General features: G+C 37.1%; 5 protein-coding genes across 7 annotated transcripts; 4 read left to right on the top strand and 1 right to left on the bottom strand.

Moving 5' to 3' along the window:
- The first annotated feature begins 729 nt into the window (after nucleotides 1–729).
- Nucleotides 730–6656, top strand: LOC306871191 (ABC-type oligopeptide transporter ABCB9-like). The gene is made up of 11 exons (XM_079418964.1): nucleotides 730–1773; nucleotides 2011–2125; nucleotides 2237–2367; nucleotides 3306–3511; nucleotides 3708–3905; nucleotides 4106–4234; nucleotides 4323–4511; nucleotides 5010–5183; nucleotides 5364–5523; nucleotides 5863–5999; nucleotides 6084–6656. The coding sequence occupies exons 1-11, from the start codon at nucleotides 1143–1145 to the stop codon at nucleotides 6369–6371; spliced, it is 2358 nt and encodes a 785-aa protein (XP_079275090.1). The 5' UTR covers nucleotides 730–1142; the 3' UTR covers nucleotides 6372–6656.
- A 387-nt stretch (nucleotides 6657–7043) lies between these two features.
- On the top strand, nucleotides 7044–18773 carry LOC306871190 (vacuolar protein sorting-associated protein 37B-like). 2 transcript variants are annotated; one of them, XM_079418962.1, is made up of 4 exons: nucleotides 7044–7299; nucleotides 10645–10816; nucleotides 15437–15519; nucleotides 15647–18773. In XM_079418962.1, the coding sequence occupies exons 1-4, from the start codon at nucleotides 7195–7197 to the stop codon at nucleotides 16154–16156; spliced, it is 870 nt and encodes a 289-aa protein (XP_079275088.1). In that variant the 5' UTR covers nucleotides 7044–7194; the 3' UTR covers nucleotides 16157–18773. The 2 variants fall into 2 exon arrangements, with proteins under 2 accessions (XP_079275088.1, XP_079275089.1); XM_079418963.1 differs by having other exon boundaries at nucleotides 7159–7384; nucleotides 15647–18226.
- Nucleotides 18774–19395: 622 nt separating this feature from the next.
- LOC306871964 (serine/threonine-protein phosphatase 2B catalytic subunit gamma isoform-like) lies at nucleotides 19396–55385 on the top strand. Of its 2 annotated transcripts, XM_079420254.1 has the most exons (14): nucleotides 19454–20176; nucleotides 27173–27370; nucleotides 29400–29524; nucleotides 36238–36349; nucleotides 43673–43818; nucleotides 43924–44063; nucleotides 45094–45171; nucleotides 45435–45529; nucleotides 46441–46566; nucleotides 46952–47029; nucleotides 48493–48580; nucleotides 49046–49143; nucleotides 51767–51793; nucleotides 53494–55385. In XM_079420254.1, the coding sequence occupies exons 1-14, from the start codon at nucleotides 20122–20124 to the stop codon at nucleotides 53655–53657; spliced, it is 1530 nt and encodes a 509-aa protein (XP_079276380.1). In that variant the 5' UTR covers nucleotides 19454–20121; the 3' UTR covers nucleotides 53658–55385. The 2 variants fall into 2 exon arrangements, with proteins under 2 accessions (XP_079276381.1, XP_079276380.1); XM_079420255.1 differs by lacking the exon at nucleotides 51767–51793 and having other exon boundaries at nucleotides 19396–20176.
- A 477-nt stretch (nucleotides 55386–55862) lies between these two features.
- Nucleotides 55863–68448, bottom strand: LOC306871963 (zinc metalloproteinase-disintegrin-like berythractivase). The gene is made up of 23 exons (XM_079420253.1): nucleotides 68342–68448; nucleotides 67304–67382; nucleotides 64547–64635; nucleotides 64390–64463; nucleotides 64119–64197; nucleotides 63957–64033; nucleotides 62844–63039; nucleotides 62514–62576; nucleotides 62094–62165; nucleotides 61259–61428; nucleotides 60970–61051; nucleotides 60416–60546; nucleotides 60111–60288; nucleotides 59479–59568; nucleotides 58689–58884; nucleotides 58482–58584; nucleotides 58232–58388; nucleotides 58003–58083; nucleotides 57679–57769; nucleotides 57479–57587; nucleotides 57316–57397; nucleotides 57114–57200; nucleotides 55863–56554 (listed from the first exon to the last, which is right to left on the bottom strand). The coding sequence occupies exons 1-23, from the start codon at nucleotides 68360–68362 to the stop codon at nucleotides 56525–56527; spliced, it is 2337 nt and encodes a 778-aa protein (XP_079276379.1). The 5' UTR covers nucleotides 68363–68448; the 3' UTR covers nucleotides 55863–56524.
- A 21462-nt stretch (nucleotides 68449–89910) lies between these two features.
- LOC306870943 (transcriptional and immune response regulator-like) lies at nucleotides 89911–90823 on the top strand. The gene has a single exon (XM_079418547.1). The coding sequence runs from the start codon at nucleotides 89989–89991 to the stop codon at nucleotides 90289–90291; it is 303 nt and encodes a 100-aa protein (XP_079274673.1). The 5' UTR covers nucleotides 89911–89988; the 3' UTR covers nucleotides 90292–90823.
- Nucleotides 90824–121896: the final 31073 nt, after the last annotated feature.

The raw sequence follows: 121896 nt of genomic DNA, 5'->3' as shown, positions 1-121896 counted from the left end.
ATCAGTTAAAATCAGTTACTCTGTGGCCAATGTGACACATCTCCTGCAACTTCCTCTTTGCCTTTGAAATAACGAGGGTTGAACAAAGGTGCAAGAACATGACCACAGATTGCAGCATATTTCACAATAAGGCTGACCTCACCTTGTTACATGTACCATGATTAGGACAGTATGCCAACATCTCTGAAATTAACCGTTTAGTGTCGAAATGCCATGCTCTTGTTTAAAATCGTATTTAATAATTCATAAAAAGTTTTTGTTAAATTTCTGCTATACATATATTTAATTATATATAAAACACCAACCTATTTGAGCTGTAAAAATGTTTTCAACTATAAACTGCACTGGTACAATAGAAATCCAAGTGGTGATTAAAGTTCATTCAAAGCCTCAACTGTGCTTATTAATAACATAAGGACAGACAGTGTTACTTTTTTAGTTATTTTTTAATAAAAAAAAATAATATAAAAATAAACAAATGTAGGAATTCTATGCGTTTTTCTTTAAAATGCGTATTTAAGTAACCTTTTATTTTATTGGTTAGGTTTTTATCTTATAAATCTGTAGCGCAAATACAAACCATTATATCCATTTTATAATGTCCTCACGCCGTCTCCTTCAAAATATGTAAATACTTGTGTATTTCATAATGTGACCGGAGCCCTTTCTGATTGGCCCGCTGTCACGGAGGCGGGGCTTCAGTACTGTATTATTTTCTCCCTTTCTGTCATTGCACCGCGCAGGTAAGAAGAGGCGATGGATGTTACCTGGAAATGATGGGAGTGAGATAAGTTTTGTTGTCGTACCGGGAATATTGATTTACGAAGGAAATAAGGAGCTGATTCTTAGACTGAAATTGTATTGTGTACTGCCCCAATGAACGAGTCTGTGATAGAGCCGGGTGTCAAGCTGCGCAGGCCAGCGAACCAACTTGACAGACGCAGTATATTCACACAGACCTTGTTTCAGGCGCGCACTTTTTATTACTACTCCAGACCTGTCAGTCTGGTTTCACGCTGCTGTGTCATTAATATGTTTACTCGCCCTATAGAAATCACTCCCATATAGAATTTTTGCTTCTCACGTTTATCAAGAGCATTTGTTTTTCAGTAGCTTCAAGGCTCTTCAGCAGGTGTAGGAAAATGAGGGTTGCTGTGATTATTAGTGGCAACCTGGTTTTCACTCTGGTGGATTTTGTGGTCACCACAGTCTTGTATATTCATGGATCAAGTCTTGATATATTTTCAGATGAATTAGAGGACTTTGACATACACCGCTCAACTGTGGACTTGTGGGGAACTGTTCTCATACGGGCCAGTCTTCTTTTCGGGGCCATCATCGGGGTATTCTATAACAGGACTGATGGTCCACAGAGGGTTTCAAACCTGGGGACGCTGGTTTCTCTTATATGTCTTACCAACATGACTTATGCTCTTGCCAAGTTGTTGATGCTTTCGGAGGAGGGAGCTCTGATGTATGACCCCTGGTTCCTAAGTTTGTTCTCCTGGACTTGTGCATCAGCAATAGGCGTCATGATCTCATGGAAGCTGCTGTCACAGTCTCCCAATTCTGTTTCTGAAAGAGAAGATAGTGAGGAGACGGAGAGGCTGGTGGATAGTATCGAGACCGAAGATGAGTCCAGTAAGAAGAGCAGAAAATCAAGGAAAGAGCATCCCAATTCAGGGGCCACAATCAGCCGTCTCTTGTCATACTGTAAGAAGGACTCTGGTTTGCTGGCCATTGCTTTCTTCTTTCTTCTCCTCTCTGCTGTGTGTAAGTTCACTCTCACAGTTGTGACTTAAATATTCTAAGAAATGTATTGAATCAAGTAAACATATCATAATTCAAGTAATATTTCATTTTATATATAGTTAAATATTATTACAATTTAAAATAGCAGTTTCTATTTTAAAATAATTTAAAATGTAATTTATTCCTGTGATGCCTTGGTTTGTCACACTTGTAAGTTTATCAGCTTATAATGTTAATATTGGATTTTCCTCCCCATAGGTGAAACTTTCATACCTTATTACACGGGGCGAGCAATAGATGGCATAGTTATTCAGAAAAGCATGGATCATTTTGCTAAACCACTGATTACTCTCAGTGTTTTGGCTTTGGTCAGGTGAGCAGTTCTGGATTTCACTTTTCTTCAATTTTTGTAGACAGTAGAGATTTATTTATTTATTTTTTCATTTTATATAATGCCATTTATCTTTCTTTTTTTTTTTTAAAGCTCCATAGCCACTGGGTTTCGTGGAGGTGTCTTTTCTATTACGTTTGCCAGGTTAAACATTCGACTTAGGAACCTTCTCTTTAGATCACTAATGCGTCAGGAGATTGGGTTCTTCGATGCAAACCATACAGGTAATGTTATGGCTCCAATTATAGCTTATATTTTCTTATATTAATTAATTCTTATATATTTGTGTATGTACACACACACATACATATACAACTGTTTTTTTTTTTTCAAAAATCATGTTTTTATTGTGTTTTACTGTGTTAATTAGCTGTTTTTTAGTTATATTTTAACCCAGTCAAAATAACCCAACTGCAGTTTGATTGAGATTAATTGGAATGCACAATGAAAAAACATGATTTTGGGTTCTGTTTTTGCAAATGAACTCTCCATATGTATATATATAATATATATATATATAATTTACATTTTACATTTATTCATTTAGCTGACGCTTTTATCCAAAGCGACTTACAATTGCTATATATGTCAGAGGTCGCACGCCTCTGGAGCAACGAGGGGTTAAGTGTCTTGCTCAGGGACACATTGGTGTCTCACAGTGGATTCGAACCCGGGTCTCTCACACCAAAGGCATGTGTCTTATCCACTGCGCCATCACCACCCCATAATTTCTTATTTATTTATTTTTTAAGCAATTAAATATTTTAAAATATCTCTTTGACCTACATTTATAGAACGGTCAGAATTCATAATGTACTCAACAGCAAATACATCATCATAATATTTGCATACTGAATTGTGGTTGGTTTTCTTTCATTCATCTCTTTGCATACTGAATTGGGATCTGCCTTGTCTTCTTTGCTATTATTTATTTTGTTGATTCCTGTGTGCAGCCAATAGAAAAAAAAGATGTCATGATGCAGCATTTTATTTATAGAGAGAAACCAAAGCCTAAAATCTAATACTTTAATACTATTATTTAGCTGCCTTAAGGAAATGCAAATCAAGTTTTGTTTTTAACATTACTGTGTCAAAGACCTCTTTGGACTGGTGGAAGCAGAGAAGACATAAATGATTCAGCTCTCAATGGTTTGCCTTACAGGTGACATTACCTCTAGACTTACCTCAGACACTACTCAGGTGAGCGACCTCATCTCACAAAATGTCAATCTGTTCCTGCGCTGCTTTGTGAAAGCTGTGGGCATCTTCATATTCATGTTTGGGATGTCATGGAAGCTGTCGGTAGTCACCATCATGGGTTTCCCATACATAGCTGTGGTCTCCAAGCTGTATGGAGAGTATTACAAGGCAAGTTATGCAGCAAATATATTGCTTGAAAAAAAATAAAACAATGGCAAATGGTGCATTGTAGTTTATAGCAGCATATACTCTATATTGTTTTATATTTTACAATCGCACATTATAATAGCATTTTTTAATGCATTGAAACAAAATATGTACGCATAAAAAAAGATTAATATTCCACATTTTCGATGTTTAACAGAAATTAACCAAAGAAGTTCAGACAGCACTGGCTCAGGCCAATAAAGTGGCAGAGGAAACAATATCAGCCATGAAAACAGTGCGAAGTTTTGCAAATGAGGATCAGGAGGGAGACTCATACTACAGCAGACTGCAGGAGATGTTTGTTCTTAATAAGAAACAAGCAGTTGCCTTTGCCTGCTTCATGTGGTCCAGCTATGTAGGTATCTTGCAAGCATATTGAAGCCTTCAATATTTGTTCTAACAAGATTCTCATTTATAAAATCAAAATTTTCATAATTAAATTTCTCTTTTGGGGCATTTGAAGTGTCTTGTAGATCCAGTAAATAAAATTCAGCAGTGTCAGTCTGAACAACGATACTAATTTTTGTTCTCTCTTCTTTTCATTTTCATCTTTAGGTATCTGAGTTAGCCTTGCAAGTAGCAGTCCTGTATTATGGAGGCCACCTAGTGGTGACAAATCAGATGAGTGGAGGGACCCTTATTTCCTTTATCATTTATGAGCTGGAGCTCGGTGAGGCCCTGGAGGTATGGTGTTTTTCTTTTGATATGTGTGTGCATGATACTCATATGATGAATCTGAAACACAAAGTCTTACTTTCTGTTCTTTTTACAGAATATATCGTCAGTGTACACAGGTCTGATGCAAGGCGTTGGCGCTGCAGAGAAAGTGTTCGAATATATTGACAGAAAACCTAAACATATCCTTGATGGTGAAGAAGCTCCAGAGACATTTGGAGGGCAGGTGGAATTCAAAAATGTGACGTTTGCATATCCAACACGGCCAGAGATGGATATATTACAGGTATTCTTTACTGAAAGTAGACTTTAGATAGAAGGTTACTAACTAACAGCAAAGTATAACACCATAACCTAACCAGACATTTGTTCCAAGTCCATTTTTTTGTTGGTTTCTGACCATATAACATATGTTCTGATTCATTGGCTGTGATTGTGACACATTGCACCACATTGTCATATTCAGTGTGAACAGATAAATCCCACATATTTATGTGTAAGGAGGACTGATTAATGTTAATGATTTAGGCTAAAAAACACAAGGGTTAACTACATAATTATTGAGATACTTTATTACAGTTGTGCCCCTGTGCGTAAAGCTTAAACTAGGTTGCTACGGTTGACATTAGTAGAGAGTAGTGATGGTTGTCCTTGCAATTAGTGTATTGCAAGTACCTTTGAATGCTACGTTAATTTGTTTTCTTTTAAACTGATATGCTAGCTGTGAATCAGTAACAGAATTCCCAGAAACAGGAAGAAACCTAAACCCACATTTTCTTCTCAGAATGTTTCATTCAGTCTTCGCCCAGGGCATGTAACTGCACTGGTAGGGCCCTCTGGTGGTGGAAAAAGCTCATGTGTGTGTTTGCTGGAGAATTTCTATGCCCCTCAGCAAGGCCAAGTGCTAGTGGACGGCCGACCTGTGAACAGCTACCAGCACAAATTCTATCACTCTAAGGTGGGATATACACTGAGGCTGATCTGGATACATTATTTAAGAATACTTACGTAGTTTTCAGTGCAGATTGTAGTACATTCTACGGTCTTAAGAGGGCAATAGTTACTGATAATGCAAATGAAGTGGCCTAACAAATGCAAATTAAAAATGTTTTTTTTTGTTTTGTTTTGTTTTTTACAGGTAGCACTGGTGAGTCAGGAGCCTGTTCTATTTGCCCGCACTGTTCAGATGAATATATCCTATGGTGTACCTGAAGCCCCCACGGAGGCAGTCATTAAAGCTGCCATTAATGCCAATGCACATGACTTCATAACAGGCCTCTCCAAAGGCTATGAAACTGGTTAGTTATTATATTATATTATATTATTATGTTTTTTGTTGTAAATTATACTACATTTTTATATTTATTTATTAATATCATATTAATAATATGATATATATATATATATTAATAATATAATATTATACTATGAATATTATGAATACATATTCTAAAATGCATTTAAATTGTGTCATGCTCAGAAACTTTCATTTTTTGATGTGAATGCTTTGTGCATTGCAATAATGAGAGTAGATATTCAAATACATAATTGCTTGAGTTGTTTTTGACTTATTTGACATCTGTTTTGTACCAGAATTTGGCTGATAATTCATCCTGCTGCTCTGTCCTCTGTTATAGGGGTTGGAGAGAAGGGAGCTCAGCTGTCTGGTGGGCAAAAACAGAGAGTTGCCATTGCTCGGGCTCTTATCAGAAACCCTCACATTCTCATTTTGGATGAAGCCACAAGTGCACTGGATTCAGAAAGCGAATTCATAGTAAGCAATGACTATTGCTTTGAAAGGATGTGGCTTAAGTAAACATTCATTTCAGACTTCATTTGTGTCGTTACTTTGTTTTAGGTTCAGCAGGCTCTGAACAACTTAATGCGAGAACACACGGTTTTAGTGATTGCCCACAGACTGAGCACAGTGGAGAGAGCAGATAACATTCTAGTGATCGACAAAGGCTGTGTGGCAGAGCAGGGCCTGCATGCTGAACTCATGGCCAGGGGAGGCCTCTACTGCAAGCTGGTGCAGAGGCAGATCCTGAGGACTGACATAGACGCAGATGTTCACAACCCATCACCAGCCCCACCATGGAAGCTGAAGGAAGGAGATAAGGAGAGTGCAGAGGACTGTACACACTGAGTATGAAGCACGCTACTAAGACACAGCTGAAATGTGCTTCACTTGATTGTATGACGGCCTTAATCCTACATAGATATTTATTTTATTTTATTTATTCTAATCTGGGGATATATCACATATTTTGCATGTCAAACAGTGTGTTACTACTAGACAGGACAGGAGTACTGCACTGAATAAAGCTCTAAGCAATAAATATTTAATAGACTTGATGTACTGTACATTTGTTTCTTAAATAGTACAAACATCATTAAACTTAATTATGGAAATAAAATGAATTGTTGGACGAATAATTGTTTCATCCTTTAAATGTCCCATATACAACTAATACAGTCAATGGTGTATAGTTTATAGTATTAATTAATATTTAGACTTTTGTTATTATATATTATTTTGTTATAATTCTATTTTAGATTGAATTGTTTGTGTTTTTAGTTCTTCAACATATTCTATTTTTAGTTTTCTGATTTTAATTTTGTTTAATGTATTCCAGCTTTATTTTAATTAAAACAACTTTTAATAGTTTTAGTTTAGTAAACAATAACAACACCGAAGCTTGCAATTTTTTTTTTCAAATAAAAAATAAGTATGTTATCAGTTGTATGCAGTGTGATGCACAAGTCTATGATTTACATATTCTGAAAGAAATAAGAAACGTAATTATGATTTTGGAGAGAGCTCGTGAGCATCAAATGAAAAAGCCCTTGGTTTGACGTCACGCATCTCCTCCTGTCGTTTTCCGGCTGAAACTAGCAGCTTTGCCCAGTCTGACCGACCGCGATCCACAGACGGAGTTCAAAGTGTGAAAGACACCGCTGTGCCAGACATGGTTGGCCTTGAGAATAAGTTGAGTTCTTACACCTTAACTCAGTTAAACGAACTGCTCGAGGATGATGAAAAACTCAACAAATTTATCGACGACTCTGAAGAGGTAAGTTTCTGTTTCTCGTGAAGAGCGTCGCGAAGTTACCGTGGCGAGTTGTTGTGAATTTGAAACAGCACCATTTTATACAGAGGTAGGCCGTGTTTTGTTTTTTTTAATTCTTTAAAACGTGTTGTTTTACACTTATACGAGGTCATTGCATTTTATTGGGAACTATTTAAGTTTAAACGTTTCTGCGCGCGACTTCAGTTTGGTTTGTTTTTGACGTCGCGGAATATGACTAACGTTAAGTGTAATGATGTCCTTCGTTAAACAACATATTTTCAGTTAAGACAAAATGAGCCGATCACGGAAGCAGAAACTGGTCAACCAACGTATAAAACAATGCCCATGTGTTAGGAATAGCCTATGCGTCTCCTCTGTAGAATCTATAGTTTATATTTCACCCATCAGTGATGCTAGTAATTTTCTCGTGATCCTCTTTTGTAGAAATTATTACTGACGTTGGACTTGTTTATTAGTAATTAATTTTTTTTTGTAGAGCTTCACTTTGTATTACTTTTATGAAAACACATCTTCTGTCATGTGTTGGAGGAAACCTTGGGAATCAGAGCATGAGCCTTTTTATACAATTTTTTTTTGCTAAGCACTAGTAATGTTTACAGGAAACATTTGATTGTTTGCATCATACATTTTTAACTTAAACTTATTGTATTTTTTGTTATTTTTATTTACAATAACACAATAGTATTTCAGTATCTTAGTGTATTATTATTATTATTTTTTAATTAAAATAGCATTTTGACAGGTGTTTTTAGGTCATTTGATTTTTAATCAAAGTTTCATATGAATTATAATTGCTGATGCATAACTGTAAATGTATTCACATCTCATGAGACAATACTGAGCTTTGCCAATGCACACAATATCAGTACCTCTCGGTTTGCTCAGCTGTGTTTGCATATTGTCAAATAGAGGCATGTTCACAGTTCTGAGTTGATTTGACCTCCAAATTCATGGAAAGATGTCAACCTTGAATCAGTATGTGTCATGAGAGCATGTTTAATCTGGCAGCACTCTTAAAAGGTGATGTTTATTTACCAGGGCAAATAAGTTATTTATAAGCATCTTTTAAAAAAAATAATATAACTGCTTATATGTTGCAGTTTAAATAATCATCTTATATGCATTAATGCATAAATATATGCATTCTTAAAACTTGGCTTTCACTGAAATTGTTGACTGAAAGAAATGAGTTTTTGCTGGCATGGTGCTCCAGAAGCCTTATATAGTAACATTTCATATGTAGACTGTAATTATCTGCCACATAAAAACAATAGTTGCAGACTCGTACACTGGTCTACATGTCTTTTAGAAGGCGATGTGCATGTTGTATGATGAACAGACCTATCATTAGTCAGATTTGGAGAGAATTAGCCTTATATAATCAGTGATGAGCAATGATTTGCATTTCTAAAGCAAAGGTTGGTGCATTACCAGGAGAATTGGTTTTAGTATTGTCTGTCTAGTTGATGTGATATGACTCGTGATTCCAGCTGTCTTTGTGTTAGACACTGACTTATATATTTTGAGTGCTTGTTTGGGTATTTATTTTGTTTTTGACCCAATGTAATATATAGGACATCCCGGCACAGACTATGTAAAGAGCAAATGCTTTCTGACGTGCCAGCTGATCTAGACAGGTGTTTGAGAAACGTGTGCATTCTCTCACCTCTTCCTGTTATGCACTGACACATGATCTCTAAACTGAAACTGCAGAAGTGCACCTGTTAAAAGGGAGGAGTTAGAACAGTTAAATACTGTTAAATGTTCCGCATTATGGCAGGTTGTGAGTCACTAGAGGTGGCATGTTGCAATGTATTGTTTTTTTGAGTTTCTTGGAAATGGGATGTGCTTTCTGAAGATGATTTTTGTGATGTGTTTCTCTGTGTTGTGTACAGCTGGAATCCTTTACCATTGTGTATTAATAATTTATTTTTGGGGGCTGTAATGTTGTGCCTCTGTTGCAGCAGAAAGTACATTGTGATCATCCAGTACAAGGAGAAGCTTAAGTTGGGGTGACCTATTTATCAAAGGCTAGCTGGTTCAAATCAATTTGTACAGAACTCATTGTAAGCCTCTTAACTGATTCTCAAGGATGAATCTCTTTTCTATGTATATAAACAATTAGGTTTTTAGTCAAACATCCACAATTTGTCTAGAACTGTGGTTCTCTAATTTTTTTGACTTGGAGAATCCCCACTATATAGCCGACTATGGCTGAACCTGCCTAAAAGATTGCCATGCCTCTCCCTTAACACCTTTGGGATGAATTGAACTGTGAAACCGATCATTCCATCGCCCACCATTGACACTTGACTTCACTTCTCTCTTGTGCCCGAGTGGGAGAAAATCCTTCCAACTTTGTTTTAACAAATACTGAAACATCTACCAGCGAGTGGGCGTTTTTACTGAAGCAAATTGAGGACCAACTCCCTGTTAATGCTTGTAGTTTTAAATGTAAATGAATACATATGAGTGTGGTGTTTACATTTCTGCCTCTTTTTGGTTTTGTGGTGTTTTTGGAGTGCATGTTTTTAACTTTTGTCATTTATATGAGGTACAAAACCAGAAATTGCTTATGATCATTTACAAAACCTTGTTACTTTGACATTTGAAAAGTTTAGATGTGGGCCCCAAAAATATATATGCTGCCCTTCAGTAATTATGAAAGTAATATACATGGGTTATAGACTTAACCTTCACTTTCCACTGCCCACATACCATGTTGTTTACAATTATCTAGAAATGTACCTGACAGTTCACTCTGTCACCTGGAAGTGCAACATGATGCTGTGAGAAATTTTAAAAACTGTCATGGGAAAACCTTTACTCTTGTTACAGATATTAAAGTGACTCTGCAACATTCTTTTTCTTTCACATGTTCATCATAACTGCATTTATTTGATCAAAAATACAGTGAAATGGAATTACTATTTAAAATAACTACTATCTATTTGACTTTTAAGTGTAATTTATTCCTGTGATGTTTAAGTAAATCATACCGAAATTATTCTTATATGCTGATTTGGTGCTCAAGAAACTTTATTATTATTATTATTATTATATTAGTGTTGAAAATATTGTTTTGGAAACTAAGATAGTATTACATTTTTTTTCAAGATTCTTTGATGAATGCAGAGTGCAAAACGACAGCATTTATTTGAAATAGAAATCTTTTGTAACAATGTTGAGACTTAATATTTTTGTAGAAGCAGTGATATTTTTTTTTTCCAAAAAATAGGCTTCTTTGATGAATAGAACATTCAAAAGAACGGCATGCATATATACTCCCTGTTTATTGAGTTAACATGTCCCTTGTGTTTTCCTCAGATTAAAGGACTACAGCAGAACAAGGAGATGACCCTGGCTAGTAACCGTCTTCTGGCTGAGCAGAACCTTAAACTGCAACCCAGACTTGACCACCAAAAGAATGAACTGACCAGTCGGTACCGGAGCCTACAGGAGCTGTACGAGGCCTATCAGCTGCGCATGTCCACTCTAGGTAAAATACTGGGATTAACTTGTAACATCTCTCTGCCTTTCTGTGTAGCATATGTATCTTACAATTACAAACTTGTTTTGTATATAGTGGTTATGGACCTTTATGGATTTGGGACTATTTCTACAATAAGCAATTTTGAAAAGCTGCTGTGAAAACAATGTAAATGTGTGAAGCATCCGTCTAGGTGTTTATGTTGCTATGGCATGTGAACATATGAACTTAGTCATCATTTCCAGCTATAAGATAACCCCCTGAAGGGCCTGTTTTTCTGGTTTTACTTGTAATTTTCACAAATTCTTAGGCTTTGTGCACCACTTTATGCGCCACTTCCCCCTACATGTCTTTTCCTCATGGAAACAGAGGGCAGAACTAAATGGTAGCAGATGACTGTCACAGCTGAGAAGGATCTGTGACTTTAAAGAGAACAGGGAATGGTATTCAGCGTCCCTCCATGCCCCTCTGCGCTGTGTGTGTGTTGCTGATATCATAAATAAAATGCTGTCACTGATTACTCTTTGTGACATGGCGGTTGCCTGGAAGCTGATTCCAAACAGCGGACTAACACCCGTTTCATTTTACCATCTGTACACTCAATGTCACGTGGCTTAGGTTTTGACTTATGGTGTATATTAAAACTAAAGTACGAGTTGGAATCCTTTCCGTATCCCACTCTCTCTGAGCTGGATCTAGTATTGGATCTGTGGTGTAGAACAGGACTGGGTTATAAATTGAGTATTCATTGTGTATTGTTTAAAATGTGATTTATTCATTTATTTTTTGTGCTAATAAAGTAAATATTGCTGTTTGTTAATATTTCATTGTTATTTACATTTAAATTTAGTCACTTAGCAGACGCTTTTATCCAAAGCGACCTACAAATTAGGACAATGGTAGCAATCAAAATCATCAAAAGAGCAATGATACACAAGTGCTATAACAAGTCTTTGTTAGAGGTCTTTTTTTGCTTTTGTTAATTGTATAAAAAAGAAAAAGACAAGAAATAGAATGCAAAAAGATAGTGAAGCTAGTGTTAGTTAATTTTTTTAAGAAAATAAGCAGTAAATGAATAGAATAGTCTAAAAGGGGCTATTTTTTTTTAAAGAATAGAATTAGAATAGAGAGTACTAGAGTTAGAGGGTCAAATAAAGATGGAAGAGATGTGTTTTTAGCCGATTCTTGAAGATGGCTAAGGATTCAGCTGCTCGGATTGAGTTATATTGTTAATTTCAAATATACATGGAAATAACTCAAAAACATTCTTTCTTAAATTATAATTCATGTATTTAGTTAAAAATCACCCACATTCAATATTTTAAATATAAACACACAAATATCAAGATGTATATTAAATATTGTAAAAAGGCTGAAAAGATGCATTTATATTTAGATAAACAAATAAATATTAATCTAAATTGAAATGGTGTTCCTTTGAATGGGTGGAAATCACTCACATTCAGTATTTCTATGTGAATAAATACGAAGTTGAATATGAAAGTTAATATTGTCAAAAAAATATTTATTTAAAAAATAGATAAAATATGTGGATCAGTATTGCAGCATTACATTTCAGATTGAGATGAGTTAAGATGAGTTTTCCTGTGACACTGGCTTTTGTTTACCGTATGTTTAACTCTTCACTTCCAGCCCTTCACATCAGAGCCAACCCCCCCTCCCTTGAGGTCTAGTTCCTGTTTGTTATTTTTGCATAGAGGAAATAAACATGAGCTGTCATCCGTGTATAGAAGAAAAGTGCGATAGTGGCTTTGGTGAAATGTAGGTTACCCACTTTCCCAGGCCGGGGTGGTTATCTGTCCCAGATAAGGATTTACTGGATCTGAGCAGCAGCAGCAGTGCCAGTGCATCTGGACAGGGTTGCCGGCAGGCTGGCCAGTCAGCCGTTCACTTGACCCAGATAAACAAAAGCCCTAGTCTTCAGGCTAAATTGTGTGGTGAGGATCCTGTGTGTACATTAACCCGCCGACACCCCCGTTCCCAAAGCTGAGCCATAACAACGGAGGAGCTCCGTGGGGGTGTTTCAGCGTGACGGCCCATTCTAAGGCTGCTGTGGAGCTGATCTCTGCAGTAACAGTGTGGCTTTGTGCCCTGTGCAATGTCAGGAACAGGGCTTGGAGAGGGGGAAGGAGTATGCCCACACAAACACGGACACACACATTCAGTATTTTCTCTCTTTGTCTGCTCTGTCACACACTTGCATAGAGCACAAAGTAAGCTGGGTTGGCTGTAGACCGATAGCAGTCTCATGATCTGCGGGATGTTTGCAATGAAATACAAGCAATGCATTGTGGGATACAGTATTTTAAGCAGTATGCTTTGTATGATGTTTATTTAGGCAAATAAAATGGATCATTTGGGTATTTCGAATGTACCGGAAAATTTGCATATTGTGCCCATTTTAGTAAGTAGTCGATTGTAGTATGTGCATGTGCACTTCACCAAAGTCTGATTGGGAAATGGAAGCCGAAACTGGGCAAAATTGATGAGTCATTCTGCATAAAAATGCATAACTTTTATTCTGGGCAGAAGTTTTATTTGCTCTGCAATTCACATAAAAAAATTGTAAATAAAGTAGTTGAAAAGTAATGAAGTGGGCACTTGTTAGCTTGGAAAAACAGATGTCATCCAGGTGGCCACACCTTCCTGTCTCTAAATCAGCCAAAACGTCACAACCCGTTTCATCCGGAGTTACTTTATCCCGCATTAATAGCACATTAGTGATTGCATTAGTGTATTAAACACAAACCTTTATTTAAAAGGCCCTGCCCTGCCCTGCCCTTCCTTCCTTTCTTTCCTGCTCCATTTTCATCAGTCTCATAAGAGGAACAGTTTTTAGGTCGTGTTTACTGTCAATCTCAGTTTGTTGTTGAAGCATGTTGATCTCTAGTCAAGTATGCTGATTCATACGGTTGATAAGTCTGTGACTGATTCTGTTGTGTGCAAGAGAAACAAGCGCACAGCTGGCAAAGACTTATCAGCTGGTGAAGTGGCTGTACTTACTGTAGTTAGTAAATGAAATAATGAGTTAACAAAAGTTATCATGAATATTGTAATGTTTGAAGCAGTGCTGAAAAGAGGCGGGGCTAAGATATTGCTGGTTTTGGGCTGACCTGGAGTCAGTTTTAATTAGCAGGATATCAGCTGACTGTTTAAGAACAAGCAATGAGTCAATCATAGCCTGTCATTCAAAAGAGGACAGAAAAAAAAAATTCAGGAGCATTAAGGTTTTGTTAAATAATTTGTTTGCAGTGTACACTGGCTAATGTAATTAATTAAAAAGCGTTTTCTACCAGGAAAGCAATTGCAATGGTAAACAGTAAATGACAGCTTACAGTATTTACTTTTATTTGACTACTAAAGAAACACAGCATTACTCAGCAGTGTTGTAGTTTGGTATTACTGTGGTAAACAAGGCATAAGCAGCCTGTTAAGTGGTTGGACGCCATTTAGAATTATGGATGGTCTAATACAACAACAACAAAGCATGACACTTTTGTAAGTTGACTCTGCCATGAAAATAAATGTAAATAGATGTAAATCAGTAAAGAGAGCTAGACTGATATGGAATGGCATATGAGGGAAAGTGGCTCTTAGGTAATGGATTACAAGCTGTCAAAATGCAGTTTGAGATGTCCGATATCTTTAATCTATTATTTAATCAAAGCTTACTTACTTGTATGTATTTATGTATTCCATTATATGTATACAATATTGGTTTGTGATCTCAGATCTCTCTTTGGTCTCAAATAAATTTTCCTCATTGTTTTGAGCTATGTCTGTTAAGTGTAGAACATTACACATTTCTCTCTTGATTATGAATTGCTGTTATGTAAGAAGTTGTGTAATTTAAGCATATTAATACATTAAATTCATTTCTGATGCAAATGTCTGTTGACCTCTGAGAATTCCTGACAGGCGTGTCCAGTTGTACTGTGAAATCTGAAGCCATGGCTCCTGAACTGAAAGGTGAAACACACCCTGTTGATGCCTTAGCAAATTTACTTAAGGCATGCACTCCAAATTGGCAGATTTATATTGCTGCCTTTGATGTTGCACAATGGCTAAATCCAAAAGGTGCCGTTTTTCTTTATACCTAACATGTTTAATATATTTTCAGACTAATACAATTTTCCTAAATTCCTACATTATTATTTCAGTATAGGATTATATAGAAGCTAGTCCTGGCCACACCCACATATTAACCAGCTGTCTTTGATGATTCATTAACACCAGTTTGAGAATACCTGTTTGAGCAATTGATATGTGTCCTGAAGAAGGCTGTTTTTTGCTGAAACGCCTAGATCTACTTTTAACCATTTTGTAATGATTTAAGCCCAGCACATTAAAGGCTTTTAATCATACCACGTGAGTGCCTTGGAAGTATTTCATGTATATAATAGGATTATATATTGTTTACATGTACAGTAATGCATTTGGCAGATGCGTTTATCCAAAGCAACTTGCGTTGAACTCTTTGGGAATTGAACTCATGACCTTGACTTTGCCAGCACCACTGCTTGAGCTAGGAAGGCAGTATTTTATTGTCACAATTTTTTAAACATCTTTATTATAACACATTCCGCTTTTCTTTCTGTCCCCTCACAGATGACCGATGTGGAAACACTCCCTTGGACACACTCCTCGCACTCCTACAAGCAGAAGGAGCCAAAATCGAGGAAGAAACTGAGGTACCTCCATTACCACGAAGCTTAAACACTCTTTAAAGTTGCACTAGATATCTGCTGGGGATTTTTCATCATCTGATGGACTCAATAGTCAATGATCATGCTATTATTTCTCTCTTTATCAAATCAGAACATGGCTGATTCGCTCCTCGATGGCGCAACCCCCCTGGACATATTCATCGACGAGTATCGGAGTAAAAGGAAGCTGGCGCACATACGGAGAGTCAAGATAGAGAAGCTCCAGGAAATGGTGCTGAAGGGACACCAGATGGCCCCAGCTGCACCTCAGCCCTCTCGTTCTCAGGACCTTCCCTCCAGGCCAGCCGCTCTCCATAGAGAGGTCAATGGTTCCCCCATGCCGATGCCTCGGCGGGCTCCTCCTCTTCCCCCACTTAAAGTCACCCAAACTCCTCCTGCTCAGCCCACCGCAGCCATCTCCTACCCTCCTACCTCTCCGTTCGCTGCGGCCTCTCCATTCTCCCCTACTTCTCCATACCCCCCTATTCCCCCAAGAGTAGCAAACACGCCACCCATTCTTAACCAGGGATACCCCAACATGTACATGCAGCAATACGCCCCACCTGTGCCCCAGAGACCCCCACCACGCATGGCACCCCAGCCAGGCTTCATCATACAGTGAGCGAGGAACATTACGGTCTATGGAGAAAAAAACTAAATGCACACTGGACATTCATTCAAGCCTTTTGTATGTCCTTCAAGCTGCATGTTATAAAATATTGTGCACCAAGATGGAGTCTTGTCAACTGTAAAATTAACAAGGCTTTTCTGCAATCAAAGGGGCATCTGCAACAGGATCTTCAGTTTGCACTTTAGACTACTTTTGTATTTGATCAGTCATGGCTGGTTATGGAGTCATACTGTTTCCGTTCTTACCTTCTCAGTAGCGTTAGATCAAGTAAAAAAGTTCACATGAGCCTCAGGGGCCTCCATACATAATGAAGATATCAAAGTTCAAGAACTATCAGACTATCTAGACGGATACGAAGATCTATGATTTGATGTTTTCATTTGAATTGTCAACTTCATGCTAATATGTCAGTTCAACGACTTTAATATCTTCTGACATTTCATACCTGAAAAAGCTGCTTTTACAAAAAAGTAAAGCCTATGCAAACAGACTGAGACCGTACTGTGCTGAGTTTTTTTTTAGGGGGGGAAGAAACAAAACCATTTTTGCTCTTCAGGTTTTCTCAGACCTGCAGTCAAAGATGCTATTTGTTTTTCCAGTGGATCCAGTTTTGTGCTGGTAGCAGAAAAACGGGCGATTTAATACAAAACTGAGTTAAATGTGGGTGAAGTCATTTGGTACTGATGTGGTGGATGAGATTGGGAGATCAGAGCTACCGCTACAATGGAGAGAGCCTTATGTCTCAGATACGAGCAAATTCGCGCTGGAAGAAGCTTATTGGCTAGAATTTGAAAGGAGTGTGAGTGAACGGTAGTATGTGTGGGAAAAAATGTGCAAATTAGTTTTTTTTTTTTTTTTTTTTTTGGCTTGTGCGAACATTTGTGAAGCATACATGCTTGTATTGTCATTACCATGCATACTTAAACTGGCCAATATTACCATCTTAACGTTTGTAACTAACATCATAATCCTCCTTGTTTATTTTTGCCATCTAGTGTGATGTTCATTGGAAATGTGCTTCTTTTCCCTAAGCCCCACATTTTAATTGATGTTTGATTGTCAAACTAATATAGCCATACCATTTAACCCAGAAATTTAGTGGTAAAATTGGACTTGCCTACACCATCAGGTCTGTTACATATATCTTGTTTTCTGTCCTTAATATGTAGTATAACCTTCATTCATGCCTTTTGTTTTCACCCTGGATCTGCTTTCAATATGCATGTTCTGGTCTCTTCATGTGTCTGCCGCTGAAATAGCCACTTTGTGCCTATGCTGAGTATTAAGATGAAGACTTGTTCACTGTGGTGAGGAGTGTGCATGTGTGCTTCATATTCCTCCTTGCCTTCCCCTTCTAAAACAGATTTCTATAACAATTAGAAATTTATTTTTCAACATATATGCTGTGTACACAGGTACATCTTTACAAGTGCTCTTTACCTAAATATCTATTGTTTATATTTGACCAGTTAGAGCCATAATTACGTTGCCTCAGATTCAGGAAGTTGACATGATAGAAATGTTGTTTGGATTAAGTCCTATCTTTAATCACTGGTGCTACTACATTCATTTAATGAACCAAGATGATGTTAGAATGCAGGCTCTGTTTGAATTAAATCACTCCGTGTTTGTCAGACTTGGATTGGGTATCTGCTTTGTTGATGCTGATGAGCATCAGATTGAGAGGTGGATTTATCTGGGTTCCTCATGAATCAGGCTGCATTATGTCTAGACATTGGCTAAATACCTGTGAAAACCATTATGTGCTATGACAGGATTGCCAACCATCTGGAAAAAAACAGCTTCCACCCTTGAAAACTGTTTGTGTGTATAAACATGGTCTTTCTTTGTCTTAAAAATAATAATGATCGCTAGGTTTGTAAAAGGTAACTGGGCTGTATGCTTTTGCTGGCAATAAAATAGTGTTTTGTACTTTCCTAATGTAACATATGCAGACTAAGTGCTAGGTAATGTCTGTTCAAAGTGGTAGACATGGTAAATGGAACTGATATCTCCATTTTAAAGATAATAAATGATATCCCATCACTTTTCTGTGAGTTCAACCTTTCCATGTCTTGTATTCAGGAATGAGGGTAATGTTCGTTTGAATTATTGAACATAAAATATTACTCTTTGTATAAATCTAATAGGCCCTAACAAAGAATTTGACTCCCCCTGGTGGATGCAAGTGTGGAAACACAGTAATGCAATATATCCTTGCAACATTTAGAATTTCTGCTGTAATTATGACAAAGGCCCTATTTGCACCTCATTTTGCAGTTTTCCATTTATGAATATTTTAATGCTATTAAGATTGTGAGTTTACAATCAATTATAATTATACAACTAGCAAGGGTTTATACAGTAAATGTAGTGGTGTATGCACTTTATATTTAGTAACCATTATGCATATACAGTTGATAAACTAGTGGTAGCCACAGAATATATGGGTAAAATTGAATGCCAAAAAAGGTTAAAAGAATTTCAGGCTGCTGATTTTATAATTCACAGCTTTAACACTGAAAATAAATCCTCAAAAATATGTAGTTGTTGACAGCATATCTGAGATTAACACTTTCCAACATTATTTGTTTTTTAGAAGCATGACAAAAAAATAAATGTGAGAAAAACAAGAATTAATGCAATTGTTCGTTTTGACCAGTTTTAGATTTACTTTTAATTAAATTTATTGTAAAAGAAAAAAAAAGTTAAACTTAAGTGCAATTTATTAAGTGCACTTTAACTTTGACAGCCTAAAAATACATTTTATAACCATAAATATTTTTTTACTTTTAAATAATTTCAGCACCCCTTGCTTCCCCATGAGTGTCTTTGAAAAATAGTGATCAATACAGAAATTACTTTAAATTACCCTTTGACCCCAAGACAAATTCAAACTCATGCAAATGCTCATTTATGATTTGTTACCCATTCATGGTCTGAAGTGCGCAGCACATAAAATGACACAAAGTAAACAATTATGCAATGATACAGTATCATTGCATAATTGTACAGTAAGAAGATCTTTGACAAATACTTTATCCTTTGTGGAAACAGGCCTACAGTGTGGGTTTAAAAGTTATACATAACACTAACTTTAACGGCCTTGTAGTTTTTCTGCTTGCTTCTGCAGAGCAGCCATCCACATCCACACCGAGGGACCTCCAGCACGACCCATTTAACCACCATCTGCATCGCACGTGTCAAATTTTACGTGCTACGTCACGCCTACGGCAGCGCGTCGAGAGCCACAGCTCCGCCATATTGCAGGAAATCCGTCTGAGGTTTAGAGATTAGTGTTTAATCTGAGGAGCTGGGAACGAGAGTGTGAGTGGAAGTTACTGCTAGCCATATGGTTAGCTCGAGTGGGCGGGTAGATCGCGCAATCGCTGTTCTCACACGACAGGACATATGTTTATTAAGATAAATCGGCACGTTATTATTATGCCGAACTCTCTTATGAGAGTCTAGCTAAACTGGCGAGTCGACGTTGTAACTCTGAAAAGTGGAAAATCGGATTAACGTTCAAGATTGCGCACCAAACCCTAATCATTTTGTGTCGCTGGCTCCCGTTGCTACGAGCCCAAGATATCTGATAGAGAAAAGCAGATAGATAGATAGATAGACAGATAGGTCAATGTCGGCAGGAAAACCCCGAGACCGGACTCGATTCTAATAAAGTTAGTTAGTTTATCAGCGACGATCGGTGGTTGTGTTTCTGTCAGCGAGGGCAAGCGATCGAGTCCGTGTGTCTGCTGCTGGCGATGTTATTATGCTGCCCTGTGACCCGTGTACCCAACTGTAGTTCAGTGTTAGAGCGTTAAACCTGCCCGCTGGACTGAATTTCAACAGTTCTCGGACCCTTTGGAGTCTCCTTCCTCGGACTGGCACCAGCAAACACGGAGGATATCTTTGCTCATTTGCTGGTTAATAAACCCTGACTGAACTGTGAGAAGATGTCGACTAAAGAGCCGAAAGAAAAGCTGTCGACCACCGAACGAATCATTAAAAGTAAGTTGATTTCAGTGTCTAGACAGGCAATTACAGTCGATTCTATTGGATTCCCACTCTGGTATTTTGGTGAATCATTTGACTCGCCAGTCATTTGATTCATCTGAATCATTTCTTGACAGCCTGCCAGATTTTCCAGGTTTTGTCGATTGATTTCCTGCACTGTAATTCGTGGTAGCGACTTGTGGATTGCCAATCCCAACAGCTTTATTTTTAACTGTGCTACTAAATTGAATTAAAGTTGTTTTATAATCTTTGCACGAGTCTTTTTTTATTGACAATAAATGATTCTGTTGCACCCGTTGCATCTGAAAGAAGGGCATACCCATTTATATTAACAATATAAATATAGACTTTTGCAATAGTATTCTCATGAAGTCATTTTTAGTATTTGCAGCAGCTTAAACTGTGTCTGGATAAAGCTGTGGTTGTTTTGGAGATCAGCCATGTCTGTAACTGAAGGTGGGAGTGATTATTGATTCTGGCACATACATGTAAAATATAAATATTTCTTTCTACACACCTGGTATATGAGGTCAGCATCATTGTATTTTTTATCAGTTTTTATCTTTTTTTGTCTCTGGTATATAGCAAACCTGATTTCAAAATCCAGCAATGTGCTCCTGTCAGCCAGTCTTTGCAGAGACTTATCATTATTTGCGGTATTAATAATATGGAGTAAATTGAAACACACATGCTTCACATTACCTGCTTGGATCAGTTTTGAGAACTTTCCTAGAGAAAGCCATGAGAATTAGCATGCAGTAATGGTTTTAAAATGGGGTTCAAGACGCAAGCCTCCACTGATGCTCCACATTATCAGCTAATGCTTTACAGGCAATAGACCTTAGTCAGGGTTATCTAATATGAATATTTATTGAATATTTAATATTTGGCTTATGTAATATACTTTATAATATAATCATGATACATAGAGTCTGTGCAGTACTGTGTAATTTTCACAACACATTTTTCCAGAAGTTTGTCATCAGGATTTTTTTTTTTTGGAAAGACATTTTCAGTTTTGCGTCAGCTGAATGATCAACAGTGAAGTTATTTTACAGCCTGTTGAACAGATTTCACACCTGCCACTTGCAATTTGGTTTTCATTTTTGTGAAAAATGACGTCCTTCTAACTTAGGTTATGACATGTTAGTTAGACTGAAACTCTGTTGAACACTTTTTAATTCGAAACAGATTTCAGACAGTGTTTTCGGGTTAGATTCATATGTGATTACATACATTTCTGGCTTTCTGGGAAATATCGTAATAGAAAACAAACATGTTTTTGCTTTTTAAGAGTAATGATCTAAATAAGGTTCACTGTGTTCATGCTTCATTATGACCAGGTAACTAGTTTATTCAATAAGGTCAAACCAGGTAAACCTAGCCAAATGTAAAATCAGAACTTTCTGTGGCCATTTGCTGACATTTGAGTCATTGATCACCAGATGTTACACAAGAATAGTGTCACAGAAGCTGAATTTCTATTCTCCATGTTATTGCTTTGAGTTTTGTTGGGTTGAGAAGCAAGAACAAATTTAGACGCTAATAGCACATTAGTAGGTCAGCACAGGAACCAGTTTGCCTTTCAAATATCCAGGTTTTGAGTGAACGCTTGTAGCCTGCCTTGCGTCTAGCTGTATGCAGGGCTGAAAAGCCCAGAATCTGCGTGGCATGAAATGCCATCCTGAAGGCAGAGTCTGTCTTTGGTAACACTGAAATGCAAAGCGTTTGGTTCAGAACTGTGCCGTATGCAAATGTTAAACTTAGATTGAAGATCTGTGCGTCTAACCCTTCTCGCCTCACATGCGTCTGTGTTTTAGACTCTATCAGCTGTGAAAAAGTGTGTTTGCGTTTTAAGTATGCGTTGCGTTTAAAGTATCCCACAGAATTTTGTAGCATGAATGTGTTGAGGTTTCTCCACGTCAGCCTTAACCCTCCATCCTCTCTTTATGAACTTTAGGGTGTCAGGATCTTGTTTTGCAGTGGGAGGAGGCCCTAAATAAACAGACTCTGAACCTGGAATCCCTGGCTAATAAAGGCTTTGCCTAATCTGTACCCAGCTTACGTCACTATTCCCAGCCTGTGTTGTGGACCAAGGGCTGCTTACTGTTTATTTATACTCCTCGGCAGTCAGAGTATAGATAATGTTCGTTTATGCCCTTATGACAATGAGCTAATTTTGTACAAATCCTTAACTCAGGTGAGGTGGAGTCGGCCGCTCTCACCCCTCCACATATTTTTTTTAGTGTGGCCAACTGAACTTTAGTGCATGAGCTGAAAATGGTTCTTGACTGTAAGTCTGCTGTGTTCTGCTAAGATGAACCCTGTTCAGTCATGCATCATGATAGCACATCTTTTTTTTTTAACTGTCAGAGCTCACTCCTGAAGATATCATAATGATTGAAATGTTTGGGTTATGTCTTCATGCCAAAAGCAAAAGTGTTAGATTGACTTTTACCATAGTCTTCAGTCGTCATTTCTTCTCAAATAACATTTATTGAGATCTCAATGTACAATTATAACTTCCATATGATTTTGGCTCCATTATTGCAGAAAAAACTTTCACTTCTATGGTATTATATTTTCATACAGGGGTTAGCATGAAGCTTAATACTTAAAATGAAATGTTTAACTATTTTTGAGGCATAAACTAAATTTAATGTTATTATTAGGCCTACATGTTAAATGTGGTAATCTAACTCATTTTTGTTTTGTGTTTACAGCCCTAGTTTTTAAATATATTCTTTAGTATATGCACTACTAGTCAAACGTTTTGGGTCAGATTTCTTTTTTCTTTTTAAATTACTGCTTTTATTACTCCTTTTTTATTACATTCTGCTTTCTATTACGTTTCCACAAACATATTAGGCAGCAGTTGTTTTCAACATTGATAATAAGAAATTTTTTTGAGCACAAGATGAGAATATTAGAATGGTTTCTGAAGGATCATGTGACACTGAAGGCCTAGAGTAATGGCTGAGTATAATTGAGCTTTGCCATTACAGGAATAAATTACGTTTTAAACAGGGTCATCATTTTTACATTGTAATAATAGTTCCCAATAATACCGTTTTTGCTGTATTTTTACTGTATACGCTTTTGAACATCATTTTTATATATCTAGCATCTACATGGGATAGAAAGATTCTGTTGATTTAATCAAATTTCCCCTCACTCTGTTGGTCTTTATAAATGAAAACAAACAGCCACCATTATATATTACTAACTGGATCCCTCACAATTATTTTTTATTTATTTTAATAACACATGCTACACAGCTACCCTGCTCTGGAGCAGGTTTTATTCTGGGTTAGAGACCACACTCAAACTGGGCCAATCAGCTGTGAGTAAAGTGACACATCTGATGCAATAAAGCCACTCCCCTTGTATTTCTCACTTCATATTAAGAGTTTACAGCAAAACAGTTTTAGAGACAAAATTTTTGCTGCTAATTATTTATTCATAATATATGAATTTATAATTATTTAGAAGTCATAATATATTAAAATAAATATTATGCCAATTAATATTACACTTTGCATTTAAATTAAATAAGTATTAATATATAAAGATTTTTGAGCTCTTTGTCTGATTAAATTCAGTTGACTCATTTGCATAGTCAGGTCTTGTCTTTCTACTACCCTGTCAAACTTTTGCTGCAGCAGCAGTGTTTATTCCTGCCTTGTAAATGCATTTAAATTCACTATATTTTTAATAATGATATCTCTTAATCTTTAGCAGAGAAGTGAATCAAACTGTTCCCTCTGATTGGATATTTGCCACACGTCACACTTTCTGGAGTTAATCACAAACTCTGGGTCAAACTCTTAAGTTGACAGAACATTTATATCAAGCTTTGTGAGCCCATTGAACCTGATCTAAACCTGGCTGGATTTGTTTGCTTTTGTCAAGTCTAAATCTACTCTTAAACTCAGAGTTTGTTCAGCTAGCTTCATGCAACAAGCCACAGGTGTCAGAAAACAGACAAAATCCATTGTGCTGCTTGCATTGTTTCCATGGTTAGTTAATGTAAAAACACACACACACACAGCAGCTGCTCAGAATTGAATTTAACAAAAGGTAAAAAAAACAACCCTAATCAGAATCTGTCAACAGTGAACTGAAGTACTTCATAAATTGACACATGCCTAGGGCGTGGCCTCAGAAATATATATATATATATATATATATATATATATATATATATATATATATATATATATATATATATAAAAAAAAGTTTGAAATCATGACATCTATTTTAATGAGCCATTGCCTCACTGTTTTAGCCTCCTCATACAAATGCGCAGCTGATTGGCTGTGGGATCCAGTGGCTTGATTTGAATCCCTAATGGTTGAGGGCTCAGACATAATTTGCTCTGGCATTCTGGGCACGTTTACTAGAACCGCCAGATTAACGGAAGCATTGTCAAAGCCTGACTCGGTGCACCTCGCGGTGCCGCCAGACAGCTGCTTGTTCCCTCCAAACGCATTGCAGATGTCTTTAGTTACATGTCCCTCAGCATCAGCAATCACGCCATAGTTTTAAAACCCACTTTCCATAAAATTAAGATCAGCCCTGACTTCCTTTGAAACATATGGGCTCTCGCTGGCTATCGATCAAGCAGACATTCAGAGCCGGAGGCTGAGCAGCCAAAACACAATATGGAGGATACATGCAAATGAGGTTGCGGTGGAAGCAGCAGCGTCAACCCTAGCTTTTGTGATAGACTTGGGGGGAAAAGACTGTGCCAGGGGCCTTTACTGTTCACACGGCTTCCTGTTTTCTTCATGGTGTTTGAGAACTTCAGACACGCTTCTCCCTTCATTCAATAATGAACTCTTCAGAGGGTACAGAGACCGAACAGACGGAGCATGCTATACACTTGATAAATCTATGCTTATCTTTAAAAACATCTGTTTACATCATCCAGAATTCTCATTCCTATTGTGTCTCGAGCTGCAGCCTTCTCTATGGCAACTTCTGCACTTTTACTGAGGGATTTGGTGGAGCTAGATTACCTGGCAGTTCAGCGCAGGTGAGGGATTATTGTGCGACGTCTCGGGATCCTTTCACCTCTGAAGGTTAAACCTGAGAGCTGAATTCATAGAATCCTCATGATACCATAACTTTTCTTATTAGCCCCAGCAGCAGCAGCAGATGTCATGATGCTCCAGAGAGCAGCACAAACTAATAAAGAGCGGATCTGAAAATACACGTCTGCGACCTTATTTTTTTTAAAGATGCATCCTCGGGAGCGAGAGTCACTGAGCGATGTGAAAATATGCAGTGTTTTTATAAATGAACCAACAAGTTATTACTTTGTTGTTATGACTGCTAACTTATAAATGGCTAATAAAATAATTAACTATTTTGTCTAACTTGTAAAGTTAATACTTGTAATGTAACTAAATATTTTGAATAGATTAAAAAACATTTTAATCTGTTTTAAACTTGCGGTTAATCGCGATGAAACTGAGGTGGCGACAGATCTTTTCCATATTGCAGCGTGCATCCAAGTGGGATGAATTAACAAAAAAGAACGGAAAGTTGATCAAAAGGGACTGTAACAACATTTTTTGTTTTTATTTCAAATCAATGTTGTTTCTATTCAGCAGAGTTTCCTGAAAATTAGTGCTGTCAAATAATTAATCGCATCCAAAATAAAAGTTTGTGTTTACATAGTATATGTATGTGTACTGTTTATTTATGTATAATATAAATACACACTCATATATTTTGAAAATATTTACATGTATATACATTTATATATTTATATTATATATAAATATATTTAATATATAAACATAATATATAAGCATGCATGTGTTTGTATTTATACATACATAATAAATATACACAGTACAGACTCATATTATGTAAACAAACGTATTTTGGATGCGATTAATCGTTTGACAGCACGACTGAAAATATATATCAAGGTTTCAACAAAAATATCAAGCAGCACAACAGTTTTCAACATTGATAATATGTTTTTATATTAGAAGGATTTCTGAAGGATCATGTAACACTGAAGACTGGATGCTGAAAATTTTACTTTGACATCACAGAAATAAATTACATTTGACAATATATTCAAATAGAAAGCAGTTATTTAAACCAATAAATGTAATCATTGTAAGCATAAGACACTTTCAGAAACATTAGAAAATCATTCTGACCCCAAACTTTTGAAATGTAGTGTATGTCTGTTAATTTGTCCATTTAAGTGAATTATTTGCATTGTTTGAATAATTAAATGACGTTTTATTCCTTAACTATTTTTATGGCACTTTATCACTCTTAGTGGGCATGAACCACTTTAGGCCCTGTTTACACTAGTGCGTTTTCATTTTAAAACAAAAACTATATGAGCTACAGGCTTTCCTGTAGCTCATATAGTAGAGCATGGTGCTAGCAACGCCAAGGTCATGGGTTCGATTCCCAGGGAAAGCAAGAGCTGATAAAATATAAAAACTGTAACTTGAATGCAATGTAAGTCGCTTTGGATAAAAGCGTCTGCTAAATGCATAAATGTAAATGTAAAAACGATCCTCGTCTACACTGGCGTTTTCACTGCGTTTCAGAAACAATTTCAGTTTACACTACACAACCGAAAACGCATGTCACATGACCATTCATGCAGGTACAACCATAGATATGTATAGGTAGATCCCTATTATTTAGATGGCGGACTCCTCTACGTGCTTGGGGCAGGCCGAATGAGGCATCTACCTAAACATATCTATGGGTACAACAATGAGCATGATGTTATTGTTTTAAAACACAACCCCTGAGTTTTCAAAAGTTTTCGACCTCGAAAACACCGGAGTAGTATAAACAAGTTATGCGTTTTAAAACAAAAATGCACTAGTGTAAACAGGGCCTCAGTATCTTCTCTTTTACGCTATGACTGAATCTTGTTTCTATGCTGCCTTGAAGAGTTGTGTGAATTGTCAGCTGATATTTTGCTCTTGTTGCACCTACAGCAGTGCCACTGCCTCCTCACCAGCAGCTGACAACTAAGGACCTATTTGTGGATGGTAAGCCAAATACCGAGCTACTAAAGAACCATTTGATCAAAGAGGGACGTGTGCAGGAGGACGCTGCACTGCGCATCATAAACGATGGTGCCAACATCCTAAGGCAGGAGAAGTGCATGCTAGAGGTGGAGGCACCGATCACTGGTAAGAAAGCAAGAGCATATCTTTAGTAGGGCTTTAGGGAAATGACCATCTGTCTAGATTACAATGAACTTTGTTCTGACTTGCGATTTTGTTCTGCTGAGGCTGAACCTAGCTCCTAGGAAAAAAAATGTGTTTTCCTTATAGAAACTTCATGCAACATTTCAAATATTCATTATTACACTTCATTGGCATCAGGGTGTGTACCTTTAGCCAACGATAAAATAATAAATCGTAAAACGATTGGTTTGGTTGATAAGTAACTATTCAAGTAGGACCATATTCCATCTGTGAAAGCAGTTTTCATCAGGCACACACAATTGGCATTGCTGTTGAGTTTTTTTGCTGAGATTACCTGATTTGTATTACAAACTGTCACGGTGGAGAATCAGCCGTGGCAAACTGACTCATATGGAGATCCGTGTCAGTGCCGTTGGTTTGTAATGACAGATACTGTCTGCAGATCAGTGGCGTGCAACACAGGAAACAGTCACAGATTCTGCCGTGGAATGTGGTCATTGACGCTTCAGTGAACACTAGGAGGGATGTGCAGAAACTAATCAACTAAATGGAGGGCTGCCTGAATGACAAGTCGACTATTTGCTCTAAAGGAAGACTTTTTGTCTGGTTTGAAATGCAACTGACCGTGATTGAACGAAGCTACTTTCCTGTCTACATTTAACTTTATTCAATAAATTAGGGATGTGTGGTATTTATTTGGATTTTTTTAATTGATCGATTGGTTTTGTATCAGACAGCCAATAGTGGATATTGCGCTTGCACATTTGCCATATTTTTTAATGTTACCTTTGTTTTCATCAAGTTAATCTTTAAAAATGAAGAATTTAAGAACACTGTTAAATATAATCTTTAGCAAATCTCAAATTGAATATCTTTATTATCATACTGTAAATAATTTAGTAAATTTCTAAGGCCTAAATTCACTTGTACCATTTAAATTCAATGATTGATTTTATTTTTATTTTTTAGGTTTATATTTATATAAATTGTAATATATCAGTCAATTTATTAGCCATAAAATGCAAATAATTTTCAGTATCTCCCATAAATATAGTAGTAATAATTTTAAATTCATGACAAATGTAAAAAAATGTTGAGAGGCTGATTATACGAGCACACAAAATAATTCAAGTTCAAATACTTTATTGTCATTCTAGCCTTACAACAAGTGTCCAGCAGAACGAAATTGTGTTTCTCCGAGCTCAATGTGCATAATAGTGCAAACATAAATAACAAAACCAACATTAAATAAACATAATAAAATAAATAAAACAATGCCACTAAAATAAAATAAATCCTAGATTATAAACTGGTTGACCTCAATAATTGGCTAGTTAGCTGTTGGACGACTAGTCAACTATATTGATCCATCCCTAGTCAATCTAGTTTGTGAGAAAATGCATAATTGTCAATTAGTTATAGGTTTTGCTTCTTTTATTTGACCGATAGAAGTGACACAAAGATCATATAATAGGAATTTACAGATTATACAGGAGAATCTGTCTAGCATCTGAGTAATAATAGTAGTATCAGTGACAAACAGAGCTTGTTAGGCTTACTCAGTTACTTAATGAAGATGTTGTGCTTCAAGGTTTAATTCTTGCGTGTGTCATGGCACGGTATTTTATGATACCTCTAGATATCGCTGCCTTTGAGCATGAATTAATAGATGTCACAAACCCCTCTGGGTCTAGATACATTTTGTTTTATAAATGCATCCAGCCTCTGTATTTTCAGATATAGTGTCGTTGTTGCTAAGTGACAGAGCAGTCTTGTACATGTGGCCGTTGCTGGCTGATGCAGGTAGGATGGATTTATGTGAAGTGTTTGGTCTCTGTACAATCCAGCACTTCCCTATGGCATTTGTTTTATAATGTGATGCAATACAGAAAACCTTTTATCGCTTTGCTTACAGTTGCCATTGATTTCAACATGAGGCGGGTGTTAAGTACCATTCACTGAATGTGATGTGCAATGTTAAGCTTTTATTTGGTTTCTCTTTCACCCCCAGTATGTGGTGATGTTCATGGACAGTTCTTCGACCTCATGAAGCTCTTTGAAGTTGGTGGTTCCCCTGACAACACACGCTATCTCTTCCTGGGCGATTATGTAGACAGAGGATACTTCAGTATTGAGGTGAGTGTATGTTCTTCAGCTGAAGTAATCTAGAGCATGAGGCCCACACAGAATCTGCCCAACCAGAAATCTGGTTCACTGGACGCTATAACACCTGTTATTCACAGATTTCTGTGCATCCTCCACCCTTTGTGTGTGTGTGCAGGTGTGTGTTTTATTTTCCCCCAACATTTTGGCTAGTTTATTTATTTATCAACCAATAAGGCTGCCTTTAAATTACATGGCTCAAGCGTCCCAATTCCCAAAAAATCAGATATGACCCGTGAACATGTCAACAGGAGTAAAACCCCTGGGTTCTGATATTCTCAGATCAGTTTCAGGCCTCATTCATGTGTAAAAATAAATCTAATATGAATCGGATACGTGCATTTGCATCTGCCATGCAAGTGGACAGATCGGATATTCACCTGTCAATTCGAGATGTACAACATTGAAAAAGCGATGGTGGCAAATGATGTCAACTCAGGTGGAGATTACCGTGATGTGGAAAACGTGGACGTAATCGTGGAATCCAGTCATAAAAACGGAATTTACTGTGTAATGCGGAATGTCACAAAATTCGATATGGACTAATGTCTGTGAATATTAAGCTGCAAAAATACCATTTAAATATGAATCCTGTTTGTTCTGTGTGTCTCTGTGTGAATGAATAGCGCAGACGTGTGGTTTAGTTTACTACACACAAACTCAAGCAGTGTGATGCTTTCAGCCTCTGTCGCCTCAATATATGAGTACATGAACACATGAATAATCTCTAGACCTGCTGTGAGAGTCACATTTTAAGTTTAATTTGAGAAAAACTATTGTCATAACATATAGGCTACAAACAGAAACTTGACCATCTTCACAGAAACCTGTCAAAATAAACGGTTGGGTTAACTTGAAGAAATTGTGACAGAATAATATCGCTTAATGTAATGATAGTACTACTACTAATAATAAAATTATCAAAACATTAATTTTAAGGAATATTTTCCAGAAATAATATTTACCAGAAACCATATTTACCAGAATTGATTTAGCAGAAAAATTTAAATGCGCAGTATTTCTGAAATAAAAAAAATAAAATGATACTTTTTTTTTTTTTTTATGAAATCAATTGATTGGAGATGCTTTTGATTTATTAGAATTTAATGAAACCGTTAAAATGGAATCTAGAAAGTAATGGAGAACCCAGAATCTGGTAAAAATAAAACTGAATTTGAGAAAAAATAAATAAAACATTTCACAGGGCCTTATAAATGTAATTTTTATGTTTGATAAATTGCTGTTAAATCGTGTAAGTTTCATGATTTCATATAATTAGACATGCTTCTTGATGAATAAAATTGCAAAGCAGAGTATAGAAAAATTTAAACTGAAGAAGAAAAAAAAAAAGAATGCAGAAAAATTAAAACAGAATTTGGAAAAAAATAAATAAAACGGAACTGGGGAACAAATAAATCGATTTCATTGGGCCCTAGTATTCAGGGATCTGTACATGCACCAGTGGGAAACTATTATTGCGTGCATGTCTGGGCTTATTCTTACTTGGCTGAGAATCTGACGTCTTCTCTGAACCATCTGTTGGTTAGGCATTATCAATGGCTACACTGCCACATTAGCAACAGTGCATCAACTACCACTCATAAGCACAAAAGAGAGGCAAAGCAGGTTATGCTATAACATCTCCAGTAAAGATTTGTTGGTCAACAATCGTTTTTAGTCTTATAGTTTACGGTCATCTTTTACCTAGTTACAGTGGCTGCTCTGATAGGACAATATAATATGGTTTGCTTTGCCTTAATGTTGACTTACAACAGATAAGCATGCCTATATAACCCTAATAAAATCAACTAAAAAAGAGCTGAGTTGTAGGGCTGTTCAATTCCAAAATCTTTCGAATCAACTCTGGAATTGATTCCTCAGTGTGTATTTTTTTTTTTTAAGGCTAAGTCAAGTCATGAAGTTTGTAAGACAAATGTATTCTTTTTATATACTTTAGACACCTAGAAAAAAATCCACGTGTTTGTATGTTTTATGTATACAACTTTAATATTATTTACCTTGTTCAAGACACTGGCTAATCAATATTTCTCCGTTGTATGCTATTCGGCGTGCAGGATCACAGAATGAAATGGTGACGACAAACTTTTTTAACTTAAGTGAATAAAAGGTAATAATTACCTATATGTAGTTCACTCAAGCCTCTACGTTTTGTGTGATTGATTGCTTTTGATAAGCGTATGCTGTGTGAGTTCACTAAATGTCACTCTTAAAAGAGAAAGCGTTACTGTGCAGGAGCTGTGGATGCTTTAGAATGAAGAACAGAGGTATCAGAGACTTTAAGCTGTATGGTTAAATGACCTCTCTTTCTCAGTCTGTCTCATTTGGATGTGTCTCTGGAGGGGTTGTCTGAGTGGAGGTATTTGATAACCTGTCAGACACTGTACCCTTTCATAAGAGATGAGTCATAGAGCATTAAAGCATGGACCGCTCTGCTTGTCGCGGGTCTCCACTGAATGACTGATGTCACTGACCACTCACACTTTGATTCTGTGAGGAGTTCATTAGTTGGACATTCTTGAGTGTCTTTCACAAAGTGACTTGCATACAGTTGTTCATTTTCAGCGAGAGTTGGTAATTTCCAGTAACATGAACAGACCTGAACTTTATTCAGTCCTGACTCATTTGAATAAAGTTGAGCTCTGCTCAAAAAAATAATAAAATAATATGCTTATTTAGGTATTAGGGCAATATGACCTAGACTCAAAATCTCGATTAATTTTACATTTTACAATTAATGAAAGATTATTTAATTTATTTATTTGCCCTCATAGTTCACTGACGAGGTTTGTACTGTAATTTTGCTCAACTAAGGTGGGATATTTTATCTAATGAAAGAGAGCATTTCCTATTTTTGTGAGTTTAAAATAATCGAAGGACAAACTATTTATGGTTATTTATTGAATGTTTTGATCAACTGAAATCAAAGCACACATTTCTTGAAATGAAAACATCTTATAAAAAAAGTCACCTTTCAGCTTGAATATAAAAAGGATATTTTCACATTAAAAAATGTAAAAAGCATATTTTTTTACACTACTCCAGTTGCTCAGATGACTCGGCGTTCAGTGTTGCTTCCATGCCGCTGACTGGACAGAGTCACGTGACTACACACGCGGTAACATGTTTTTAAGGGGAAAGTCAGGGTTGCCAGTTTGGGCTGCTGCTGTGAGTTGTTTTTTAGTCCATTTTTTTAACTAAAGCAATCGCCCTTAATGCGATTTTGATAAAGGGGACACCTGACAGAGGTGAAAACTCCAGTGCAAAAACGCGATTGGGCTAGTTTTGGTCCAGTTTTGAATAGCAATCGTGCTTGTTTTGTGGACCTGGCAACCCTGGGGAATGTATTAACAGGATTAAAGTCCCAAAATAACCGACGTGGGAAAATGACGTCAGTTAGAGGTTCTGAATTTCGGTTTCGATTACTTTTTGATTAATCGTCCAGCCCTATTATGCGTATGTATATGTATGTATTTACACTAATGTTCATTTGGGGTCTGAACGATTGTTGAAATGTTTTTAAGAAGTCTCTTGTTGACTGTAACAACTTCTCAGATGAAGTTTTCTGTAACCTGAAGCGCCATGTAAACGTAAAAAAAAAAAAAAAAACAGGTTCCTCTCTGTGTCTTTCTCGGTGTCATCTGCCATTCAGCAGTAATAGCCTATGCTCAGGTCCTCTTCTCATGGCCACTATTACCTGCAATTTTCAGCTCATTATTCCTCTTGCGTAGGCTCAGGTCGCAGCTCTCGGCGCTGTTGCATGCCCGCTCGCACCCTCCCCCATGTCTATTATTTCACATGTCATTTAAATGCACATCTGTCGTCCTTGGTTACCTTGGTGTCCTGTTCTCCCCACATTGAGTGGTGTCTGGGATATTGCATTCAAATTAGATGGCAGGATTAAGAAAAATGGATTTTAATGAGGCTGAAAAGAGTGTGCATGTACTCTGTACTGTACAGAAGATCAGGCATCTCACTCAAACGATCAGTGTATTGCCAAGGCTTTGTGTTGTTTGCTGCTAAACACGCTCTGTACTTTAGTGTCAATTTTAGATGTGTAAATGAACCAAACAAACCTGTTGTTTAGAATAATGTGTCATTGGAAATAATTACCATGTGACCATTCACTCCCACTTTTGCAGTCCTTCATGCACCCAGCTGGCCATCTGTTGAGCACCAAACAGTGAAAGGACACTGATTGTGCAATAATCTTGCCATTGGGCATTAAAAACAGTCAAATTTTCTTTAAATGCAAAATAACGATTTACTTTGTTTTTGTTTGTTTGTTTGTTTTTTTGGTAAATCTCGCCTTACTGTAAAATGTTTCATTAGTGTCCTGCTATAAATGATACTAGGAAACATTTTTCTTGACCTCAGAAATGACCCTTATCAACATTTTTAAAAGGGTTTCTCCTGGGGAAATTATTGGAATTTTGTTTTATCAAATATGAAATTGGAAGATTGTATATAGTTTATATTTTTTTAAATAAACTTGTCTCTCAAAAGAAAGAGTCGACTCTGAATCATTGAAACGAGTTGTTTTTAAAATGAATCTTAAGCCGTTTCATTTTGACGTCATCATGAAACATTAGCATATTGCCTGCCCACTTGTTGCCACTAGGTGCTGCTTTTGGAGCCCCCCGGTAACGGCTGTACACAAAGCAGCACTGCGCTCTGCTTTAAATGAACTCGACCAATCGGACCAATAACCATAGATTAGCATCAAGCAAAGGAGGGGTTTGGAAAAATGAATCGTTGAGCAAATCGTTTGGGAGTCGTTGAGCAAATAAGGTAAAAATAAATGCATATTATAAGAAAATAAAAGTGTTTTTTGACCTTGTGTTTTTCCCCCAACCTGTTGTTGGGGATTCTCAAAACCAAAACATGAACCTTTCATAACCCATAATAGGGGCACTTCAACATTTTGTGAAGTGAAAAGCTGCATATTTGTAAGAAACGGCTCTATCAAATTTTTCAAAATCTGTTATGATGAAGAAACAAACACATCTACATCTTGGATGGCCTGAGGGTAGGTACGTTTTCATTTTTGGATGAACTATTCCTTTAAATCTTGTTACTTTTTAGCTTTTTGTGTATATAGCCTTTGAAACTTATAAGGCATAAAGTAAAAAAAAAAAAAAACTTCAAATGCAATAATAATTACAGTTTTTTCCTTTGCGTAGTTATTTGAATAAAGAGACCTCACTTTTTATTCAAGGCATCAAAAAAGGATTAAAATGGGATGTTTTCCCCTGTTTATTGATGTAAAAAAACTGAGACCACTCTTCCTTTTCCTCTCAAAAGCCCTGCATTTCGGCCCGACTTTTTTACATCCCCAATTTTCACGTCATAGTTCAGACGCGGGCCGGGCCTTGGGCCTGTTTTAGGCTTCTCCTTAATTTTATATTTTAGACATCCATCAATTAGTGATGGAGAAAAATTGCCGCCCTGGTGGAAACAATGCGAATCCGTGCTGCCGTGAGCTGCTCAACGGTGTTTAGTGTCCGGCGGCAGTCAGTGCAGATGATGAGATCTGCGTTCAAATACATGCACCAAAGCTTGCCGTAAAGCCCCGGCAAAAGTAATTACCATGAATGTGTCCGGGGGAAATAGTAAGAAGATATTTGAATTATTTACTAATAAACTAGTGTTTTCTGTGTCAGTGTCGCAAAGATGAAGATGATGATCCTGACTCGCCGTCTCCTCATTAGACGCGCCTTTAGAGACGTGCATCTTCACGGATTATGATCATTATGAAAGAGTTTTTGTTTTCGATTTGATTTATTTCGTCAAGTAATAATTTAAAGCTTTCTATAGATTTATCATGTCAGTGAGGCATGTATTCGCTGACTTTCGGTTCATTTTTGTGAATTCAAGCGCTCCCGATCAAGACGGCACAAAAAACGCATTTTCTTTTTTTTCTTTTTATAAAAGAACGTTTTGTTGATATTGTGAGTGCACACAAATAAAAGTAGACACTTTAAAGTTCCGAATGATGTATTACTCTTACATTTATGAGCAAAAATTACGGTGTAGGCCTATTTGAAGTTGTTTCCATTTGAAAAAAAATGCAATTGATTGCGCTGGTGCCTCCATGTCCTGTGCTTTAGCTTCCACTCTCCACACAAACTACTGGATACAGCGCACATTTATCTAGGTTAAACGTTTAAACATTGTTATATGCTTAAACTGTTTTAGTATATCTATAGATGTTATTTTAGACAAGTCGTGATGATTTGAGAAGGCTAAATTTATCAAACATGCTATATCAACCTGCCGGTTTGCCGCTGGCCGCTTGGTCGTTACTTTAAGAAAGAAAAAACTTGTTTAACGAACAAAAAAATATTGTCTAAATTACCTTAAAAAAAACAAACGAAACATAATCACTTTGCCATTACATACAAAACTGAACAATTTTAATAGCTGAAACATGAGCTGTTTTGGGAGAAGGGGAAAAAAAAAAAGATGGGGTCGGGTTGGACTCCGGTCGGTAATTCTGATAAGCTATCGGACACGGGCCGGGGTAGGGCCTGAGCATCTCGGGCCGGGGCCGGGCTAGGGCCTAAATTTGAGGCCCGTGCAGGGCTCTACCTCTCATAGCAGTGCTGACTGACATTAATAGTCAAGTATCTTCAGGATTGTAAGTCTCTCTTTCTCTCTCTCTTTAGTGTGTGCTGTTCCTGTGGACATTGAAGATCAACCACCCCAACACCCTCTTCCTCCTCAGAGGCAACCATGAGTGTCGGCACCTCACAGAATACTTCACCTTCAAACAGGAATGTGAGTGCTGTGGGAATGAAGCATCTAGGAGTGCTGAGAGCTAAGTGATGTGTTGGCTTTTCCTCAGCTTTCACTGATCTCTCTTTGATGTCAGAAAAGCTGCATTTTCAGCCAGCTGTCACCAGCTAGCACTTTCATTTACCGTGCAAACAGTATAACATTTCTCCTGCAGTTAAGGGTTCAAAATTGATTTGCCTTATAGAGCGGACTCTATTTTGTAGTGTTTCGTATTTACTTGATGTAACTGGTGCAGGTTTTTATACTGAGCCAACTGCTAGTGGTGACTATAACTTTCTTTTACTGCTTTGCCTGTGGCTAATGTCACATCAGTGCAGTTTTGTTTGAGTTGGAGGGTCAGTGTGGTCTTACTTATGTTACTGCCTGAGAGAACCATTTTAGCAAAATAGTAATACTTGTTTAAATGAATTGAATACCTTGTTTTTCTTAATGTGGGTTAAAACTACATAAGGCAGCTGCTCACGCTGTGAAATGTATTATTACGTCAAGTTTGGCTGGAACATATTTACTGTTTCAATCTCTCAGCATGTCAGAATCACACAATATGGTCACTGCCTGTTGGTGCCATTGCTGACAGTTTTGGATCAAATTTAGCAATCTTCCTCATAGTTTTTGTGATAAAAAATGCAATTTAAAATGTATTTTTAAAAATAGTTCCAGCCAGGTTTGCTGCTGTGCTTGTTTTTAGTGCTGCATAATTTGGCCTGCATTTTTGTGATTTTATATATCAATGACTATGATAATAATTATCATTATTTATGAATATTATTATTACCAAAAGATAGATCTGAAACTAAAATTCAGACATTTGATCATTTCTTTTTCAAACGTTAAACCATCAATGTGTTTGGCTGCAGGAGCCTTGAAGCTTCTTTTTTGTTTATAAGCACTTCTCAGTTTTGGAAGATGTTTGGTGCATGTTGTAATCCACCCAAACTTAGAACACATTCAGAGATGGAGGTAGAGACGGCATTAATTGTGAAATGAGTTGTTCCGAGACACAAAAACAAACAAAAAAAAACAGATCATGAGATGCTCATGTGCAAAATAACACAGTGCCGCACTTCACTATGAATTGCACAGCATATTTATAAAGGCCTTTTGAAATAAAGCGAAGTGTTTATGTTAGAGATGCACAGATCAACTGGCCAGGGACCGGAATGATAATGTATTTATTTCGTGCCAGATGAGACTTGCGCAGCCTGAGTGAGTGTGTGAGAGAGACTCGTGCAGAAATCAAAACCAATGAGCGCAACAGCACTCACAGAAAGTTATCGATGCATACTGCGGTAGGAAAAAAACAAATAAACAAAAAAAGACATGTATACTATATGATTTAGCTACGCAACACTACATGACCAAAATATTTCAACATGATTGCTATGTAATTTTATACAATAGTAGTTCAAATTAAGTGACTTACATTTTAAACACAATATTGACTGTTTTTGCTCAATTTCACTAATGAAAATAGTTCCAATCAAAGCCACAGCAGAACTATTTTTGTGTCTCCAAGCAACAGCGGTGTTTCCTTACTGAATGAATCCACATTTTTGAATGAATCAAGTGAGTCAATGATTCAGTAACCCATTCATAAAGGCAGTAGTCACTTGCCCCGTTTCTGAATGAATCAGCGGTTTGAACGAATCTGTTGGATGAAAGACTAAATGACTCACTTATTCAAACAGTCATTTGCCGACACCTACTGGTTTGGTTTCATATTTAAATCTATCATTGCATTTTCCCCAACATTTCTTATTTGTATGTTTTAAAAATATTTAAAACAATCTTATAAAATACTTTATGCATTTGAAATTTTGCAGTGTAAATGCATTGATGACACCTCAGCTTCATCAAGCAAGGTCTGTGTAAATGCATCTAATGCCGCTTCAGATGCAGCTTCTGTGTTTCCTGCAGTGGAAAGATGGAGTGTGTTGATACTGATTTCATTTGAATGGTGGCAGCTCCACAGTTAATTGAAACAATGTAAGAATTTGACCTGAAAGATGAAACATTTAATAAGTGAAAAAATTACATTTTAAGAAACAGTGGGAAATGACATCTGTTCTGTTGTATACAGCAACTCATTTTTAGTTAGTTGTTGTGTCTATCTCTTTTCTAATCACAGAGCACTTTATTTTGAGAGAACATCTGTAACTTTGTCCAGATTGGGGGAATTGCAATGTTTAATAATTCTGAATTATGTAAATATTTTTTTTTTACAAATATAGATTTTTGGTTGTATATGCTGTCAATTATAGTTTTTAGAAAGAAATGGGAATCAGCAAAAATATCGGTATCGGCAGGTCACACTTAAAAAAAGAACAAAAAAAAAACGGAAATCGGTGCATCTCTAGTTTGTGTGAGGAAAAGATCTGTCCATTCACCTAGAATGGCTAGAGGGTAAATCATGAGGTAATTTTCATTTTAAGACTCATGTCCCTCACTGTCTGCAATGGGTCTCTGCTCTCCCTAAGATCTATAACAGCCTTTTTAAGACTGAAAGAATATTCCCACTGCTGTGAGAGAGGGTTCATAAAGAGGCGCTGTCTTTGTTTTACGGGTTTTCTGCAAACAGCACTTTGTCCCTGTGAGAAAACAGGCTAACAGATAGCTCTATTAGAGTAAGGGTTGTAGAGCAGACAGAAAGTGTCCAGGTGTGAGTTATTAGTATGCTGCATAGTGAAGTGGATGGGGCTCATCTGGCTCACAAAGAGACAAACCTGATGAGCCGTTGTACACTGTACGCGGCATTAGCTCTTCTGATTTATGAGAGCGTAATGTCTTTTCATTTTGAAGCCTCTCATTAGCATTCGTTTACAATAATTTATTTAAAACCTTAATTCAATGCAGCATGACCGGCCCGGATAGAGACGCAAGAAGCTGTTTAGCTGCTTTTCTAGCTTGGGTTTATTCATGCTCCTGTTGCTTACAAATATGGAGACATATTTTTTTATCCCAAAAAATATTTCTACACAGGGATTTCGTCTCTCTCGTCTGATGTGGTCGAACCGGGTTTGCATCTACTGAGCCCAGAACCCATCTGCCAGGAGGTTATTACAGGATTTCTAAAGCCACTGCTAGGAGATCACATGACTAACCAGGACTTATTTTCAGCTCTTAACACCTGAAGTGTCCATACCCTTCTGCCCTTTATGTCATAGCAGCAACAGTCACTTTATTTAATTTTAAAACACTTGTCATATGGAATATATCAGCTAGTGTGCTAGCATTAACTAGTGAGACATCTTTGTTTTATTTATAGGTTTGTAATTAGTAAAATACAGAGTTTCTGATGTTTAGCTACAAAATGTCAACCTTGTACAGTGGGGCAAATAAGTATTTGATACACTGCCGATTTTTCAAGTTTTCCTACTTACAAAGAATGGAGAGATCTGTAATTTTCATTGTAGGTACACCTCAACTGTGAGAGACAGAATATAAAAAACAAAATCCAGAAAATCACATTGTATGATTTTTTAATAATTAATTTCCATTTTATTGCATGAAATAAGTATTTGATACAATAGAAAAATAGAACTTAATATTTGGTACAGAAACCTTTGTTTACAATTACAGAGGTCAGACGTTTCCTGTAGTTCTTGACCAGGTTTGCACACGCTGCAGCAGGGATTTTGGCCCACTCCTCCATACAGGTCTTCTCCAGATCTTTCAGGTTTTGGGGCTGTCGCTGGGCAACACGGAGTTTCAGCTCCCTCCATAGATTTTCTATTGTGTTCAGGTCTGGAGACTGGCTAGGCCACTCCAGGACCTTGAAATGCTTCTTACGGAGCCACTCCTTAGTTGCCCTTGCTGTGTGTTTGGGGTCATTGTCATGCTGGAAGACCCAACCACGACCCATCTTCAATGCTCTTACTGAGGGGAAGGAGGTTGTTGCCCAAAATCTCGCGATACATGGCCCCATCCATCCTCCCGTCGATACGCTGCAGACGTCTTGTCCCCTTTACAGAAAAGCACCCCAAAGCATGATGTTTCCACCCCCATGCTTCACGGTTGGGATGGCGTTCTTGGGATTGTACTAATTCTTCTTCTTCCTCCAAACACTGCGATTTATACCAAAAAGTTATATTTTGGTCTCATCTGACCACATGACCTTCTCCCATGCCTCCTCTGGATCATCCAGATGGTCTTTGGCAAACTTCAGATGGGCCCTGACATGTGCTGGCTTGAGCAGGGGGACCTTGTATATATAAGATGGACCTATAGATATAAGATGGTATAAGATTAAAATGTTATATTTTATTGTTAAAACATTATATATTTTATTTCATTAATATTGTTATCTGCAAGTACAGTTTTTTTTAAGTGTACTTTTAAAATGTATCTTTAAAAGTACACTACAAGAAGCATGTTCAATACTTTTTTCATAAGGTTATCCTTAGGGGTGGGCGATATGGGAAAAATATCATATCACGATTTTTTATAGAAATATCACGATTCACGATTTTTATCCCGATTCTTTGTTAGTTTTACTATTTTGGTTTTACAAGTTGTCTGAGCATTACAGCCAAACTAGAAAGACAAAGATGCATGGCAGATATTTAGGCCAAAGTGGGTGAAGATAAAAAATCTTTGTCATTATTTTATTTTTCTTATTAAAAAATAAGAACAAAGATACACATTACAAATACACATAATATACAAATAAAACAAACAGTGCTTTATTTCCAGGTACAATAGGTGTATTTAGCAGAGCATTCAATGAAATTGAATGAACAAATATAAAAATAAAACACTAGATAGACTGATTCCTAAAGCAACTGTATTAAAGTTTTTCAGTCAAGAATAGTGAGGGATTTTTCTCTTTGTGTTTTGTTGTTTTGTTAACGTTAAATGAATAGTTCCCCCACAAATTAATATTCTGTCATCTGTCTGTCAATTCTGTCATAATGTTGTATTTTTATATCATCATTTACTCAAAAGTTGTTTTAAACCGGAATGAGTTTCTTTCTTCTGCTGAACATTTATAAATGCCATTTTGAAGAAGGTGGAAAACCAATCAGTTGCTGGTCCTCAGTGACTTCCATAGGATTTTTCTTTCCTACTATCAAAGTCAATGTAGACCAGCAACTGTTTGGTTTTCCACTGAGTAAATAATGACAGAAATTCAATTTTAGGGTGAACTATCCCTTTAATGACAGTCGACAGCATGTTTAGTGTCCTGTCCCTTTAAGAGCTGCACGCATCTAATATACAGTACAGGCACGCATCCGTTTCTCTCTTAACTATTTACTTTCATTTTAGAGATAACCAACTCAGTCTGTATGTAAATCTTGTGTGTTTTGACAGTATTAGCGCAAAATATAACTTAGTTGAGTAATCAGGCGCTGTTAGACAGGCGTTTTAGTGCGCATGCTTCAGGTGTATGCGCTCAGAACAAGCGCACGTCAGACCAGCGCGCGAATTAAACATTTAACCAGCAAGGCTTGTATGCAAATAATGTACTTTTGCGATCGCGAATAAGTGCAGTGTCCTGTCTGAGTAACTCTACTGCTGTATGTCGTGTTGTACAGTATATAGAGACGGCGGTGCCAGAACTGTATTTGACAATGTGCGCGGTAGCGCGATACTACGATATTTCTTCAAAAGCAGATCGTGGAGACATTTTTATCGTCCACGATCAAAAATCGTCATATCGCACACCCCTAGTTATCCTGGCCATGTGTATCGTCTTTGCTAATGTAATAGCACTGTATACTATAGCACATTGCATTATGCTATAGTATATTATGCTTTTGCTTCTTGGTAAAATCCAAATGAAATTTAAATGAAGGTTCTTTTGAAGGTCTGATTAAATCCCTAATTTTGGTTTTGTATGGGTCAGTGGTACTAGTCTATTGTGCTTGAAATGAGCACTGTTTGCAATTAAGCTCGTACAATAGCATTGCTATTGTGCTCTGCATAACAAAGATGGAAGTGGTTTCGTGACTGAATGTTCAGTGGAAGCCCAAGTGCTCTCCATGAGACCTCGCTCGAGGAGCGAATGCGTAATACGGTTTGGTGAATAACCCAGCTGTATATAGTGGAAACCAGAAGACAAGACTAATGAGACTACTTCAGATACTAAAGTATTAATAAGCTTAATCAGCAGCTGAATTAAGGATTCGCATTGCACTAATTAGGCTCATTTGAATTTAATTGAATAGTCCCTGCTGCTTTTGTGTCTGGTTGGTGGCAGGTTTTGTCGCTTTAGGTATAGTTATTACTGTCTGCCTGTATACAGACGTGCTGGTTGTGACTTCATGGAATATTATTATGAACAAATCATTTTGCATGGTCTTGATTATGATGACTTTTACTAAATAAAGTGTATGTATGTACTGATTTGAAGATCAGGTCTGTATGTCAGCAGCACATGGAGTTGCTTGATTTGATAAATTCATTAATAACATAAATTTTTAGCAAGCAATGTACTGGGATATGTTTTAAAGTACCGCCTCAAATTCTTTGTTGTGGGGGGCAGTAAAATGTTTTTAAAAAATTAATTGTTATTTTTACCAAGGATGATTTATGTAAAAAAAAAAAAAGTATGTTACCAAACATGACTATTTCAAATACATACTGTTCTTTTGAACTTTATAATGATCATACAGTTCTAGAATAAAATTTTATTCCACAAAAAAATAGTAAGCAGCACAACTGTTTATTGAGCCATCACAGGAATAAATTACATTTTAAAATATATATAAATTAATAAATTGTAAAAATAATAATAATAAAGTTTTACTATGTTTTTAAATAAATAGCCTTTGTGAGCATAAAACATTTGTTTAAATTGAATTGCTTATGGAAACCAAATTGAATCATTTTGCTTTTTAACTGAATCAAAAACCAGTGAACTGAACATTCTACTCAGATATTCACGCTTTAGACACATTATTTAGACATCCTTATCTTATAAGTTATTTCATAAGTTATTTCCATGGCAATAAGTGGTGGGGATATCGTAAATAGCCTATGATCCCTACCTGTATTTCTTTAATCAATTATTTGTTCAGATGTCAAGGTAAACCTTTGATAAACATGTTACTTAATGAGAGATATACTACCATATAAATGACTTTGTAATTTGTTGTTGAAAGGTTTGAGTTCTTGATTGCTTCAAGTTCAATCTGTGTATCATTATTAATTATTTCATGAAATAAATGCAACAGTGCAGCTCAATGAATCATATCTGATCTTCAGTGAAATGCTGATGGAAGGAGAAATTAGTCTGGGTTTTTCTTGACTTCAGTGTTCTTAACTCTAATATAGTCGTGTTTGTCTGTCTTTGTTTCCTCACAGGTAAAATAAAGTATTCAGAGAGGGTTTATGACGCATGTATGGAGGCCTTCGACTGCTTGCCTCTTGCAGCTCTTCTAAACCAGCAGTTCCTCTGCGTACACGGTGGCCTCTCACCAGAAATCAACTGCTTAGATGACATTAGGAAAGTAAGCATCTGTTTATGTCCTGTCCTTTCCTTAGCTTTTTTTTTATTATAAAACAAGATGTGTTCATGCCTTTTTCTTTCTTTGTCTGTACGCTGTATTTTGCAGTTAGACAGGTTTAAGGAGCCCCCAGCATTTGGGCCTATGTGTGATTTGATCTGGGCTGACCCGGGAGAGGACTACGGCAGTGAGAAGACAGCAGAACACTTTAACCACAACTCAGTCAGAGGCTGCTCCTATTTCTTCAGGTACTGAAGCAAAGCTTTATTCATTGGGTAGCTCTCCCAGATTTTTGAGAAAAGGACATTTATACAACCACATAATAACAGTAATAATAATTTTCTTTTTTTTTCCACACATAACAAATCAGTGTAGTAAATTGTTTATAATTCTATTATAATTATACTTGTAATAATAACTGTTTTATGCATCATTTGTGTATTCTGTTCTTGTTTGTGTATACATAAGACTATTGAAATGGAGCAAAAATAAGTCATTAAAAAAAGTTTACAAGTCAGTTCATTTTCATATAACATTTCTCTTGTATGTTTGTTTGTTTTTTTGCTTTTTAAATCTTGATATTTTGTATTAATTCATATTTTGGTAATTTATGCAAACAAAAATCACGGGTTGAATGTAGCTTGTATATAATATGTAGCCTATATGCATGTAGATATGCAATGTTTGCATGAGTAATCAGTTACTTTTATCAGGTTAGGACTATATTAGAACTATATTAGGACTAATTAATTAGGACTATAAACACTTAGCGTATTGAGGTTTAAGCAATACGCTTCGCTTGCGTATTGAGGAAAAAAGCTGATTGAAACGTTGTAAAACCTTTTTCTTTTACTTTTTTTGTACTTGCTCATAAACGTCTGAGTCATTCGGGCATCTGTGAGCCAGTGTGGACATCCTGTCTTATTTGCAGCGACTCCTGGAAATAACCTGATCTGTGTTACCCAGCTGGTTTCGTTCTGGGTGTATATAGAAGTGTGCTTGTTCACTGTTTGCTTGTCCAGCTGGCATTTGTTTGTACCACGCCAAGTGAATGTTAACAAAATGCAGGTGGTGGTCTTATAGCTTGAGAGTTTACTGTACCGAGACCGAGTGGACTTAAAGAGAACCCCAGAGGGCTGTATTCAGAACCATCCAGTACATTGACCCGTGCTTGGTTCAGTATGAGCAAGAGGGGCTGAGCTGTTTACAGGGCTGAAAAATTGCTTGCGGTCTTTCATTATGAGATTCTCAGAAGTTTGTCTTTCTCTTGTTTGACAGTTATGCAGCAGTTTGTGACTTTCTGACAAACAACAACCTGTTGTCAGTAATCAGAGCACATGAAGCACAAGATGCAGGGTAAGTATTGATTATGATGTTTCATGATAGTGAGATTGAAAAAGCTAAATTGTGCTTTTGCTAGTTTAATCTTGTGATGTCATTGTGGTCCTACTGTGTCTGCCAGTTAAACAAATATTTACGATCTGCAACCGTGGATCATTGTATCATTACTCACTGAGTACATTATCTAACAGTGACAGAGAGCGCTTTATTGATCTATACCAGATGCCTTGTTGGCATGCTGAGCTAATGTACAGATTTTGTGTGTTTCTCTGTTTCAGATACAGGATGTATAGAAAAAGTCAAACAACAGGCTTCCCTTCATTAATTACCATTTTCTCAGCACCAAATTACCTAGATGTCTATAACAACAAAGGTATGTTAGTTTATCTTAAAGTATGTTGGTGTGTTCTTAAACTGTTCTCAGACCCTAAAAAAGAAAAAACCTAACGTCATTATTACTTTGGAAACTTAAATCGCAGCCTGTTGATAAAGCATTACGAGTGGCGTAACTGAATTCACAATCAACTTAGCAGTACCACATTCTCAGCTAACAAGAATGAGTTTTTCTTTCTTTACTTAAATCATTTACAATAGACTTCTGATTTCATACATGCGACCCTGGACCACAAAACCAGTCTTAAGTGTCAATTTTACGAAATTGAGATTTATACATTGTATGAAAGCTGAATAAATTAGCTTTCCATTGATGTATGGTTTGTTAGGATACAAACCAGATGCAACTATTTGAAAATCTGGAATCTGAGGGTGCAAAAAAATCGAAATATTGAGAAAATCGCCTTTAAAGTTGTCCAAATGAAGTTCTTAGCAATGCATATTACTAATCAAAAATGAAGTTTTGATATATTTACAGTAAGAAATTTACAAAATATCTTCATGGAACATGATCTTTACTTAATATCCTAATGATTTTTGGCATACAATAAAAATCAATCATTTTGACCCATACAATGTATTTTTGGCTATTGCTACAAACATACCCCAGCGACTTAAGACTGGTTTTGTGGTCCAGGGTTACATATTTATTGTTGGAGTCTCTAATTTGGACTGTTGAATGATAATGTAACAATCGCCAGCTGTGCAAAGAAAAAAGATACCCTGCAAACCATAATTATTACCATATACTGACTCTAAAGTGTCTAGAAATCTATAATGGCAAAGTATTGGATGACTGTTTGTGAACCTGTGTGGTCAGGTTGCGTTTCTGTTTTGTTTTGTTGGTTTTCATGAATGTGCATGACATCTCCCCTTGTTTTTCCTCCTCAGCGGCTGTATTGAAATATGAAAACAATGTCATGAACATTAGACAGTTCAACTGCTCTCCTCACCCATACTGGTTGCCCAACTTCATGGATGTGTTTACATGGTCGCTGCCCTTTGTGGGCGAGAAAGGTAAGTGTCCACACACGAGGGTTGTAATTTTTAGACTTAGATGGCTGTTAGTATTTTTTACAGGCCATGTGGAGGAGAGGCAAGAATGACCTTGCTGATGACGTGTCTTTGGTGGCTGACTGTGTCCTCTCAGTGGGAAGAATACAGAAAAACTCAAACCTGAAACGTCATATTAACGAAATTCTATTTGTGCCAGTGTATTCAAGGGCACCTTTTACAAAAGCATTTGAGACTTGCTGTGTCTTTCAAATCTTTACATGGCTGTAAGGCATTTGTATTTTGGTTAAACTAGGAGCATTGGACCACTGAATAAAGAACTACATTGATATCATGTAAAATAGCAGCTTATATTGCAAATCTAACTTTGAAGTTTTACTTTTTACAGTGACTGAGATGTTAGTGAATGTACTGAACATCTGCTCTGACGATGAACTCATGTCAGAGGGAGACGACTTATGTGAAGGTAAGGGTGTTCTCATGTATTATACTATTGATATTAATTAGTTTGGTAAGCTGACAACTGATTTATATGCTGATTTCCTCTTGCTTCATGTTCAGTGACATGAATTTGTTCAGTGAATTTAATGCAGAACAGCTTGAATGTGAAGAGAGTGTGTGTGCGTGCGTGCGCGTGTGTAAGCGTATGTTTGTCTGGTCATCATCAGCATAGACAGCAGGTCCTCAGAAGTGTCCAACTGTCATTCTAGCTGTCCAAGATGCTTTCCCTGGAGGTCTTATGTCTGCTTATGCTGCCCCATGATACTTCCTGCTTAGACAGTCTGTTGTGGAGAGTAGAATTCACATGATGGTGCACAGTAGTATTGTGAAATATTATTGCAATTTAAACTAAAAATATATTAGAATAGAAAACAGTTCAATGCAATGGATAGGCTATGTAGGATTGTGGTTTTGCCTTGTGTAATTATTGAACAGGAAACAGAGCTGCTTAAATAATTAGAGCAAAGGCGTGACACTCTTCTGCAAATACTCTCAAGCCCACGCAAGGCTTACAAAATGCTCTCTGAAGCTCTTCAGGCTCACCTTATTCTCTCATTTGAGTAATTTCAAACCGTTTAGACCAATGCAAGTTATTATACAAATCTAATAATGCAACTTTTGGGTTTTAAAAATGGTGGTGATGACAGCACTTTCCCGATATTTACAATGAAAAATATATTAAATTATCAACTACACAGTGAAGCACAGTTTTCTGATTAATAAAAGCTAAAATAATAAATATTAAGCAATTGAATAATAATTAGTAATAGTGGTAATAATGTAATGTTATATAATAATGTAATAATGTTTTATTATATGAAATATTATAGAATTGCTTAATAAATATTAAGCAATTTAAAATTAAATAAATTGTGATAATGTATAATAATAATCATAATAATTATTATTGTTGTTAAACTTATGCATTTAGCAAATACTTTTATCCAAAGTAGCTTTCTTATTATTCATTATTATTGTCTATTATTATTAGTAGTAGTAGTAGTAGTAGTAGTAGTAGTAATACGGTATATGTCTGTCGCAAAGTCTTTTTTTGCATAGCATTTTCCAGCGTACTGAGTAAAACCAAGCAATTTAACAGAAAACGGAAGACATAGCAACAGAAATATATTACTTGTATCATAAAATTCTAATAATAATCTTTTTTTTAATTCAGTAAATGTTAATGTTTTTTTGTTATTTATTTATGATATTATTATTATTTTAGCTGTATTAAGTTGATGAAGAGTAACCGTTTCAAATGCAGTTCAAAATTCAGTTGTCATAATTTTCAAAATAAACCGTTATTGTTCAGGCTGTCTGATTCTCAGCATCTCCACATTTTTGGTTCCCTCTCCTTAGCTGGTTTGGGTGTCAGAGGTCATATGGGGTGATGGTGTTTGATGCTGATTTTTTTGTTGTGTTTTGAAGAAGGTGGAGTTCCAGCTGTTCGTAAGGAGGTGATCAGAAATAAGATCCGTGCCATTGGGAAAATGGCCAGAGTCTTTTCCGTTCTCAGGTCAGTCTGCATGCAGTTATATATGTGTGTGTGTGTGTATTCACTGTGCTGCTTGGGAGATAATTACAGTCATCAAAAATAAAAAAAAAGAGTTTGTATAAAGAGCAGGAAAAATTTCCTTGTGCAGTGAAGTTTTGTTTTAATGCCACACGCGCGCACACTTTTCCTCCATTAGGATTAATGAGCTGGCATCAGTGAGTCATCATGCGGAATAGCAGTTTAATTATATTAGACATTATTCCAGATGAACAATGCCATAGATAATGGAGGAACAGAGGACATCTTGAAGTCTTTTATCTTTTGGTTTTCTGAGCAGTATTCAGATTAGGTTGGCGCTGCAGCAAAGTTTCAAATGATCATATATTTCCTCTTTTTTTCCCCTACCCCACCCTAATTGATTATGTGCCGTTTAGCTCTTTGAACGCAACCCTAATACTATGTGTGTGTGTGTGTGTTATGCCTCAGGGAAGAGAGCGAGAGTGTACTGACCCTAAAAGGGCTCACCCCAACCGGAACGCTACCTCTAGGAGTGTTGTCTGGAGGCAAGCAGACCTTACAGAATGGTAAGTGAACATGTTTGTGGTTTTATAATGGTAGGTTAGTGAAGTGGGTTTGCAGACCTCTCGCATCCAACCCGGAAGTCGTAGTGAATCATCATCGCCACATGTGACACAGCGCTGCTCTCATCACCCTCTTACAAAAGCAGAAAGTACCAGCATGCAGCAGCTAGAATGAGCTTTGGCATGCGAGACATTTACATTTATTATTTTTTACATTTTTTTTTTATTTTTTTTTTTTTATCAGCTTTTGCTTTCCCTGGGAATCGAACCCATGACCTTGCCGTTTCACAAGCTTTCACAAGTTAATTTAAAAAATCAGACTGAAAAATATTGTGTGTGCGTGTGTATATATATATATATATATATATATATATATATACACGCACACACAATATTTTTTGTCAGGAAAATAATGTCTCAATGTCTTAATGTAAAAATAATTCAATATTGTATTATTATCACAATTATACAAACACAGTCAAGCCTTTTTTTCTGCACTATGAACACCTGTTATATCCTGTTGTCCACCTATGAACTAATGCAATGTTTACACTGATTATTTGCCTGTGTGCTGTGTAAAGCCCTTCCCTGTAGGCTCACATTAAGCCGTGTGATTTAGCCACCTGCACTACAGAGACTCTGAGAACTCAGAGAACCAATCAGAGGCTGATTGTCATGAGAGCAACATCATAACTCTCTGGATTGACCTCTCCACTCGGAGTTGACAAATATGTTGGCGAGGTGTCCAGGACTAAAGGTCATTAAAGGCCGGTAGTGTAGGGAACTTTGTGCAAGTGAGTAGTGATGGAGTGAGAGAGGGAAATCAGAGGGAGACAGTGGGTGGAGGTCACTGTTTGAAGTACATATAGAAAATGCAGTGACCTTTAAGAGGGTGGCTTCATTGTCTGTGTGGGTCAGACATCAAGCTAGCCAGACCTGCAGAACAGAGAGGGATATTAAAGAAACTAAGAAGCTGTTGGCCTCATCTCACTAGAAGACCTTAGGACAATAGGACATTTCCAGCTATAACCATGCAGTCTGACAATAATATATCAGGAGATGGCTTGGTATTCTGACTACCATCCTCTCACATCAGCCCTTTACAGCATAGATTAGTTGTGTCTGGCTAAATTTCTTGCCTGTAGAATTCCCCAAATCAGAGATCAATTCAAAATAGATATTTAATATAAATAATACTTTTTATTCAAGATCTCTATATGTACATTCCTCAGAGATTTTGGTCCATATTGACATGATAGCATCACGCAGTTGCTGCAGATTTGTCGGCTGCACATCCATGATGCGAATCTCTATTGGATTGAGATCTGGTGACTGTGGAGGCCATTTGAGTAAAGTGAACTCATTTTCATGTTCAAGAAACCAGTCTGAGATTATTTAAGCTTTGTGACATGGTGCGTTATCTTGCTGGAAGTATCCATCAGAAGATGGGTACACTGTAGTCATAAAGAGATGGACATGGTAAGCAGCAATACTCAGATAGGCTGTGGCGTTTAAACAATGCTCAATTGGTAATAAGGGGCCCAAAGTGTCCCAAGAAAATATCCCCCACACCATTACACCACCACCAGCCTGAACTGTTGAGACAAGGCAGGATGGATCCATGCTTTCATGTTCTTTACGCCAAATTCTGACCCTTCCATCTGAATGTCGCTGGAGAAATTGAGACTCATCAGACCAGGCAACGTTTTTCCAATCTTCTATTGTCCAATTTTGGTGAGCCTGTGCGAATTGTAGCCTCCGTTTCCTGTTCTTAGCTGACAGGAGTGGCACCCGGTGTGATCTTCTGCTGCTGTAGCCCATCTGCTTCAGGGTTCAATGTGTTGTGCGTTCAGAGATGGTATTCTGCATACCTTGGTTGTAATGAGTGGTTATTTGAGTTACTGTTGCCTTTCTATCTTCTCTAACCAGTCTGCCCATTCTCCTCTGACCTCTGACATCAACAAGGCATTTTCGTCCACACAACTGCCGCTCACTGGATATTTTGTCTTTTTCGGACCATTCTCTGTAAACTGTAGAGTTGGTTGTGCGTGAAAATCCCAGTAGATCAGCAGTTTTTGAAATACTCAGACCAGCCCGTCTGGCACCAACAACCATTCCACGTTCAAAGTCACTTAAATCCCCTTTCTTCCCCATTCTGATGCTCGGTTTGAACTTCAGCTATGTATGTATGTATACATACACACATGTATACGTATATGTGTGTGTGTGTGTGTGTGTGTATGTATGTATGTATGTATACACACACATATGTATGTATGTATATATATATATATATATATATATATATATATATATATATATATATATATATATATATATATATATATATATATATATATAATATATATTTTTTATGGTTTTTTTTTTTTTTTAGGGTTTTTATGGCCAAACAATCACTATGGCTGCAAAGAACTAATTGCTTTTTTCCTCACTAACTGCTTTTGTGCACCATTTATATTACTGTTGGATTCTTTAATTTTCTACTAATATGACTGCATTGCTGTGGTGTGTGAGGTTAATATTCTTGGGGTGTAATGTAATCACACTGATATAACCTCTCTCTCCATTCATTTTGGGCTACTTCCTGCTGCGCTTGCTAATACAGCCACCGTAGAAGCAAAGGAGGGTCGAGGTACGCTGGCAGTATTGTGTCATATCCTGCCCCTAAATGCTGTGCTTTCTTCCCCTTTGTGTCTTTTCGTGCCTTGCCGTTTACCTCAGCGTTTGTGTGTATGTGTGTGTGTGCGTATCTCAAACAAATCTTGGAAAATCTGTATTCTTGCACGAACCAATTGAATTGAATGCAGCAGTTCACGTTTCATAAAGGCATTTCTTTCCCTTATGAGATGCAGATTTTACAAAAGAGCCTGAAATGATTCTGGGCCGATTATTATAATTTTTTTATGATAAATGATGGATGCGGACACTTGAAAGCATCCATGCAGTGAGGGAACGAGGCTCTGCTTCACCTCAGTAATTAGCTGTTGCCTGTTGACCGGAGGAGTTTGCTGGTTAGTCCTGGGCACTGGCTAGAGCGTACTAATTCCCATGCTGCCATGCGATTGGTGGAGAGGCCAAGGCCTTCCTCCGCCAAGCATTTTCAGATTCTAATCTCGTTACGACTCTGCGCTCCTAAGACTGTCTGTTCCCGTGCATGCGTAATACTTTTGCCCGAGGCCTCTTCCCCGCTGCTGTAATGCACAGAGGCTCTAAGCCATTGTGCAAACACAAACAAACGCTCTGGCATGAAATGTTAAGTGTGCCAGAGCAAGACACTCGAGTTGCTGACCTGATTTCTAAGTTCAGCTGCATCTCCATTTTTACTGGTGGTGAATGGGCGTCTTGTGTTTGCTCTGTCAATTGGAAACAGTCATGATTCACCTTGGCAGTTGCCTGGTGTTTTCAGAAATGCCATAGGACGTAATAAGCCTGTTGTGCAAGAATCAGCTTTCCTGTTTGTGCATGTTGTTTGGTTAAATACTTGTTCTGAGCATTTATATATTCTGATATTTGTGTACATTTTATGCTATATTTTACTGCATCTTATAATTGTAAAATTGCAAGTTACAGTTGTTACTTGTTACCACCATTTTACACTTCCTGTTTCTGTAGACCACCGTTTGATTTGTACGGTCGGGTTTTTAAAAAAAAAATTATATTATTATTTATACTAATTTACCGGACATACTGTACACTACTGTTGAAAAGTTTGGGATCAGTAAGATTTTTTTTTTTAACTCAGCAAAGATGCTTTAAATTGATCTGCATCAGACATTTATTTCAGTAAAGACATTAATAAAGATTTCTTTTTCAAATAAATGCTGTACTTTTGAACTTTCTATTTATTAAAAAAATACAGTTTCCACCAAAACATTAATAATTCAGCTTTACATCAATGAATTACATTTTAACATAATACAATTATAGTTATTTTAAGTTGTATATGAATAATATTTCACTATATTAGTGTTTTGCTATGTTTTTAATCAATAAATGCAGCCTTGGTGAGCACAAGATACTTAAACATATTAAAAACTCTTACTAGTCCCACCCCTTTGAACTGTAGTGTACACCGCATGACATGAGGCAAAAATTTGGTGTTGTGTATCATGTGATGTGAATGTTTGATTTTATTAATTTATTCCATTTTAAAAAGCGCCACAATTGCATTTCCTTCATGGTTAAATCATTCAATGAATAGGCTTTTTGATCACTGCAAATGCCCAAAGGTAAACTTATTTCAGTAAATGCCACACCGTTTATTAATGGTCTCAAAATGTTGTTTTTTTTCTCGACCTCATTTTCCTTTTCTTTTTCCTTTTTCCCCGGTAGCCATCCAAGGCTTCTCTCCTACACGGAAAATCCGCAACTTCGAAGAAGCTCGTGGCCTGGACCGAATAAACGAACGGATGCCTCCTCGCAAGGACGGCCAGCAACCTGACGGTACCACAGTTAACGCTGCCAACGAGAAAAACGGCACTGACGGGAATGTGTAAGGGGAGATTTTGCACTTTTCCTCTCCTCCATAGCATTGTCTCTTTCTCTGCTACGTTCTCCACAAGACAGACCCCTCAGCTGCCGCATCCTGCAGAGGAGGGCCTGGGATGTGGAGAGGTATCATTCCACAGACAGAGAGAGAAATCACTTACAAACATGAGATTTTATTTATTAAATGAATTGTATTAGATGTACTTGATAGTAACATTTTAAAATGAGTGAACATTTGAAAGTGTGCAAAAACAGGTATACAGTCACAATGTGTCAACCTTTAAACTACAGTTTTGTAACTTGAGAGCAGAGATGTGGGTTTAAGATGCTGCACAGATCAGGAGATCTAGTTCATCCGTTTTATAACATTATGTCGCAAGGGATGGTTTGACTGAATATACTGATGTATGTTATCAAGAAGCATGTCTGTAAGGGTTTTATAAAGACAAAAAAAAAACCTAAGGGAAATAAGTTAAACTGTAGGTTGATTGAAAAATATTTTATATCTTAATATTATTCAGTTTCAAGTGAGATGAAAATATTAGCTGCTTTGGGTTCCATGTGTCTATTTCTACTTGGAAAAACAAGCATTTTTGTCCGAATACAGCCAGATGACACATCACATGCAAGCAGCCATAACATTGATTTAAACAGAAGTTGCTTGATTCTAAAACAAAGCATGTCTTATGAAAGCATCATAATCTTACTTCTGCATCTGTACTTGAAGCTATTTCAGTCTCTTTAGAAATATCGTTTGACAGTCTTTCTTTCTGCCAAACTTCTCTTTTTGCTGTTTCTTGAAAAAGATGATAGATGAGATTGGCATGCACCCAACCAGTTTTATTTGTTAATATATACAGTGAAATCCGTTAGTATGCCTATAAGCTTGTAACTTGTAACAGCCAATGTGGGACGTGTGAAGTTGCTTCGATCGACTCAAAAGCCAAAGTCTTTTTTTTTTGTGCTGTGATGAGTTCGCTGCCAGAGCTGGTATGATAGGGAGGTAATGAGGAATATTGCACTAAACGCAAGTCATTGTAAATAGAGAACACCTACATGTAATATTGAATATCCTCTCTTTAAAGAATGTCCTCCAGGTATCACTTAATGCAAAGTATTCAGCTTTTGCTCGTGCAGACTATTGATTTCATCCAGTTCGTGCTCGAGACATTAGCAAAGCATGCTGAGCTTGGTAAACGTGTCACAAACTGACTTGGTGGTTTGATCTGTAACACTATGTGAGGTATTGTGGTAAGGTTTTTTATTACATGGCTGCTTGTTTTAACTGGTTTAGGGAATGTTGTGGTATGTCCCCACCTACTGTTGAGATACAAAACTTCAAGAGACTACAGAGGAAGAGCATTAAGCCTTTTAATGCACATTTTTATTCATTTGAACAGGAGCAGCAAGTTCATCTGGTTTTAAAGCAAGTTTAATCATGAGTTTGCGATGGTGTTGAATGTCTTGATGCTATGCACATGAGCAACCCACCCCATTTTCTGGAAGCATTTGAAATGTACATTTTAGACAACAGTTAATTTTGTAAAATGTTTTTTGTCTTTTATTTAGGCCAAGTTTTTCACTTTTATTTTTTATTTAAATACAGGACCGGTTCTTCACATGAGGAATTTTGTTTCTTTCCAAAATCGAATGGTATGACCGATATGTTGTGCTCATTTTTAGGTGTATGAATTCAGCTTTTATGACAAATAAATATGTGATTCCAGTGCAACCTTCCAACATACAGCATTATCTAAAGTGTGCATGTGTGTTTAGCAGGATCAAATCAGTGCAGTATGTCTGTGGACTCTAAAAGGGAACATTTGCTACATTTATTTGCATGTATTTCAAATAATACCAATCTGATCTGAGATCAGTTCTACTGTTTTCCTTGAATGGTTTAACAGAGTGTGAGCTGGCACCGTGAACTTCTAACGGAAGGATGAGGAAGTTTCCTGAGTTTCTGTTTGCATTCAAGAGATGAAATGTTGAGTATTAGGCCTCCACAGACTCAGAGACTCAATGAAGTCCCTGAAACACATCTGTGGGAATGTGTAAAAATGTTGTTTATGCACAATTATAGCATCATTAAAAATACAATATGGGGATTTAATTGAACAACCATTTTATCAAGTACTTGTAACGCGAGGCCACCATACATTTCTTGATATGTAGATGTATCAGTTAAGACGACAAATAAAAACTGAAATACTGTGGACCTCATGTTTGGTCATATTTTCTTGATTTTTAATCAGTTGGTTTAAAAAACAATAATCTGAAAGTGGTTCAACATGCAAATATATTTCAGTCATACATTCTCATTGCATTTTACAAAAAAAATGTTTTCATTAATATAAAACTAAAAAGTAACCACAAAAATGTTAATTATTTACAGCATTTAAAAGCCATTTTTAAGCGTAAAAAAATAAATTGTTTATATTGCAATGAAAAACTAGAACAGAATCACATCTAGAAGAGGTAGTGACTTTACAGAGGGGTTGTGAAATGTTATAAACTTTAGGAATAATCAGCTTTATAATGTGAGCTTTCTGTGAAAGGGAGTCAGCTATTTTTGCTGACTGAAAATCATAAAAATCATTACTATACAGAAGGCAGGCTCAATTATACAGGAACAGACTGTACAAATAAATAAATTAAAGTGAAATTTAAAAATCTAATTTTGAGTTAAAAACAAAACGACTTCAAATTCATCATGCCGCTCAAGGACAATCTTTTACACTAGAAAATTAATTTAGTTGTGCTGGTTTTCTAAGCTTCAGGCTCGTAGCACACTCATATCCAATCTGCATGGTCTGGAGTATCTGACCATCCAAAGTGCTGGCTCCACTTCTTGAGGTTTGACAGGTGCTAGACATCACACCCTTGGAGGAGGTGGTCTAAGGGCCTGCGAGGGAGATAATTAACAAGGCTCTAAATATTCCGAAAAATAAATTATAATGTATTCTCTTTTTTTTCATGTACATTTGTCAAATATAGTCTCTCTTATCATTTGAACAAAATTTCCTTAGCCTCATACTGGAAGCATAAAGGTATAGTGCACCCAAAATTCGTCCTTGTTTTTATAGCAACATTGAATACACTGAATGGTGACCAAGGCTTTTTAGCAAAATTTGAAGGCTACATTTTCAGTCTATAAAGTGTAACTATGTGTATATCACTAGCAATTTATGAGTGAAAATTGCATTTCTTCAAGTGGACATTGAATATTTCAAAAGTCACACGGACTACTGCTTTTGGCCCTTGACAGTCCCTGATATCCATCTACTTCTGTTCTATTTAAAAAAAAAAAAAAAAGTTCTGCACATATGGGTTCCACAGAAGACATTAACTCATAATTGGTTTAAAACAACATTAGGAATTTTCATTTTAGCTTGATTAACTATTCCTTTAAATACTGATGTAAACATCAGTAATTACACATTATGTAGAGTTAGCTTTGCTACCTGTCTTGCATTTAGGTAGTCGTTATGTACAGCTCTGGATTGAACTGAAGAGGGTGGAGGCGGAGGAGGTGCTGTAGGCCTTATTCCCTAAGAATAAACAAGAGATCACAAAGTCCTGATAACGCTTTCACATTTCATTGGGTGTAAACTGTTTGCTGTTAAATGAGAAGATGAAATTTCATCAGATGTGACTGCAAGTTACCAGAGATGGCTTCTGAGTTGGTGTCGACTGATGGCTGTAGTCAGGGATGTTGACTACATGAACTTTCTGCTGCCTTGGATGGCTATTAAGAAACAGCAGCATTAAATAAACTCGATTCATTGACTTCCCCCAGTGTTTAAGTGTTGGTTTCCTATACTCTTACCTGAGTGAATGTGGCGTGCTCTTTCTGCGCTTGTAAAAGAAGATGGCCAGTCCAATTAGAAGTATCCCAATCAGGACACAGACAACCACCGCAATGGCTATTATCACACCTAGAAATGCAAAGAGGCAAAAAATATTATTCGTGATCCTCAAAACTAAATGAATATGAAGCTACTTTGAATGCAGTATCTGTGGTACTACCTTTCGAAGAACTTTCACTTCCTGTTGGTGTTTCACAATCTGGAGGCAGCCATCCAGTTTCACATCTGCACTCCTTTCTGTGGTCACAAACCTGTAGCATATACACTTATGTTAATTCTTCTAAAAACAAGTTAAAACTTCTGAAGTACAGCGTGTATAATTTATTAAAGAATATTAGGTTAATAGACCTGAAAAAAAAAAAAACATAACATGGAAATTTCCCTAATGGGGGATGAATAAAGGTGTATCTAATCTAATCTATTTGTTTAATTTTATGAGGAAACAAGAAGTTAATGTTTGAGAAAGGCATATTTTGGGTCATACCGCATGGCCTCTGCACTTGGCGGAGCAGTTTGTTGCTTTGTAAGCCGTTTCTAGGTCAACACACTCGTTCTGGTTACAAACCTGAGAAAACAAACATCGTGAGTGGCAAATTATAATGCTTACTGATAGCAAACCTACAAATTTTCTTTTATTAGAGGTGAGTGAAGGAGTTCATTGTTATTGAAGGAAGTTTGGGAATAACTGGCATGTATCTAGAAACCAGTCTTACCAGTCCTTCCCCACATTTGGTGCCAGTGTCGACTTGACCATAATCTTTTTCAGGATCGCTGTAGAATGTGGCTTTACAATTTTGAAATTTTACTAGCCGTCCATAATTGGGACTTTCATTGTCAGTTTCACAGAACAGTTTTCCACACATCACATCTCTGCAGATAGACAAAAAAAGATTGGTGTTTGATCAGACAGTGAAGGGATATGTGGAGGGATTAATGGATGGAATGATGAATGTAAAGTCCTACTGTCTTTGGCATCCAATATATTTATCGCCATTGCGTTTGCAGTAGGCGTAGTATTCCGCTCTTGTGTTGTGGTTGTAGCAAGAGTCCCGAGCCACTACAGCAGCTTTATTTATTTGAATAAAAAGAAAAATTTGCACAGTCATATTGGGCTCAACACTAATTATTTTTCACTATTATTGCGTTGCATCAAAATATTACCGTACTCACTTGGACCCCACATTTTAATGCACTGCTGCTCTCTCTGTGGGCACAGGCCATTGTAGCAATAGCCTTTCCCATTCTTGCAAGGGAGTCCATTGACTGTAAAGACATCTTCAGGACACTCGGCTGATTTTCCAGTGCATGACTCGGGCAAATCACACTCATTATTTTTTGGACGACACACATGGGCGGGTGACATGATCTGATGGGGAGGAAGAAAAACATGCAGGTTATTGGTAGGCCAGTAGGCCTATAATGAATGAAACCATATAATAAATAATTTTTCAAATTATTGAAAACAATGACACATTATTTTTAATGTAATTTTTATTAAGATTATATTTAGTTTCATCCGGTTTAAAAAGTTTGAAATGTGATTGGTACGAAAACCCACAGAGAAGCGTCATTTGATTCTATTCATTATTCATGAGAGGAAACGCCCCTCGATTCATTTTCCTCCAATCACTGCCTGATGCAGGAGAGCGGAAATCAAAACCACTATGAGGCAACTTTGAGACCGTTTCAGTGCAGTGTGGTAAACCTAGTCCGTTTTTAATCTTTTGTTGTGCTCCAAGAACCAGAGACTTTTAGTCGCACATCTTCCATTTAAACAAAGAAAAACATTTGGGCTGATCATGAAAGCGATTTATTATTAGTGATAAAGATTTTGCCAAATATATGGGCTTTCTTTAGCAGTTTATTTATGAATTGTAGAGCGTACTAAAGCAGCTGTGTTACCTTGATACTCTGATTTGATGAATGTTACCGCAAAATGCCTCAACTCTTTGAATCTTACCTTACAATTCTCACAACATTCCCCTGTTGCACATTGTGAGCCCTCTGTCAGTTTGCAGGTGGTGGCATTGCAGCATGGGTTTGTACACTCCTAAATGTTGTAAAATAAAGACAATGAGTAGGCCTATGTCTTAAGATATCTTAGCATGTATGTGTGTTTCCTCCGAGCACATAATAAATTGTATTTTAACTACTAGTTCTGAGAATCTAGAAAAGCTCTTGGAAAGTCATTTACATCTCAAACAATGAATGAATGAACATCCAGTAAAAGTATGCGGTCCATCCTACACGATTTCTGGCCAAAATTATTACATTCGATCCATCATCTATTTTGCTGAGAAACATATATGAGAGATTGACAATCCCATCTCCTCCCAAAGGCACAATAAACACCAAACACAACACTACTTAAAACAAGCCTACTGGAAAACATTCCTGTTGAGAATTATCTGTGTATGTCTTGACATTATCTTGCTTCTGGTAGTATATAAATGTGACTTACTTGCCCATGTGATTCTAAATTTACATTTTTCAGTACCCTTCAACAAATAAGTTTGTTTTGTACTTTACTTTGGTATTTTGAGTAATTTACTTGATATAAATTTGACATTTAAGACACCCTAGTCCGCTTACCTGCACTGTTCCACAGTCACATTGTTCTCCTATTTCCACAAATCCATTTCCACATACAGGTGGCTGAATCAGTTCTTTTGGTTTGGGCATATTCATAAGACATTCTGAGTTTTTGTTGTTCAGGTAGTCTACATAGTTATTAGTACTGCAGCTGCTGAAGTGTTGAGGGATGAAATAGCTGCGGAGATATGGAGAACTTTTGTTTTAGGCTCTCCATAAATTTCAAAATAAAACATTACAGTATAAATTGCAGATTTGTTAAAAAATACTAAGTTAATGAAGTTCAACTAGTACACAGTAAGTACCTGAGAGCAGCTGTCATAATGCAAGTGCCATCAGAACAAATGCAGTTGCTGCTGTCGTGACTCATGCCCAGATTGTGCCCCATCTCATGGGCCAAAGTAGCCCCCACTGCTATAGCCTTAGAGTTGTGATCCTTTGAAGAGGAATAAACAGTTAGTACTTCAACTATAGGTCCACGCTTAACATTGATGAAAACATAGATTTTTCATTCAAATTTAGTCAATATTATGATGAAGTAAAGAATAAGGCATTGCAACAATAAGCGATACACTACAGTCAAAACCATCGCGATTCATCAGTATGCTGTGGTAGAAAATATTTCCTCTTTAACGTGAAGTTATTCTCTTCATGTAAAAAACATGCAAATGTATTTGTTCATAATGTTACTTCATGAATTAATAAAACGCCCCCAAACTATCTCTATACTGCAGTTCTGCATATATCCCTTTCCTTTATTGTGATGCTATCAGATTATTTATTTATTTTAATTCATGCAAGTTTCATTACATATTTTTTCCAAATATGTTTGTGACTTGTTATGAGCGAATATTAGAACCTGCACAATCCCTGTTGAAAGACCTCCACACAGAGTTCCAATGTAAGCTAGCCCCACAGTTGCTCCATCAAGGTCGATTGCACTAAGAGAAAGACAAAAAAAATATTTTTAATCCACATTCTACTGATCTTGCTGGATTGCATTTAGTTAGTGGTTAAAGTCTGTCTTCTTCCGGTTTCAGTTCCTAAACCATTTCAAAGTAGAGCAGCTTAGAGCAGACAAAATATTAGAGAAGTTCTGAGCTGATCTGATTAACTATATTGTATTTATTTTCCCCATGTAAACTGACCTAAGGAGGTGGGTGTTGTCGTGCTGTTGTCTTTTGACAAGATCACTGTTCCTCCACTTGGTAAAGCTTTCCAAGGTAACTCCCGCAATAGGAGAAACTGTTATCTTATCGCTATCTGTCCAGACTTCAAATCCAGTCAGAGCAACAAATGTGTTGATTTCTTTATATGCCTGCACACCAAGAAAAGAGTGAAAGAGAAAATTGCATGTTATTTTGTGAACAATGGGGTCCAAAAGTCTGAAACCATTAGCAATATTTTTTTTTCTGATACCTTTTTAAATGACAAATTGTATCATTAAAATATCAACATAGTACAACAAGCTATTCATAACCGGGTGTTACAATTAGTATTTTGCTTGCAAAACACTAACACTGAATCCCAAGCTTGTGGAAAACTTTGAGCCATGTTATCCTGCGTGATTTGCATCTTGTGTGCTTCAGTGGAAGCAAGGATGCCATAGAAAATTTTGATCATAGAAATAGAAATCTAGAACCTAGAAATGCAGAATCTTTAATATTTCTTACTCATTTCATGCCATTGTGTTCCTTTTTTAAATCGCTTTTCAAACAAGTTTTTAAATGGAGTTTAAATTGCAGGTTTTTAGATTTTTGGACTCCATGTTTTGTACTAGAACGACACTATAAATAGTTTTAACTAAAGTACTAAGCCAGCACTCATCAGATGGCAAAGATCTGTATCTAGTCATGTGATTAATTAACAGACTCAAGAATCCTTGTTCATCACAGGTCTTTGCTGCAATATCCTGTATGATCCATAAATGTTGGCATGCTGGAATTTTTTGATAACATAAGCGTTATTGACTCAGTGACTCACATTATTGATGTAATTGATGATTTCAAATATCCTCTTTCTCAGCTTCTGAAGATCGCTGTCCATATTCTTGTACTGAAGGGGAACAAAAAGTTGAATGATGAATCCAAGCATTTCGTCAATTAATCACACTTCTATTAGGACAGACTTTCTGAAATCTGTTAACATCAGTGTTTTTAAATGTACTATGACAAATTTTGGAAACAGTTTGATTCTATAAAAACCACAATGATGAACAAGCACGAAATACCACGCGCGCTGCTTTAACCTAGTAAGGGATTTTTTTGTACTAGAACGTCAGATATCATCTGATAGTCACTGAGACACCAAAAATAAATAAATAAATAAAAACTTTATCTGTGAATCATTTTTAGAATAGTTATGCTGCATTATTCATCAAGGTGCATTGATTCCCACTCTTACTTCTCTGTTGTCTGCCACTAAGAAGAGCTCAATGTATTTCTGTTGCTGGAACAAAGTTGGCCCCTGAGGAAGAGGAAGCAAATAGATGGAAAATAAAGAACAGACAACAGAATAATTACTTCAGTGGAAAAAATATGAACTACCCTGCTTTAGTGCATGTTCTGTGCAACATTAAGTTAATATGGGACATTTTTTGCACTTTAGACTTCTGCAATGTATTGCGTTCATCACCATAACATTGCAGAACAACGAATGAATGTGGTTAATCTTTGTGAAACTTTAACATTTCTGGTTTTTGCAATGCTAAAGTAAATGAATAGACCGTCTTACTGAGGAACGAGAACGACTTTTGAGAATGCGTGGAGGAGTGCCTTCCTCACTCTCGTCCCAAGTAGTGTTGGTGACTCCACACACTCTAGGGGTCTCTTCATTTACATCTTCGTACTTAGAGACAGCATGGTCACCATCACCATCCTCGGACAACGGCTCGATCAGAAACCTCTGCTCCTCTGTTTGGAAATAGCCTCTGTGAAGACAATTCACATAATGGGCACAATGTCTTTTGTAATGTCTTTTGTAGGGACTTTTGGTCTGGTTACAGAGAGTAGTGGTGAAATCAAAGCGATTGGCACAAGAGGTGACTTAGGGTGTTTTCACACCTAGTTCATTTAACCCTTTCAAACGCTCTCGGAGCGGTTCACCGTGTATATGTGTACAAACCATGAGGTGGTCTGAGTACGGTTCGTTTGTGCGTCCGTTTGTGGTTCAATATCTTCATGATATGCAAAAGCAATGTTCTTTTTAGTTGCTATCCTTTTCCGTTTTTTCAGATGCTTTCCTTTAGTTCTGCTTTGTCTGACTCTTTCTCTGTTTGTCATTTGCTTCAAAACGTGCAACATCCATGTGAATGACAACGTGAAGACGCCATCTTGAATACCCAAAACCACTGCTGCAAAGAAAGCTGGGGTCTGAGTTCTTATAAAGTTGTGGTGTGAACAAGAAAGGATCTGAGATCTCTTCGTTGCTGAAGAGGACCAATAAAAGAACTGGGTTCTCTTTTGAATCCACTAGATTGTGAACACCAAAAGGACTGAAGTCATTTTCGGCTGGTTGCCTTTCTGGTTCACTTTAAGTGAACTGGGTTTGGTTCTCTTAAAATGAACTATATGTGAAAACACCCTTAATCAGGGGTGCTTGGTAAACCATGTGTAATTTGTGTGTCTCATTTATCCAAGTAGAAAACACAAGTCACGCTGTAACTTCCGTTCATTGCAGAAAAGTGAAGAACATGCTTAAGGCAACAAACTGACTTAATACAGTAATAGCAGTAGAGGTTGTAGAAAGAAGCTTTTTAAAGATGCATGTGTGTACTTCTGTTAAAGCCAGTTAATATGTGATTGTAAAAGTACAAAAGAAACGTCTTTTAAAATTGTGTTTCCCTACCGTAATCCGTCGCAGGTGCTCATGCTAACCGATGATTTACTGTCATTGACTATTTTCCCATGATAATAGCAGAAGTCCTGTGGAAGAAAAAGAGTAATAAATACATCTCTTACTCTTATATGTTATATATGTCATATGTTAGTAATACTGGTTGTAGTATACCAGATCCTCAGGTGTGGTTGTAACAAGCATCCCATCTTCAGTGTAATAAGTTTCGCTATAGTCTTTCGTCAATAGGCCACTGTTGACCAACACATTTCTCAGATCAGTAACAACGTATTCATTAATGGACAAATCGCAATATGTAATGTGGGAACTGTAGTTTTAAAATGACATACAAATGTTCGACTTTGACAATGAGGAACTTTTCTAAATGACAACAAGTGGATATACAAAAATGATGACAAAGGAGTAACTGAGGAGACAGACTTACTCGTTTTTCTGGAGGTGCATTTCAATGTCTCTACCACCCAGTGTTATAGCGTATTTCATTGTGTCAGGTCTTGACTGCAGGGAATGGAAAGAAATCAAATTTAGTTAGATTAAAATATTCAACCATGAAATGTACGGGTGGGTAGATGAGAACTCACCTTTAAGTCTCTTTTTTGTAGAGCATGTAATCTGATTGGTCGAACAATCTCATACACCTTTTTTCCATCTAGTTTAGGAATGTGACCGACTATAGCAGATTGACAAACAGAGGGAATTATAGACACTGAATCACAGATTAGTCATAAAGTACGAACATACAGTAATGTTTTTTTTTTTTTTTTTTTTTTTTTATATCGCCTGTAGATGTAGACTTTTAGATGTCAGAACTATTCCAACTGATCTACATTTTTTAGTGAAAGCACAAGTGTAAACTTGAACCTGCTGGTTTAGGTGATAACTGCCAACAGATTTACAGGGGTCTATTTTAATGCTATGAGCAAAATTGATAGACAATAATCTCTGTCCAAACTTGATCTTCTTTTTTTCCTTAAAGCACGTTTGATTTACACTGTAAAAAAAAAAAATATGTAGTTTTTACAAAATAATTTTGGCAGCAGTGGTTACCAGAATAATTTAGTAAAAAATACAGAAAAACTATAAACACATTAACAGAACAAAACTGTAAAATTTACAATAAAACTGTAATCAAACAAGGAAATTTGAATGTAAATCACTAAATTCAACAACACACACTGCTATTAAAATCTGTTTTGTACCTTTAACATACTGACTACCACCATAATAATGTAGGTGGTAAAAGAGAAAGCCACATGAAGAATCACAAGTAGCTTCACCACAATCAGAAGTATATTCTAATATATAGAAGGTGCACAGAGTCATTCATGCAGACACAAAACACCATCATGGTAACACACATGATACTTAAGGCAATAAACCTTCATTAAACAACAGAAGATGTAACATAAAGCCAAAATGTACATAACTGATAACAATAACTATTAAAAAATATGATTATATAAATAAAATACGTGTGGATGTGGAGTGTCACGCAGGGAATTCTGGAAATATCAGTTTACAGTTTTTGACTGTACATTATACATTTATTTGTTATTTTTTACTTGTAAAAATTGTACAATGAACAGGATTTTACTGTAAAATTACATGAAATGTCTGGTTAGATCTTTTACAGTTTTTTTCCTGTATATAGTACGGGAACTTACTGTTAACCTATTAACTTTTTTTTTTCAGTAGTGTTTTTGCAAAATTTTACAGTTAAAATTGCACTTATTTTTTACAGTGTACTGTAATAAAATCTGCCCTAATAAAACATTTTTTGTTAATGTTCATTAGGGCGAAACAATGGTAGCTCATGTTCTTGTTTCAACAGTAGCAAATGTTTCATCAATTTAGCAAATTAGACTCTGCGAAGAATATATAAGCATGCACTGTAAAAAGTGATAAGTTGACTTAATTTAATCACTCCAAAAAGTGATAAGTTGACTTAACTTAAAAAAATTGGAAGAAACCCCTTGCCTTAAAATGATCAAGTAAATAATAATAATAAAAAATTAAGTTAAGTGAATTGTCAGGTTCACTTAACTTATTTTTTTAATTATTATTAACTTTTTTTTTTTACAATTTTTTTTTAAGTTAAGTTTTTTTAAGTGAAGTCAACTTATCACTTTTTACAGTGATGAGAAAACCCGTTGCCTTAAAATTATTAAGTAAATGATAATTTAAAAAAAATACGTTAAGTGAATTGTCAAGTTCACTTAACGTTTTTTTTTTTTTTTTTTATTTACTTAAATTAAGGCAGCGGGTTTCCCAAATTTTTTTTAAGTTAAGTCAACTTATCACTTTTTACAGTGTGGTATATTTTAGGGTGTACCTTCAACATCAGCAATAACAAAATCTGCCTGAAATCTGATACAAAGAAAATGCATTAATCAAAGGGAGTGCTGTTGTTATTGAGCCTGAGGCATTTAACTGCACTCTCAGAAAAAAAAGGTACAAAATGTATGAAAGCTGTCACTGGGGCAGCACCACCTTTTCAAAAGGTTCAAATATGTACCATACTAATATGTACATTTGAAGGTATATATTAGTTATTAGTTAAAGGTACATATTAGTCACATACTTAAATGCACTCTTTAGGGGTAAATAAGGGCCAAAGCTGTAATTAAAAAAAAAAAAAAACGATAACGCCCCAGTGACAGTTTGTACTTTTTTCTTTTTTTTCTTCTTCTTTTTTTGCAACCCTTTCTGCAGCCCATTCATGTTATCAAATAATCTAATATGCACCAAAACATGACAGGGAGATTAAATAAAACAAAAATAATTGATAACAGTTTATATTATAGTTAAGTACTGAATTAATATTAATATTAATACATAATATGCTCATGAATGAATCTTTTTAGTATTAATACTATTTATTATACTGTTTTGATATTGGTTCAGTTGTCTTTTGTTATATTTACATGTATGTAGACACTACAATCTAACGTGTTACCAGTGATTTCATATGAATTAATTGCTTCATGTTTCCTTGAACATTATCTAAAATATGCAATAATAATGTTAAACAATACTGTTTTAAAATGATATAAACAATAAAACATTTGTTATACATAAATATATATATCTTGCAGAGCAAATGCTGCATTGTATATCGTTTGCATGATTTACCCGACTTAATAAAGGATCAAGATAAGGATCAAGGATCTGTACAAATAAAAATTCACATACTTTTACAATATAAGTTCTGTAATTCTAAAATCGAACACTCTTTCAATTCATGAACTCTTTGACTTGGTAAGCGCAGTGCAGTATTACAGCTGAAGAGTGCACAGCAGTGCAGAGATAAGTTAATCAGTCAGTATCCAGTATCTTACCTGTGGGATTGAGTGAAACACACAGAGTAAGGATCCACAACATCAGATGTCTTCTGCCCATTTTCAGTGTACAGAACAACTGAAGCAGGATCGTTTGGTTAAACAAAGATTTATAGTTCAGTTCAAGTGTGGTTTAGGCTGTACACATGCACTTTCAGGAAATGACACAGAGGTATACAAGTTTAGTGACATACTTGGACTCGCCCCTGAGAGTGTTAAAAGAATGCAGGAAATATACAGACAGACCTTGACGTAGTGATACTTGTTCTTAGTGTTGACAAACACTATATAGAAGTATGTTTGAGTGTTCAATGACCTTATTTAACTGCTCCAAAAAAAGTGATCACTCTGGGGAAATATCTTTACTTGTGTGTTCTAGAGAATCTTGCCTTTTTTAAAATTTGCTAGTCAAATTGTTTTTTTTTTTTTTTAAATGAATCATCCAGACAAACGAGGTAAGGTGGTCAAGCAGGTCTGTTATTTTACACCACTGTACACATGATTCAAGCACAATCTGATTCTACCTTCCCTTTTTCCAGATTGTTGTTACAGTGATATGTAAATGTAAAATGCAAATAGTTTGATGCACATTAGAAGCTAATTGAAATTCAACTTTATCTAATGTACGGTGACAGACATGAAGGCCACTATCTCTTTTGGCAACACTAAAATGAAAACTAAAAGAGCTTGAGTCTACAAACAGGCAATTAGGTTTAGCTCAGATGTACTACTTACTGAAACTGCAAGTGCTGCAAAAATGTTTGCCTAAAATGTTATCCTAATAACAGACAGAGTATCTAACCACTTTCTTTCATGTACGTAAAATTAGCAATTTAAAAAAAAAATGTACTCTTTATTTTTTTTTTACATAATTTATTCAAGTACACCTTAAACTGACAAAGATAGATATACTGTACATTGCTTGCAGTAATTAATTCTCAAAATGCTACCAGATGAATATAGAAAGCAAATTGCCTGCATTTGTAGATACATAAAAGTGTAGAGCCTCCATAGGATGAGCAAAATACGTTGCCTTACCTTCACTTTGTTGCTCCTCATGCAGTTTGGCTTTAAGTTTTATTCAAGACTTGCAAATTCATACTTGCTAATACTGTGTCTGTCTGTAGACACTGTCAGATTGTGTTGTGAATTTTGTGTTGTCTTCTCTTTTTCTTCAGCCTTGGGTTTTTTTTTAAATGTCAGTGCATGAAAATGTGTAATGTGAGCCAAAAATAGGAAACTCCTGCCCTGTCATCTGTGATTTCCTCTCCCACTGAAATGCATTCTTGCTCTTCTTCTAATACACAAGGTCAAGTCAAGGACAATAGTGCAGTTATTGTGCCTTCTCCTGACGCCTCCAACAAAGCCATTGTTCGCTTGTTGGATTGGAGAAAGCAGGCAGTGTCCATTAGGGCCAAATGTGTTGCAAACTGGCCCTTTTCTCTCCTCTCTTGTCTCCTCCTGCTCTCTGTCCTTCTGTGACCTGTTGCTCAATTGTCTGTTCTGCCATAGATCTACACTTGTGTGTGTGAGAACTACTCATATATTGAGATCTGGTAGATGAAGCTGAGCATAATCAAAAATCAAACCCTGTTGCTTCTGGTAAAAAAGAAGACATGTAACATTCCCCAGTGAACCTGAAAGGCTTATGTAATAAAACACTATCAACACTGTCAACATTCAGATCCTGAGCATAAAAGTGTTACATGACAAACGTGTATAAATGCACAACTGTTCAAAAGTTTGATTTAGTAAGATTTTTGATGTTTTCAAAGTCTGTTACAATCACTAAAGCTGCATTTATGTGAAAAGGAAATTTAAAATGAAAAAGAAACAGTAGCATTGTGAAATATTATTGCAATTTAAAATAACTTTCTAACTGAATATATTTTGAAATGTTTTTTTTTTAACCCTGTGATGGTAAAGCTGAATTTTCAGTAGCCATTACTTCAGTCTTCAGAGTCACATGATCCTTCAGAAATCATTCTAATATGCTGATTTGGTGCGCAAGGAGCACTTATTATTATTTTCAGTATTTAACACATCTGCACGTTGTGCAATATTTGTGAGAAAAACGCGATAATAGAAAATTCAGAAGAACAGCATTTATTTGAAAAATAAATGTTTCTTAACAAGTGAATTTCTTTAATGTTACTTTTGATCAGTTCAGTGCATCCTTAAAAGTATAGAGAGAGTGAGAGAGAGATAGATAGGTAGGTAGGTGGATGGATGGATGGATGGGTAGGTGTTATTTTGGTTTTATTTTGAAGTATAGGTAACAATTAGGTCATTTTTAGAGTTATATAAAATTAAATATTTGATGGGTAATCTGATATTATATTTTTATTATCATACTTTCTGTAAAGTCCACATGAATAGAACAACTTTTGGTACTTCTAAGAACTACCATATGTAATTCATACCTATAAATACCATGTATCCACATTCTTCCTCTGAGTAACAGTTACAGCATGTATTTGAGCTGCTAAATGCATTCACAGATTCATATGCTGTTTCATGCCATGGACCATCTGTACCTCTGTCTTAAGATTTTATTGTTTAGTTGAAGCATAAGAATAACAATACTAATATTTCATTCTGCTGTTCTGTACGACAAGAGAATATTTACAGAATATCAGTGTATAAGCTTAACTGATATACTTTACTCTTTAAGGCTGTTACATCTCTGTTCAGTTTCGATTTTGTGTGAATATTTTTAAAGAGAGAGAGAGATCTTGTGTAATTATAATTTTTGTCCACTTGGTGGCAATGTCCCCAAACTACTCAATGCCAAGTTACAACCTGAATTCCAGAAATGTTGGAACGTTTTTTTCAATTTGAATAAAATGAAAACTAAAAGAATTTCAGATCACATGTGCCAATATTTCCCAATAGAACACAGACAACATAACAAATTTTTAAACTGAGAAATTTTACAATTTTATGCACAAAATGAGCTCATTTCAAATTTGATGCCTGCTACAGGTCTCAAAATAGTTGGGACGGGGGAATGTTTACCATGGTGTAGCATCTCCTCTTCTTTTCAAAACAGTTTGAAGACGTCTGGGCATCGAGGTTATGAGTTTCTGGAGTTTTGGTGTTGGAATTTGGTCCCATTCTTGCTTGATATAGGTTTCCAGCTGCTGAAGAGTTCGTGGTCGACGTATTTTTCGTTTAATGATGTGCTAAATGTTCTCTATAGGTGAAAGATCTGGACTGCAGGCAGGCAATTCAGCACCCGGACTCTTCTACTATGAAGCCATGCTGTTGTAATACCTGCAGTATGTGGTTTAGCATTATCCTGCTGAAATACACAAGGCCTTCCCTGAAATAGACGTTGTCTGGAGGGGAGCATATGTTGCTCTAAAACCTTTATATACCTTTCAGCATTCATAGTGCCTTCCAAAATATACAAGCTGTCCATACTGTATGCACCCCCATACCATCAGAAATGCTGGCTTTTGAACTGAACACTGATAACGCGCTGGAAGGTCGCCCTCCTCTTTAGCCCGGAGGACACAGCATCCGTGATTTCCAACAAGAATGTCAAATTTGGACTCGTCTGACCATAGAACACTTTTCTACTTTGAAACAGTCTATTTTAAATGAGTCTTGGCCCACAGGACACGACGGCGCTTCTGGACCATGTTCACATATGGCTTCCTTTTTGCATGATAGAGCTTTAGTTGGCATCTCCACCGACAGTGGTTTCTGGAAGTATTCCTTGGCCCATTTAGTAATGTCAATGACAGAATCATGGCGATGAATGAAGTGTCGTCTGAGGGCCCGAAGACCATGGACATCCAACAAATCCATCCATTCGGCCTTGTCCCTACGCACAGAGATTTCATATTTTGATGATGTTATGCACTGTAGATGATGAGATTTGCAAAGCCTTTGCAATTTGACGTTGAGGAACGTTGTTTTTAAAGTATTCCAATCTTTTTAAGCACTCTTTCACAGATTGGAGAGCCTCTGCCCATCTTTACTTCTGAGATTCTCTGCCTCTCAAAGACATCCCTTTTATAGCTAATCATGTTACAGGCCTGATGCCAATTAATTTAATTAGTTGCTAGATTAGTTGCTTCTCCCAGTTGAATCTTTTCAAAATGAGACCTGTAGCAGGCATCAGATTTGAAATTAGCTCATTTAGTGGATAAATGTGTCAAATTTCTCAATTTAAACATTTGTCATGCTCTCTATGTTCTATTGTGAATAAAATATTGGCTCATGTGATTTTGAAAGTTTTAGTTTTCATTTTATTCAAATTTACAAAATGTTCCAATATTTCTGGAATTCAGGTTGTACAGTACATGCATAATAGTCTTTGAGATTTATTTTAAATCAAATTTCTCCTCACAAAGATGTTAGCTCCCTTTCAATGATTATGCAGTTTTTCATTAGTATTTACATAACTAATTGCTTAAGCATGCCTAAGAATAATGTGCTCTGTTGCTAAATCCTAAAAACAGAAACCGTTGTGGCCACAAGAGGGCTTTCTATGATCACTAAGTGGATGCAAAAGTTTATGCAAAACTGTAGATGCTTTTTCAATGTATAAAATAATTATCTTACATCAGGAAACCTGTGAAATTCACTTCACAATTCTCCAGTGGAAACATTTGTGTTTAATTTCTTGGTCTGTTTTTGTTCTCCTTCATCACCCTCCATAGTCACAGATGAAAGAACTTATATAAAGAGAAAAAGAGACTGGCAGACTTGTTATGTGATTTGTTTAGTCTTCTGCCTTTTAAGTTTTATAGAAATTAAGTGACGGAGATCTCATCTCGCAGTTGTCAGCTTTTGGATGATGTAATTGTTTTTAAACTTATTAATATGATGTCTGCGGCTTGTTTTATTCATAATGTAATGTGGTGATGGCGCAGTGGATAAGACACATGCCTTTGGTGTGAGAGACCCGGGTTCGAATCCACTGTGAGACACCAATGTGTCCCTGAGCAAGACATTTAACCCCTAGTTGCTCTGACATAATTAGCAATTGTAAGTCGCTTTGGATAAAAGCGTCAGCTAAATGAATAAATGTAAATGTAATCCAAATATCTCATTCACTGTATATGTTGGGAAAGTGTTTTCATTGTTTGTTTAATCTGCGTAATATTATATGGCTGACCATGTATTTCTCTTTTTGGAACGATGGTCATATTTTGATATATAATGCAGTTCTGTGTATTATTCTGTTCCTGTCTGTGAGGAAAATGAGTTGGCATTCAAATGTGGCACACACAGGCAAGATTGTTTGCATATATGAAACAGAACAACAGCAAAGCAAAATAGTGCCCTTAGTATTAGGGATAAATGATCAGATCATGCCACAGCAAATGGTATGACTGACAGATGTGACTCTTATATACACCTGTAGTTTGTGTGCGGTAGGTTGTGCTTTCTTTGTTGATTTTGGTTTAATTAAGTTTGCAGCCTCTAATTGCATTACTTTGTTGTGTGTATTTATTACATCGAACTGCTGATATTACCTCATTGACCTTCTTCCCCATTGTCTGTGCTTCTGATGAATATCCAAGGCTTTTCTGGTGAGTTAAATGATCCGCAAGACTGATTCCTTTCTTGGTGACTGTTTTAAAGCTGCTGACATGCTCACCAGGCCTTGTTTTCCCCTCACTGCACAGAGCCCGCTCCAGGCGCCCATATTAAACCCAATTAAACCATGATTTCTGAAGCTAATTTGAGCAGGGCACTGAGCAGAAAAGAAAGATTGGATGTTACAGTAGTGCAGTGGAGAGAATAGGGGTTAATTACAGTTTTCATTTAATTTGTCTATCCTCTTTTTTTTTTTTGGGTTGAGTAAAACTTAAGGGCCACTAAACTCATCTGTCTCTCAGACGTACTTAATGCACATTTTTGCATGTGTCTGCGCTTCTTCTTTATGAGCTTCTGCTGATATAGGTGATATTGAAGTTCCAGTTTCTGTATCCTGCATGACTCCAATGCTGTTTTCGCTCTACCTAAATTCTGTCTAGAAATCTGGAAAAATTTGTTCATATTTCTATGCATATCCTGTAAATCTGCAAGTGAAATATGAACATGAACAATTAACAGTAAGAAATGAGCCTTTTTCAGTTCTTTCAATAATTCTTTATTACAATGGAATTGATACATTGCCAGGTTGTTGCATCAGTTGTAATACAGTAGTTATTTATTTATTTGAAAGTAAAATAGATAGATGAATATGAGCTAATCCATTTTAGTTTGTAGGCATTTCAAATTAAATACATAAACTAATTAAAAAAAAAAAAAAATATATATATATATATATATATATATATATTAATAACAGGTTGTGGAATTTATGACGTAATAGTGTAGCTAAACCCCACCTCCACAGAAGATCAACGCCTGCTTCTACATCACTGTCTGTTTAGCCCCGCCCACCGATTCACACATGCAGTGCAAATAATGAGAGAGACAAATGCAGGTCAATGCAGAAACCAAATGATAAACTTCATTTGATGAACTTTATTTTTAATGAATTTCCAGACAGTATCAGTATGAACCTTTGTTCACTTCATTTTATGGATTCGTTTACAAACAAGGCACAATTCCACACTGGATTTTCAGGAAGATTGAAACTAAAAGCCAATGCTGTTCTGACTATATTGGATCCGACAGTAATGTCGTGCCACACAAGTGAGTAATTGTTTTTACTACTATTGCTTTGTCTGTTATTACAGATTGATGTGGGTTTTAACCTAAATCATAGCAGCGGTCATCTATGAAGGATATAGGCTGCCAATCACACACAACTTTTAGCCAATCATAGCAGTGGGCGTTTACTTCCGAGTCTACAATCAGCCATGCCTATTCAAACAGAGCTTTCTGATGAGGGGGGTCAAAAACAGGACAGAAAATACTTTTACTATTACTTCTAAATTATGATGTTTTTTATGTAAAAATCTTGAAAATATTATAAGTGGACCTCAGAGAACAGTACAAAGTAAAAAAAATAAAAAAAAGCCAATTCATGAGACTTTGTTGTACTTGTATAAAATCAAGTTGAACGGATCTAATATAATTCCTTTCTATAGAGACAAATATTTAACTGGTTACTTATATTATACTAATATTTAATTGATTTTGAGCTCTGTAATGAGCATTAAGAACAAAGAGCTTTAGGTGATGCACAATCATTTGACAGGCCTTATTGTCTGTTTGTCCAAACTATTGTACTGGCATGGGCCTGTTATTATTAAGTAACATAGGAAACGGCTGAGGGGGTGTGGGTTGTTGGTCAAAGCCTTTTGGCAGGCAGGGAATTGCAGCCTTCCTCGACCTTGTTCCCCGGCCAGGATGAACAATAACATGCCGGTATGCGGGCTCCAGACTCTTCTTTCTCTTTCTTTTTTGGCTGTCCTCCAAAGAGATCTCGCCCGTCATGGTCAGGTCACAGGAGAGAGACAGACAGAGAGCAACACAGACTGACAGGCTTTGGGAAATCAGCCTTGAGCCACTGAAGAATGCTAATACTAGTCTATTATATTTTTTCTTTTTCAGTTTTTTTTAAACGCTTTACCTTTCAGTTTTATTTTAGTTAAAACTCTTTAAATTAGGCTATTATTTTATTTCTTTTACAGCTTTCATCCATTTTAGTTTCAGTTTTAGTAATCATAGTTAAGAAATCTGCTGATGAATCAACAGAACAACAGTTTCCATCTAAAATAAGGAAGATCCCACTCTTGTGTACACACAGAAATCACAATCTTGGGAAACACCGTATTAGCTCAATGCGTCTGCCTCTTGTTGGTTTTTGCAAGTGGACAAAAATTGTTCACTTTTTTTTTTCTATTTCAAATAAATGCTGTTCTTTTGAATTTTCTATGTTGAGAATGTTCTTGTCAAAGAATCCTAAAAATCAATCAAAGCGGTCTACAAATATATTAAATGGCATAACTGTTTTTTAACATTGATCATAATAAAAATATATTAAAAATAGAAAAAGTTGTTTTTACTATATTTTTGATCAATTCAATGCAGCCTTGTTAAACATAGGAGACTTCTTTCAAAAACATTCAAAACTCTAACCAACTGCAACTGATAGTTAATGATATATAAATGTCATCATTTTTGCTTTATCCTAGAATGCACAATATATTGGTGATATGCCTAATATCGGATTTTTTTAAATGTATCTACTTATTTTAAGATTTAAATAATATAGTATTAATTGAAATAAATAGTGTTTATTTTTGAGTTGTTATTCTTTAATTTGTTTTCCTAACTGCATGGTATGGCTTTATAGATTTTTGGCCATAACATGGAAATAATCATCAGCTTTGGGTATCCCTAGTTTATTCTTTTTAATGACTATCCTACATGCACATTGTAACACACTGTCTGTTGAAATGATTTTCTGTGGTAATTGACAGTGATGTCACAGATACTGTAAATGGAGCTTAACCCAGAATATTCCTGTGAGTTGATTGTCATTTGTGAGTATGAACAATTTGCTCCAGGACAGGGTGATGTAATAAACATATGATCGGAACAGTCAGTACAGAGCAAGCGGCTCTTGGTGTGAGATATTCAAGCAAGTGAGGGGCTTAGGACACTGAAACCAACCACCCAGGGAGAAAGAGAGAGTTGTCTGTGCCTGACACTGTGACCTAAAACTATGGTTCACGGTGCTCACTCAGATCGGCCGGTGAGGACACATGGGGTCCGACTGTCATCTGACTTCGAGATATCATGCTCAATAAAAAGAGTGGTTCAAAGAATGACCGAGATAGGGAACCAGAAACCGAGGGCACGGCGCTGTCAGATAGGGAAGGGGTGGTGCTTTATCCGGTTCTGGCTAGTTTAGTGCGTAATTCTGCCTGGGTGCCTGTTTGGGAGCAGTGCTGATGACTCATGTAATCCTCATGCTCGGGCTTGTCCCTGGATGCTGAGCCTGCGTGTGGAAGTGTGGGGAAACACAAGCTGTCGGTCTTGGTAGTGTGCCATTGGCCACTCTAGTGTGCTCTGTGCCCTTGTTGACCAATTATACACCCTCTCTAGTTATGTCTAGGTTATGCAAACTCTTGAGAAAAGAGGATTAATCAGTTGTTGTTGTTGTTGTTATTATTATAATTGCTTTTTTTGTATAAAATTCATTATGGATTATTCCAGAAACATTTGAAGATTTTTCCAACATAATATGGCTGTCACTCTGATATTAACTGGGTTCTTTCAAAAATCACAGTGAAATTAAAATCGACCCTGTTTGCATTTATAAACTGTCTCTAGTTGAATTGTCATTCATTTTAATTCACTAGTGTCACAAGGTTTTTTTGTTTTGTGCAATTTGTTGTCAAAATATAATAACTTGCTCTTCATCTGAAACAGAGGTATTGTTTTAACAAATACATTTAATGATTAAATACATTGCCAAGAGATTGAAATTGAAATATGAAATAAAATGTTGAAATTATGTCACAAAAAGTCAAAATGAGTGCTAATTATAATGTAAAAGGTAAAAACTATGCGATATATAGTTGACAGAAACTATGACAGAAATTGACGGAAATTGTCGTAATTTTTGTAAAGAATTTTGACTATTTTTCATGATATTATTTTTTGTCATAATATATCTAATAATTAGACTTTTCAAATAAAAATAATGATTTACAAAAGCAAGATCATTTTTTTTCTCGTGGTGAAAATAGGTTTCCATACATTTGTCTTAGAATTTCATTTCAGAAATTAACATTTCTTTCTTTTTTTTTTTTCTTTTTTTTTGTCTGAAGTGAACTTCATTTTTTTCTATAATAATACACTGTAAAAAAAAAAGAAAAAAGTTGAGCCAACTTAAGGCAACCAGCTTCAGCAGATTTTTGAGTTTGTTTTAAGCTTATACAACAAAACGTTTAGAATGTCTTACAAAATTAAGTTGAGAGAACTCAAAAATCTGCTGAAGCTGGTTGCCTTAAATTTTTAAGTTGGGTCAACTTTTTTTTCTTTCTTTTTTTTACAGTGTAACAATAATAATAAAAATTATTATTCTTATTCAAATTAAAAACAAAATGTACATCAAGTAAAATGTGACCCTGGACTACAAAACCAGTCATAAGTCACATGGTTATAGCAATAGCCAACAATACATTGTATGGGTCAAAATGATCGATTTTACTTTTATGCCAAAATCATTAGGTTAATTCAGTAAAGATCCTGTTCCATGAAGATATTTCGCATTAGGGTGAAATCAGGTAAAATGGGCCAAATAAGGTTATAGCATCATATCTCTTTAAATTTTACAGAAAATCACAATAGTTGATCTTGCATTGTTGCTTCAACATTTGTTGACATGTAACAATAATTTGTATTGTTCTGAGTTTAAGATGGGCAGGGCAGAGTGTTACATGAAGCTTGTCAGAGAAATTGTAAGGTAATTGAGCCTGACATAGTAAATTTCATTCATCACTAATAAGGGCACTTAAGCAATTATAAGTAAACTTAGCAACAAAGCAAAGGTTTATGAACAATGTTTTGACATGCTCTTTCAAATAAAAAAGTTGAATTTATAAAAGAAACTTTGATTTTTGTGATAAAGATCATTTTAGGTAGAAATGGCTGGTTAAGCTAAAATGGGCCACAATTTTCAGCTAAAATGGGCTGCATACACACACACACGCACACACACACATACTTTTAAACAGAAATTGAGGGTGAAAATAGGTTTATAGGTCTAGATATGTATCCATACAAAATCTTAACAGTCGTTTAAACATAAAAACTGCATTGCAGACAGTATGGCAGGAGGAGCAAAGAAAGGAAAGAGAGAGGCAAGAAGAGAGAAGAGAAAGGGAAAGAAAGGAAGATGTCAGTAAAATGGGCTGCATACACACACACACACACACTTTTACACAACAATTGAGGGTGAAAATAGGTTTATAGGCCTACTGTAGGTACAAAATCTTACCAGTCTTTAAAAAAAATACAAGCATACACACATACATGCACACAAAAGACACCAATACACAGAAATACACACCTATACAACATGATCAGTTCATTTTTAATTGCATTTTTAAATTAAATGTTCATTCAACTTTCTGTTTAATGAAATACATTTATGGTGTTGCAATGGCACACTAGTGCATAGACAATAGTGTCAATTTACTGTTAAAATAAAATGATTTAAGCTGAAATTACCTGTGTTGTTCTCTTTTTATACTGGCCCATTTTAACTGAACAGCTGGCCCATTTTACCTGAATGTTGTGCCGTGGCTCAAGAAGGTACCTGCTGATACTCAAACGCTCATAATTTTAAAACTTTTATACTTTTTCACATTTAAAAAATATAAATATATTTAAGAGACCCATGCTAATTTATAAGAATATCATTAGATCTCATGCATAGCTTCTTTGATGGTATTATAAGTCATTTACCAAAATGTGGCCCATTTTAGCTGACTTCACCCTACCCACCATAGGTAATAGTACTGTCATGAATCCGGTCTATGAACTTCCGTTTACTCACCACCAGAGGTCATTCGCTCACCACATTGACTCTTGCACCACACTACTGTTGCACGTCACCCCTGGACACCACTGATCCCAGCTGTCACCAATCACACATTGCACTGATTACACAGCTGATCTCAACAGACACGCTTTATAAGCATTGCCCTGCGTCCCAATGTTCATACTATCCATACTAAATAGTATGTGACATTACAATAAGTGTGTCCCAAAGCATAGTATGTTGAAAAGACTATGCCAAAAGTCCCCGGATGGTCTACTATTTCAGGTCGATTTTTGAAGTGTGGATCAGTGCACACTCTAATGGCTAAAATTGCCCACAATCCATTGCGCTTTGGCGAAGGATTCGGTCCAGAACTACAAACACGAATAGAACGCGTTAGAAAACTACAAACGTGGCGGATTTGCGCGATCGACCATTAGGTAGAGAGGTTTAAAAAAAGGAGTTTGAGTTACTAATAATCAACATTTAACCTGGTAAAAAATATTTATTTATTGTTATCCGTGTTATTTTTCATCTGCAACAGCAATGTGAACTTTTATAAACATCCATTTGGTGGTTAACTTTTAAATGCATCATTATGCAGAAAATATGAGAAGAGTTCTCGCCATGAAAGACCAGCGACTGGCAGATCGACGAGCTGCTTTTTTCTCTCCAATACGGTATGAAATTAAATGTGGAGGATGTTAACAGTGACAAGATGTTTGACAGGCCAGTTTACAATGACAATGTGCGTGTAACAGATGCAAGGGCATAGTATAAGTAGGCACATTGGGACGCAGCATTGGACTTCCTCTTTGTCATGGCCGAGTATTGTATGCACTTATCGCTACCCTAGCTGATAGCTACCTTACGGAGCCTTTCGTAGTTTTCATAGTCATAGTCTTGCCTTGACTGTTTTGATTCTAGCCTGTGTATCTTAGTTTAACCCTTTGCCCTGCTGTTTCAGATTGTGTTTGCCCCTGCCTGGATTATTGCTCGTGTATCTGAATTATCTCTCTTTGCCTTGTCCCGTTGAATACTGTTCCCCGCTCGAAGACCATCAAAGAATTTTTAGCCATTGCAAATTATTCTGATCTATCGGACTGTTTGTTAATAGAGTTTTTCTGTGATGGTATTAATCAACCCCTACGATCTGAGTTTATGCTCAGGATTATGTTTTCTTGACTGTTGTATGTCTTGTATGATCTGCCAGAATTCAGTCAAGTCAAAGCTAACCTTCACGAGTCAAGCCCAGTCCCTGTTAATCTTCACGAGTCAAGTCATGTCTCAACTGATCATCACGAGGCAAGTCACGTCTCCGCTGACCTTCCAGAGTCTCTTCACGTCTCCGCTGACCTTCCAGACTCTCTTCGCCATCCAGAACCACGTCACATCACCGCTGATCATCCAGAGTCTTGTGACGTCCTGCCCATCATACCCAGATACTCAAGGTCAGTGCTTCGATTTTCCAGTCTGGTTTCCAGTGTGAGGGATGCACTGTTGGTGTCTGCACGCACAGCTGGTATCCCCAAACCAACTCACTCTAGTCCTCGTGTTCCTGAACTGATTCCCTTGTCTGAAGTGCTTCCCATGATGGGGATCGCTTTTTGGTGTGTTTGGGCTGCGTACACCACCACAGAACTCCCAGAGGCAGCAGCGGCCACTATGATGTCTCCAGAGGTGGCAGCAGAAGCTGCAGAACCTCCGGAGGTAGTGGCACTCATTGCTGCGTTCTCCGAAGTGATGGTGCCTGCTGCAGTTTCACCAGAGGTGGCGGCTGATGCTGCAGAACCTCCTGAAGTAGCGGTATCCTCTTCAGTTCCTTGCATGATGGTGGCGCCCAGTAATGCACTCTCAGCCTGTCATGTCATGGTCGAAGGTACCATTGCTGAAGTCTCTGCATTTGTTGAAATTCCTGATGGCACTGCTGTAGAACCTTTAGAGGTGGCGGCATCTGCTGCAGAACCTTCAGAGGTGTCAGTGGTATCCACTTATCAGCTCTCAGCTTGTCTTGTCACAGCCACGGAAACCAATAATGAACCTTCCTTAGTTCCTATCACGGCCTATGAACTGTTGTCCTACCTTGAATCGGCTGAGGTGGCTGGTTATGAACTCTCATCCTGTTCTGAGCCGGTCACGGAGGCCAAGGATCCTGGTCACATCCAAGGATACTATCTGTGAACTTCCTGATTGTTTTGCTGTGGCTACAAGGGCCGTTCAGGAAGTCTTCCCCCTACCTATCACTGCCATGGAAGTCTTAAATGAACCTTCTGTATGCCTTGTTAACACTGTCATTGCCAAAGAGACATTTAGTGTTATTAAATGAGTTTTACAATGAGTTTAATCCTGAGCTGTCGGTGTGTTCAGTTTCAACCAATAAGCCTGAGAATGAGCCATCTGTCTGTTCTATTTCAAATAATAGGACTGATTGCAAATTGTCTGCCAGTTTAGTTTTCCTCACAGAAATGTCTACCAGGCCAGTTTCAGTCGATGCACCTGCTTATGAAGTCAAGTTCAAGTTCAAGTTGAGCTTTATTGTCATTCCGCTACATGTGGGGACATGCAGTGGAACGAAATGTCGTGTCTCGCAGGACCACGGTGCTACATAAATACAGACATACAACAATGAAGTAAGAAAAAACACTATAAACCTATACACTACTAACAGATTTAACTATAAGTATACTATATATAAGTATTTACCCTATACAAACTAAAAGAATAAAGGATAAAAAATACAACTATACGAATGCTTCACATAAATATTATCCTATACAAACTAAAAAATAGAAGACAAAAAATACAAACTGTACATGTGCAAAGAGAGACATTTGAGTCAGCAGCTGGTTGGGGAACAGTGCAGGATGATTTGTAGTGCAAGAGCATGTAAACATAACATACATATATTGCTGAGTTTTTTGTGAGATTGTGCACACGCAGCAGTGTGTGTAAGTGTCCATAGTGCACCTAGTGTAAAGTGTGAGTGTCCATAGTGCACATAGTGTAAAGTGTAAGTGTCCATAGTGCACATAGTGTAAAGTGTGAGTGTCCATAGTGTAAAGTGTCCATAGTGCACATAGAGGAGAGTGTCCATAGTGTAAAGAAAAATAAGAATAAAATAAATAAAAAAATATATAAAAGTTCCATACAGTTTTTCTTTGGTGTGGTAAGGTTTGGGGTGGGGGGTGGTCCATGTTCAGGAGGTAGGGGTTTGCATGAGGTTTCAGAGGGGGGCGGGGTGGTTTGAGTTCAGGGCTCTCACAGCCTGGGGGAAAAAGCTGTTGAGCAGTCTGGCGGAGCGGGCTCTGATGCTCTGGTACCGTCTTCCTGATGGTAGGAGCTGGAAGAGACTGTGGGAGGGATGGGTGGAGTCCTTCACGATGCTGTTGGTTTTGCTGGAGCATCGTGTAAGGAAGATGTCCAGGATGGAGGGGAGAGGGGCACCGATGATCTTTGCAGCTGTGTTCACTGTCCGCTGGAGGGTCTTGCGGTCAGCAGCACTGCAGTTCCCGTACCAGACAGTGATGCAGCTGGTCAGCACACTCTCAATGGTGCCTCTGTAGAATGTGGTGAGGATAGGTGGAGGGAGACTTGCTCTTTTCAGCCGGCGGAGAAAGTGTAGGCGCTGTTGTGCCTTTTTGGAGAGTGACATGGTGTTGGTGGTCCAGGTGAGATCCTCTGTGATGTGCACCCCCAGGAATTTAGTGCTGCTGACTCTCTCCACAGTCGAGCTGTCGATGGTCAGTGGGGGGTGGTCAACGGAGTTTCTCCTGAAGTCCATCACAACCTCCTTTGTCTTCTCCACATTGAGGGACAGGTTGTTTGTGCCACACCATTCAGCCAGCTGTGCCACTTCCTCTCTGTAGTGCGTTTCATCGTTGTTGCTGATGAGACCTACCACTGTTGTGTCATCAGCAAACATGATGATGTGGTTGGAGCTGAACTTGGCAGTGCAGTCGTGGGTCAGCAGTGTGAAGAGCAGCGGGCTGAGCACACAGCCTTGTGGGGCACCTGTGCTCAGTGTTGTAGTGCTCGAGGTGTTGTTGCCGACACGGACTGACTGAGGTCTTCCAGTTAGAAAGTCCAGGATCCAGTTACAGAGGGAATTGTTAAGGCCCAGCAGGTTTAGCTTATTTATGAGCTGTTGTGGGATTATTGTGTTGAATGCCGAGCTGAAGTCAATGAACAGCATTCTAACATAGGAGTCTTTATTTTCTAGGTGGGTAAGAGCCAGGTGGAGGGTGGAGGAAATTGCATCGTCCGTAGAGCGGTTTGGACGGTATGCAAACTGGAGCGGGTCAAGTGTGTTGGGGAGGCTGGTTTTGATGTTATGCATGACTAGCTTCTCAAAGCACTTCATCATGATTGGAGTCAGTGCTATGGGACGGTAGTCATTGAGACAGGACACAGGTGATTTCTTTGGTACCGGTATGATTGTTGTGGATTTGAAACACGTGGGGACGACTGCCTGACTCAGCGAGGTGTTGAAGATATCTGTTAGGACATCTGTCAGCTGTGCAGCACAGTCTCTCAGAACACGGCCAGGTATGTTGTCAGGACCCGCAGCCTTGCGTGGGTTAATCCTAGATAGGGTCTTCCTTACGTCGGCTGGGGACAGACAGAGCGCCCGGTCGTTGGGAGGTGTGGGCAGTTTTTGTGCAGGTGTGTCATTCTGCATTTCAAACCGTGAATAAAAGTGGTTGAGTGCATCGGGGAGGGATGTGTCCTCATCACAGGCCTGTGGCGGGGGCTTGTAGTCAGTGATGGTCTGAATGGCTTGCCACAGGCTCCGTGTGTCTCTGCTGTCTGTGAAGTGGTTGTTGATTTTTTGGGCATATGACCGTTTTGCTTTTTTGATGCCACAGGACAGATTGGCTCTTGCTGTTTTGAGGGCTGCTTTATCTCCTGATCTGAATGCTTCATCTCTGGTCTTTAGCAGCCCACGAACCTCTGCTGTCATCCATGGCTTCTGGTTTGCACGTGTGGTGATGGTTTTGGTGACTGTCACATCATCAGTGCACTTTTTGATGTAAGCAGTCACAGTTTCAGTGTACTCATTCAGGTCTGTGTGGTTGTTGTAGGTGGCTGCCTCTTTAAACATATTCCAGTCTGTGTCCTGGAAGCAGTCCTGCAGTGCTGAGGTGGCATTGTCTGGCCATACTGTGATCTGCTTTTCAACCGGTTTGGTGAGTTTGAGAAGTGGTCTATATGCTGGGATTAGCATAACAGTGATGTGGTCGGAGTACCCGAGGTGGGGGCGGGGTTCAGCCTTGTAAGAGTCCTTAACTGTTGTGTAAACAAAGTCCAGTGTGTTGTTTCCCCTTGTTGCAAAGTTCACATGTTGGTAGAACTTTGGCAAAACTGTCTTTAAGTTTGCGTGGTTGAAGTCACCGGCTATGATGAAAAAGCCGTCGGGGTTATTTGTTTGTTGTTCACTGATGGCGCTATACAGTTCACGGAGCGCGTCCTTAGCGTTTGCACACGGGGGGATGTAAACCGCAACGATAACAATGGCCGTGAACTCCCGCGGCAGATAGAACGGTCGACACTTCACAACCATAAACTCCACCAGCGATGAACAGTGTTTTGATAATACCGCAGCATTGTTACACCAGTCTTTGTTGATATAAACACATAAGCCACCTCCGCGTGTCTTACCAGACAGTGATGAATCTCTGTCCGCTCGGAAGTTGGAAAGCCCGTGCAGTTGAATGGCGGAGTCCGGGATGTTGTCATTTAGCCATGTTTCGGTGAAAACAAACACGCAACAGTCCCTTGCCTCATGCTGTGTAGATCGACTGAGTTGAATTAAGTCCAGTTTGTTTTCCAGAGAGCGGACGTTTGAGAGCATGAGTGTTGGAAGAGCTGGTCTTGAGGGGTTAGCTCTTAGCCTAGCTCGTATACCTCCGCGCTTACCGCGTTTCCGTCCTCTCTCACACCGCTTGCGACGCTGCCTTGTGCGGGTAGCGTCAGTAGGCGAGGCCGCGGTCTCGAGGTCCGGCTCCAGCAGTAAACAGAGGCCTCGTAGCTTCTCAGTAGCCGCCGGCGAGAGTTGGTGTACGTAAGCGTTGCTGATATCCAAAAGACTTTGGCGATCATAGATGAATTCTGGGGTGATTTCCTTAAGAGTTAGCGGTAAACTGACACTATTTGGAGACGAACAGACGACATTAAACGACATAAAAGCACCGTCTTTGGGACCCGGAGCAGCCGCAGCGATCGATCGCGCCGCCATCTTCCTTTCATTCCAAATTACAAACAATCTGTCTGTACAAATGTAGTTGTAAGATCTGATTTAAAACTGTCTGCTTATGTTGTCTCAGTTAACAAACCTTCTGTCAGTCCAGATTCAGTCAAGTCTAATGTTGAACTGACTATCAGTGAGAGGCCAGTTTATGTCACTAAACTGTCTACTCCAGCCTCAGTCAGTGCCCTTGATTGTGAACTGTTGCACATCACCCCTGGACTGCATTTCCCATCATCCCTTGCACTGATCACAGCTGTCACCAATCACACATTGCACTGATTACACAGCTGATCTCAACAGACACCCATTATAAGCATTGTACTTCCTCTCTGTCATGGCCGAGTATTGTATGTACTTATCGCTACCCTAGCTGATAGCTACCTTACGGAGCCTTTCGTAGTTTTCAGAGTCATAGTCTTGCCTTGCCTGTTTTGATTCTAGCCTGTGTATCTTGGTTCAACCCTTTGCCCTGCTGTTTCGGATTGTGTTTGCCCCTGCCTGGATTATTGCTCGTGTACCTGGATTATCTCTCTTTGCCTTGCCCTGTTGGATACTGTTCGCCAATCGAAGACCCACGCTTCTCTAAAGAATACTCTTTGTCTTGCCTCGTCTATGTCTGTTTGCTGCATATCGACCAATGCTTGTTTATGACCACGCCATTTAATAAAGCTTTGCAGATGGATCCGCACGCCTCACGCTTCTGTCACTCCATTACAAGTACTACATAGTACTACCATAAATATACTAGAACTTAATTTTTGATTAGTAATATGCTTTGCTAAGGACTTCACTTTAAAGTCAATTTTCTAAAAAAAAAAATTATTTCACCCTCAGATTTCAGATTTTCAAATAGTTGTATCTCGACCAAAAAATCATACATCAATGGAAGTCTAATTTATTCAGCTTTCAGATGATGTATAAATCTCAATTTTATATTTGGCAAATCATATAGGCTTTTGTTAATACACATTGTTTAATGAGGTTTAGGAATTTTGAATGGGATCAAACAAGTGTGTATGAGCCAGTTTATTAAGATATTGTTCATGTTTGAGTAATATTACCTCCAGTGGCTTTTCTCTCCTAATATGGCCAGGATACTTCCGTTTTCGTAGCGATTTTGGCCTGAATCTCAGCCAGGCAAAGACAACAGAGGAATGGGAATGGTATTTGGGCCAAGATTTAGCAGTACTGGCGGGCTACCAACCATAGTGCCTTTGGTGTTAGATGCCTGTTTAATTGCTTTTTCTCAAGAAGCTGCCCTTCCGTGCTGATCAATCTCTGGTTTTACTGTTTATGGTGGGTCAGGTCAAGACATGACTAGAAGTATATGACTGTTTAAAAAACTGTTAGACTCTTTGTCTTTTATTGTGAATGCATGAAGCTCAGTGCCAAAAACTGTGATTGCAAAACACAGCACTTGAGTCCCGGAATCAGGCTGTCATAAAAGATGATTACCATTAACCTCACATCTTCCTGTAAACGGCCTCCAGCAGACATGATTAAAAGGTGCTATTTGTGAGTCTGTGAACTAACACATGTTGAGCTATTAGATCAAGCTGCATATTTGTGGGTTTGGATGACCTGTGGAGGCCTGTGGTTTATGGTGAGTTCAGTTCTAATTTTTTTGTGTAGTATGACCTGAAATCAATCTTATTTTAAATAATTTCTCTTAAAGTTCAGATTTTTTTAATGTCATTTTGGATGCAAATTTTTGGACAAAAAAACAATACTCTGACTTTGACAGTGTGTTCAAATAATGCTGAATCTCTACACGCTAATGCGAATGATACTATAAAAACAAGTGGAGTAATTAAACTGGAATCTCCTGCCACAGACATTCCCCTGTGGGCAGATTTGACTGCAGTGCCCTGATGTCATTATACAATTATATAAACAGTGCTAATGCTTCTGAGAATTGTGGATTCTTAAAGGATTCTTCACAATGTGTGTGCTGCTGAGTATGCATGTTTATGTTTTTTATTATAGTTTATTCAGTTACACTTTACACAATATGGCAACACAGTGTTGCAAATAAATGATAAAACATGGATTTTTAACATGAAACAGACTCATGAAATTAAAATGCATGCATATTCAGGTTCACTATTATTGCTCTTTTCTTCCATTTATTTAGCCAAAGCAAAAAAAGTCTCAGGCTTCAACTTCCAAACTGCAAAGAATGGCTGACATTTTATGTCTGATTTCTTGTAGTGAATTAAATTAACAGAAATAAGTCTTGAACATTGATTATGCACTATAAAATAAAAACGACCAGGCCACTTTGTTTGTCTTTCTTGTTTTCATACATTTTTTTTCATAGGCAAAAATAAAATTATGTCGACTGCATTACAACATTTGATCAATAATTCATTGTCAGAGTATAAAAATTAAATGAAGTTTGGTATTGTGCTATGTAGGTCTACTTTAGCATATCAAGTAATCTGCTCCAAGGACCAATGCTGTCATATCCGACAAGCTGAAGACTCTGGCCCCATGGTGCTTAGTTAAGCAAAGCATGCAGGAAGGGATGAAAACAAAGAACATTCTTTACTTCATACAGCACACTGAGGTAAATGCCATTTTTTTTTTAAATATCTTCACAGCTGCTTCCTTCATTTTTGTACTATTCAGCTGCAGTTACATACAGTGAACACTGTCACTGCTTGTTTTGTTGCATGACGTCATTCTCTACAGAAATGAAAGCAGCAAGCAAATAAATCTGTGCAATTCAGCCTCAACGAATGTTATTATCTGCTAACATGGCAATCCTGATCTCCAATTTGAACATTTATTGTGCTTGTCTGCGAATCGCATAACGTCAGTGGAAACAGCACAGTAAATAAAATGCCTTTGTGTGTAAAACTACTTCATTTTCATCTTCTTTATTGCTCACAGTGTTTGATTCTCATCTGCTTTGAAGTTTTATGGGCTTCAATATGGACAGCCAATAACAGACTGGCAATGTAATCAGAAACTGATGGATGTTCATCTCTATGAATTGAGTTTTAGAAGTTTGATCTCTATGGTTTATATTTTAAAAGTTAGTTTATTTATTTACATGTTCTATTTATTTATAATTATTTATATAGCATTTTATTCATTTAAATTGATTTTCACGTACTAATTGACACACTTTGCAAAAATGTAGTTTATTAAAACCACCCTATTAACTGTATGATGTGCACAAATGTGTGTCAAATTCAAAGGAGCACAGTAATGTCTCTGTCAGTGGTAGGGAAAACTGGGTTTACACTTTTAATCAGCAGCTGGCTCCAGGCGTGTGCAGGGGAGGGAACTACTTCTCCTTCAGGCAGACGAGCTGATGCGACCTTTGACCTGAGTTAAATTTAGCTTCCCCATTGTTAGGATTGATAAAGTACACTCAGCTTGTGTTAGAGAGGGCAGGACTAGGCTCTCAATCCAATGCTTCCTTTACTCGGTCAAAAGGTCATATTGTGCTGTGTGTGCAAGACTCCGCAGAACTCTCTGCTTATATTTATGACATGTTCCTGGCGTCTCTTTCCACACATTTCCCATCCTCCTTGACTCCAGTCATAACTGTTATGCCAGCCTGAGAAAGACGGGTATCCTGTTTCGCACACACTCACAATAGATGCCAAGTAACGGGCATTCCACAAGATTATTGCAACAATGGCACATTTTTGGGGAGTCTCTAGAGGCCAAATAAAAAGTCACTGCAGAACCTGGTGTTTTTGGGGGTAAATTCCTTTGTCTGACTTGCATGTTTTCCACCATGACGGTTCAAACGGAATTGGTCTAAAGCAAACCAGACAGAGAATAAACAGTGCACAAGGATGTGTGTTGAGTTTTGTTTATATGGAGTTTCTTAAAGCATGCAAAAATGAGTTCCTTGCTGTGTTATCTAAAAAGCCCCTAGCGATTTAGCAATTATCAGATAAAGTGGAAAAGTGTCTATTTATAATTTTCACTGAAATGCCTTCCCATTTTAAAGTTCCCAGCCAGTTTAAACTTATCTTGCAATCGAGTAAATCAGTTTTGAAGAGTGCTATATTCTAGTTGAAAAGACACTATGTTGGGTTCTTCTGTCCATTTACAGGAGGCTGTAAAACTACAGCATAGACAATGTAATAATATAGACGTTTGTTTCAAAGACTTGCATCAGTCTTTTAATATAAATAGGCCTATTACATCATCCATGTCATAGTTAGTAAAGAATTGGTTATACAGGTTAATACATTTAATAACACCTAATTAGAACACCATTGTGATGACACCATAATTATTCAGAATTCTATGACGAGAGTCAAGTGAGTTTTTGTCACGAAATTATTTGTATTGTTTGCAGAGGACATTGTGTATCAAATGATGGGGTCTGTTAGATTTATGACATAACATTTATGAAGGTGTCCTTGCTAAATTAACAAATACAAAAAAAAAAAAAAAAAAAACCTACTGACCCCCCCCCCCCCCCCCCCAAACTTTTGAATGTTAGTGTATTTTTTTCTTTCTTTCAGGGAGTGAGGTCATGTCATCTTGCATAGGGCATAATTTTTCTCCAGATTTTATGATTCCCACATCTCCAAAATCCCGCATTTCTAACAAAATGTGGTCAAATCTAAATGAACAGCTATTATCTAATATTTCTTAAAGGTAAGATCAGGCAGAAAAAACTCCATAGGTTGCAAATGCACCCCCTATGTGATAAACCTAGCGCACTCTTGTCGTCAGCGCTCTCATCCATAATTACTGACATTTCCAAAGCTGGAGGCAATGCTGGAGAATTAGTAGTTGGCTGCAAACGAGAAGGCGTTCCTCTGGGGAGGCAGCACGGATGAAGTCATCTCCGTAAGCTGGACCTGTGCTGTCGCTCTATAAAGAGCTTGCCCTCGCTGTAAACTCCTCACTCGACTCACAGCCACCAAAGCGGCTCAGATCGGTCAAGTTGGCGACTCCAACGCTGCTAAACAACATCAAAGCCGCAAAATGTCGACCGACATGTATTCAGAATCTCGCCGGGTCTGCCCTTCGATCCACGGCAACAAGTTTGACACGGCGAACCGCAAGCGAGCGGTGGCCAACATCTTCGAGAACGTCAACCAGGACGCGCTCATGAGACTCTTCCAGAAAACTGGAGACATGAAAGCCGAGGAGAGAGTGAGAAGCATCTTCTCCTTCGCGCACGACCCCGAAGAGACGGCCAAAGCTCTGATGGCTCTCAAGCAGAGGAAGAAGGACAAGTTCCTGCGGATCGCGGGGATGGTGCGACACTTTCTGAAGCTGCGTTGAGCGTCTTTACGCGTTGACCCGCGGCTGCATAGTCGTTCATTTCAGACTGCCGGTGACATTAACAACCTGGCGATAACAGGACACGTCCACAGTGGTCGAGAAGGAACCACACCGAGATGAAAGAAAGCCTCGTAAATGACACGAGCCCTTTCATGAAGGACGGGACGCACGGGATCTGGAGCTGTGGAGGCGCTCAGTGTGCAGGAATCCCACGGCTCGAGCACGCCGAGCCCCTTGTGCATCATAACGTGAAGACGTGCGAAAATGTCTCGTGAACTCTATGCATTTTAAAAATGGACTTTATCACGAACTTCTGCACCTTATAGGTGTATTTGTTGGTGCACAAGAACTATGACTGGAGACAGAAGTTATATTGCCTGAAAACTGCCTATAAACATTATGCCTTGTCTCTATGCCAGTTTAATATTGTGATATGTGTTAACACTCAACGACCACTTATTTATTTGTCACAATGTTATAACTTCATTTATGCATTTTTCACATTATTTTTCATTGTTTGTATAATAAATTATTAACTAAACATTTGGACTCTCTTCTCTTCCTTCACTTCATATTTAAAAAAAAAAAAAACATGTAGAAATCGTGGATTCTCCTGGACCCAAGGGTCCCTAATTGATCCCATGTTTCACAGTCTCAGAAAAAAAGGGAAAAAGCTGTCACTGGGGCAGTACTCTTTCAAAAGGTATTACTTAAGTTACTAATATGTACATGTAAGGTATGTACCCTTAGGGCTAAATAAGGAACAAAGGCGAGTTTACTAGACACTGCCTTGTTTACAGTAGAAGTGTTAAGGTAGTATTTCAACTGAATTTGACATTTCTGTTGTGTTTAATCTAAAAACTAGCTAGTTACAGCAAAGTGTAACCCACAAACTCAGCAGTCATCCTGAGAGTTGTAAAATATATTATCATCAACAATAAAGCTTTTATTAGCTCTCAGGGGTATTGGTTTTTAACTTTCACTTTTTGGGCTGTTTGCAGGGTAGTCACACCTGTCACTCACCACTAGGTCTGGTTTGCTTTGCTTTGCAGATTACCAGACCGGCGTGAACCAGTTTCTGGTTGATTCAGCCGTGTTTGTTAAAGGTGTATTACATTACCGTGGTGTGTAGATAAGAAGCTTTACCAATCTCTTTAGATCAAGTTTTTTTGATATACAGCGATAAGTGATTTTGTATATTCAGGTGTTTTGTCAGACTTTTGGCATGATTTAGGATTAGGGCTGGCAGAGGGAAGATCAGTGGATGCCTGTTAATCTTAATGCTCTGATCGCTCACTGTACTGGCTCAAACCAGTTCTGTTGGGCTGGGAATGCGTCATCTGACATCTGACTACCTGGCGGTCATGTAAGGTCTAGACAACAGAGCCCAACACCTTACCTCTTCTTCATCGCTGCCAGGAGGGAATTTCTTTTGTAAACATTCACCTGCCAAAGGTGACTATGGTGGAGACACACACACACACACACACACACACACATTAAAAGTGATTGCTACAGGTCATGTGAAGTGTGACCTATTATTAAAACCTTTGAACTAGAGCAGCTGTGGGAGTTCAGTAACACAATGAAATGAAACATGATATTGTTAAGACAGATGCTGCAATATGCTTAATGTTTGAGTTATTCGCTGTCAGCTTGCATCCAATTTTCCGTTCAAGCAAACCACTATTTATTATTCGTCTCTCAGCTTTCATTTCCGTGTTTTTTCCTTTTAGGGTAACATGCTTGTTTAGGTCTACTATGGCTAAATATTTAAGCCAATTGTCCTGTCTGTCTTGTGTGCTGTATGATATGCTTGACTCAGGATTGTCCACTCTCTCCCACCCTTTTCCTGTATTTCACTGTGTTCAGGGAAGGGAACTTTGAAGTGAACAGACTGTGGAAGCAATATGTGTATGTGTATGTGTATGTGTATGTGTGTGTACGTTTCTATAGTGACAGAAGGAACAAGGTAGAACTGACAGCAAAGCTGCTTTTATCAGTTTACACAGGACTCAGGCCTCTCCGGTACAAACCGGTTCAGAGACTCACAACTGATAAAGGAACCAAAACTGCTTGTGGTGTTGCATCAGAGTTAGCAAGGAGGAAAAGTTCATTGAAATTCTTGTGGCATGTGAAGGACTTCTGAAATGGAGCAAGATTTTTTTTTTTTTTTTTTTTTTAGTCCAATATAAATTTATTCCACATATTCATTTGGTGTTAACTTGGTTTCCATATTAAAGGCATGTGGAACATACATATGTTTATATTAACATACTATATGCATTTAAACCAAATCACATCAAATTCTCAAGTTTTTATGTGTAAACCATTTTTAAAAAACTATAATAATACAATAACATTATTTAATAATTTAATAATTTATAGTTATTAAATTTACTATTACTATCCACTGTTGCTTGGTTTTTTACTTTTCTACATATTCTTTTAAAAATAATAGTCACCTAATTTTCAAAAATTAGACAGATTTTTTTTTTTTTTAAATGATGTGCATGGTGGTTCTTTAAAAAAAATGCATCTGAATATCAATTAATTTAAAATTAAATTTGATTTGGACATGATCTAAAATGGTGAATTTTAATTAATCTGTACAATTTCCACTTAATCCATATAATGCATTTTGTGTACTGTGTGAAAAAAGGCGTTTATTGTCCATCAGGGTTTAATTCTGCACACATCATTTTGGTGCAGGTGTTTTTTTTATATTATACCTTTAGGCTGAGAAATTAATATCTGGCTGTAACATTAAAATTAATTCTTAACTTAGCATGCTATTGGTTATTTTTTGTTTTACAATCAAAAATGAAGTGTAAAAATTTTCACTTAGAAAATTTCACAATTACAAAAGAAATGGCATAACACACCGAATTAAACATGAAATTTTGAAGTATAAAAACTGAAACAGTATTTTCTAAAACAAACTCAATAATCTTTGTTTTATTTATTACCTTTAAAAAAAATAGCAATAGAAAAGTGATTACACTTAATGTCTGCGGCTGTCACAAAAGCAGAACCAGACAGCTTTTCAGCGTCATCACTCAAATGCTTCCGTAAACAAGTTTTCCTCAGCTGACTAGTTAGAAGTCTAGTTTCTCTACCGGTCATGTCACCAGCCCAGCTCAGCTGCTGACAGACTAACTTCTCTACACGCGAATGCCCATTTATGACCATTGTGACCAAGTTCCTCTATTTGCATCAAATAACCTATAATGACAGTGATAGGGAAACATCCACCACACTGTGGCGGTCCAACAGACGTCAGTCAGGATAAGAAATGGCTGTTTTACAGGAAAGAAGGGATTACAAGTGGGGTAGGCGTTAAGTGGTGTGTTCAGACTGCTTTCCGCTACGCATGCGGACATAACTCTGTTTCCTAAATCACATACTTTATTTGTTAGTCACTTCAAGCCTAGATGGCGCTGGGTGAGAGATGGCTCACAGTGGTGATGAAAAGCCCATTGTTACCAATAGATTCCAATACCAATTCTTTGTGTTTGTTTGTATGTGTATGTCTACATTTGTGCGTATACGTGGTACATCAGTATGGTACTTTGCATCTGACCCCTACAGCCCCAGCATCACTCGAGACCAGCTATACTGACTCATTGACGCAAGGTCCACATCCCAAACAAAATATTTAGGACATTTCAGCCATAGTTCTGCAATTTCCTGTACACATATCTCCATCACTAGTGATGATTTGATGATTTTTGCTGTGGATAAATAAAAAAAATGTGAGATCGAAAATAAAAAATGCATACAAGACAATGTTTTTGTTAAGAAAGACAAATGACAAAAATGAAAAAGGGACACATTTTAACTATGCAGAGCTCATTATTAATCAGTATGAAGTCTTGTCTATGCATCTACACTATACTGTTCAAAACTGAAGTCAGTAAGATTCTTTTAAAGTAAGTAAAGACTTTTTCATTCTTAACATTTTCTGTTTCAAAATAAATGATGAATCTTCTGTTATAGAATCCAAAGAAAACGGTTTCCACCAAAATGTTTCCAACACTGTTAATAATAAGAGAAAATTCTTGAGCACAAAATCAGCATATCACAATGATTTCAGAAGCATCATGTGACAATAAAAACTGGAGCAATGATGCTGAAAATTCAGCTTTGCCATCTCAGGAAGAAATTAAATTTTAAAATCAAGAAAATTAGAAAACTGTTATTCTAAATTGTAATAATAATTCATATTATTAAAGTTTTTACTGTATTTTTAAAATGCAATAAATGCAGTCTAAGTGAGAATGAGAGACTGATCCCATATTTTTTTCCCATATATTGTCTACAATGAACTTTATTGCATGAGACATAGATGATGGAAAATACTTACAGTATATTGCTATTTTAGAAAATATATGCTTTACACATTATTTGACCTTATGTTTTGTAATATTTGTTTACTTGTATTTTTTTGCACTGTCTGTTATGTTCTCTGAATTGTTTTAAAAAATCCATTGGAGAAAACACAATTGTCATATCCAAAATGCCTCAAATACAAAATGCCTCAGAAAATTGTTCTCCAGTCTTCTATTAGTTCCTATAATTTTAGTATAGGTTCAGTGTTATATCTTGAAATTGTATTGAAAATAATGAAATTCATTCTCTGCAAAGTTGTTGCTTTTTTCTATTATGCAATATAAAATATAAAACTTATTTGACTATAAACAATATAAAATATAGAAAACAATGACGACTGTGACCCAAAATAATGGATAAAACTTGCAGTTAATTTCCTTCCGATTTTGCTTACCCAAAATCCTAAATCTGATCTAACATGATGAATATTTGCATGTTCCAGGCCAATCTGAATGAAGGCTATTATTTGCCACATGCATTTACATGTACATATATTGTACCATATTGCACTTTGACCTTGTGTTTCTGTAGGACCTCGGATAGACTCATCAAAATGCGTTCTCTCTGGAGGGGATCTCCTTTCTATTGTTCTTTGCATGTCGTGTATGTTCTGGACAGAGGAGTGAAGCCTCTTCCTGTGTGGCTCTTTTGGCTGTCCCCGGGGCAGGGCGGCTGTCGCGGCCGGCAGACTCTCTGTCTCGCTGCAGTTCCACTGTCCGGCCTTGCCATTGTTCAAACCCTCCTCTCCTTTGTCCTGCTCCCCTCTCCACCTCTTTCCCCACTCCCAGCACCCTCCTTTTTCTCTGCAGGTGTTGAGAAGGAAGCCCCCTCGATGCCACACAATGGCAGAACAACCCTCCTATTTATATATCCATTTCTCCGCTTATTTATTTATTCTCCTGGGTATTTTTGGAGTGCTGTTGATTGTGATTGACTAATAATGGGCTAAAACTACTTTTTATAGTTTACTTAATATAGAGAGAGACAACTTTTTGTATACAGCCAATATTTTCTTTTTTATACCCTTTATTAACTCTTTATTTCTTATTTATATAGCTCTTTATATTTATTTTCAATGTCTCTCCTTCAGTCACTCTTTGTGGAGAACTGAAGAAATCACCTGTGATGTAACAGCTCTTTATAATATTATTCATCTTTATGGGCTTTACCCTTATTACACAGAATGAGGGAGTGTAGCTAGATACGTCACAGAGTGCTTCAGTGTTTCTTCAGGGCGAATGAGGTAACAGCCTGTTTCAAAACTGAAGACAGTCTAAATGCCGTCAGACTGCTGTTGTGTTAATCTTTTAAAGACTTTTAAGCTTTAATCTTGTGTTTGTTAGCAAAGTGCATTGTGTCAAGTACACAGATATGAAGATGTGTGAACTATATGCTGTTGACAGATAGACCGTGTCAGTGTCTCTCGGCTTAGTTACAGAGAAGGTGTGCATGGTGTTAAATGTAATGGATGGTTTAGGTTTTGGACAGACATTTGTGGGTATTTCAGAGCCACTTAGAGATCTTGTAGTCACTTAGAGTAACTTGCAATAGAATGCTGGTTAAATCACAGATGTCACTATACTTCATATCAGCATTATACAAATTAGAGAGGCTGTCCTTTGGCCCTTGTTGCGTGGCTGTGTTCAATGACTCATTGAGCATTGTCTGAGGAACCTGGTAAATGCGGTGCTACTTATTTATCCACAGTAAATGATTTCATAGTACATTATGTCTTCAGACAACTAAACGTCTGAGGATGCAGCTTCAGAAATGCCACTTACTTTAGTGACTTATTGTGACCATATCATATGGCATGTCTACATTGTATAACATCTCATGCAAGTGGAAACCAAAACAAATGTACCTGCAATTAATAGTCATTTTGTACGAACATGAGGCAGTTTTTCTTTTTTTAAATAAAGCAGGTTATTAAATGAAAAATAGAATTTTTGTAAAATGATTTTGGTAACACTTTATAATAACTTTCCATTTAATAATTTTTACAGAATTGAAATCAAATGTTGTATCTGTAGACCTGAGCTAACAAAAAATGAACAGTTGGTTTTCTATTACGTTAACAAAGATTACTAAATGGTGTAACAAATGCATTACTTATTGTTAGTTAATGCATTGATTGGTGCTTTTTAAAAAAAATAGAAAATACTTTCTCTGATATTTTTATAAAGAGGCTCCTCAGAAAAGAAAAAAAAAACAACACCTCGTACTCATACAAAATGACTGAGATAACTGAGAAACATATTGACCTCCGGTCTTAATATACTCACACATAATTTCAGTACAGGTGTGTTTCCATGTAATGCCTTCAGAAATATCTGGGTGTAACATTCAAATACTTAACCTGAAATATGTAAATGACTTCCCTTTATGTTCTTCAGAATCAAGTTCTTGGCTAATACAAACCTCTTTCATTATTCAAGGTGGGACTTCAGAACATAACTGCTCTCTGTAGAGTTTAATACAGGACAACGATATGGGAAGCAGATGCTGACAAGATCCTTATGTACAGTGTTTGAACCTACCAACGACTGGGCAGGAAGTGAAAGGAGCCTGGCGCTGTCACCTTATTCCAGTTGAGTCTTGCGCCACTCTGAGACCCTGCAAATGCTCTTAACTTCCTATACATGATGTTATCGCACAGTCATGGGGAGGACTCATTGTTGTAAACTCAGGTGAAGCCATTATAATAACATCAGAAAGAAAAGCTTTCATAAATTATGTCAGCTATTGTGAGCCTGCCTTTGTGAAGTACTCAGCCGTTTCCTCAGTGCGTCTTCGGAAAGATCTAATCAGTGTTGATACTGATTCTGAGTAACTCTACTCTATAAACTCTCACTCCCTTCAATTTCCACAATCTTTTGTCTGTGTTTGCGAGCTGTTTTTGCCATTTATATAACTTGTGATATATTTTAAGAAATATTATGTGGGTCTTTGTATTTTCTATCTTTGACTCTTTTGCTCATTCCATCCATCTGGGCTTTTTATCGCTGCTTCTGTACTTAGGTCTTAAGGGAGTGGGAGGAGGGAAGAGAGAAATCAGTAAGAGCAGGAGAATGAATGCATAAGATGAGATGGATGCTGTAGTAGTTTGGGTGGTGATGGTGAGGCATCTGGCAGGACAAGGAGGCCACATGATGGGAGTATGACCACTGCAGTGGGGAGGATTAGACTGGGTAACCAATGGGAAGTGAACCAGGTCACATCACGGGCACCCATAAAACAATGTGACCTAAATTGGCACCAGCTGACAAAATTCTTGTATTTATTACTGGAATAGAACATCTTGAAGCCATAACAGACAGGTCAAATTAGATTACAGTTTCAAACAATACAGACCCACTATTTGACACTACTGTGAAGGTTAACTTCTGGGAAAAAATAGGAGAGATTAAAATGGTCATATGCATTTTATTCCTCGAACAGTGCACTGAACAATGCCGAAGTCATGGGTTAATTTCCCATGGAATGCAAGAACTGATAAAAATGTATGCTTTGAATGCAGTCGCACTGATTTACATGCATCTGTCAAATGCATGTGAATTTTGTTTCTGTTGCTAAAATAGTAGATCATGGGGTCGATTCCCAGGGAATGCATGAACTGAAAATGTTGTATATCCCTTTGATTGAAAGCATCTGCACAAACGTCTGTGCTGTGCTAATATGAACGAATTTTCAGTATAGGTTTTGTGTTTTAGAATTAAAGGAAATGGGAAATGAAGATTGTGGAGATTATGGAAATGGAGATTATATTACTAAAAGTCCTTAAGTGTAAAAATGGAGTTGAGGATTTCACACGTCTTAAATTATCTTTATTTTTTAACTAAATAAACAGTGTCACTCTCTTGTCATTCATAATAACAGCACTGGTTACATAAGTCTTCAGTGCCTTGTTTCAGTATACTTTCTGTTTAATGCTTGGGAGGGGTTCCAGCATAACAAAACCTTGTGTTGACTCCTATTATAATTCATAACATCAACAGAAAAGACCACACTGAAATGATGAAAACAACAGACGCAGCCCTAACCACCCAGTGACACCTCTGGAAGTCATCTGAGATCCAAGACATCTGGCTGTGTTTTTCTAAGCAGCAGTCATAGTGTAAGTGAGTGCATGCTCTCTGTGCCTGCAAAAGAACCAGTCTCAAACCTGTTCAGCTTAACGATAGCCAGGTCAGTCCGGCAAGAGTAGAAGGAAGAGAACATGGGCTTAATGCTGCTGCCGCCTGGTATCTAAATCCATTAAGCAGCTCAGCTGTCCGAGCCGTGCACTGTCAACTCCACTTCACACCCAACTTGTGCTGCGCTGTGCATGTTAAATACAGCAGCACACAAACCAGCTGCTTGTCATACTTTTTTCGACAAGCCGGTTTGATGTAACACACCTGAATGAGGAAAATAATGAAATCTGTGTATGTCTCACAATGTAAATTGTGAGAAAGTCTAGCTTGTAGATTTCCTCCAGTCCCCTCTACGCTTGGGAAATCTGCTTGTGACTTACGCTTTAGGTCATTTAAACACTCATCCTTACCTCAGGCTTTCTCCTATTCCTACTGGAATCTGATTAGCTGGTTTGGAATAACCTCTCTGACTTTAAAAGACATTTTAGTAATAAAAAGTATTATTATTAATTATCATATGAGAGCAAAACTCAAACTAAATCGAGATGCATAATGACACTAATGTCTTCTATAGAGCTGTTTCATAGTTGAATCGACTTTTTGATTGAGTGAATTTTGCAATTTTGACATTGTTATTGAACTGAACTGAATCGACACTTAACTTACTCAAGTTTAATATTAACACTGCTGTCTTCAGTAGAGCTGCTTAAAGCAGAATTGAACTTGTTTTGGAACTGAACTGAATCAATGCTGAGCTGAATACTAACACCATTGTCTTGATTGAGCTGCTTTATGGCAGAATTCAGATTTGTCTCATATAAAGTTGGCATCATTGATCATGTTACTTTTCTGTTTAATATTGCAAAGATGCTTTACAACAATCTCTAATGTATAAAACACTATAAAAATAGGTGACTTGACTTTAAGATATTAATTTTACTGTGAGTTCGACTAGAATTCGGTTAGTGTAAGCAAGTCTTGGATCAAAAGGGCAAATGGTAAATTTGGCAGGTGTATTGCACATGAAAGAAAACATTGGACTGAGTGGAAATAGTTATGTAAAGAAGAAGAGCAAGGGCAACATTTAATACAATTTACTAATAAATTGAGATTAATAGTTGATAAATAAACATATTAATTTAATTAAAGTTAATTAAGTTGGATCGGAGGGACAATCTTAACCCTGTCTTGCCCCACATTAGTTCTTTCCTAAACATGTGTTTGTATCACAGATCTCAGAGTATGTTGGTCCACAGAACTTTAAGATCTTTCGTATCCATTACAAAAACAACATTAAAATGTTAATGTGATAAACTGGACTCCGCACAAACTTGAGCTAAGTGTACTAAATCACCCCAAGCCCTTCAGAGAGCAAGTAAAGAAAGTTTGTTTAACAAAAGTGTGTGGCTCTGATCCAGTAGGGGCCAAAAATAGTGTCTTCAGATTATTTATCAAACTGTTCATCTGTTTTGTATAGCCTATCCAACTAAATGTGCCAAAATCACAAGTGCAATTTGTGTATGTAGACTTTGTAGAAGGCCAGCCAGGCACGTGCAGGCATCTGCTAAGAACTTCCAGAATACATGTGTGTGTGTGTGTGTGTGTGTGTGTGTGTGTGTGTGTGTGTGTGAAGAGGAGAAAGAAAGAATAAGCATACTTAGCTCAGGTTAGGTATGTGCTTCCTAAATGTGTTTTTGTTGACCTGTAAAAGAGTGTACACAAGCAGAAGAGAAAGAAGGGAAGTCGTTCATTTTGCAGGCCGCCTAAAATAAGGCTGATCTTTCACCGAATTGGCATGAATCCTTAGTCCTGAATGCTCATTAGTGGTTTTTTTTGTTGTTGTCATTGTCAGTCAGTGCTGACCATTGCAGCATTCTGCTCTTTTGTTCTGCTATTCTGTGCAGACGTACATATTCTTACTGCAAACAAATTAAAGAACGCTTGTTGCTTCTTGACTCCTTTTGGGAAATGGTTTAGGGGAGCCATCTAGTGGATGATCAGAACAATTTTGCATCAATATGTACAGCATATTAAATGAAAAAATGTTTACCTATTTGGTGTACACTTTCAAAAATGACATCTGATAAAAAATGCTGCAGTACTAAGGCCGTATTCTCTATTAGTATTTTTGAAGCTCTTTTATTGTATAAATGAGAAACTCCTTTTTTGTGGTTCTAAAATAATCATTTAGAAAATCTAAATTAGGTGAACAGTTCCTTTTCACAAGATTTCTGACTAGAATTGATATCAATGCGCATAGGGTGATAAACAGGTGTTTATGTGATACACATGTTTGTGATAGGCTACTACCATCTTGTGGTGAAGTTGTGTCAGATCAAGGGTCAGGGTTTAGCTGGTAACCATGCTGCAGTTAAATTGTTTAAATTAAATTAAGTCAATTTTAAATGGCCATTTCGTGGCAAAACTTGAGAAAGTGCACATATTCTATCCTAAATTTAATGATGATCCTTTATTCGTAGAACTGAAAATACTTGGTTGCTAAAGTAAAATGAAGGCTGATTGACAGGGATGTCAAGGTTTGGCTTTTTAGCATTTCCTTGTTAGCCCATGAAAAAGATTGAAAAAGTCAAAAAAGTGAAAAGATTTCTTTATGATTGAAAAATAATTTTGCTTATTATAGTGGCACCTAGAGTCTGGAGAATGTGTATGCGCCCACTTGCTTATCAAAGCTCGACTATGGCATGGGATTTAGGACCATCCTACCCAGTTTGCATCTCTGACTCTGTGCTTTACATGCTGTGATGCCCTCAGACATTTTTAGGGCAGAAAACAAGGAGATGAAGGTCAGTAGTCACTTAACATTTAATGTCAAAAATCCAGTCCACACATCATAGTAACATGAACAGAAGTTTTATCCATCTTTCAGTTTGACCTTAGCTCACTTCCAGCACTGCAGTAATGCAGCTCTTCAACCCCCAGTCCATCTGTCTCCTACCATTAACCTCAGCTTTAGTTTGCCCTCAGCAAACGAGACATAATTGTACATCCCCCCTGGTTCAGGTCACCTAATCAGGGCAGCACTCTAAAACCTCCCACATCTTCACATCTCATTCTCTCTCTGCACAAAACAAGTGAGATGACATGACTGCATAAGTGCCCAAATTACAACAATCAATGACTGAACAGCAATGGAAGAATTATGCTTTGGGTTGTCTTTTTAGTGCCTCTAGCTCAGACAACCAAAAGCAATTGTTCTCCACAGTTTTTCTTCACGACCCAGACTTTATATTTTACAAACTATGTTTGTCCTTCTTGCAAGTAAACCTGTATTTAATAATCTGGGTTGTTATATTTTCTTTTTACCTTGCTTATTTGTATTCATGTTTTTTAAGGATCAAGATAATGTCACACTAGTTTCTAGGTTTGGGGTCAGTATGATTTTTTTTTTTGGAAAGAAATGAATACTTTTATGCAGCAAGGATGCACTGAATTGATCAAAAGCATGTTACACAAATGCTACTTCAAAATAATAGCAATAATAATAAATAAATAAATAAATGCAGCTCTTTTGAACTTTCTATTCATCAAAAATTCCAGAAAAAGAAAAAGTGTAGCACAGTTTCCACAAAAATATTAAAGCAGTAGTCAACATTGACTATAGCAAGAAATCAGCATATTAGAAGGATAGTGAAGACTCAAGTAATGCCCCTTGAAAACTCAGCTTTGTCACATTTTAAAATTGTTATTTTAAGTTGTAATAATGTTTCAAAATATTATTGTTTTTACTGTATTGTTAAACAAATAAATGCAGTCTGGGTGCACATAAGAGACTGTACAAAACTGTACCAATTCCAAAACATTATGGTGTAGTATGCATTATAATCATTACGGAAAAACATACCGGTAATAGTGTAGTAATGTGCATTTAACATTGTGTCGTCCAGTTAGAACTGATCTGAAGCCTGTTTTTGAGTGATCTATTATAGACTTTAATTAAATGAAACAAATGCAAACTAATGACTACTTCAAGTCAAACCTTTTGCACCATGATAGGCAGTCTTTTGGCATGTGAGCATGTTCAACAAGGCCAACGTGTAATCTCCAGGGCCTGATAACCATCAGTTTTGGATGAAAGTGTCTGCTAAATGCATAAATGTAAGCCAGCCAGCATAGAGAAAGCATGCATCTGAGAGTGGTACAGTAGTAAATGGCATGCATACATTATGTACAGTAACTGCAGTGTATTTTTTGTGGGGGGAGCTTGCTTTAAAACATGAAACTCAATCAAACCTTGCACAGGGGCTTGAGGTGAATGTAAAATGAGCTATAAAGGAACTGTAAATTTATCCATTCACCTCTTCCTTCTTGATTGTCACTTCTGCTGGTAAAAAGTGTCTAGGTTTGGAGAAGAACGAAGTTTGCACTTAGTTTTGAGGGGTAATGTTTCAGATAATCTAGTCTCCTGCTGGTCAATTATAACACTAATTCATCTGTACATTAGTTTAACTTTTCTTATTTTCTCTCTTGATCTTCACTTCTGACTATTAAAATACCATTGCACCGGCAGGCAGATGAAGACTTTGTTCAGTTTGCATAGTGCTTCAGATAATAATCTAGTCTCCTGTTGATTAATTATAAAAAATAAGAGGATTTAGTTTCAGACCAGAATACCAGGATAAGGTCGAAAGGACGTCTCAAGTTCTTTCTCTGCAGTGTTAATGCTGGGAATAGCTTAAATTTAAAAAAAAAAAATACTGATAATATGATTGCCTCAATTTAGACTTAAGCCTGTGGTAATCATGCTTGAAACTTCTGTTTACCGGTAATAATTGAACAAGAATGTTTGATTTGTATTTTCGCCACAAACAAGTCTAAATTTAGATAGTATACTTGTAACCTCAGAAACAGGACATGAATTGGCTATTGAAGAAATGTCAGGTCAGTAATTAGTTACTACAGCAGCGTGTAACATTGTAGTTGTCTTCTCATTCCCTTCCTGTATCAGTTTCACACCGTCTCACTATGTATTTCCAAAATGTCTGTGACAGTAGCTGCATTATTAGGGGGCAGTCGTGGCCTAATGGATAGAGTTGGACTTGTAACCCGAAGGTTGTGGGTTCGAGTCTCAGGTCCGGCAGGGATTGTAGGTGGGGGAGTGAATAACCAACACTCTCTCCACCCTCAATACCACGACTGAGGTGAGACCCTTGAGCAAGGCACCGAACCCCCAACTGCTCCCCGGGCGCCGCAGCGTTGGCTGCCCACTGCTCCGGGTGTATGTTCACTACTGAGTGTACACTTGGATGGGTTAAATGCAGAGCAAATAATAAAAAAAAAAATTACCTCAAAGTCATCATCTCTGGAATAGCAAACAAAGTGTTGACACAAAAGCATTACAGAAACACTGTTTGCTTGTTCCTCTCCTGTGTATCAGTTGGTGGTAAAATTTCAGGCAGCCCAGAGGCAACAACAAACAAATAGTCAAGACAGCAAGTCTCAAAGGAAGCGAAAGTTGTTGACTCCAAATGTCTAAAATCATCACCTTTTGCTTGTACGCTACTTTTACTAACTGCGTGACAGCCTTGTGCAATATATCTGTCTGAGAGATGCCTTGTTTTGTGTGGCATTCTTAGCTGCAGTGGTACAAACAAATCACTACCCTACGATATCATTTATTACTCTTATTCAGTTTGTGACAGTGAGACACTTTGTTTAGCTGAGCAAATATTCATACTTATTTCAGAAGCCTTGCAGACAGTTGTTAAATATTATGTGCAGTTGCTACTGTTTTATCTTTTGATTTTCTGAAACAACACAGGTGCTGGTGCTAAGTTAATTTAGCACAGATCTCAGTTTAATAAAGATGACTTTTTGATAGCAATATTATATGTGATGTCTGGGTGCCTTACATTAGCTTAAATTTACACAGTCTAAACATCTTTTAATATACTGTGGCATGGCATATTAACAAGCATATGCTTGCTCTTTTTTTGGATCATAATGAAAGTTAAGATCGCATTCTCTGAAGATCCTGTGGTGCTAACACTGTATGTGGTGTTAAAACAACTCTGCCATTGATGAATAGCCTTAGCATGCCAGTATGGCAGTGTCAAAGGTCTTCCATCATAGTTTTTTGACCTCTTGACTGACAGCAGAACCTTTCAGCAGATCGATACTTTGTCATTGTATTTATCCTTGTCATTGCAGAAAATACATTCTGTGACCCACATTTGTATTCAAGAGAATGAAGTGTACATTATGGTCAATTCAAAATGTTGTTAGAAATAAATGTGAGCATCCCAAAAAAGATCATAAACTGTGGCACAGAGAACAAAGTAATTCAAATAGATGTGAAGTCAAAATGTATCTGAATAAATTAGCTTACTGAAAATTTGCTGAAACAGTCTGTACTGTACAATTTTAAGGGGTTGGTCACCCGAAAACCACTATGAGTTTCTTTCTATTTTATATTATTTATCTCTTCAGCTGAACACTGAAAGATATTTTGACAAATGTGTGTAACCAAAAAGTTCTGGTCCCATAATATACTGTATTTTTCCATACTATGGGTGACAGCTTGGACCAGCAACTTTATTTACCTTTGATCAGATTTTCTTCTTTTATGTTCAACAGAAGAAAGAAACTTATACAGGTTTGGAACAACTTGAGGACGAGTAAAGGATGACATAATTTTTTTGGGGTGTGAACTATCCCATCAACTCTTTTTTTTTTTTTTTGTGGCTCTGACTTACTCGGCCAAGATTTAAAAGCAAAAAAACAAACAAAGAAAAATCACTACTGCTACTGAGTGACTAGTTCTGTCAGTAAACATTTAATGATTTTAATAATAATTTAATGCTAATGATAATAATAATTATTATTATTTCATTATATATCCGTCCTTCCTTCCTTCCTTTCCCATTTATTCCATTTTATTTTATTCTATCCTGTATTACTTTATTTGATTCCATTCCATTCTGTTCTATTTTATTTTATTTTATTTTATTCAATAATCCAAGAAAAATTACAACTAAACCTGACAGACAGTGAATGATATATATATATATCTTTTTTTTCAACATATATTTGGAAGTTGCATTTAAAATCCACTTGGCTCAAAAGTCAGTTTGAAAAGGCATGATGTTCTGGCCTGCTGGCACTTTTGGAGTTAGTGTAAAATGCTCTGTTCAATGGGTTCCACTGAGAATAATGTGCAGAGCAGCCAGATGGGCCCCTACAGCGCATAAATCAAGATTAATGGCCATGCACTATTGACTGCCAGATCCATCCATTATTTAAATTTTGAAAAGCCACAAATCAATTGTTTCTATGTAGGGGGAGGGAAGATGCTAAAACACCACACAAGCTTTTTATTCCTTTTGGATGTCTAACGTTTTGACAAGATTTATTTACAGGATGCATAACATGACATGGAGTTCTGCTACTTTGCAGCAGAAAAATAGATAGGAAACACATTCGCTGCTTGTTAAAATGTGTGCCTCTCTCAAACTGTGCAATTGTGGCGAGTTTTTCTAATCTAATCTTTAGGACTTTTATGAGTGTACATTATTGTAATTAGGTTAATCTGGCCATATTAAAGAATTTTGACATGAATAAAAGGTAAAAAACTAAATATTTTTACAGTACATACTGAAAAGCTCAATTACCTTTAAAGGTAAATGGATTTATGTACGATATTGTGTATGTGCACCTGTAAATCTCTAATGCTGTGCTTGGACCATAATTAATCAGTTATTTTAAAACCAATGATCCTGTGTTATAGATTTTATAGCCCAGCAAACTGCACTTAATCGCTCTCATGGTCATTTAAATCACCAATTCTGACTGTGGTGTGCTGTGTAAAACAAAGCCATCTGAAGACAGAATGTGTTTACCATGCAATCAAAGGCAGAAATTGCTATTCCCAGAACAATGAGTCAAGCAAAAGTGGGGAAGAAAACAAAAAACAAAAAAAACAGCGTGGACCAACACTTGTGTTTTTGCTCTGCCATCTCATTTAGCACACATTTCCTCTTCGCTGCTAGATCATGCTGGATCTTCAAAACTTGATTAGGATGCATGTGACACAACATTTCTCATCTTGATCTGCAATGCAGTTGCTCTGCTTTTCTTCTTCTCTCTCGCTGCAACCATTAATTTCACAGTCCGAGTAGATAAAAAACCCGTACCCAGTCATTACGCTTGTAAAGTGCTATTTTTGAAAAATTGAAATGCTCAAACAAGCAAATAAAATGGAGTATCTCTCCTCTACTCAGTAATGCATGTGACTAGTTAGTGATCAAACACATAGGCTAGAAAGGAAACTGGACTGTTTCTCATTGAATATGCAGTCTTCAAGAATATATAATCAGGGGGCTACTGGCATCAAAGTGGGGTCTGACTGAACATTCTCTTTAAAGTCTGTTTGTAATTCGCTTGCATGGACGTTGAAGATTGACTTAATGTTATTAGCTGATGCATATTTCCCTGTTTGTTTTTTTCTGTTGGTGCATGTGGTTTCATCTAACATTGAGACCTGCACTCACTTCAACTTCCTATTCATCTTGCAGATAATATTCAACATTTAAACAGCAAGCTTAGACAAGACTGGCTTGTGCTAGTTAATGCTGGTCCTGTGTTGGTCTATTCATAGCTGGTTGACCAAGGAAGTCTTGCTAGTTAAGCTGATTAAACAGCTTGTGGAGATATCAGCACACCAGCATCAAGTAACAGTCTTTTTTTCTGAGGGTCATCTGTCTCCTTTGCCTTCATGTTCTCGGGATTGAATTTAAATGCTGTTTCCTTTATTCATTTCTCCCTCAGCATGTATAATTGTATTTCAATTTCTTAGGCTTTGGGATCAATAGAAATGTGTTTTAATTTGCAGCCTTTGAAGTGAGAGCTCAGATATGTGGGTATCAGCGCAGTCCGTTAGAATTTAATAACCCCACCCCTCTCTGGAAGAGAGAAATGAGAGAAACATCGGCCCAGAATAATGGAGCACTACTCCAGGGATCTTTGAGACTCAAACTCAAACTTGAACATACTGTACCCCAAGACTAACAGCACAGCAGGATATGACTTTACATTCAATCTCTCATAGAAAAACAGATTGTTTCTGCTTTGCCTTACTGGGAATACTGTTTGCTTGCATTTTATTTTGGCCTTAAATGCACTTCATTTACATTAGATTTAGGCTATTTTTTATTTCAGTTTGAACACACTCATTGTTTGTGTGTCTCTTGCATTTCACACTTCAACTTCCCTGTTCTTTGTAAAAAAAAAAAAAAAAGCAATGCTAAATTGTAAAACAGTTACATTATATGGTACTTTAAAATTCTGTTCTATACATTAACATTAATGCATTAGGTCTCATGAACTGAAAATTAACAATACTTTTAAAGCATTTATTAATCTTGATTGTAATTTTACATATACTAAAAATATACTAATATGTTTTCATGTTGTATAAATTAGCATGTAACATATAATTCATGAACATTATTGTAAAGTGCTACCCATTTACTTACTAAAAAATAAAACTATTGTATTTGAAATCCTGATGGTGTCTGTTTAGTTTATAGTGTCACCTTCCTGGTCTATGTAAAACACTGCTGTAAAGCGACATTGTTTAAAATAAAACATTTAAGGTTTAAGACTGAAACTGGATGAGGAAGTGAGGGGTTGTAGGTAATGGAACTTTAACGGGACCTCTTCAGGCGTGACATTTTAAAGGTCAGTGCAAGCGCATTGTAAAGTCCCTGAAGATTTTCCGTGCTCAGAGACAAAGACAGGCATTTATATTACTATATACAATTCTGAGAGTATATGCTTATCTGTAGAAGATGTATTTGAGAAAAACCTGCTCTTGAATCACAATAACCAAACCCCTGCGCCACCTCACCAATTCATGTTTTCCAAAAGATAACCTTGCCGACAGTTCACAGACAAAATTACATTCACACAAGCAGGAGGATAGTTCTTTGTCACAGCAAAGAAACATTTACGTGAATCAATATCATTCAAGTTCAGTTCTAATCAAAGCTAATCAAAGTCTTTAGGATTACTAGAAACATCCAGGAAGGTGTTTTGGAGCTGGTTGGCGCTACATTCTGCAGGACCTTTGACATGTGTTGTAGTCTAATAAATAAAAATGATTCTAACGGTAACTGTGAAGGACCGTAATGCTGCAGTTCCCTAACTATATATGGTGAAAAACTGTAATAGATCTTACATGTAATGTAATTTTACAGTAAAATGCTGTTAAATATTGTGACGAGTCGGCTGCCTCCCCCCTGTCCATCATCACCACCCCGTCCCGTATTCGCCGCCCTTCACCAGGCTCCCGACGGGAGTGGGTGTGTGAGAGAGGAGGGGCGCTGAACACGCAGGGCTGGCGGCGTGTGATGAGGCGCACCTGACGTGAATGGAGCCTCATCACCGCCGCCGTTTAAACGCCGAGCGCGCCTCTCCTCGAGAGACCGGTCTCTTCCCCGTGCATGCACGCTGGTGTCCTCGTGGGTCCAGGAAAGGGAGCGTAGAGGGAACTACCTGCCGCCGCCAGAGACGCGAGCGGCCGGACCCGCAGTCCGGCCGACACTGCACCCGCGATACGGCCGTCGGGCAAGGACGCCGGGCCGTGGAATCCCGTCGAGCACCCGGGGATGAAGGAGTTGGACGAAGCCGCCACAGAAGCCGCCGTCACCCGCGCCCCGGGACCTCCAGACGGGAGCGCGTGCGGCCGCCGGACTCCGCCCCTTACCTGGACCCTTCCCTCCTGAACACTGCCTTCCTTCACGAGCCCCGCAGCACAACGAGGACACCAGATCCCTGTTTATTTTGGACACTTTTCCCCCTTTGGACACTTTATTTTGATTATATTGTTTAATAAAAACCTCTCCGAGGCTTGACGCCACGCCCACTGTGTCTGTCGTTGGCTCCTCCCGCCACAATATACAGTTTGTGGAAATGAAAAAGAACAAGTCATCTTATAATGTACATTTTAAAAAAAGGATAATCTCACATTCCCAGACACTCCTCTGTGACAGCTAATTGCGTTTCTTAATAGTTTTTGTTATCAGTTATGTATGTGAGTATTTTGTTACAGTTCATGTTGTTTAGTGTCATTTGTTACCGTGATGGTGTTTTATATTTGTGTGTTTGACACTGTGAACCATCTTATGATGAACTTTGCTTCACCGTGTGGCTTTCTCTTTACTATCTGTGTTTTTATAGAGGTTGTCGGTATGTTAATGTTACAAAATGGATTTTTGTAGCAGTGTGGCTTTCCTAAGCAGAAAATGACTGTTGGTTTAATTTAAATTTTTATTATTATTATTTTACTGTAAAATTGATAACTTTTGTAAATATTTACATTTTTGCTGGATTTTAACAGAATTATTCTGGCAACCACAGCTGCCAGTTTTGTTTTTTTTTTCATAAAAATTCCAGTATTTATTTGATAGTGACCTTTACATTAAATCTTTTTAAATCTTAAGATTTTTTAATCTAAAGCTATTTTGGCATCCTTGTTGAAGATTATTTTTAAAAAAGGACCAAAAAAATCCTTATTTCTCAAGATATAACAACAGATAATTTATTTTTGAAGTAATCCATTGTGGCCCAGACTCCTAGTGTGATACTGATAACAAAAACATCAGTGGGCCAATCTCTCCAGGCGTGCTGGTTCCAGCATGAGCGATCTGCATGCTCTGTATACTAATCCATCACAGTTATCTCTCAGAGGGGAGTTTAAGTGTGTGGATCAGCTGAGCCATGCCCTCCATGCAGCCTGCTTGTATAGGTCATCATGAATGTTTGATGCAATTATCTGCCAGCAGGAAGGAACTGGGGTGCAGGGAATGGTCAAATCCCAAATGTCAAGCGATTCCTCTGTGAGAAGAGCCTGGACAGAGAAGCAAAAGCTCCCCTATGAGGCCTCCTGAGAGAATCTGTCACCTTTCCAACAAGTTTTAATTCACACCAGAAGTGCACTGTTACTAAGAGCAGGAAAGGCAACGCTAAGAAAGAAAGAGGTTTGATTATTTACATCACCGTATTTGCTTTTTGTGGTATTCTGTGCCACATGCTGCCAGTCGGTGAAATCTAGTGCTCAGATAAGATAAAAACATCCAATTTGTTTCATAATGTGTTTTAAAGGGTGATTTATACTGTAGTAATTGCTGAATCACACAGCTGCTGTCAACTGATGGGTCTGTGTTCAGCACTGATTGATCTCAGATATGATTAATGGAATTGTCTGCTTCCTGATAAAGTGTCTCTCTAGCTTCATCTCATTTATTAACACTCTGCACTGCTTCTTTTAAGCTGCCAGAAGTTGAGAACAGTGCCTGTGAACTCTGTCATGAATCAGTTTGTGTTTACATTGGCCAGATGAGTCATTTTAAATAAGTAGACATTTACTGGAAAATTAATTGGTTTCAGTCACACCATCACGATGTAAAATGTGGTGAAAAATCATCACAGTGGCATCCATAAAAACAACATTATCTTAATCACTGACAATAAAGTTTAGTACATGGGTGCACTCTGATGATGTAGGACTGATTATATATTATTTGACTCTTTCTCTTTCTTTCTAAATATATATTATTTGACTCTTTCTTCACCTCTGTCTCATCACACATAGAAAAGCTTCACATCTTTTTAACTGCAGTCAGGGGAAAACCCCCACCAATGTCAGATTGCCACCACAATGGCACATACTAGCTTCCTGGCATTGTAACTCATTATAACAGTCTTTTTCTGAAACAAAGCTGCCTGACTGGCTGTGCAAAGGAAAGGCTGACATAAATGTCATTCAGAACAATTACTGAAACAACCTTCATGTCAAATAGAGCTAGGAGTGGCCCTGACCAGCTACCATTGCATAACAGCATCCTAGGGCCAAAAGCTCTTTTAATGTTTAGAAAAGAAAGAGAGATGGAAAGATAAGGAAATGGGAAATCTTCTAGATTTTTTTGAAGTTTTCTTTATTTAGTTAGGAAATTAAATAGTAAATAATTGATTGATTGATGTTTGAAACCAACAAACATAAACCACTGCTATAGAGTAAACTAGTAATTGTGCAGTGGTATTTTCTCTCTTATAATCTGCCTTCTTACATGCCTTCTTATTTAAGGATTCTTGCATTCAAATCATTCGAAAACCCCTCTTAATATATGTTTTTTTGAAAATGGCAGGTATAATCGTACATTAACGATACATTGTAACTTGACGCTGTCTGACCATTTAGCTCAATCTGATATTTTCTTTCAACCGCAATTAGATCCAGCAACAGGTTCTATATGAACCTGGGCCTCAGCCATGTAACGTAGCAAAGTTAATGAGGGTCAGTGCTCATGTTGTCTCCTCTCACATCTAAAGACCACCTGATACTTGACAGGCCCTGTTCAAAGGGCCCAATAGCTCATATCAGCTATCCAGCATGCCAGCCGCTCGACTCGAAGCATGTTGACATGTTCCTTCCACATCACTGCTGGGGACAGTAACATGGCACCGACGGTGAGAGGAATAACTGGGCTCTGCAGCCTATGTCCTGTATTATCCACAGGTTATGACCTCCCTCTCTTTGAAAGCACAAGTAACTTTAAAATACTTCTGAAACAAGCAAATAAGAAACAGTTGTAGGCTAAATGATGCAAACACTTTCAAAATGCTAAAGACAAGCTTGGTCACTGTAGGCTTTATTTAATAATAGTATTTAGTTTTGAGAAACGGTGTGTTCATAATGGTGATTTTAGTTACATATTCTGCCATTAGATGGTGACAAGAGTTTTAATGAGTGACATGACTGAAACAAGGTTGAAACAAGGAAGTTATTTTTACTTTCAACAACACCTTTTAAGACGCAGCCAAGAAATGGACTGAGCAGCACTGTGATCATAAATTACCCTTAAAATATGAAAGGATTCAAGAGACACTAAGAGTCAGTGGCAAATTCCAGAAGAACTGGCAGAGGTAAGGCTGCTCTCGGTGGGTTCATGAGTACTGAACGGGCCTCGGATGCCCTGGAGCTCACATCTCCGAAAACGTCAAATTTTCAAATAGATGTAATCTTTATTAACAAACCACATATTTGAAGTCTAAACAACTACATACTCACCTAAAAAACCTCTTAAATGCTGATGAAGAGCATTTAAGCTCGAAACGTCACCTGTGGTGAGAACATAAATAAATATTTTTCTATTTCTAGAGCTTTGGTGTGCCCACTTTGATTATTTGTTCAATGTTTACTAAGCAGAAACAGAATAATAAAATCTTTCAGTCACAGACTGAATCGATCACAACTCTAAGTGAAACAAGCCATTATAAAAGCCTCTGTCATTTGAACAGATATAAGCTCTTTCCCATAATGGTTCAATATTGTGGTGGGGGAAAAAGAGGGCTGATGTAAAGCTGTAGTCTGGAAAAGAAAGTTGCAGAGAGGACTGAAGTGAGACATGAACGTGAATGGATGTGACCTAAATCCATTATAATAACACACTGTAATATAAATCTGTATCTCATAACTGTATTTCATGTATCTCATAATGTGGCTCCTTAATGGCCCATGTCCTCCCCCTTATTGCTGATGCTGGATCCACTGAAAAAACCCATTTAGTTCACAATGAACAGAGACAGTGTACTATCTCACTGTTGAGTGGAAAAATAACAACCATTTGAGAGCAATCCCAGCCGCCCTCTTTTATGCAATCATAATGCAATTATAGGATATTTATTTATGTTTGATATGAAACATGTTAATGGGGCCATTATTTGTTATGCATCAGTTAAATGGCTTTTAATAAGTGAAGCATGAGCATATGGTATCATAATTTCAGTGAAATTCAGTTTGTGGAATTCATAATCACCCTGCCAACATGACACACTGATAATTTCTTTTTGTGTCACCATATACATTTACAGTATCTGTGGAGTATTGGAGAGAATCCAGATATAAATGAAGGACTGAGAACCACGGTATGAGTCTCGGAGAGATGGAGCATCTGTTGCTGCAGGGTTATAAATTAAAGGTAGGTTTCATATTAATGAATAGAATTTCCTCTTTCTCAGGAGACGTATGTAAAGCTTGCCCTGATATGATGAGGCGCAGGTTTATTCATAGAATATTATATCCTGGGAGTGAAATTACAGCAGGTCAGGTGTAGCAGATGTTGAACTACTTCTTAAAACGTTAACCCCTGTGTCCAGCAGGGTTAATTTACAACAAACTGCAAATGTCCTTTACTCATAATTGAGGGTCAAAAGCCCTTTATCGAGAATTCTAAGCTAAATATCATTTTACAGTATACATTTATTTACTGTATGTGCGTGATCTTCCTATCCTATGATACTCTGTCCTATTTATGTATGGAAAAATACATCCCACACAAATGTTTCATAGCTCTGCCTGCAACCAACCTTTCCAGAGGAGCTGTAGTCAAACAAGTCACACATGCTGTATTTGATATATTTAAACTGTCATTAAACCAACATTATACCATAATTTTCAATCAAAATCTTATAAATTAGTCTATAATAATGCTTCCTACAATGAAAAAGTCCATCCTTTGTAGTCCTCTCACATTCAAAATCCACTGACATATTTGTTTAAAACTGTTTTGTACTGTTTTTGCTTGTAAACGGTGTTTGATTGGTGCATATTTCTCTCCTGATTCAGACGAGACAAATTTACATTGAAGAAAACAATATTAGAGGACACATATTTTAGCCAGAAGCAACAATTTGAGTTAGGAACATCCTAATGATTGATTTGTTTCTTACAAACACACAGCTTTTCATTTAACAAGAAGTTAATTGATGGACTAGAGTCATGTAGATAGCTTGTGAACTACTGTGATGTTTTTTTTATCAGACTCTCATTTTGACGACACCCATTCACTGCAGACGATCCATTGGTGAGCAAGTGATGTAATGATGAATTTCTCCAAATTTGTTCCAATGAAGAAGCAAACTCATCTACATCTTGGATGGCCTGAGGGTGAGACAATTTTCAGCAATTTTTCATTTTTTTGGGTTAACTACTCCTTTAAGGATTTATACGCGTAGAACTAGATATATATGTGCATGAGAGATTATAGTTTTTGCAACATTCAATATACTAGGATTTGTCTGATGTAAGTAGACCTTCATTTTGCTTGTGAAAGAATGATTTATTGTGTCTCAAAGATGCATGACTTAAGGCATATGAGTGAATTATTAAAGTCTGGAGATCATACATAAAACCATTGTTCTGTTACCCTATGCTCGATGCTCATCTAAACATACGGTAGATGCATTAAAGTATTGAAAAAAATACAGTTAAAGCGAAATGGAATGAAAAATATAGGCTATGCTTTTAGATATGTAATGTTCTGAACGCCGACATGGTACAAGCAGCTCGAGCTGACAGCTGAAACTTGCATATAAATGATGCAGTGCAGAATTATGGCCTTGATAAATTGAAAAATTAAAGGTTGTGGTTCTATTTTACCTTTAGGTGAATCTGTTCTTGAATGCTAAGATTGGAATACTTAAGCAGACAAATAGCATGACCTTGATTTCAGGCCTCTAGTCCTCTTTTCAGATCTTTCGCTATTATACTCCTGCAATAACAGCTTGTGAGATGTCTTGTGCTCTTCTTCAATTAGACCTGGAATGAACTGGGATATATTATACTGGAGACCCACTGCAGCTTGAGTTTGTGTAAAACTGATCCAGCAGGGATGATGGAAAGGGGAATGAGGAGAAGGAAGAGCGGTTGTACTCTGGAGTAGCTGCTGGCCTTTGAACTAATGAATAATGGATGAATGGATATTTATTCTCTGAAGCTTGAAGAAAAGTTTCATAGACTAAGCTGAATGTTTTTTTACTTGGTGATTACGAGTGAGTAATGTGAGTTATGAAATCATTACAGAAAAAGGAACTCTTGATAATTTTAGGGTTTTGTTCTCATGATTTATTTAGTAGTGCTGAACTTCTGTGGACTGCCAATAAAGTCTGGTTAGCACAGTAATTTAAACATTTTTGAACCTAAAGTTCTAAAATTATTAAAATTATGAAGTCGTGTTGACTAAGTTAAAAATATTTTCATAAACTGCAATACTGTAATTCAAAAAAGAATACCTGAAATAAAAAAAAACTATTAGTAAAATAAACTATTTTAGTTTGCAACACATAGTGGTTTGTTCCAGAATTAGTGTTTTGTGTTAATCCATTGAGTAAATGATTCACTCATAAGGACTGGTTGCATCTGAATATGCATACATCCCTACTACATAGTAGGTAAAAAAAGGTGTGTTTCGTATTTGTCCAGCACCATAGGCAAAATCTACCTGGATGACCAACTATGCACGTGGTCAAAATTGTTGGTACCCTTGGTAAATATGATCAAAGAAGGCTGTGAAAATAAATGTGCATTGTTAATCCTTTTGATCTTTTATTTAAAAAAAATCACAAAAATCTAAGATTTAATTGGAGAATAAGAATCTAAAATGGGGGGAAATGTCATTATGGAATAAATGTTTTTTCTCAAATACATGTTGGACACATCGGTACCCCTAGAAATTCTTATGAGTAAAATATATCTGAGATATATTCCCATTCATATTCACAATTTTGAGCACACCAACGTGATTATGGACATGAAATTATCCAGCTTCCGATTTCACAGAAATATAAATAGGAGGGAAAACGAAACAAATTCCAAATTTATCACCCATCATAATGAGAAAGATAATTGAGCTTCACAAATCAGAAAGTGGCTTTAAGAAAAGAGCTAGAGCAGTGAAAATCCCCATTTCCACCATCAGGGCAATAATTAAGAAGTTCCAATCAACAGAAAATGTTATGAATCAGCCTGGAAGAGGACGAGTGTCTATATCGTCCTAAAGACTCTTCAAGGACCACAGCTGGAGAATTGCAGAAAAAGGGTCAGAGTTTCGGGGTCAGAAAACCTTTAAAAAAATTATCAAACAGCACCTACATCACCACAAGTTGTTTGGGAGAGCTTCAAGGAAAAAAAAAAAAATCAAGAAAAGAAAATGCTTTCACCCAAAAACAATCTCCAGCATATTCAGTTGTCAGACACGACTGGAACTTCAAATGGGACTGGCTTCTATGGTAAGATGAAACTAAAAAATAGCTTTTTAGCAGCAAACACTCAAGATGGGTTTGGTGAGCACAGGGATAAAAAGCATCCAATATGTACAATGAAATATACTGCTGCATTTTCGATGTTGTGGGCCTATATTTCTACTGGAGGTCCTGGACATCTTGTTTAGACACATGGCATCACTGATTCCATCAAATACCAACAGATAAAAAAATCAAAATGTGACTGACTTTGTCAGAAATCTTATAATGGGCCACGTTTGGATCTTCCAACCATAGAATAATCCAAAAACAAACCTTAAAAACAACACAAAAATGGGTCACTGGGCACACAAACAATCTTCTTCTATGGCCATTTCAGTTCCCTGACCTGTACCCTGTAGAAAATGAGTGAGGTGAACTGAAGAGAAGAAGCACCGTCATGGAGCTGTGAATCTAAAGGGTCTGGAGTGACTCTGGATGAAGGAATGGTCTCTGATCTCTTATAAGGTGTTCTCTAACCTCATCAGGCATTATAGGAGAAAACTCTAAATACTAATTCTAACTACGTGTGTATCAGCAAGATTCCAAAATGTGCATCCAGTGAACACTTTACTATCCAATGAGGCCACAGGAGACACAGTTGTGAAATGGTAATGAACACCGTAGGTCATGTAATACATTTACATTTACATTTATTCATTTAGCTGACGCTTTTATCCAAAGCGACTTACAATTGCTATATATGTCAGAGGTCGCACGCCTCTGGAGCAACTAGGGGTTAAGTGTCTTGCTCAGGGACACATTGGTGTCTCACAGTGGATTCGAACCCGGGTCTCTCACACCAAAGGCATGTGTCTTATCCACTGCGCCATCACCACCCCTAATAATGACAACTTGATGGATTACATCTGGATGTCATTTGTACCACATACACATTCATACTATACAACATACATTTGCAAAGTAATTATTTTTAAGTACCTCAGAGAGCATTTGATTTTGGAAACAGCCGCAAGTTTCTTTGGTGTAATTGTTGGTGTAATCTGCTGATATATTTAGGACCGAAACAAATTTATTTATAATATGTGAAGTGATTTTACAAATTTAATACAAACAAATTTGAAATGCAAATATAACCTTGTTCCATAGTTACCTCTTCAAATTCTTCAGACATGCTTTCTTGTTCTCCATCACAAGTTGATAAAAGTGAACATGATTGGTTCCTCATTTACATAATTTAATAATTATGTTTAATTCAGCTCCATAATGTTGTCATGCAGAGCATTTCATCCTGAATAAACTGTGGTCTGGTGAAGCATTAAAAAGATTATTAATGCATATTAGAAAGCCACAGAACATAATATCTTTGTTACTCAGGACAAATTTAGCTCCCTGCCGTGTTGATGGTTTTTGGAGTCACGGACGGTCATGGAAAATCTTGAGGTAACAGGGGTCAAATTAAGTCTCCTTTCCAGGAAGGTGGCCCCGAGCTGAGGATATGGGTGCCAGGGTGTACGGCTCTGGCTCTCAGGAGCTGTGTGATGCTGACTGGCATAACAGCGGCAGAAACATTGCTCCGGTTTAGCCTCTGACTGCCGGCGCTGGCTGGTGGTGAACTAACATACACTGACAGACATTCCACCCCCTCTGCCCACAGCATAGTAATGTCAGAGACGAGTGAGAGAGAGATGGAGCTGTTTACAAACACACTCTAAAAGCAAATAACCACTATACTGCTGCAACGGATAGACACGCACAGGGGCAATGTGGGAGACTGTCCGGATGGATGTACCTTGACAACCTGGACGTCTCCCACTGGCTAAAGCCTGGGCTTCAGACATGCTGGAACTAACCGGAACAGACAGCAGCTAATCTATTCCGCTCTCTCCTCTTATAAACCTACTCTATATGACTCATTCCATTTACGCTCTGTGATTACGTATGAGCATTATGGTTACTTGTTAATCATGATTTGTTGCTGCTTCCGTGTAGCAACAATCAAAACCAATTTCTCTGGATGAGATGTGGGCGCGAGTAAGTTTCAGGTGTCTTGTTGGAGTCTTAAGGCAGTTTGTATGATTGGACCAATGAAGTTTCTTATTCTGTATGGAGATTATCTACAAATATGCATGTTTTTGTGAAACTGTTTTGTGAAAGAGTTTTCTTCCTCTACAGTGAAATGCTCTGTAGCAGGGATTCCCACACTCCAAATTGTATCATGTTCATATTTTTTTTTCTGAAATTGGTTAATGATCACATGACATGGTTAATAAAAAAAAAAAAAAAAAAAAAAAAAAATATATATATATATATATATATATATATATATATATATATATATATATATATATATAGTAATATTTAATCATTTTAATAATTGTCTTATTTAGATTTAGTTATTTGGATTTTTTATTTAAAAAAATATTTATTTTAATTTTACATTTTTATGATTTCATTAAATATTAGCTTTTTAATTTTTGAAACCCCCTGCAGTTCCCTCACAAACCCTATGGAAGCCCGTTCCCGCCACCTTAAGAAAAAATATAATTCTGTAAGTCATACTAATGAGATACTTTCTCATAATTATGACTTATTATCTCGTTATATTGAGAAACTTTATCGTAATAATTAGATACTTTCTCATAATAATGACTTAGTTTCTCGTAATAATGACTTAAGCCGGGCTCACACTGTGCGATTTTTAATAGTCTTTTGCTATTGTTGCTTGTCACATTGTACGAACATGATCCCCATGCCAGACTGTAGGATCTCAGTAATGTCAGACTGTACGACAGTCAAGACGCGACAAAAACGGACGTACTCAAGAAGACTTGTCCGGAGTTTTACGTCATCAATACGTGACCCGCGTTCTCTCGCTATAATGGTAGCTAGCAAACAACAACAACGTGTAGCGTTAGTTTTATTAATTACATGCCTTGATGTTAAAAAAAAAAAAAAAAAACTAAAAAGACGACGTGTGTGGACTCGTGGAGCAAGTCATGGCTGGGCAAAAGAGGACTTTATGGACTTCCAGTTCTACAGAGCGAACTTGAGGTAATTTTGTTATTCGAGTTTAAACTTCCTGCCCCTTAATAAATAAACTTTAAGTAAACTTTACTTTGTACATATATTGTTTTTACAAATAACGAAGTTGAAGTTTGAAGTTGTCGTGCTAATTGCGTCATCAAGTTCAGTGCTCCTATTGGTTCTTGGTTTGACGGTCGTCGTAGGAGATGTCACACTGCAGGAAAGTGTCTGAAATCTTCTGACACTGCCAGAATTTAATCGGAGGAAAAAATTGATCGCAACGGACATTAATCGGCTGTCGGTGAACATGTCAAACCAGCGATCTAGACAACCGATTTTAGCCTAGGATTATAGGAATCTTTTAGGATTTTCAAAATTTCAAAAAGACAACCAAATCGTGGCCAAAATCGCACAGTGTGAGCCGGGCTTTACTCCTTAAAGAAAAAAAAAAAAAAAAAAAAACTTCGCGCATGCGCAATGCATGAGTGGCGGCACTCTAGCGACATCTGGTGGTCAAAGCCATGCAGGAACACCGCAAACATTGCTTGTTCTGTAATCTAAAACTATATATATATATATATAGTGTATATATATATATATATATATATATATATATATAGAGGAATATATTCCAACAAAAATCATACGCATTTTATGAAGAAATGAAAGCCATTACACATATAAACTTAACGAATAGATGTTCATTTCGATGATTTGTTAGTTTTTATTAGCTGTCACTTTCATGCATCACATGCATAAGCCCACAATGTTTATACAGCAGCCCAATCTCCTCTCGCTAGCATCGTTACCACGGCAACCGCTTGGTCTTCAGCATCCCACACCGCTTCTTGCAGGACATGTGAACGTGAAAAATGCTTAATATGGCTTAAAGTACAATGACTAATTCAGGATACAGTATTATTGATCATGCATACAGGCAAGCATAAGAACCCAGAATTTGAACACAACACCCAAAGTTGCATGTTAAGCGTTTTCCTATAGACAACCGTTATAGAAAATGCTGCATAAGAGTTGCTGTTTTGCGTTGCATTCATATTTTGGGTCCACCTGAATGCCTGTATATACAGTATACATGATCATTAAGTTATGTACTGAATTTGGTTCAATCTGTCTTTGTACTTCAAGCCACGTTAAGCATTTTTAACGTTAAGCGTTCGTCCTGCAAGAAGCGGTGTGGGATGCTGAAGACCAAGCGGTTGCCATGGTAACGAACAATGATGCTTTGTGCTTTTGAAATGAAATGGCTTACTGTATGAAGCATGTGATGCATGAAAGGGACAGCTAATAAAACTATTAGATCAATGAAATAGACATCTATAAATTAAGTTTATATGCGTAATGGCTTTCATTTCTTCATAAAATGCCTGTATTTCTTAACTGAAATATTAGTCTGGAATGTTTGAAGCCGTAACTATCTGGCAGAGTAACTTGGTGGTACGTGCTGCAGATTAACTATTATCATGCAGACTACATGCAGATAATTGATGTGAAATCGTTATTTAATGATAGATTATACAGTTTTAGATTACAGAACAAGCAATGTTTGCGGTGTTCCTGCATGGCTTTGACCAGCAGATGTCGCTAGAGTGCCACCACTCATGTATTGCGCATGCGCGGAGTAAGTCATTATTTCGAGAAATTTTCTCATTATTATGACTTACAGAATTATATTTTTTCTTAAGGTGGAGGGAACGGGCTTCCATAGATTCATGTTCATTTCTGATGGCTTGTAATGTTCAGAATCTTTTTAGGGGAAAAAAGGGAATTATAATAGCATTAAAGTTTTAAATGAAAATTTGAATTTACAGTGGAAACAAGATTCAACAATTATTATTGATTTATATTTACTGCTAGCCAGTTGTTCCTAATCTTTACATGCCGTATATCACAAATTAACAATCTTTTTGAAGTATATTTTTATGTTTGCCAGAAATATTTTTATTTTTAAATAAATATTGTGTTCTGGAAAGTA

The sequence above is a fragment of the Barbus barbus genome (genome assembly GCF_936440315.1).
Source record: "Barbus barbus genome assembly, chromosome: 6".
NCBI classification, from domain to species: domain Eukaryota; kingdom Metazoa; phylum Chordata; class Actinopteri; order Cypriniformes; family Cyprinidae; genus Barbus; species Barbus barbus.
Note: the sequence above shows the minus strand (reverse complement) of the source record. Positions and strands in the feature narration are given on the sequence as shown.

Coding starts and splice junctions, on each gene's coding strand:
- LOC306871963 (XM_079420253.1), bottom strand. CDS start 68,362: ATGAGGAGCAACAAAGTGAAG. Junction 64,636..67,303: donor TGTTTCACTCAATCCCACAG/GTAAGATACTGG, acceptor AATCTGCTATAG/TCGGTCACATTCCTAAACTA. Junction 58,885..59,478: donor AATGTTGTGAGAATTGTAAG/GTAAGATTCAAA, acceptor CCTCCCCATCAG/ATCATGTCACCCGCCCATGT.
- LOC306871191 (XM_079418964.1), top strand. CDS start 1,143: ATGAGGGTTGCTGTGATTATTAGTGGCAACCTGGTTTTCACTCTGGTG. Junction 2,126..2,236: donor AGTGTTTTGGCTTTGGTCAG/GTGAGCAGTTCT, acceptor TTTTTTTTAAAG/CTCCATAGCCACTGGGTTTC. Junction 5,184..5,363: donor ACAAATTCTATCACTCTAAG/GTGGGATATACA, acceptor TGTTTTTTACAG/GTAGCACTGGTGAGTCAGGA.
- LOC306871964 (XM_079420254.1), top strand. CDS start 20,122: ATGTCGACTAAAGAGCCGAAAGAAAAGCTGTCGACCACCGAACGAATC. Junction 36,350..43,672: donor CTTCACCTTCAAACAGGAAT/GTGAGTGCTGTG, acceptor GTTTCCTCACAG/GTAAAATAAAGTATTCAGAG. Junction 45,530..46,440: donor AGATGTCTATAACAACAAAG/GTATGTTAGTTT, acceptor TTTCCTCCTCAG/CGGCTGTATTGAAATATGAA.
- LOC306871190 (XM_079418962.1), top strand. CDS start 7,195: ATGGTTGGCCTTGAGAATAAGTTGAGTTCTTACACCTTAACTCAGTTA. Junction 10,817..15,436: donor GCTGCGCATGTCCACTCTAG/GTAAAATACTGG, acceptor GTCCCCTCACAG/ATGACCGATGTGGAAACACT. Junction 15,520..15,646: donor AAATCGAGGAAGAAACTGAG/GTACCTCCATTA, acceptor TTATCAAATCAG/AACATGGCTGATTCGCTCCT.
- LOC306870943 (XM_079418547.1), top strand. CDS start 89,989: ATGTCGACCGACATGTATTCAGAATCTCGCCGGGTCTGCCCTTCGATC.